This window comes from Lithobates pipiens, unplaced genomic scaffold (genome assembly GCF_037356315.1).
Source record: "Lithobates pipiens isolate NorthernLeopardFrog02 unplaced genomic scaffold, aLitPip1_a1.2 Scaffold_37, whole genome shotgun sequence".
Taxonomy (NCBI): domain Eukaryota; kingdom Metazoa; phylum Chordata; class Amphibia; order Anura; family Ranidae; genus Lithobates; species Lithobates pipiens.
The window spans coordinates 18197988-18342166 of NW_027507825.1; the positions used below are offsets into that span (position 1 = coordinate 18197988).

General features: G+C 45.8%; 3 protein-coding genes across 6 annotated transcripts in view; 1 reads left to right on the forward strand and 2 right to left on the reverse strand.

Moving 5' to 3' along the window:
* The window catches only part of NIN (ninein), a 230668-nt gene extending 224110 nt beyond the window's left edge, over positions 1 to 6558 (reverse strand). For 3 of the 4 annotated variants that reach the window (XM_077466782.1, XM_077466783.1, XM_077466785.1), the window contains exon 1: positions 6387 to 6558. The gene's annotated coding sequence lies outside the window, so the exon portion shown is untranslated. The remainder of the gene's footprint in view (positions 1 to 6386) is intronic. The other variant, XM_077466784.1, reaches the window with a different exon arrangement.
* A 49596-nt stretch (positions 6559 to 56154) lies between these two features.
* Positions 56155 to 118993, forward strand: ABHD12B (abhydrolase domain containing 12B). Its single transcript, XM_077466787.1, has 13 exons — positions 56155 to 56347; positions 72114 to 72238; positions 72337 to 72439; positions 77121 to 77240; positions 81292 to 81322; positions 83304 to 83349; positions 83424 to 83553; positions 93996 to 94033; positions 102214 to 102293; positions 105802 to 105884; positions 108054 to 108132; positions 115322 to 115443; positions 118856 to 118993. The coding sequence occupies exons 1-13, from the start codon at positions 56244 to 56246 to the stop codon at positions 118875 to 118877; spliced, it is 1083 nt and encodes a 360-aa protein (XP_077322913.1). The 5' UTR covers positions 56155 to 56243; the 3' UTR covers positions 118878 to 118993.
* A 3850-nt stretch (positions 118994 to 122843) lies between these two features.
* The window catches only part of PYGL (glycogen phosphorylase L), a gene marked incomplete in the record, with an annotated part of 37989 nt that continues 16653 nt past the window's right edge, over positions 122844 to 144179 (reverse strand). The window contains 14 exon segments of the mRNA XM_077466786.1: positions 122844 to 123543; positions 127551 to 127617; positions 127798 to 127906; positions 127909 to 127931; positions 129342 to 129549; positions 131418 to 131559; positions 135586 to 135644; positions 137055 to 137202; positions 137407 to 137508; positions 137599 to 137713; positions 139658 to 139821; positions 140289 to 140435; positions 142741 to 142833; positions 142923 to 143066. Of these exon segments, the coding sequence (XP_077322912.1) occupies positions 123340 to 123543; positions 127551 to 127617; positions 127798 to 127906; positions 127909 to 127931; positions 129342 to 129549; positions 131418 to 131559; positions 135586 to 135644; positions 137055 to 137202; positions 137407 to 137508; positions 137599 to 137713; positions 139658 to 139821; positions 140289 to 140435; positions 142741 to 142833; positions 142923 to 143066 (1725 nt within the window).

A 144179-nucleotide genomic window follows, 5' to 3' on the forward strand; every position in this document is an offset into this window, starting at 1 on the left:
CTTGTCTGCTTGGCGGACTCCGCTTGCTCAGCGGGGGAATTGATCCGTTGATCCCCACTGAGCAGGCGGATGACAGGTCCATCTCTGCTTACTGTGCAGAGACGGACCTGTCTGATCCCCAGCCATGGTAGGGGCAAGGGGGGGGGGGGGGGTCAAGTGCCCCCCCCCCCTGGAATTGGGGATCAGATCTTAAAGGGGTTGTATTTTCTAAATAGGTTCCTTTAAGCTAGTGCATTGTTGGTTCACTTACGATTTCCCTTCTAAATGTTTTTTTTCTTTGTCTGAATTTCTCACTTCCCGTTTCTCCTCAGTAAACTTCACACCATCATCCGAGCGGTGTTTAGTCAGCCAGAACAGCTTACTGAGGAGGAACAGGAAGTGAGAAATTCAGACAAAGAAAACAAAGGAAAAAAAAAAAACACTTAGAAGGGAAAGCGAAGGAAAAGTTAAGTGAACCAACAATGCACTAGCTTAAAGGAACCCATTTAGAAAATAAAAAACAAACCTTTACAACCCCTTTAAATTCAGCACAGTTGCGTCGCTATCGGGGCTTCCTGCCCGCTCCGTTCCTTCCCTATTGGGCATAACTGAGGGCCAATCAAAGGAGATTAGGAGAGGAGAGCATCATAGGACATGTAGTCCCAAAGACTGGCGGCCCTATTTTCCACAGGGAGGAGGCTACAGCTCGATCAAGAGAGATTGAGAGACTAGAGCCTGGAAAAAAGCTGATGGAGAGAGTGCTACAAGACAAAGAATGAGGAGTGTGCTGGACGGAAGCCAGAGAGACCAGGGTACAGACATGGGCGTCCACAGCAGGGGGCAAGGGGGGTCAAGTGCCCCCCCCTGGAATCCCAACAGATGTATTGCAATGTAAAAAGATGCACATTCTCTAGGCTATATGGGCATGGAACAGAGCTGCCAGAGTAACTTCCAATACAAAGTGAAGATGAATTATCTGTTATATAACACATATATATTACCAATGGAAAGATTTTCATGAGATTGTCGAAAAGGGGTGGAGCATGAGTGGCCTTGAAATGATGCCCCCCCTTGGAAAAAGTTCTGCGGACACCCATGGGTACAGACATGCTACACTACTGACCAGAGTCGCCCCCGGGGGACCCAGAGTGATCGATCGTCCAGCTGGAGGGATCACGCTGTCATTTTACTGGGTTTGGTAAGAGGGCCCGTTGGTCATTATCCATTACTTATCTCAGGAACTGTACTACGTCTGCAGTCTCTGACCACGATAATGACATTGTCGAAAAAGGGGCGGTGCATGGGTGATCCTAAAATGATGCCCCCCCGAAAAATGTTCTGCGGATGCCCATGTCCCCAGCTATCCTCTATGGGGAGATCGGAAGAAAACGTGACCACCTATCCATTTTCACCCGATCCGCCAGACGAATGGAAAATAGGGTCGCCATCAGTCTGGATTTCATGGACAGGATCGGATGGCAGCGGGTGTCAGTGGACATGTCTCCGCTGACATCCGCCGCTCCATAGGGGCGAATGGAGCGTCCGATCAGGTCCACCTGAAAAACTGACAGGCAGACCTGATCGGAAAGCCCGTGCGAAAGGGGCCTTACAAGGCACCACAGCACATTGCAACGCGCTGTTGTATGTAGAGTTTAAAGTCAGATTTTTATTAACATTCAATAAAGTTAGAACAAACACTGTGGTACATTGTTACAACACACACCAGTGGGCGTGCATTATACACAGCACAACGCACACCTGCAGGCGTGAACAAGCCCAGCACTGTTCTTAATGGGCGTGCCGAGTGGCTTTAAACAAGCTGTTATCTGGCTTCAGAGTCAGTGCTACTTAGTGAAAACCTCAACTAAAAAAGGCAAAAAACTCCCCCCCCCCCTTTTTCAGTTTGGACAGAGTGGAGAGAGATCTGAGCATCGTCAGGTTTTTATTGCTGTCTGTGTCCTCGGAGCTTGTTTATGCTTGCGATTGGGGTTTGGTTAGTAAAACCTTGCAGCTGAACAGTGTTTTTACTGCCCCTCAACTACTCCCTCTTTTGCCATCAAGGTAGCAGGTGGGGGGAGTACGCATGACCCAGCAGGAATTATACCCACTGTGGTGCCCGGGAAGCGCAACTCATTCCAGTGAATGGGGGCACGCGGCATCCCCCCCCGCAACCTGCGTGGCTGTGGTGCGTTTAGTCACCAATTTAGGGGGTTAAAACAGACAGTGAGGAGGCGATACCACGTCTCTTCACCGCCCGTCTCTTGCGGTCTGATAAAACGCTCTTCAAGCCCCATTCATATCTTGCGATTTGGGATTGCGGGGAGAGTCGCAGCGACTTCTGCTCACAATCCCAATTTGCTGGCAGAATGTATGACATGCTTTTGGGTGACATTCTTTGATGGCTTCCCCCCCCCCAAACATGAAGCGATTTTGCCACGATTGTCACAAATCACGAGTTTTAAATTGCGCTGTCCCCCGAAAAAGGAGCACAAAGCTTCTTCTAAAGCCCCATACACACTATCAGATTTTCTGCTGGTTTTTTCCTTCAGATTTACCAAAACCATGTAGTGCGAGGGCCTGCCTGATTGAATACACATTGAAACTCCTAAGGTTTGACCTCATATTATATGATTTTGGTAAATCCAAAGGAAAAAAATAAAATAAAAATAAATCAGCAGAAAATCTGATAGTGTGTGTGGTGGGGCTTTTGGCAACAAAGCTCACATAGGGCAGCCCATGAAAAGAATGGGGGGCTGCCCTATGTGCAGTCGTGTGCAAATCGCTCAACCAAAATTGTGAGCGGAAACGCTTGCTTCCACCATGCAAGGGTGTGAATGTGGCCTAACAGATGGGATAATAATACTCCGTAAAATAAAAAAAAAAAAAAAAAAAAAAAAAAAAAAAAAAAAAGGGGGGGGGGGGGGTCTTTAGTTAGTTATGTTGAACTGCTAACCCAGAACATAATATATGGACAGCTGATTGCACTTCCTATGTTCCCAACATGCGTGATTATACAAGTTACTGAACCCAGAGGGTCGGGAGGCTGCCAACAGCAGCTCTCGCATTTCTCTTTTTTCTTAGAAACAGTTTACGTTAAAGGAATGACAAAAATGTAAACTCTGCTGTTGGTGACTTCCCCTGAAAATGCTAACTACCTGGCAAAGCTGATACTCTGCCTAGGGACACACTGACCATGGATAGATATGCAGACTAGGAGCCAACTTCACTTATGTTGATGAATCAAAGCTATGGGATGTGGCAGCCAGGCAACTAGCATTCACAAACAAAGGGCAGCATCTTGTGCCTTATGTTGGTTTTGCTTGGCCATTGTAGGTACAGGAATACCCCGCTGTTAAGTACACAATGGGGTTTATTTACTAAAGCTGGAAAGTGTAAAATCAGGCTCACTTCTGCATAGAAACCAACGAGCTTCTAACACCAGATTGTTCAATTAAGATTTGGTAATAAAACCTGGAAGCTCATTGGTTTCTATGCAGAAGGGAGCCTGATTTTGCACTTTCCAGCTTTAGTAAATAAGCCCCATTGTGTACTTAAAAGCGGGGTATGCCTGTATAGATTATTTAGCATCCTTAATACTGTAATTGTAAACCTGAAATGGGACTGCACCCCACACAAAACATGTTGCTAGCAGGCAGATTTTCATTGCAGAAGAGACTGTGTGTAACTAATAGATACATGTATTATGTGTTTTTTTTATTTGCACCAAGCCACACATGTGCAGCACAGTGTACAGTCTTGGCGACTGCTGCATGCTGGGATGAATTAACTCCCATGAGCATCCGCGGGAGTTATGTCATCTAGTTAATCTAAGATGCTGATCCTGGAGAAGACTAAGCAAAGATGTCAGTGACAAAGGAAACTGCAGCCATCGCAGTGCTGTAGCAGGACACATTATAGCAGACTTGCCTGACAATGTGCAAACACGTTGTGCCTACTTGCATATTAGGGCAAGTACCCTGGGTAACGACAGAGTTTAATTCTTCTTTAAGGGCACATCCCATCCCATATGGCTGCTTCATATGCAAGTCCCATCATTTTATGGGGAAGGGAAAATCATATGTGCCCATTCACCTACACACGTGCGTTACTACATGAGCCGCACGCACACAACAGTGGGAATCCAGCATTACAAGGACCTTCCTGGAAGGTTTTCCAGGTTTTATAAGTAATGAAAAATTGGCAGATCTGAAAGTTTTGGAAATTTGTTCTTAGATTTTACTTATTTACATAACCTCATTTCTACAGTCACTGATGACGACCACAGTGTTGCAAGTTCTTATTTTACATTGATACATTTCAGGAAGGATTTGAAACATTTGTTATTGCAAAGAGATACATATAGAACTAGAAGCATAATCCCTGGTGTACAGGTCTTCACAAACCAAGCCCAGCTAGAAACACCTCCTCCTGGGTGACCGTTTATCCCCCCCAGGCATGGAGCTGTCAGCTACAACATGACAGAGATGCAAGTCACAACCTGACCTCATTTACTACTCCAGTACCTTAGCAAAGTCACCTGGCACAGAGTCTCCACTTCTGGGGGGCAGAGGGCCCCCCCAACAATACTAGCTTCAGCATCGCAACATAGTCACCTCTGACACAGGCCCTCCACTTCTGGGGGGCAGAGGGTCCCCCATTCCCGATACCAGCTTCAGCATATCAACAGAGTCACCTCCAATACTGGCACAGAGGGTCCCCAACAATACCAGCTTCATAACCTTATCAAAGTCACCCTGACACTGGCACAGACCCTACACTTGTGGGGGTTGGGGGGTGTTAATGGATCTACAGCAATACTAGCTTTCTGTGTGCCACTTCAGCATCTCAATAGACACCCCTGACACAGGATCCTCTATTTCTGGGAGGGCTAAAAAAAATCACTCCTTCCCCCAAAGTCACTGTTGACACTGGCACAAATTATCTACTTCTCAGGGAGGCAAAATAACCCAAACATTACCAGCTTCTCTCCCCTGCTTAAAAATATCAAGAGTCACCACTGACCCAATCACAGACCCTCCACTTCTGGGTGCAGAAAATACCCGGTGCCAGATCCCCCCCCCCCCCCATAAATGATAGAGATAGATATAGATATATATGGGATTGTGTGGAACATATTCCCCATAGACAAATAGGACTTTCTGTACAAAAATCCAAGCATATAAACACCACCACCCCCGCCCCGTCACCTTCCTGCCAGCACCATCCACTGCCCCAGCACCTTCCTGCCAGCACCATCCACTGCCCCAGCACCTTCCTGCCAGCACCATCCACTGCCCCAGCACCATCCACTGCCCCAGCACCTTCCTGCCAGCACCATCCACTGCCCCAGCACCTTCCTGCCAGCACCATCCACTGCCCCAGCACCTTCCTGCCAGCACCATCCACTGCCCCAGCACCTTCCTGCCAGCACAATCCACTGCCCCATCACCTTCCTCCCAGCTCCATCCACTGCCCCATCACCTTCCTGCCAGCTCCATCCACTGCCCCATCACCTTCCTGCCAGCTCCATCACCTTCCTGCCAGCTCCATCACCTTCCTGCCAGCTCCATCACCTTCCTGCCAGCACCATCACCTTCCTGCCAGCACCATCACCTTCCTGCCAGCTCCATCCACTGCCCCATCACCTTCCTGCCAGCTCCATCACCTTCCTGCCAGCACCAACACCTTCCTGCCAGCTCCATCCACTGCCCCATCACCTTCCTGCCAGCTCCATCACCTTCCTGCCAGCACCAACACCTTCCTGCCAGCTCCATCCACTGCCCCATCACCTTCCTGCCAGCTCCATCACCTTCCTGCCAGCACCATCCACTGCCCCATCACCTTCCTGCCAGCACCATCCACTGCCCCATCACCTTCCTGCCAGCACCATCCACTGCCCCATCACCTTCCTGCCAGCACCATCCACTGCCCCATCACCATCCACTGCCCCATCACCATCCACTGCCCCATCACCTTCCTGCAAGCACCATCCACTGCCCCATCACCTTCCTGCAAGCACCATCCACTGCCCCATCACCTTCCTGCAAGCACCATCCACTGCCCCATCACCTTCCTGCCAGCACCATCCACTGCCCCATCACCTTCCTGCAAGCACCATCCACTGCCCCATCACCTTCCTGCCAGCACCATCCACTGCCCCATCACCTTCCTGCCAGCACCATCCACTGCCCCATCATCTTCCTGCCAGCTCCCCGACATCATCCTCCTCTATCCGCCCTTGTAGCGTCCAGAGGCTCCCTGAGCTCCAATCACATCCCCCGAAGCTGCGCACATTGCACAGGATGAGAAGACTGATCCGGCCCGCGGGCCCCAGCAGCTCCGTGCCTTGCTCCGGACTGGATGGGAAGTGCGCCCAGCCATACAGGATGCTGCAATCCGCTACTTACCCCTATGGTCAGTGTGTGTGCCGGGGTTTCATCCTCCTTGGGGGGCCGGGGGGGACACAGACTGCCGGTGATGCCAGATCCCCCGGGTGCCGCACTCAGCCTCCCCCAACACCACCGATCTGCTACTGAGAGCTTTGAACGGTCTGCTAGAGGAGGAGGACGGCGATGACGTGTATATACGTCACGCTATATTCCCAGCGGCTGAGCGCCCTCTACCGGCGGACGTGAGTAACAGCGGGTGACCTGGAAGCATCTGCTTCCCTAGCATCGAACTGGGGGAGGAGGAGAGAAACACAATACAACAATACACAATATAAACAGTACAAAACACAACACCACCTACTGTTATTTGTTTATGTATTTTATATAGGACAAATAGAATGGACAACTCAGCTTGAAAAATAGGCATGGAAAAAATGAAACACGGGACGCCACCTAAAAAGTTCAACCATAAAAATGACAGTTCAACTTAAAAAAAAAAAAAGATAAATGACAGAGAGCGCCACCAGAAAAAAAAAAAGTCACTAAAAGATGACAGTTCTACTTTAAAAAGATACATAAAAACGTATAGTTTCATTTACATGAATATTAAAACCCAACACCAAACAAAGTTTTTTTTTCTTTTTTTTTATTCTTTAGGTATTGGGGCTCATTCACATTACCTTTAGTCTCTGAAGAGTGATCCACACTTACATCACTCTTCAGTGAGAATTTGACAGACAGTAAGGAGGCACTGTATCACCTTCTTACACCTCCTACTTTAACCCCTTCGACCCTGCACTAGCACATAGAAACATAGAAAAGTGTGTCTGTCCGATCAGCCTAGGGTTGCCACCTGTCCAGGATTCACCCGGACAGTTCAGGTTTGGAATCATGCGTCCGGGTTTTAGACTGCTTGAAACCCGGACACATTATTCACACTGGACTATGGCTTCCCAGCAGTGTTGCTGGCTGCAGTTGTCTAAGCTGAGAGTGTCTGTTACACTCTCTTTCACACTGCCCAAAGCCCCCCCCCCCCCACCAAAAAAAACCCCACAGATACAGTTGAGAGAGGGCTCAATCTGCTCCTCTTCCTCCCACCCCTACCCCTCTGTGTCTGCCCACACTCCAATCCCCGGTGCTGTGCCTCATAAAAGGATAGTGGGGGCCAGAAATTGGAAGTCCAGCAGCCTCACATACAGCTGAATGAGAGGTGCTGACTGCCAAGGGGTGAGTGAGCTCACCATCCATCCCTGTCTGTGACTGAACTCTCCCCCCTCGTCTCTCCTGTCTCTGAGTGGGTACATTAAGGTAAAACAGGGTTCTCAAAGTACCCCTTACATCAGAGTTCCCCTTTACACCAAAGGCCGCAGTGTTCTCCCTTACAACAGAGTCCTCTCCATACATCAGAGTGTTCAGCGTTCCACCCATTAAATCAGGGTTCCCAGAGCACCCCTTATGTAAGAGTCCCCAGATTTCTCTCTTCCATCAGAGTCAGCAGAGTCCCCCCGTTACAGTGAAAGGGAACTCTGCAGGTTCAGATGCAAAAGAGGGACTCTGTGGACTCTGATGTAAAGGGGGACTCTTGTTATGAACGTCATATGATTACAAATGTTATTTAACAGCAAATATGTTGTTTATACTATAAAAAAAAAAAATTGCTGTGCCCCGCTAAAGTGTTCGGGTTTGATTTGAAGAAAAGGTGGCAACCCTAGATCAGCCCCTGTCCACCTTTAGAAGATCCCTGAAAACTCATTTATTCAGGGAAGCCTATCCCACACCCACCTAACAACTGTCCCCGAGACACCCCCATCAAATCATTCTCTGCAGATATTACCTTTTGTACCACCACCCCCTCCCTTTAGAATGTAAGCTCTACGAGCCGGGCCCTCCTGTACCTTTTGTATTGTACTGTAATTGTGCTGTCCCCCCTCTACATTGTAAAGCGCTGCACAAACTGTTGGCACTATATAAATCGTGTATAATAATAATAAAAAAAGTAATGGCAGAAACAGAGAGTAGTCCATCGAGTCTGCCCATTTTTTTTTTTTTTCGTTAACTTTTTTTGTCTGATTATAGATCTGTGTTTGGCCCAGGCATGTTTGAAGCTATTTACTGTTGACTGACTCACTACCTCTGCTGGTAGTTTATTCTAAGCATCAACTACCCTTTTAGCACGTGGTTCCAAGGAGCTTCAGTTTGAATGGGTTTTGCGTCAAGTGGGAATAACGGCTGTGAAGCAAGGTATCATGACCACAGCATATGTACACCCCTGGCTTCTGCCTCTGCAGCTAAAGAGGGAGCAGTAAAAATACGACTCACAGCTTGGGTTTTACAGACCCTCAACCCCTGGTGCAATCGAACCCTTACAGTGGAGAACTGCTGGAACTCCTGTCAGGTTTTTATTGTTGTCTTTGTCCAGACTGGGGAGATTCCAACTAGCACTCCAAGGATGATAGCAAAGTTAAATTGAGCTATAATAGGTGCAAATAGAGTGTTTATAATGCCATCAACTCAGAAGGATGCAGAAGGTCCTGGTGTGCATCTTGGGCATCCAACTGCAATTTCAGATGGGCGTATGAAGTTCTAGGGTTTGAGTACCCCTGGAGGTGACTGAAAGTACCTGGCACCTGATAGTTAATGTTGGCCAACTTTTGGTGGGGCCCTTTTTTATGTGGTGCACATGAACTGTCCCTTTAAGAGTGTGGGTAGAGAATGTAAGAAGTATCAAAACAAAAGAAGGACGCTAATCAGAGAAAAGAACAACGCTGCACACCCCGTAAAATTGTCAAAGAGGGAATCTCCCCCATATGGGGTTTTCTAAGCAGCAAGTAAATAAAAAAGCCTAAAAGAAATATGTCTCAAAGCTTGGGTTTTACAGACCCTCAACCCCTGGTGCAATCGAACCCTTACAGTGGAGAACTGCTGGAACCCCTGTCAGGTTTTTATTGTTGTCTGTGTCCAGACTGGGGAGATTCTCCCTCTGTATTTGTCCTGGTGACCATTGTCCCTGATACAGAAAGTGATGTGAAATAGAATATTTGACAGTTGTCACCAACTATATAAATAAAGATGCATACAGTGCTGTGCCATCAATTTTAGTGTCATGGTAGTACACCGCAGTGTGTGCATTACAAAATACAGGTCAGGTCCAATTTTCAGGATGTTTTGGTGAGTTGGCAGCCTATCTACTTCAATAGGCTGCCTTATTGCAATGAAGGTTAACGTAACACAGGTTACCACATTGCAATAATGGAAATGGGCTCTTCATGGGGACACTTGTTCCTGTGATAAATAAGAGGGGATTTCAGCTCAATGTGGAGACATTTCTTCTAAGTTCCTGTTGTGTCTCCAGGACAGGAAGTGACATTCTTCAATAGGACTATATATATATATATATATATATATATATATATATATATATATATATATATATATATATATATATATATATATTCTGGTGTGCACCTTGCGCATCCAACTGCAATTTCAAATGGGCGTATGAATTTCTAGTGTTTGAGTACCTCTAAAGGTGACTGAAAGTACCTGGCACCTGATAGTTAATGTTGGCTAGGGATGAGCTCGATGTTCGAACATCGGCCGTTCGTCTGTTTGGCGAAATCAGATCTTTGAGGACCGTTCACACCAAATTCGTGTGTCGTGAACGGGCCACAATGCATTACGCCATCGCAGTGCATTGCTGGCTCATGATTAGCCAAGCATGCACTGTGACCAATCACAGCGCCGGCAGCGAGGAGAGCCATAATTGGCCACAGGCAGGATGCCTGTGGCCAATTATAGCTCAGGGGGGTTTAGTGCACGCCCCACACTATATAAGGCCGCCAGCGTGGTGGCCTTGTGTAGTGTGTTCCGGTGTGCAGGGAGAGAGCAGCATAGGCAGGGACAGTGTGTTCTTTTCTTGTGAATCTGCAGCAGTTAAAGTGGGTGTTGTGTGCTTCAGGCACAGTATACACCTGTAGCTACCCTTTATTGCTGGTGTTCTCTAATACAGGCATCTGCAGGAGTTAAAGTGGGTGTTGTGTGCCTCCAGCACAGTATACACCTGTAGCTACCCTTTATACCCCTTATTGCTGGTGTTGTTCTGTTTCTGTAACACAGGCAGGCAGCTGCAGTAATTACAGTCGGTGTACTGTGTCATCTGCTCAGTGTGCACCTAAAGCTACCCAATTGCTAGTTTTCCCATCTCCCTACAGGCCATTACTATGTCTGGAAGGCCAACAAGGAGAGGCAGACAGTCACAAGCCAATAAAAGAGGGCAAGCAGGCTCTGTGTCTAGAGACAACAGTGCCAGTCATGGATGCAGTGCATCGTCATTAGCACGTGGCCATGGGACACACTTGACTTATTTTTGGCAGCTGGACGTGTTGAGCCGCATCATGCTGAAGACTTGGTAGAGTGGATGACCAAGCCCTCTTCATCCTCCTCATCCTCTCTCACCCAGGCTCAGGGTACTAGCAAAGCGGCTGCCAACGCGTCCTCTTCCCTCGTCTCAATGTCATCAGTCACTCCTTCCCTAGACCCACCATGTCCTCCTGAGGAGTCCCCCGAACTGTTTGAGCACAGTGTTGGGTACATGCTCCAGGAGGATGTCCAGCGTTTTGAAGGCTCTGACCTCTGATGATGATACCCAGCTAGGAAGGCAGTATCGCAAGCGCAGAGAGAGGGGGTGTTCAAGAAGGACAGCAATCTGGCAGTCATGTTCCACCAGCTGCAGCATACTGCCAGGTTTGCTCCAGTGATGAAGAGGGAGGGGATGATGAGGTCACTGACTCCACATGGGTGCCTGATAGGTGAGAGGAGGAGGCACATCTCCAATGTGGCAGGATGCCCTCCGGGGGCCAGCTTAGGGGCAGCACACCGACTGAATCACACCGCAGAGCTCCACCTGTGCAGGGCGCTGCCTCTGCGCGTTATTCCAAAAGTTCTTTGGTGTGGGCCTTTTTTGAGACAAGTGCATCAGATCGCACCGCTGCTATTTGCAACATATGTCTCAAGCGTATCTCGCGTGGCCAAAACATCAGCCGCTTGGGCACCATATGCTTGACCAGACATATGTTGACCTGCCATGCAGCTTGTTGGCAAGCGTACCTTTAAGACCCACACCAAAGAACAAAGCGGACCTCTCCTTGCTCCTCATCAGCTGGGATCTCCAACCCCACTAGACCTTCAGTCCTTTCTGAAACCTGCACTGAGAGGAATATAGGTGTAGAATTAGGTGTGTCACAGACAAGTGCTTCCGGGCACTCTGCTAGCAGTACACCCACGTCCGATTGTAGCAGGCAAATGTCCCTGCCCCAGCTGCTGGACCGTCAAAAGAAGTTCACTCCCAGCCATCCACATGCCCAGCGGTTGAATGCTAGCTTGGCTAAATTGATAGCACTTCAACTGCTGCCTTTTCAGTTTGTAGACTCGGCCCCCTTCCGTGTGTTTGTGCAAACTCTTCTCTCTCCTTGCTGGACTGCCTCGATCTCAAACAATTTTCCAAGGAAAATAGTGAAGCTTCTCCTCCAGAAAAGGTTATTTCACACTGATACAAAAACTGACGCTCACAGCCTACTCATGGGCAGCAACATACTGGTGAGGGAGAGTGGAGGGAGTCCTACAGCAGCAACTCGCTACCCACACTCCTCCCACCAGAAAATCTTTGGTCCCCCAAAGGAGGGACTGAGTTCAGTGCCACATATAAAAAGTCCATAACCTAGTACAAGCTTTCAGGGTACATTAAGAAGCCAAATCAGGTTAGTCAACATAAGAAAAAAAAAAACATTTGGCTTTAAACGGCATAGCAGAAAACAGATGTATCTAATAGCACACTTTCTACTAAACATTTCAGCCAGAGGTGCCTTCCACCAAGGTGTGTCAGGGGCTGAGCTAGAGCCACTTTCCACCAAAACTGGGGTGGAAAGAATTGGCTTCTCTTGAGATCTTTGAGCAGTAATGTTAGTATCTTCTGAACTCTCACCCCAAGTATCATAAATTAGATGGGAGGATGGCCCTCGTTGGTCTCGGTCCCTTGGGCACAGATGGTCCATTCCAGCAGACTCCACTAAGTTTTTGGAGTGATTGAACATAGTTGAAATATTGAATATTAAACCCTATGGACTAAGACGGGGATGCCATTAAAGTTCATGTGCGTGTAAAGGTAGGTGTCCCAATAATTTTGAAAAAATAGTGTATGTATGTGTGTGTGTATGTGTCACATACCTGGCGGTAGAGCCTGATTTGCAGCAGACGGCCTCTCTTACACCTCTGACTTGAGGCCCTTCCGGTAGAGCAGACAGGGAGGGCAGGAGTGCAGAGTCGCACGAGTGCCTGATTAGTTGCAGACCGTGGAATCCGAAGCAGCTGTAGGAGGAGCGGTAGCTCAGCAGGATTCTCCAGGCAGAAGAGAGGGATGGTACAGGCAGACCGGGTCATACACTGGCAGACGCGTCAGGAGCAGATGCGGAGGCAGAAGAATAGTCAGGATACAGGCTGGGTCAGTGATGGGCTGGCAGCGAGGTAGCAGAAGGAGCAGACAGGTGCGGTGGTCAGACAAGCCGGGTCAGGTGCAGGCGGATAGCAGGAATTTTTAGAGGCAAGCAGGGTCGGTGTAACAGGTACAGGTATCAAGATACAGGTAACAGGAACACACAGGAACGCTGTAGAGCAGACAGCACCTAGTCTGTGCACTGGCAGAGTTTAAATAGCCTGTTGGGCACCAAAAGCTTTGGCAGTCTGACAGGTTGTCTTGGATTCTCATCTTGAATACTGGCATGCCCTTCCTGAGAATGCACACGTGTTCGTGCATATGCGCTCGTGTGCGCACAGGCGCACGCAGATGCACCGGAGGTGTACTGACAGGGGCTGAGGTCACAGGTCGTATTCTTCGGCCGCCATCTTGGGTACTGGCTAGCCCTTCCTGACAGTGTGTGTGTGTATATATATATATATATATATATATATATATATATATATATATATATATATATATATATATATTATTAAGTAATCCTCTCTGAGATAAATATGTAAGCTGCCATTGCTTTTGAAAATAAAAGTTGCCTGGCTCCCATGCCAATCCTATTAGATTACAATACGTTTGAATGAAAGTAACTTTGTAGATCAGATATTTTGTTTTTACTTGCTGCATGATTGTGACTCTGACAGTAGTGAAGCCAAGGATACTCAGCATGACAGCCAGGCAATTAGCATTTGCAGAAGGAGAGGCCAGCAATGCTTCTCCCTGTACAGGTTTTATGTAATGATGTCGCTCTTCACGCTGCATTGCTAAGTGAATGTCACTGTGTGAAGGAGGGATGTCTATTGGATTGAACCATTTACATATGTTGTTGATGTCGCTTTCTATAGGTATTTCGGTAATCTCCTCAGCCATCTGGAGCCAGAATAAGTCTGATTTCCCAGTGCATGGATCGTAGGCTCAGTAACTGCTCTATAGGTGGCTCAGCTGTAGCCAGGCCCTGAGGTTTAGATCTAGGAAAAGTCCCACAGACATTGGATGCCAGTGTTACCATCTATTCACAGACCATGGCCGCTAGGTCTACTCTGATGGTAATGCGGCCAGGCTTGTTGGTAAACTGTGTCCGTTTAGGAAACCCATAGGAAACCATGTTAACCACTTAAGGACCGCCTCACGCAGGGGCGGACTGACCATTGGGGCACTAGGGGGCCCCATCAGGGTTGCCAGCCTCAATAAAACCAGGGGCAGTAAGTAAAAATCTTTTTTTTTTTTTTTATCCCAAGATTATAGCTGCCCCGCCTCTCCAGTACCTTTTCAGTGTGTGTATTCTGTGTGTATACTGTGTGTATATTGTGTCTGTGTGTGTATACTGTGTGGCCCCATAATCTCATATTGCCTGGGGGCCCCATAATCTCCTATTGCCCGGGGCCCCATAATCTCCTATTGCCCGGGGACCCCATAATCTTCTATTGCCCGGGGGCCCCATGAGTTTTCAGTCCGCCCCTGGCCTCACGCTGATATACGCTGGCAGAATGGTACGGCTGGGCACAAGCACGTACAGGTACGTTGCCCTTTAAGAGCCCAGCGAGTGGGTGGCGCGCTTGCCCGCGAGTGGGTGGCGCGCTTGCCCGCGGGACCCGCGGACCCGGTCGCCGCCCGTGTCCCGCGAGTAGTTCACAGAGCTGAAGAACGGGGAGAGATAAGTGTAAACAAACCTCTGCCCGTGCTTCCTAGTTGCCTGTCACTGATCGTCTATTCCCTGTCATAGGGAGCGATGATCAGTGATGTCACGTGCCAAGCCACGCCCCCCTACAGTAAAAAACACACATTAGGTCACACTTAACCCCTTCATTGCCAGTGACATTTTTCTTACAGTAATCAATGCATTTTTAATCTCACTGATCGCTGTATTAATGCCAATGGTCCCAAAAATGTGTCAAAATTGTCCAATTTGTCCGCCATAATGTCGCAGTCACAATAAAAATCGCTGATCGCCGCCATTACTAGTAAAAAAAAAAAATTATTAATAAAAATGCCATAAAACTATCCCCGCTTATTGTGATTTTTTTTTATTTTATTTTTTTTACCAAAAATATGTAGAAGAATACGTATCGGCAGAAACTGAGGCACAAAAATTGCCCCCCTACAATAAAAAAAAAAATATAACGTCATACATAACACCTACACTGCCCTCTAGTGGTTAACTCTTTCACTGCCAGTGTCATTTACACAGGAATCAGTGCATTTAAAGAGGAAGTAAACCCTTACAAACCACTTTGGCCTACAGGTAAGCCTAGATTAAGGCTTACATGTAGGTCCAAGAAATATCTCCTAAACCTATATGGTTTAGGAGATATTTGCCCGAAAACGGGCACCGCTGTCTACGGCGCATGAGCCGTAGACAGCGGCGCGCAGGCGCACTAAACGCGGCAGTTCCAAGAATGGAGCTGCCGCATTTGTCGACTCCCGTGCGCATGCGCGGGAGTGACGTCATCGCGGCTTTGCCGAATGACAGCGGCGGAGCTGCGAGACGCCACTCCCGTGCGCATGCGCGGGAGTGACGTCATCGCGGCTTCGCCGCTGTCATTCGGCGGAGCTGCGAGACGCCACAAGCAAGATGGATGCGGCGGACTACAGGGGACAGCGGTGACTTCGCTGGCTCCTGTGTCAGGTAAGTGACACATAATGGGCTACTATGCGATGCGATGCGATGCATAGTAGTCCATTATGCTTTACCTTTGCAGGGAAAAAAAGAGGAAGTAAACTCATCAGGGTTTACTTCCTCTTTGAATAGCACTGATTGCTGTATAAATGACAATGGTCCCAAAAATGTGTCAAAAATGTCCGATGTGTCCGCCATAATGTCGCAGTCACAATAAAAATCGCTGATCGCCGCCATTACTAGTATAAAAAAATGCTATAAAACTATTCCCTATTTTGTAAATGCTATAACTTTTTTGCGCAAACCAATCAATCGCTAATTGCGATTTTTTTTTTACCAAAAATATGTAGAATAATACTTATCGGCCTAAACTGAGGAAAAAAATTAGTTTTTTATATATATTTTTTGGGGCTATTTATTACAGCAAAAAGTAAAAAAATATTGCATTTTTTAAAAAAAATTGTTGCTTTATTTTTGTTTATAGCGCAAAAAATACAAAACGCAGAGGTGATCAAATACCACCAAAAGAACGCTCTATTTGTGGGGAAAAAAAAAAGGATGCCAATTTTGTTTAGGAGCCACGTCGCACGACCGCGCAATTGTCAGGTAAAGCGGCGTAGTGCCGAATCGCAAAAAGGGGCTTGGTCCTTTAGCTGCAAAATGGTCCGGGGGCTTATGTGGTTAAATGGACTGTAGTGTTTCTCAAAACTGAAAACGCACAAAAAAAAAATGCATAGGTGTGAACCAGGCCTAACTAACTGTCATAAAGCTTTTTTTTTTTTTTTTTTTTTTAAAGACAAAATCTTAAAAAAAAAAAAAAGGATTGATCGCTCCAAAATGAAACAATATAAAAATTTCTTCTGTAATATAAGTGATATTAAAACTATTGTTGATTAGCTAAAATGTAGAACATTAACATCTAATTGATTCATGCTGTCATTATTTTCTAGCAAATATTAATCTCACCCCCGGGGATGCGCCTGCGATGTATATAAATATCATCGTTTAGATTTTATCATGTGTACATAAAATGTATCCATAGTCATGGCTGTAAATAAACACATATGTTCATCTGCGGTCAGATTCCAAGGGAAAGAGACAGATACAAGCAGACGGAAGCTCGTTAAGAGGACAGATGGTCTAATTGCATGGTGTGGAAATTAGACTTGGACATCCTGCAGGGTCCAGGCCATTGAAGTACTACAAATCCCAGTGGTCAAATCAATGTCTACTCTTCTCAACAAAAAAAAAAACAAGAACGTTCGGGGCTTCTGCAAACAAGGTAAGTAGGTAGGTGAGCTCCATTTCCGTACTTTAAGACCCTTTTTGTAGAATTTTTAATATTAATCTACAGAATATCAGTATCTCTAATTAGACCTGAGACTAGAGCTACAAGGCTGGTTTTAATCTCTTGCTACTGACAGATTGAAAGCCCAACTCTGGACATTTTTAATGATCTTGCAGCCATAGTAAAAGTAATAAAGAATCTCTGGCCTGGGGAAGAGACTCAGTCCACTCAAACTGAGCTGGGGGGGGGGGGGGGGGGGGACACGTGTCGGGCCTGGGCTGGATACAGTTACCAGGAAGAAACTTCATACATGAATAGCCAAATTCACTTGACAGCAAGGGCACAAGCAACAGCTGCTTTGGGCTCCACAGCAATGACTGGACCTGGGGCAGCTGCCCCTTTTGCCCCGCGTTAAACACAGCCTTGTCTGAATGCAATACTTCCTCTATGATGCTGTTCCAAGGAGTAATTTGTTTCCCCACTATATGCCCTCAGTTTTCCAGGTTCATGACCCCCCTAGAACAGTGGTCATCAACCCTGTCCTCAGGGCCCACTAAAAGGCCAGGTTTGCAAGTAAACTAAAATACATCACAGGTGATTGCAGTATTCTAGTCTGCATCTCCCCAAGGTAATACATAAAACCTGGCCTGTTAGTGGACCCTGAGGACAGGGTTGATGACCACTGCCCTAGAAGACCTACTGAAGCTGGCCATAGATAGATCATCCCATTGAAGGTCTCTGCTGAACCCATTGAATGAAACGGCAGGACGTTTTCAGCCAACTTTCACCAAATCATGTGGTTTTTCTGCTCTTTACCGCCACCTTTGGTCAACTTCTGTATTGTTATCTGATCTTTTGTATTGTATTGTTCTGAGCATGCCTGTTTGTACTTTGTACAAAAGTCCTATGGTTTTCTGTAGGCACGATCAGACTTTGCTCCATCGGACTTTTGTTGCCAGAAAGTTTGTCAGTTCACACAGCCAACAAAAGTCCGATGAAAACCGAAAAAGTTTGTCCGATGGAGCGTACACACGGTCGGATGTTGCTCCAAAACAGCTAATTTGCATGTTTGTTGTCAAAAAGTCAGATCGTGTGTACGGGCCTTTATGATTGATTTCTTTTGAATGGGCTTGTTAGAAATCGATCCGCGCCCAATGGGCTGCAGCTGCTGCTCAGTGTATATTGACAGCGAAAAGGTCCTGCTGTCAGAATACTATGTCTCAGAGGGGAGAATTTCTCCATCCACCTTGATTGTGTTGATGGAGGAATCTATTAATTAATTTATTTTTGTTTGGTCCACTGGCTAAACAATACAAAAAAGGTGCATCTATGGTCAGCTTTAAAGTACAGGATTTCATTGCCATGGGCCAGAGAGCTAGAACTTTTGAATAAGTAGAAAGCATTAACTTAGCTCACTGAAGAGCTATATTTCTGACTCCTCTGCAGAGAGACCACTGCTTCCAGTGGGAGAAGGCCTTCTCTACATTCCCAGAGGTGCAAAGTTCCCATTTTATTTCTAGGTCCATTCATCTCTGAGTGATGTGCTGCTGCTTGTCACACCAAAGAAGTACAGGCAAATTCCTTTGGGCAGGATCCTGTGTTTTCTGCCCCCAGTAGATGTCAATAGGAGCAGGGCCAGATTAGCATAGGGGCTATTGGAGCTGCAGCTCCACACCTGTTTTTGCCAATATTGGGTGCATAAGTGTTCAATGCGTCCATGTGCAGGCAGTCTCATTCATATCTATTGGGATGCAGAGGCCCCATGCCTCAATTTGACAGCCAAGTGGGTGCAAGTCTATGAATGCACACTGTCTTTGTTCTGGGGAATGCACCTGCATGGCTGTCAAATTGGGAGCAGCGGCTGTGTCTGTGCAGCCTTTGATCTGATGAAAGCTGCAGTATCATTGGTCGGTGTAGGTGGCTACATTTTTCACATTGTAGTTTCATTGGGTAAGTCATCAGCCAAGCGATCTGAAGGTTCTGACCATGCTGCCTACAGATCCTGCTCAGAAAAATCCTTTCCATCCCAATATTTTGGGGCAGAATGTGATATCAGAGCATCTCCTCTCTTGTGTGATAAATGGGTTTATCAGAATGTTCCACCATTAAAGACAGGAAAACATATGGACACTCAAGAAACAATAAAGGAGGAGAGGAAGTGATGGATGAATCTTTAGAAGGAGCCGGATTGGAAAATCCCACAAAGCACTTGAGTTTTTATTGATGTTGGACATATGGGCTCTTTTGCTAATGATATCAGACACAAAGTACAGCAATTAAATCGCAATCCCGAGAAGCGGGACGAGCGCCGGCTCTGGGGTTTGTACGATGACAGTTATTTATGGAGAAAGACGGAAAGCGTACATTTGTTGGCCATGTTTGTACGAGGGGAAAATCGGAAAGGTCTTGCACTGGAATTATAATGCAGATCTTCAAGTTAACGATGCTGCCAGCTGTGCCCGTTTTGGAGGCAGTGACACTAAGCCCTGGTTCATACTGGAGCGCCTTGACATGCCATTTGACATGTCAATTGCCGTCAATGGCACCGTCCTAATCGGTGCAACGCCGCTTCTGCGGCAATTCACCCATTTTCAAAAAGTCGTTTCTCTACTACTTTTTGGGATTTCGGGCTGCGATTTACATTGACATCTGTGCAGAAACACGCACAGATGTCCCCTAAACCACACCCGAAATCGGGACTGACATGCGGGAGTGAAATTGTGCAGGTTTATATTCTTAAAAAGGAAGTAAACCCTGATGGGTGTTACTTCCTCTTTGATTCCCTGCAAAGGTAAAGCATAATGGACTACTATGCATCGCATCGCATCGCATCGCATAGTAGTCCATTATGTGTCACTTATCTCACACAGAAGCCAGCGAAGTCACCGCTGTCCCCTGTAGTTCTGAGCGTCCATCTTCTTGGTGGGTCATACTGCTCCAGCGCTGTGATTCGCCGGAGCAGCGATGACGTCACTCCCGCGCATGCGCACGGGAGCCGACACTCGTGGCATATCACCGCGATCTGCGGCTTACCCAGTGCGCCTGTGCGCCGCTGTCTACGGCCCATGCGCCGTAGACAGCGGTGCCTGTCTTCAGGCAAATATCTCCTAAACCGTATAGGTTTAGGAGATATTTCTTGGACCTACAGGTAAGCATTAATCTAGGCTTACCTGTATGTCAAATTGGTTTGTAAGGGTTTACAACCACTTTAAAGCAGTATTAAACCCAAAAGCAAACATTAATTATATTACAGCTTACCAATTCTTGAAAGTGATGACAGCATTAGCTTTCTTTCTTCTATTTTCATCTGGTGATCCAGCCAGTACAGTGCCTTGCAAAAATGTTGCCTTCAGAAGTCACCTAATTAGTAAATAGAGTCCACCTGTGTGCGATTTAATCTCAGTATAAATACAGCTGTTCTGCGAAGCTGTCAGAGGTTTGTTAGAGAGCCTTAGTGATCAAACAGCATCATAAAGGCCAAGGAACACATCAGATAGGTCAGGGATAAAGTTGTGGAGAAGTTTAAAGCAGGGTTAGGTTATAAAAAACATATCCCAAGCTTTGAACATCTCACGGAGCTCTGTTCAATCCATCATCCGAAAATGGAAAGAGTATGGGCACAACTGCAAACCTACCAAGACATGACCGTCCACCTAAACTGACCGGCCGGGCAAGGAGAGCACTAATCAGAGAAGCAGCCAAGAGGTCCATGGTAACTCTAGAGTAGCTGCAGAGATCCACAGCTCAGGGGGGAGAATCTGTCCACAGGAAAACTATCAGTTGTGCGCTCCACAAATCTGGCATTTATGGAAAAGTGACAAGAAGAAAGACATTGTTCAAAGAAAGCCATAAGTAGTCCTGTTTACGGTTTGTGAGAAGCCATGTGGAGGACACAGCAAACATGTGGAAGAAGGTGATCTGGTCAGATGAGACCAAAATTGAACTTTTTGGCCTAAAAGCAAAACGCTATGTGTGGGGGAAAACTAACACGGCCCATCATGTTGAACATACCATCCTCACCGTGAAACATGGTGGTGGCAGCATCATGTTGTGGGGATGCTTTTCTTCAGCAGGAACAGGGAAGCTGGTCAGAGTTGATGGGAAGATGGATGGAGCCAAATACAGGGCAATCTTAGAAGAAAACCTGTTAAGAGTCTGAAAAAGACTTGAGACCGGGGCGGAGGTTCACCTTCCAGCAGGACAACGACCCGAAACATCCAGCCAGAGCTACAATGGAATGGTTTAGATCAAAGTATATTTATGTATTAAAATGGCCCAGTCAAAGTCCAGACCTAAATCCATTTGAGAATCTGTGGCAAGACTTGAAAATTTCTGTTCACAGATGCTCTCCATCCAATCTGACAGAGCTTGAGATATTTTGCAAAGAAGAATAGGCAGAAATGTCCCTCTCTAGATGTGCAAAGCTGGTAGAGACATCCCCAAAAACACTTGCAGCTGTAATTGCAGCGAAAGGCGGTTCTACAAAGTATTGACTCAGGGGCACTGAATACAAATGCACGCCACACTTTTCACATATTTATTTGTAAAAAATGTGGACAACCATTTATCATTTTCCTTCCACTTTGTGTTGGTCTATCACATAAAATCCCAATAAAATGCATTCACGTTTATGGTTGTAACATGTCAAAATGTGGAAAATTTAAAGGGGTATGAATACTTTTTCAAGGCATTGTAATTGTGTTGCTTTTCAAAAGAACAAGCTCGGGGGTGTTTACAATGATCAGCTTTTTCTCAGTACTTTTAAATCTGCATCTTCCAATAAAATAAAACCTGCCGACAGACTACCCCGACTGGGTATCTCCCTTCCAGAGAGCTGCTTTCTCGCCCCCCAGAACGCAGGAACAAGGTATTATGGCTAAGAATTCCACCCAGGAACTAGACAACACTAGCTTACGTGCAAACAGGAACAGCCGTTATTGAAAATCCATACAAAATTAGATAAGAGCTTGATCACATGATTCTAAACAATGTCCACCCCAGACCGCCTGGCACCTACATAGGAGTACATGGAACAGAGACACCCATACAATATACTATCAGTCATTTAGTCTCCATTCACACCTGGGTGTTCTGAATCATTGGCGGAATTGCTGCAAATCTTCAGAATTGCAGCAAAATGGGTGACGTGTTTGTGATGCCATTATTTCTCAATGGCACCCCAATCGCAGTGCGATTTTGGAGCACCACAAATCACGGCAAAATCGCGCAAACAAAATTGTGGGACCCATCACCCAAAAGAAGTTCTGGAACTTCATTTGAGGCGACACGGGTCCAACAATTTTGCTTGCAGGATTTTTCGCGAACAATCGTGGCAAAATCATGCCACCATTGGGGGTGCCATTGAGAAATAATGGCATCGCAAATGCTCTGCGCGTTTTGCCACGAATCTGAATTGCAGGCAGAATCGCTGCGACTCTGCCCGCAATTCAGAATGCCCAGGTGTGAATGGAGCCTTATGCCGTGTACACGCGACCGGACTTTTCGAGGGACTAGGTCCGACAGACTTTCGACGGAGTTCTGACGGAGTTCTGACAGAGTTCTGATGGACTTTCCGAATGAACGGACTTGGCCACACACAATCACACCAAAGTCCGACAGATTTGAACGTGATGACGTACGACCGGACTAGAATAAGGAAGTTCATAGCCAGTAGCCGATAGCTGCCCTCGCTTTTTGGTTTTTGTCCGTCGGACTAGCATACACATGAGCGGATTTCTCGGTAGGAACTGGGTCCGGGGGAGTTCCGGCAGAAAAATTTGAAACATGTTCCATTTCTAAAGTCTGTCAGACTTTTGCAAATCAAAAGTCCACTGCAGCCCACACACGATCGAATGGTCTGCCGGAATTGTTCCGTTGGACCTTTGATGTTGAAAAGTGCGGTCGTGTGTACGCGGCATTAGGGGTAATCCTGAGGGAGCAGCGGCAATCCAGGGGCACCATTTCATAGCTCCATGCCCCAAGATGATACAGTCCAAAAAGCAATGTCCTCCGAGGTCAATGGCCAGAGCGACAGTTGGTAAAAGGTACCTGGGAGCAATCCCTACTGTAGACGGGTGGGAGTTCCACAGCTGTTAAACACCAGTAAGATGTTGTGGTTGACATTCCGGGGGGTTCCCAGGCGAACTCCCTCACTGTCACCACCTCAGCCCAGGTCCCAGCAGACGCAGAGCATAGTCCCAAAAGAGCAACGTGATAGGGAGCTGGACTTCTGAAGAAATTCCAAATAAAGTTCAGGGGTGTCCCTGCTGGTCCCAATTGTCATAGCCCTTGTACACACGGAGACGGAATGTGTCCTATCGGACCGTTTTGTCGGATATTCCGACTGTGTGTGGTCTCCATCGGACTGTTTCCGTCTGAATATCCGACGGACCAACTTTTCCAACTTGCCGGTAAAATTTTCCGACAAAATGCTCCGATCGGACATACTCCGATCATGTGTAGCCTACTCCGACGGACAAAGTGCCACGCATGCTCAGATCAAATTCCTAGACCAAAGCTATTGGCTACTAGCCTGAACGTAGTCCCGTCGTAACGAAATAACGTCATCACGTTATGTACAATCGGATTTTCCGACAACTTTGTCCGACTGTGTGTATGCAACAGTTTCGGACAAAATCCGTCGGATTTGGTTGCCAGAATGTCTGACCGTGTATACAAGGGCATAGAGTTCCCAATAAACGAAATAGTTTTTAGGGCAAACACAACAAAAATATAGGTGGATATAACAAATAACAGGGTGGACTTGGACAGAAAAGGTCCTTGCAACCAGTGTCTGTGACACCGCCGTTAAAGTTCTGGTCCAGGCACTTCCTGTTATAAGGTGACAACTCCCTGTCCCAAGGTGACAACTCCCTGTCCCTGTCTTGGATAGAGTAAGAAAGGGTTAAAATCTCGTCAGTATTTTTTTTTTTTCTGTGTCCCATTGTGGAGGTTTCCTCTCACTTTCTGTCCAATGGATACATTGGGAAATTAGAGGAAATCTTTCCCAAGTCAGGAAAATCCTCACTTAGTCCACATTGGCTCAGTGGGTTTGGGATGGTCGATGAGTGAATGTGGGGGAAATCAATATGTTCTTCTAATGACGTGGCTGGAGTTCTGCCTTAAGAGTGCATAGAACAAAGTGTCAGCTATAGGGGTGGCCCGTCCCTTATCCATGCTCTGGCCTTTTTAGGACAGAGGCAAATGGAAGAATCCAATGCGCGGGGGGGGGCTCTTTTTTGAAGCCAGAAGCTCTAATAGGCTTCAATATAGGGTGGGCTCAGGTCGCAGAGAGTGCGCTCCGAGCCCACCCAGGTGTTTTACAACAGCAATCAATATTCATTGTTGTAACACCGGTCCTCCTCCCAGCCATTCAGGAAGCGGGTTTTGACACCGGTCACCCGATTGGCTGAAAGGACAGCCAATCCTATTGGATGCCTAGGAGGAGGAGGAGGAGCTGGAAGCCGCCATGGAGGAGAGCACTCAGAGCCGGGCCGCTGCACCAAGTGCCGGACCGACGACAAACAGTTGTGGCAGGCGGCAGGCACCGGTCACCGGTCAGCTACAAAGTGCAGTAAGGCTCGATTCACACCATGGCAGGACACGCTTCCCCGCATTGTATGTAAGGCAGCCCACTCATATCAATGGGCTTCCCCAGCAGGAAATGAGCAGAAGAAGTCCCTGACTCTTTTGCAAGACCGTAATGATGCATTTTGACGCATGCATTAGGAGATGCGTGGGGGTTCACATCTGCTAAAGGGCAACGGATTTCTGTGCATGTTGGGAAAGCATACAATTTTGCACATGCACAAAGTGTGAACATTGCCGAACCCTTAGCAACCAATCAAAATTCATATTACCAATACAAAACGGGTTTTGATTGGTTCCCTGCTCTTTGCCCTGTTTTATCTCATGGACCTGTAGTGCACACACTGGAGGCTCAATCCTTCGTTGTAAATGATCTTTACCAGAGAGAGAGGACCCAGGTGTAGAGTGGGATTAGTGGTGTCATCCACAAATCTACCATAACAGAGATCCATGTACAACACAGACACTGCGTACTGCAGCCAGCCAGCGATGGGCCTCCCCCATACAGAGAGACAGACAGGATTCCATCCTGAATCAAGGTCAGCCGCAGATTATGAACACATGATGTCTGCTGTGATTCTCCCAAAGCATCATTATGTCTTCTTTTATCCTGCCCAGGAAATCTGCCAGCCTTTCATCGTGGTGACTCGCCACTGAGGACGCTGCATGCAGCACTTAGCATGCTCACTACACAAAGGAGCCTCAGCCTGGCCTCCACAACCAGCAGCCTCCAATAACCAGGAGAGTCCCCATCTTCCCATCATCATGGATAAAAGGGGGAAAAAAAATAGGAGTAAATATCAATGAGTGAAAGAGCAAGAGGAGGGGGAGGGGAGAGAGAAAGAGAGAAAAAGAATGAAGTACAGAAAGACAGAAGAAGAGGGGCCTAAGGAAAGCAAGACAGGGAGCAAAAAAGAGGCTGAAGGACACATGTTAACGTAAATGGTATGCATTGACACACATTACATGAATGCATCCTCATAATTATTCATAATCGATGGATAGCACAGTGGCTTAGCACTTCTACTTTGCAGCACTGGGGTCCTTAATTCTAATCCCAATATAATTGTATGAAGTGTGCATGTCCTCCTTGTCCTGGCATTGGGTTTTCTCCCACGCTCCAGATACATCCATTTGGGTAAATTGTTCCTAAGCATAATGAATGTGGTGTGTCTGACACCCAGGACTGCTCTAAACAGCAACATTATTTATGGTTATTATTAATATTACTAACAGTACAAATAATTATAGCCAGAAAAAGAGACAGATAGTGAAAATAGTAACCATCCCTCAAATAAGTGATCAGTGAGAAGAATGTTCCTTACATTGGTGATCAGTGGGAAGAATGTTCCTTACATTGGTGATCAGTGAGAAGAATGTTCCTTACATTGGTGATCAGTGGGAAGAATGTTCCTTACATTGGTGATCAGTGAGAAGAATGTTCCTTACATTGGTGATCAGTGAGAAGAATGCTCCTTACATTGGTGATCAGTGGGAAGAATGTCCCTTACATTGGTGATCAGTGAGAAGAATGTTCCTTACATTGGTGATCAGTGGGAAGAATGTTCCTTACATTGGTGATCAGTGAGAAGAATGTTCCTTACATTGGTGATCAGTGGGAAGAATGTTCCTTACATTGGTGATCAGTGAGAAGAATGTTCCTTACATTGGTGATCGGTGGGAAGAATGTTCCTTACATTGGTGATCAGTGGGAAGAATATTCCTTACATTGGTGATCAGTGAGAAGAATGTTCCTTACATTGGTGATCAGTGGGAAGGAGGAGGAGGACACACCCAAGGAGCTCTCTGAGAACCACACCTTTTTTCAAGCCTGGGCCTTGCCTGCTAGCTTGGCCCAGGAATAATGCCTGATCCTGGGGGAGGCCCTGGGATGGATTCCCCTGATGATACGGGGCCTAGTGAGGAGGAGGAGGTGGAGGATCTGTCTGTGGGTCCAGGCCCTGCTGAGAACGTGGATGCCTACAGACAGAAGATTGTTGACCGTTTTCGGGCAATCGGAAGGGCTGAGGAGAAACTTAAATGTTTAAAATTTGAACATAAAAATTTCAAGACCAAGTATTTCCAGGCTTGGAGTAAAAACCGTTTGGCCATGAAGCCCGAATTACAGCAAATGGAGGAGAAAGTAAAGAAACAATCTTTATTTTTGAATAAACTTAAGGACAGAAGCGGAGCTTTTGCAGAAAAGTTTAAAAACGAGAGGAGATTTTCCAGCCAGGCATCGGTGAGTTCTGTGGATCAGCAGGTAACAGACAACCCGGCCTCATCTGTCTCTGCACCTCTCCCCCCATGTCAGGCTGGGGAATCGCCAGCGGCAACCAGCCAGGGGGTTGAGAGTCAACATGGCACCCTGCAGTTCATCCAGCAGATGGAGTCACCCCTGAGGGCAGACGGGTCTGTTGGTGAGCCATCGGAGGTCCCTGAGGATGAACGGAGGGATTACAGACCGGCGGAGCCAGCACTGGTGGAGGGATCCCAGTGCGCTGTACAGCCTCCATCCAATATGTCTGCCCCACCTGCTGTAGTGGATGGTGTCCCGGCTGAGGAACAGAGAGGGAAGGAGATAAGCAAACAGCTGCCTGCTACAGGCAAACCCTCTGCAGACACGGAGGGAGAGCCCCTGGCAGAGGTGTCATCAGCTCACCAGAGCAATGTGGATGGATCTCCACCATGCACCCCACGCCTGGATTTTGCTGATACTGCTGGGACCTGTAGTTCCACAAGCAAGATGGCTGCCAGCTCCAGAGAGCCTGTTTCTCCTTCACCTGGGCTGATTGATGCAGGTGGGGGAGGGGATCTGCACAGTGCAGCATGTGAAGTGGAGACAGCCATGGAAGTCTCCTGCAGTGATTCACCTGTTGCTGTATTAGGACAACATTCACCTGGCTCAGCTGATGGTCGTCCTGATGGAGGAGAAGAGTCGGCCTGGAGGTGACGTATGTATGGGGACAGCAGTGACTGAGGACACGGCAGGAACTTTGAATGTGTCAGGAAATAATGACAGTAATAATATTGATAAGGCAGTGAATGTGGTGGGTGGTGGTGGAGGGGTTAATATTGCTGACCAAGATAAAAATGACATTTCTCTTTCTGCTCAGCAGAAGAAAGACTCATCGATTGTACAGACCAAATCTGTACAATCGATATCTGCTAGAGGTGTGCCAGAAGGCTCAAAACAAACAAATGTCTCTTCTGCTGGGAGGAATATGGGGAGTTATGCGTCGGTTGTGGGGAGTCGCACCAAGGGGGGTGGGGGGAATGCTGTAAATATTGGTGGTCACAATATAGGGGGGTTTGGTGGTGGGATTGGTGGTGGGTATAGGAGGAGAAATGTGGTTCAGTTCAAGTGGGAGGGGACCCCACCAGTGAGGGGGAGGGTGGCTGAGTTGATTTTGGAAATGGGGTTTAAAGCTGTGGATATTTTTGCTTTGATTTGCCCAGTGGGGAGTTATGAATTTGATTTATCTTTTGTAAAACCTGAGGGGTTGGACTTATTTTGGGAGCGACATAGGAGGTGCCAGGGCCTTCCGCAGTGGAGTGGTTTGGTGCCAAAAGTGATTTCCAGGCAGCCTCTGTAAAATCGGTGACCATCCTGGTGCGTAACGAATCCATACCAGAGGCTGATTTGATAGTATGGCTACGCCGATATGGTGAGGTCCTCACTCCACTGCGGAAGGTCCTGGATGAACATGGGATATGGACAGGGGCCTGGACAGTGTCGCTAAAATTGGGGGTGCTGGGCAATGTAGTCCAACATCTGCCCTGCTCAGCTTTCCTGGGAAGAGATCGGCTGACTATATTCTACCAGGGACAGCCCAAAGTCTGCAATAAATGTGGTGAAAAGGGCCATTTTGCCTCTACCTGCACCCGTAAAAAGTGTTCGCTATGCCAGGGTCTGGACCATTTGGCAAAAGATTGTACCCAAATTCGGTGCAATCTGTGCCAAAAGCTTGGCCATCCTTACAGTAAGTGTCCAGAGGCTTTACATAACCTGCCAGGATTGGAGGCTGAGCTGCAGAGGCTGGATAAGGAGGATGAGGCCACTGTGACTGTTGTTGTCCCTCCTGTGTCTGTTCCATCTGTTGTTTTGGATTCTGTTTTCCCTGGTAATGTTGTCCCTGAGTCTGTCCCTCCTGTGTCTGTTCCATCTGTTTCAGGTTCTGTTTCCCCTGGTAATGTTGTCCCTGAGTCTGTCCCTCCTGTGTCTGTTCCATCTGTTTCAGGTTCTGTTTCCCTTGGTAATGTGGTCCCTGAGTCTGTCCCTCCTGTGTCAGTTCCATCTGTTGTTTCAGATTCTGTTCCCTCTAGTGATGTGGTCCCTAAGTCTGTCCCCCATGTGGTGGTCCCTATTCCTGCTGTACGTAGGTCCTCCAGACTAGCGGAGGCTGCTGGGGGGGCAGGTTTAGTGGATCTTCCTTCTCAGCCTCCAGTCCCTGTCCCTCGGCAGCGCAAACGTGGTCAGGGGAGTGTGGGGGTGCTGGATGGGGGTGGGGCTGATGGAAGGGTGTCCATATCCCATGTCTCACCCTCTGTTGGGGGGGATTCGGATGATGAGGGGTGGGAGACGTTTAGGAGGAAGAAAAAGAAGAAGAGGAAGACAAATAAGGTGGTTATTTCTTCCTCAGAGTCGGACCCAGGAGGGGTTCCTCTTGGCAACACCTTTTCAGTTTTGTCAGGTGATGGGATGTCTGATTTATCTTTTTCTTTATCATCCATGGATGAGGGGGAGTCACATAGTTTGAAGAGAGCTGTTTCTGGTGATGAGAGTGTGGCAAAGGTTAAGAAACGACTACCCCAATCATCCTGATGGCAGTTCCCACTCCGATAAAGGTGGCGACCATTAATGTCGCCAGCATGAAATCTGCAAGAGCTCGTGATATTGCCTTATTTTTGCTCAGCGAGTTTGATGCCGAGATTTTATTTTTGCAAGAGACCTGGCTCAATACTTTGGCCGATGTCCATCTAGCAAAAAGGGAGTGGAGATGCGGTCCCTCCTTTTGGACTCTTGCGGCTGAGCCCTGCAGCGGAGTTGCGGTCCTTTTTAAAACCGATATGGTAACGTGCCGGCGGGTAATTGAGGTAGAGATTGGGAGATGCATGGTCTTGGACGTCTCTGTTAGGGGGCAGGACCTGCGCCTGATTAATATCTATGGACCGCAGTCAAGATGGGGCAGGAAATGCCTCCTCACAGAGATCAAGCCCTTCCTTTTTACGTCCCAGCAGGTTGTCTTTGGAGGTGATTTTAACACCATAATTAGGCCTGAAGACAGGAGAGGCTCCATAGACAGGCTGGTGTACGATAGCGTTTTTCTTAGAGATATGGTGAGACAAGCAGGCCTGGTAGATGTGCATATTAAGCACTGCCCTGGCAGCACGGGATTCACATTTCAGAGAGGGAATAGTCAGGGTAGGATAGATAGGTTTTTTTTAAAGGAGAACTCTGCTTTCTCGGCTCCTGAGTTAAGGGCGGTGGAGTTCTCTGACCACTGTATGCTGTCTGTGACTCTGAATGCCTCGGACACTCCACCCAGGGGAAGGGGTACCTGGAAACTGAATTTGGCTCTCCTGGAAGACGTAGAGGTAAGACAATCCTTTGAGGATTTTTTCCAGGCACAGGTTTCTATTCTGGACTTTTGCAGCAGTAAGTCAGAGTGGTGGGAACTTGTGAAACAAAGGGCGATTGGACTTTTCAAGGCCATAAGTAAGAAGAAGCAGCTTGGTATGTACATTGCCTACCAGCATTTGCGGAGGAAGCTTGATCGTCTTGTCTCGTATAGAGGAGATCCAGGGGAGATCTCTGAGGTGAAGTTTCTTCTTAGAAAGTGTCAATACGACCGGCATGCCTCCTTGGTTCTGGAGAGGGATTATGGAAAATATCACTCGCCTGATCCTTACCAGAACTGTAAGCAAGGCATAGCAGTTAAGACGGTCATAGGCCTGAGGGATAGTACGGGTTCCCTGGTGAAGTCCAGATCAGGGATCCTGGAAATCTTCAGATCATATTATGCAGATCTTCTAGGAAGAAAGGACCTTTGTCGGGACAAGATGGAAAGCTTTCTGGATTCTACTCCAGGATTGGGAAATGGTACATTGCCTTTGATGGATTTGACAGAACCAATTTCAGTGGATGAGGTAGTCCATGCTATAGAGAAGCTGGCTACCAAAAAATCGCCTGGGCCAGATGGGTTGACAGCTGAATTTTACAAGTGTTTTAAGTCCATTCTGGCTCCCTTTTTAGCGGAGGTTTATAACAGCTGTCTAAAAGAGGGTTCGCTCCCTCCCTCCATGAGGCAATCCGCTGTGATTCTTCTGTCAAAAAGTAAAGACCCCTCAATGATTGAGAACTGGCGCCCCATCAGTCTTCTCAATGTTGATAGAAAGATCTTGGCGAAGATTCTTTTTTGGCGCTTGTCGTCAGTGGCAGGCGATTTGTTGTCCAGTCATCAGCACTGCTCGGTCCAAGGTAGAAGTACCTTTTCAGCGGTTTTAGCTGTCCGGGAGGCTTTGGAACGATGCAGGGCTGCTGGATGGAGAAAGTACTTGCTGGCATTGGATCAGGCGAAGGCTTTTGATAGAGTCAATCACGAGTACCTGTATTTGCTACTTGGTAGATACGGCCTGCAGGGGAGGTTTATAGATTGGCTGAAGACATTATATAAAGGGGCTGAGAGCTTCCCACTGGTTAATGGTTGGGTTGGACGGCCTTTTGAGGTTGGCTCTGGTGTGCGCCAGGGATGTCCTCTGAGCCCCCTGTTATATGTATTCGCAATCGACCCCTTCATAAGAAGGCTAGAGTGTGGATCTTTGTGCGGGGTGCCTTTGGGCATTGCTGGTGTGCCACCTTTGAAGGTCGTGGCCTATGCCGATGATGTGTCTGTTATTGTCTCTGAAACAGAGGAGGTGCAGGAGGTGGTCTCTATGATAGAGCAGTACACGGAGGCTTCTGGTTCTATAGTCAACCATGAAAAGAGTGAAGTTTTCTGGATGGGTGAGGAAGGTGAAAGCTTCGAACTTCCGGATGCCTTCCCAGAGCCCCAGCAGGAAATTAAAGTGTTGGGCACCAAATTTGGTCCTGGTGACTATGGTCATCGAAATTGGGAAAGCAGGTTGGTGTGTGCCAATGCCAAAGTAGCAAGTTGGAAGAAATGGAAGCTTTCATAGAGGGAGAGGGTTGACTTGATCAAAACGTACCTGGTCCCAATTTTTTTATATGTCAGCTTCGTCTGTATCTTGCCAGTATCTCTCTATGCAAGGGTGTACAGCTGTTTTTTCCAACTGTTATGGGGAAGTAGCCTGAACCTGATCAAACGCAATGTAACTTACCTGTCTAGGCGGGAGGGTGGCCTAGGAATGGTCAACCCAATAGTTTTCTTTTCTCTGCTGTTTTTAAAGTACAATCTTGGTAACATGCTAGCAGAGAACCCGCCGGGATGGGTGGGTATTTTTCAATCTTGTTTTAGGCCTTTTCTGCGATGCTGGGAAGATGGCGGGCCAGTGAAAAGTCTGAGAGTCCGACATGGCAAGCTCCCGGCTTATGTTGCCCCGTGTCTGAAAATACTTCGGCAGTGGCAGGTGACAGTGGAGGATATCAAGTCCCTCCCCAGGAAGCTTCTGGAGAAGAGGATTTTGGGCTCTGCTTTCAGTGTGTCACTGGCCTTAAGGGATTGCCCAGGCTCTGTAATGAGGGAGGGGTTGCGTTTAATCAATTTAGAAAGAATCCCCTTGAAGTTTAGGGATCAAGCCTGGCTCGCCTTCCATGGAAGGCTCTATGTGAGAGGGAACTTGAAGCATCGCCCTGTGGATGATCGGGATTGTCCTAGAGCGGAGTGTGTTGGTAAAGTGGAGTCTATGGACCACTTTTTGCTCCAGTGTCCCTTTAACATAGAGGTGTATAAAAGGGTGGGGAGGGCTCTAGGCATCCCCTTTTTCTATCGCATGAGTTATGCGGAGTGGGTGTATGGGGCATTCCCGACTCACTGGGATTTTGATTTGGATACACTGTTTTTAGTTAGTATAGTTGTCCGTTACTTCACATGGAATGCACGGTGCCAGATTACCCTGCGGAAGAAAGTCCTCTCTGTTGAGGTGGTGGTGCACGATATTCTGGGTGAGGTTGGGAAAATTCAGGGTCTTGATAAGGGCAGGGAGCCTCGGGCAGTCTGGATAAGGGCGTGGAGGAATATCAGACTTGCCTTTGGTGAACTGCCCATCTCTGGGCGAGGAGCTCTTTCCTTTTTCTGTTTCTTTCACTCCCTTAGCTTTTGTTGGTTAGTATCTTCTTTTTGAAGAAGGGCTGCATGCATAATAGGTGCGGGATTGTTTCTTAAAGAGGAAGTAAACCCTGATGGGTTTACTTCCTCTTTTTTTCCCTGCAAAGGTAAAGCATAATGGACTACTATGCATCGCATAGTAGCTCATTATGTGTCACTTACCTGACACAGGAGCCAGCGAAGTCGCCGCTGATCCCTGTAGTCCGCCGCATCCATGTTGCTTGTGGCGTCTCACAGCTCCGACGAATCACAGCGGCGCAACCGCGATGACGTCACTCCCGCGCATGCGCACGGGAGTCGCGCCTCGCAGCTCCGCCACTGTCATACGGCGAAGCCGCGATGACGTCACTCCCGCGCATGCGCACGGGAGTCGACAAATTTGGCAAATCCATTCTTGGATTTGCCGCATTTAGTGCGCATGCGCGCCGCTGTCTACGGCGCATGCGCCGTAGACAGCGGTGCCCATTTTCGGGCAAATATCTCCTAAACCATATAGGTTTAGGAGATATTGCTTGGACCTACAGGTAAGCCTTAATCTAGGCTTACCTATAGGTCCAAGTTGTTTGGAAGGGTTTACTTCCTCTTTAACCTCACAAGTTTGATGTCTGGTGTAATGGTGTGAGTTGTAATAGGATTTATGTTATTGCTTAAAGTATTTTTTTGGTTTGAGAGCAGATTTGCTATATTTATTTTAATTTATGTAAATATGTATATATTTATGTATATTTATATATTGTGATTTTATGATTATTGATTGCAAGACTTTTAATAAAGAAAAATTGGGAAGAATGTTCCTTACATTGGTGATCAGTGAGAAGAATGCCCCTTACATTGGTGATTAGTGAGAAGAATGTCCCTTACATTGGTGATCAGTGAGAAGAATGTTCCTTACATTGGTGATCAGTGAGAAGAATGTTCCTTACATTGGTGATCAGTGAGAAGAATGTTCCTTACATTGGTGATCAGTGAGAAGAATGTTCCTTACATTGGTGATCAGTGAGAAGAATGTTCCTTACATTGGTGATCAGTGAGAAGAATGTTCCTTACATTGGTGATCAGTGAGAAGAATGTTCCTTACATTGGTGATCAGTGAGAAGAATGTTTCTTACATTGCTGATCAGTGGGAAGAATGTTCCTTACATTGGTGATCGGTGGGAAGAATGTCCCTTACATTGGTGATCAGTGAGAAAAATGTTCCTTACATTGGTGATCAGTGGGAAGAATGTTCCTTACATTGGTGATCAGTGGGAAGAATGTTCCTTACATTGGTGATCAGTGGGAAGAATGTTCCTTACATTGGTGATCAGTGAGAAGAATGTTCCTTACATTGGTGATCAGTGAGAAGAATGTCCCTTACATTGGTGATCGGTGAGAAGAATGTTCCTTACATTGGTGATCGGTAAGAAGAATGTCCCTTACATTGGTGATCAGTGAGAAAAATGTTTCTTACATTGGTGATCAGTGGGAAGAATGTTTCTTACATTGGTGATCAGTGGGAAGAATGTCCCTTACATTGGTGATCAGTGAGAAGAATGTTCCTTACATTGGTGATCGGTGGGAAGAATGTTCCTTACATTGGTGATCGGTGAGAAGAATGTTCCTTACATTGGTGATCAGTAAGAAGAATGTTCCTTACATTGGTGATCAGTGAGAAGAATGTTCCTTACATTGGTGATCAGTGAGAAGAATGTCCCTTACATTGGTGATCAGTGAGAAGAATGTCCCTTACATTGGTGATCAGTGAGAAGAATGTTCCTTACATTGGTGATCAGTGAGAAGAATGTTCCTTACATTGGTGATCAGTAAGAAGAATGTTCCTTACATTGGTGATCAGTGAGAAGAATGTTTCTTACATTGGTGATCAGTGGGAAGAATGTCCCTTACATTGGTGATCAGTGAGAAGAATGTTCCTTACATTGGTGATCGGTGGGAAGAATGTCCCTTACATTGGTGATCGGTGAGAAGAATGTTCCTTACATTGGTGATCAGTGAGAAGAATGTCCCTTACATTGGTGATCAGTGAGAAGAATGTCCCTTACATTGGTGATCAGTGAGAAGAATGTTCCTTACATTGGTGATCAGTGAGAAGAATGTTCCTTACATTGGTGATCAGTGAGAAGAATGTTCCTTACATTGGTGATCAGTGGGAAGAATGCTCCTTACATTGGTGATCAGTGAGAAGAATGTTCCTTACATTTGTTTTCTGCAGGAAGAATACCCCTTACATTGGTCAATGAGAACAATGCTACCTGTATAGCTAGCTATAAAGAGCTAGAAATATCTGTTGGCTGGGGAACCCCTAGCAATCTGTGGAGGAACCCAGGTGGAGAAGGGCTGCTCTAAACCAAAGTGCCTGAAAAATCGTTTAGCTCTCTGCTGCCATCCTGTGTACATCTCCTGTAATGCAACCTCAATTGCAAACACAGAAGACAATGTGGAGCTGACAAAGGAAAGAAGAATACACTGGGTAAAAATCACAAACAATAACTGTAACATTTGGCTTCTATTTGTTAGTTTTGTATTCATCACACTGAAGGGCAGGCGCGATATTCTCATTAATTGATATACAACAGTCTGGGAAGGATGAGTCTACTTTTTTTTAGAAATGTTGGCTTTGTTTAGATTGAAGGGGAGAAGTAGATTATAGAGCTGCACGATTAATCATTATAGAATCAAGATTGCAATTCTACCATCTCACGATCTTAATCAATCAAGCATTTCCTTGATTCAGTGCAGAGAGTTCTCTGCTCAAGCTGACATCTGTCAAAAAATCCCCCCCAAAAAACAACCAGGCAGCCTGCCAAGTTTATCACATGCTCAGGCTAGATAAAGAGAAACATTTTAACAATTCCTTCTTTTAGATGAAAGGAATAAATGTCTGTCTGTAGATGAGGGCAGTTTAACCACCTAAAGTCTAAACCTTTTTCTGACACTTGTTGCTTACATCTTAAAATCTGTATTTTATGCTAGAAAATTGCTTAGAACCCTCAATCATATATATATATATATATATATATATATATATATATATATATATATATATATATATATAAAATTTTTTTTTAGAAGAGACCCTAGAGAATAAAATGGCAGTTGTTGCAATATTTTATGTCACACCGTATTTGCGCTTTGGTCTTTCAAACACAATATTTTTTGGAAAAAATACCACTTTAATTAAGTTTTAAAAAACAAAACAGTAAAGTTAGCCCAATTTTTTTTTGTATAATGTGAAAGATGTTACGCCGTGAGAATTGTGATCTTTATTCTAAGCAAAAAAATTGTGATTCTCATTTTAGCCAGAATCCTGCAGCCAGGGGCGGACTGACCATTCAGCCACTCGGGCACTGCCCGAGGGCCTCGGGCCACTAGGGGGCCCCCTCAGGGTTGCCAGCCTCAGTAAAACCAGGGACGGTATATAAAAATCTTTACCTCTTTCTCTGAAATGTCCCTTACCAACATCCTTTTTGTCTAAAAATCCAGAGATTATAACTGCCACACCTCTCCAGTACCTTCTCAGCCAATAGAAACATGTCTGTATACTGTGTGTACATGTATGTGTATTGTATACTGTGTGTGTGTATTGCATACTGTGTGTGTGTGTTTGTGTATACTGTGTGTACATGTATGTGTATTGTATACTGTGTGGGCCCCATAATCTCTGGTTGTCTGGGGGTCCCATAATCTCCTATTGCCCGGGGGCCCCATGAGTTGTCAGTCCACCCCTGCCTGCAGCTCTAATAGATTATTATTATTATTATTATTATTATTAATAATAACAACTGTATTTGATTTTCAGGCTAACAGTCCTCTATTAGGACTTTACCTGTAAAGCCGACCATACAATAAACCATGTAATTGCACAATCTCCTTTAGATCTACCAACAGCTATATAATGTAAGGCCTCGTTCAGAGGGGCCCCTGCCATTTCTTTGAAAAGTGATCCACTGTAGATTGACAGGCAGCTTAGACTCATTATGTTTATCCCTGAAAAGGGCGAAACCACCACACTGCAGCCACATGCATTGCACAGCAGCCCCTTTCACCTGAATGGGGTAAATATTAATACTTTACTGTGCAGAGAGGACTTTCACGGGGGGGGGGGGGGAGCTAAGTTTAAGTATTACAACTACAGTAAGTTTTAAATAATAGTACTGCAGGGTTTAAAGTCCTATTCTGGGAATTACATAAAAAACTGCCCTTGCAGTGGACTTCCCATCCCCCTACATTGCAACAGTTAAATACTCATTAAAGTGTTGTTTGTTACCCCAACACTTCATATTCCTGATGTGTGTCTGCTGTACCATGTACCTGGATGAGAATGTATCCTGTTCCCTTTGCTCTATTGCTTCCTTTATGTTAAAAATCCCTGGTTTCTGCCAGTCCTTCTGCCTTCCTATTAAAAACTGACCACACTAAGCAGGAGAGCACACTTTTGATCAGTTCTCTAGCTATGCTGGGCAATCAGTATGCTCTCCTCCAGTGATCAGACTTGTTCTGACATGCCTCCCTTGCACAGCCATTCACTGGGAAGCTCAGGGTGCTGCTGCTCCCCCCCCCCCCCCCCAGGCTCTTATGCAGTGAACAGAGGGGATCTAATCACTTACTTAAAAAAAAAAAGGGGGAAAAGGTATTTATAATTTCATATTTATTTATAATGTTGTGTTTTTTTTGTTTTGTTTTTTGTTTTGATTTTTTTAATTTATATCTAAACAAAAATGTTTTTCCTTTCATTTCTATTTTAAATGTTTTTTTTTTTTTTTTTTTTACATGGTGATCGTTTTACAATCACTTTAACAGGATCAGGAGTAAAGTGTAATACATAAGAAAGAATTGCAGGTAAGACTATTTTTACAAAGATGCAAATTGGTCAATGTAAGTAGGTATACGCCATACCTGTGTGATCCCTCCAGAAGCTGGAAATCACAGTAGTAGACACCCCGCTACTCCAGTGATCTCCATTAGATTCCAGGTCCCATCCCAAGAGGCTGCCCACCTGCATTCTGAACACAGAAGGCCAGCTGATCGACACGGGCGCCATTCCTAGAAAAATTCTTAATGAACAAAAAGCATTCTCTGATTGGACTAGATGGATAGTGTGATTTTGAATTAATTGAGAAAATGCATAGCGATCCCTGAATGGTGCCCATGCCAAGTGGCTAACCTCCTGTGTTCGAAATGCAGCAGGGCAGCCGCTCTGCACAGGACTCCAAAGCTAGTGGAGGTCACTGCATTAGCCGTGTCTACTTCAATGATTTCCAGCTTCTAGAGGGATCCCATAGGTATGGAATATACTGAACCAAGCTGGACCCAGGACCAGTACAAGGGGTGGGCAGAAGGGGGGGATGCCCTGGGTGGAGCAGTTTATTGTAGGAAGGGGGCGCAGTGCTGGCAGTGTGCTGTTAAACTTTCTGGGCAACAAGTGACTACCGCCAGCCACCCCTACAACACTGCAGAGCTGCGCTTGCCTGCAAAGATGAGCCGAGTGCAGAGGCATACTAACTGGGGGGCGGGCCGCCCCGGGTACCACACACTTGGGGGGGGGGGGGGTGTCAGGCCGGCACCCTCCGCGATTGAAGCGGTGGCAGCACCGTGTGTTTAGGCAGTGGAGCAGTGAGAGGCACAGGCAGGGACAGGCGATCTATATTGTGATGCAAGGGGGAAGGGGTGTGCGGGGATGCAAGGTGACACCGCTGCACCTACCATCCCCTCCTCTCCCGGCCATGGGCTGTCTGTGCAATCCCGGATGTCACAAGGCACAGGGGATCTGCTGAGCATGTACCGCCACGCTGATCTGAGGTACAGAATGTGGGGGGGGGGGTCTGCACACTGCAATGAACAGAAGCTACACTGAAGGGGGGCTACACTGAAGGTGGGGTCTGCACTAAAGGGGGCGTCTGCACTGAATGGGGGGGGGGTTTGCACTGAAGGAGGGTCTGTGTATCATGCAGGGGGTCCAGAGATGCAGGGTGCTGTGTAATGTAAAAGGGTCCAGAGCTTCAGGGTGCTGTATAATGTAAAAGGGTCCATAAATGCAGGATGATGTGTAATGTAAAGTGGCCCAGAGGTGCAGAGTGTTGTGTAATGTAAAGGGGTCCAGAGCTGCAGGGTGCTGTGTAATGTAAAGGGGTCCAGAGGTGCAGGCGGTTGTGTAATGTAAAGGGACAGAGAGGTGGAGGGTGCTGTGTAATGTAAAGGGGCGCAGGGTGCTGTGCAATGTAAAGGGGCAAAGAGGTGCAAGGTGCTGTGCAATGTAAAGGGGCACAGAGGTGCAGGGTGCTGTGCAATGTAAAGGGGCACAGAGGCGCAGGGTGCTGTGTAATGTATAGGGGTGCAGAGGCACAGGGGGCTGTGTAATGTAAAGGGGCGCAGGGGGCTGTGTAATGTAAAGGGGCACAGAGGTGCAGGGTGCTGTGTAATGTAAAGGGGTGCAGGGGGTGTGTAATGTAAAGGGGTCAGCGCAGGGGATCGCTGGACTCCAGGTTAGCAGGACTGGGGGGGGGGGATGGGAAGGGGTCCAATGTAAATTCACCTTACAGATTTTCTGTAAAGTGAACTTACAATTCAACCATTTGCTGACCCGCCGCAGTATATATACTGCTACGGGGCTGCAGCTACAGTATTGTATTGTAGTGTTGTATTGTTTTAAGTGTTTTCTAGTTTTGAAAGGACACTGACTCTTTCGTTATACTGGGAGGGGAGACTGGCGCAGTATGCCATCTTTGTCCTGGGCATCAGATGGCCTTGTCCCAGCACTGGCTGGACCAATCTAACTATGTAAAAATATCCATACATGGAATTCATCTCTCATTTACTCCTCACTCCAGCAGTGTACCTCCATCTGTACGACTGTCCCCTGAAGCCTCTTCTGTAAGATGCTCCATGTCACCCTCAAATGAGGACATCAGCAAGCAAAATGCGGGGCCAATGGCATCGCTCCTCTGGCATCAAGGACCCACCCCCTAGGGACACGTCATCAAGCTTCCTGGACCTTACAGGAGAATTCTTGAAAGAGGCTTCAGAAGCCACCACTAGAAGAAGAGGAGGACCCGTGACATCACATGACCAGACCAAAGACACCTTCCAAACAGGTATGTAAAAAAAAAAAACTCTGGTAAGGGAGACAACAATGGAAAATAGCCTTTTGTACTGTTTTGCATTTCTCTCTTAACTTCATATTTGATGGAAAATAAAAAAAATGAACAACAAAAAAAAGTGGTGAAGGAAACTGCACTAAATGCACATTACAAAAACTATCAATAAATGGTGTATTACATGTTGTTCACACACGCTCAGCCACTCTGAGATTTGTTTTCTGTATTCTGAAAAAAACCTGGTTGATCCTGCTGTGCTCTATTCCCCCCCCCCCTCCCCACTTCTGTTCATGTCCCCAATTCAGCTAGGGATTTTGCAGCTGTGGTGGCAGCTCTGCACATGCTCAGTTTTCAGTGAGTTTCTATGGCTGAGAATTTTGTCCCTATCACATCTGAGCAGCCCATGTGACTATAGAGTCACACATGTGGGCGTGTACACAGTGGTATATGACAGCCCACTCCCTCCCTCCCTCTTCTATGCCCACTAACCAGCTAAACACAATGGGTGCTGGAATATTACATGTAGCTTAATGGATGCTTCACCTCCCTCTTATTTTAAGACACAGGATGGAGGGGCGTGAAATCCGCTCACATCATGTTATTTCCACAAAATAATAAAGATTTGATGTCAAATATATTTTCATATGACAATTTTAAACAGTTTATTGATATTATTTATTATTACTCTATATTCCAAAGGCTTATTTTCTTTTTTTATCATGTGACCACAAGCAGAGGACTAGAAACTCCTCTTGCTTATGTTTCTCTAAAGATGGGCTGGGAAAGATCTGGGTCATGTGACAGCTGTATATTGATTAGGAAAAAGGTACTTAGATTTTTATAAAATTATTATTATTATTATTATTATTATTATTATTATAATACAGTGCCATCATCCATATACAGAAATAGAAGGTACAATGTTAAAGGGTTTGTAAAGTACATAAAAAACAAAAACAAACATGTTATGGCCCTCCTGTACCTTTTGTATTGTACTGTAATTGTGTTGTCCCCCCTATACATTGTAAAGCGCTGCGTAAACTGTTGGCGCTATATAAATCGTGTATAATAATAATAATAATAATAATGTTATACTTACCACCACTGTGCAGCTGATTTTGCACAGAGTGGCCCCGAACCTGCTCTTCTGGGGTCCCTCGGCGGCTGTCTCGGCTTCCTCCCGCAGGTACTTCTCACGTTCATGGGAGCTCCCTCGCATGGTGAGAAGCTCCCGTGATACAGCCGGCGGCTATAGCCGCTCGCTGCATCACTCGGCCCCGCCCCCCCCCCCGCCGCGACGCGTCATTGGATGTGATTGACAGCAGCGCGAGCCAATGGCTGCGCTGCTTTCAATCCATCCACTCCAGCCAATCAGCGGCCAGGCTGAGCGGCGAAGAGGACGCCGGGGGCGAGCGCGGGACATTCAAGGGGTCAGATAAGTAAAACGGGGGGTGGCTGGGGGTGCCGGTATTATCAGATGTTTTTAGAATGGAATAGAATGCATTAAGGTAAAAAAATATTTACCTCTACAACCCCTAAAAAAAAAATCAGTGTGTGCGTTTAGTATCACTTTAAATGATATCAGGCCATCTTTCAATGTAGCCATTCCTGATATAAAACCATTACTAGTCATTTGTATTTAGTCCAAATTAAATGGCAAAATCAGTCCTGGGTTTACACGTTCCGCCACTGAGTGTATGGGGCCGCTGAATAGACATCTGTAATCCGTAGTCTTAAAGGGGAACAAAAAGCCATTGTGATTCAGTAAGACGCTGAGAGAAAGAAAAAAAAAAGATCTACTCTCAGCAAGAGGAATTACACTGGATAATAATCCTGTTATATTTTCTTTTAATACAGAGAGCTATTTATTATGCTGGATCTTCTTCCTAAAATTGTATTATCAATGAATAGAGAGAACTGTAGGCCCCCTCATAAACGGATTAGAGCAGCTGTCAGAATAGTTGTTCTATTTTACCTTCTATGAACCAGAGATGAAAACTGTCACTCAGCACCCTACCCTGAAGTTGCAGCTGCCTGTAGGGCCTGGAAGTGACCTTTAGGTGGCAGCAGTGATTTGTAGCTTAAATAATGCCAAACTTGTGTTCCCCCCCCCCCCCCCCCCCCCACCCCATTTATCCATTGACATGTGAAAAAAGCAAAAACAAATTAAACACAAAGGATATATATAGATATATATAGATATATATTGATATAGATATATATAGATATAGATATACAGTGGTGTGAAAAAGTGTTTGCCCCCTTCCTCATTTCCTGTTCCTTTGCATGTTTGTCACACTTAAGTGTTTCGGAACATCAAACCAATTTAAACAATAGTCAAGGACAACACAAGTAAACACAAAATGCAATTTGTAAATGAAGGTGTTTATTATTAAAGGTGAAAAAAAATCCAAACCATCATGGCCCTGTGTGAAAAAGTGATTGCCCCCTAAACCTAATAACTGGTTGGGCCACCCTTAGCAGCAACAACTGCAACCAAGCGTTTGCGATTACGTGCAATGAGGCTTTTACAGCGTCCTGGAGGAATTTTGGCCCACTCATCTTTGCAGAATTGTCCTAATTCAGTTACATTAGAGGGTTTTCGAGCATGAACGGCCTTTTTAAGGTCATACCACAACATCTCAATAGGATTCAGGTCAGGACTTTGGCTAGGCCACTCCAAAGTCTTCATTTTGTTTTTCTTCAGCCATTCGGTGGTGGACTTGCTGGTGTGTTTAGGATCATTGTCCTGCTGCAGAACCCAAGTTCGTTTTAGCTTGAGTACACGAACAGATGGTCGGACATTCTCCTTCAGGATCTCTTGGTAGACAGCAGAATTCATAGTTCCTTTTATCACGGCAAGTCTTCCAGGTCCTGAAGCAGCAAAACAGCCCCAGACCATCACACTACCACCACCATATTTTACTGTTGGTATAATGTTCTTTTTATGAAATGCAGTGTTCCTTCTACGCCAGATATACTTGGACACACACCTTCCAAAGAGTTCCACTTTTGTCTCATCGGTCCACAGAATGTTGTCCCAAAAGTCTTGGGGATCATCAAGATGTGTTGTGGAGAAATTGAGACGAGCTTTGATGTTCTTTTTGCTCAGCAGTGGTTTTCTCCTTGGAACTCTGCCATGCAGGCCATTTTTGCCCAGTCTTTTCCTGATGGTGGAGGCATGAACGCTGACCTTAACTGAGGCAAGTGAGGCCTGCAGTTCCTTGGACGTTGTTGTGGGGTCTTTTGTGACCTCTTGGATGAGTCGTCGCTGCGCTCTTGGGGTAATTTTGGGCGGCCGGCCACTCCTGGGAAGGTTCACCACTGTTCCATGTCTTCGCCATTTGTGGATAATGGCTCTCACTGTGGTTCGCTGGATTCCCAAAGCTTTGGAAATGGCTTTATAACCCTTTCCAGACTGATAGATCTCAATTACTTTCTTTCTCAATTGTTCCTGAATTTCTTTGGGTCTCGGCATGATGTGTAGCTTTTAAGGATCTTCTGGTGGACCTTACTGTGTCAAGCAGCTCCTATTTAAGTGATGCCTTGATTGTGAACAGGTGTGGCAATAATCAGGCCTGGGTGTGGCTAGAGAAATTGAACTCAGGTGTGGACAACCACAGTTATAGTATGTTTTAACAAGGGGGGCAATCACTTTTTCACACAGGGCCATGATGGTTTGGATTTTTTTTCACCTTTAATAATAAACACCTTCATTTACAAATTGCATTTTGTGTTTACTTGTGTTGTCCTTGACTATTGTTTAAATTGGTTTGATGTTCCGAAACACTTAAGTGTGACAAACATGCAAAGGAACAGGAAATGAGGAAGGGGGCAAACACTTTTTCACACCACTGTATATATATATATATATATATATATATATATATTTAATTCCTCGATTAATCAACACTATTTTTTTTTTTTTGATCGGTACTCACCTCTCCGCCCGGCTTCAGGGAGTTCTGTCTGAGGTCCGGTGACATCACGGACATCGACATCGCTGGACTCCCCCCCCCCCCCTTTCCCAAGTGTCTCCATCTGCTAACGAAGGGAAGGGGGGAGGAGTCCGGTGACGTCGAAGTTCTGATTGAATGCGTACGGGGGAGGAGCTGCACATGACGTCACCCGCTGCTGCCCTACGGAACTAACGCGATTGCCGGCTTTACATGCTGTGTTTTTATCATCTTTATGTGAGTAGTTTGTGTTTTGAACACAAAAATGAAATCTTATACTTAAAGCGGGAGTCCGCCGGGAGTTCCGCCGTTTTTTTTTTTTTTTTTTTAAAGCCAGCAGCTACAAATACTGCAGCTGCTGACTTTTAAAATAGTGACACTTACCTGTCCAGCGCGCCCGCGATGTCGGCACCTGAAGCCGATCTCTCGATCGTCTCTCGGGTGCTGCCGCCGCCATCTTGGGTATGGGAATCAGGAAGTGGAGCCTTTCGGCTTAATTTCCCGGTTCACCTACTGCGCATGCGCGAGTTGCGCTGCGCAATAAGGCTGTCTCTGGGATCCGTGTGTTTCCCAGCAGGCAGCGGGGGACTTTGGGAAAGGGGCGTAGATTCTGCGGAAAGGGGCGTACCTTCTGCAGAATCTACGCCGGAAGTGGGTGCAGATACCTGTACTGTACAGGTACCTGCACCCCCCTCCCCCTGAAAGGTGCCAATTGTGGCGCCGGAGGGGGGGAGGAATCCAATGAGCGGAAGGTCCACTTTAGGGCGGACCTCCGCTTTAAGCGGTGAGCACTTAGAGCTTTTCTTTCCACCCATGACCCGGCATCCTTGCTGAGATCTAAGTGGACGGGAGAGAAGTTTATGGTCCGTGTTAACCCTTTTGATACCCGCTTGCATGACCCACCTGTTTGCACAGGGGTCCATGCCATAAGGTGAGAGTGATTAGTTAGAGGGAGAGATTGAAATCAATGGGCAGCGGGAAATGGCGCTTTGCGGGCGATATTAGCCCTTTATTCGGCCAGTAGTGGGGTTAAAAGCACCCCACTAGTGGCCTAAAAGCCCCTCCAAAACTACGTTGAAGCGCTGCTTTACCGCCGACGCCCCGCACCTCAGTGTGAAAGTGCCTTTAAGCGGTTCCCGACTGGCTCCTGTAAATATACGTTGGCGGAATGGCACGGCTGGGCAAAGTAACGTACCCGCACGTTACTTTGAATTTCCCACCTTGTGCGCACGCCTGCCGCGAGCTCCGTGACCGTGGTCGCGATCGCCGCAGGGATACGCGCGTTCATGTCACGGAGCTCAAGAACAGGGAGATGCCGATGTAAACAGCATCTCCCCATTCTGCCTAGTGACAGCACACTGATCGTCTGCTCCCTGTCATCGGGAGCGGTGATCAGTGTGATGTCACACACAGCCCATCCCCCATACAGTTAGAAACACTCCCCTAAGGAACACTTACCCCCTACACTGCCACCTAGTGGTTAACCCGTTCACTGCCAGTGACATTTTTTTTTTTACAGTAATCAATGCAATTTTATAGCACTGATCGCTGTATTAATGCCAATGGTCCCAAAAATGTGTCAAAAGTGTCTGATGTGTCCGCGATAATGTCGCAGTCACGATAAAAATCGCTGATCGCCGCCATTATTAGTAAAAAAAACAATTTATAAAAATGCCATAAAGCTATTCCCTATTTTGTAGACGCTATAACTTTTGCGCAAACCAATCAATAAACGTTTATTGCTATTTTTTTTTTTTCACCAAAAATATGTAGAAGAATGCGTATCGGCCTAAACTGAGGGAAAAAATAATAATTTATATATTTTTTGGGGGATATATATTATAGCAAAAAGTAAAAAAATGTTTTTTTTTTTCAAAATTGTCATTCTTTTTCGTTTATAGCGCAAAAAATAAACGCAGGGGTGATCAAGTACCACCAAAAGAAAGCTCTGTTTGTGGGAAAAAAAAGGACGCCGATTTTGTTTGGGAGCCACGTCGCACGACTGCGCAATTGTCAGTTAAAATGACGCAGTGCCGAATCGCAAAAAACGCTCTGGTCGGGGAAGGGGGTAAATCCATCCAGGGCTGAAGTGGTTAAAGTGTTACTAAACCCAGCACTCTGCATTCACTATATCTCAGGAATCTTCAAGCTACGTCTCTCCAGCTGTTGCGGGACTACGCGTCCCATGAGGCATTGTAAAACTCTGATATTCACATACATGGCTAGGCATGATGGGAATTGTAGTTCCTCAACAACTGGAGGGACATAGTTTGAAGACCCATGCTATATCTGGTCTCCTACAGGACACAGAACATGGAAATGTAATTATTTTCAAAAAATATAAACTACTAAATATCTTTTCACGTCAGCAGTATATAGCAGTCTTGTGACTATCGGTGTCTGGTTAAAGCTTGTAGGAGGAGTTTTCATTTGCCTCTGACTGTTCTATGAGTCTGCAGCACCCCTGACCCTCTGGACAGTGCTGATTGGCCCTGTGCTGATCACATGCACCCTACCAAGAAAGGAAAAAAAAAAAAAATCTCTAGCAATACACATCAAACTGAGCATGTGCAGCCAGCCTGACTGCTAATGCTCTCTTCTATCAGGAGATGGATTGGGAACAGTGGAAGAAGGGGAGGATCAACCAGTCTTTTTTTTTTTTTTTTACACGAACGAAGAGGATTAAAGATGTTGATAACTTTGGGGTGGAGAAGTGGTCTAAGTATGAATATATGTATAATATAAAACTAACAAACTTAAAAAGTACTAGAGAACTTATTTTATTATGAACCCAATTTTTTTTTTTAACCTTTTCATCGAATTCTGATTGGTCGCCATAGGCAGTACAAACCTCGGCTCTCATCCGCGGCGCTCACGCTGTATCTGTCCATTAATATTGTATGTATGGTTTGTATTCTGCTCACTGCAGCTGGTGCCGGCCTCTCCTCCCCTGTGAACACCTGATACCATCGGCCAGATATTGAGTTCTGTTTCCATGGCAACGCTTGTCAGGCTTTTTGCCAAACCGAATAATACAGCATTTTATAGGAATTCACTATGGGGTTGTATTGGGCCGACTGCCAGAACAATGCAAATCTGCTGATGAAACCCAATGTATTTATCTCTGATTTATTCAATATTTATACCAGTTGTGGGGCAGAGTCAGGACGGTGCTGGTAATCTAGATGGGGGGGGGGGGGGGGGGGGGTCTCTGATCTTTTCACTACGAGGGCCACATGGTGTATTTTACCGATTTATTCACCCAAGAAATGCAATTTTATAAATCTTTTAAACAGAATGATATGACTTAGAACAAAGCAAAGGCCTCCTTACACCAGAGTCCCCACCGGACCCCCCTTTACATCAGAATGCCCACCAGAGTCCCCTAAGGAAATCCCACCTACAGTACATCAGAGTCCCCATCAGAGCCCTTCTTGCATCAAAGCTTGTCTTAAGAGCCCCCCCATCAGCCCCCCAATAGAACCCCTCCCCCTATAGCTAAAAGGTCCCCATCAAAGCCCCCTTACATCAGAATCCCCACCAGTGTCCCCTAAGGAAATCCCACCTACAGTACATCAGAGTCCCAATCAGAGCCCTTGTTGCATCAAAACTTGTCTTAGGAGCCCCCTCTTACATTAGAGTCCCCAACAGAGCCCCCCCCCATCAGCTCCCCAATAGAACCCCTCCCCCGCTAAAAGGTCACCGTCAAAGCCCCCTTACATCAGAGTTCACCTTAGGATTTTTATTTCAGAGTTCCCCTACATCAGGGTCTCAACAGAGCCACCCTTACACCAGAGTCTGACATAGGAGTCCCCCTTTATACCAGTGTCCCCATCAGAGCCCCCCTATGCTTCAAGGTCTCCATCAGAGCCACCTTTACATCAGAGCCCCCCTTAGGAGTTCCAACCTACATCATAGTCCCCCTTACATCAGGGTCCCCATCGGAGCCCCCCCCATGCTTCCGGGTCCCCATCAGAGTTCCCCTTTGTCCAGAGTCGCTTTCAGAGCCCCCCTTTACATCAGAGTCCCCCTTAGGAGTTCCAGCCTACATTATAGTCCCCCTTAGGCGGCACAGTGGTGTAGTGGTTAGCACTCTCACCTAGCAGTAAAAAGGGTCGCTGGTTCAAATCCCAACCACGACACTACCTGCCTGGAGTTTGCATGTTCTCCCTGTGCCTGCGTGGGTTTCCTCCGGGTACTCCGGTTTCCTCCCACACTCCAAAGACATGCAGGTAGGTTAATTGGCTCCTGTCCAAAATTGGCCCTAGTATAAGAATGGGGACCTTGGATTGTGGGCTCCTTGAGGGTAGGGACCTATGTGAGTGTGCAATGTGCAGGGATAGGGACAATTGTAGACACTCACTCAGGTTGAACTGGATGGACTGGTGTCTTTATTCAACCTTACTAACTATGTAACATCAGGGTCCTCATCAGAGCCCCCCCATACATCTTGGTCTCCATCAGAACCCCCTTTACACCAGAGTCCACCTTAGGAGTTCCAACTTACATCATATCTCTCTTAAATCAGTGTCCCCATCTCCATATCAGGGTCCCTATCAGGCCCCCCTTACATCTGGGTCCCCCATCAGAGTACCCCTCCCTGTACATCAGAGTCCCTTTTATATTCCCCCTTACATCTGGGTCTCCATCAGTGCTCCCTTCACATCAGAGTCTGCCTTAGCAGTTCCAACTTACATCAGAGTCCCTCTTACATCAGTGTCTCCATCAGAGCCCACCTCCCCTTCACATCGGGGTCCCCATCAGAGTCCCCCCTTACATCGGGGTTTACATCGGGGTCCCCATCAGAGTCCCCCTTACATCGGGGTCCCCCATCAGAGTCCCCTTACATCGGGGTCCCCATCAGAGTTCCCTTTCACACTGTAGGGGTGCGCTTGCTGGACGTTAAAAAAAAGTCCTCCAAGCAGCATCTTTGAGGCACTTTAGGAGGGGTTTATACACGCCTCCTAAAGCACCCCTGTCCATTGAAATCAAAGGGCAGCGCCGCCAAAGTGCTGCCGAAGAGTCCCCCCTAGGAGTTCCAACCTACATTAAAGTCCCACTTATATCAGTGTCCCCATTATAGCCCCCCCCCCCAATCAGGGTCCCTATCAGAACCCCCCTTATTTCGGGAGTCCCACCTACTACATTAAGGTCCCATTATAGTCCCCCTTATATCAGATTATGCCTTAGGCGTTCCCACTTACATTAGAGTCCTGTTTACATGAGGGTCCCTATCGGAGCCCTCCTTACATCAGAGTTTGTAGCCCTCCTTACATAAGACTCCCCATTACAGCCGCTTACATCACAGACCTCATCAGTGTCCCCCCCCCCTTATTTTATAGACCCATCAGAGCTCCCCTTGCATCAGGGCCCCCGTTAGAGCCAGTCTTACATCAGATTTCACCTTATGGTATGGCTGTAGTCGGTGTAAGAGAAGGGTGGGAGTCGGGAGGTGGAGCAGGCATGAATGGAGGACGTTTTGTCCTCTTGCTAGGGAAAGCAAACCTCTGGTTGCAAGGACTCCAGTGGTCCCAACACCCAACTGACCTGGAGAAAGACATCGCAGGGGAAGAACCCAACCTTAAGGCTCGGTTCACACAGGGGCGACTGCGATCCGACTTCAGGTCGCCCCTAGTCGCCTCAGGTCGGACAACATTTAAAAATCGATGTACGTGAATGAGAGCGGTCTTAATGCACGCTACTGAAGTCGCCTCCGACTTCAAAAGAAGTTCCTGTACTACTTCAATCCGACTTGTAGGCGACTTGTACCCATTGATTTCAATGGAGGTCGCCTCCAAGTCGGATCTCTGTCTATACGGAGGAGACTTTGACAGAATTATTAGCTCTGAAGGGGGAACTCCACGGCAAATTTCTGAAAAAAATTTGGCGTGGGTTCCCCCTCCGAGAGCATACCAGGCCCTTAGGTCTGGTATGGATTCCAAGGGGAACCCCCTACGCCGAAAAAACGGCGTGGGGGTCCCCCCAGATCCACACCAGACCCTTATCCGAGCACGCTACCCGGCCGGCCAGGAAAGGGGGTGGGGACGAGTGGGCGCCCCCCCCCTCCTGAGCCGTACCAGGCCGCGTGCCCTCAACATGGGGGGGTGCCTTGGGGGAGGGGGGCGTGCGGCCCCCCCACCCCAAAGCACCTTGTCCCCATGTTGATGAGGACAAGGGCCTCTTCCCCACAACCCTGGTTGTCGGGGTCTGCGGGCGGGGGGCTAATCGGAATCCGGGAGCCCCCTTTAATAAGGGGGCCCACGGATACCGGCCCCCCACCCTATGTGAATGAGTATGGGGTACAATGTACCCCTACCCATTCACCTGTAAAATAAAGTACAAAAAAAACACAACACACAAGATAAAATTGTTTATTGCACAGCTCCGGGGGTCTTCCGTCTTCTTCCACAATTTTAAAGCATGACCTGTTAGGCATATATATTGGGTTATATATTGTGGGGTTTTTTTGCATTAAAACTCATAAAATTGTTTTTTTATTTTTTCGTTTGAAAAACCGCTGTGCAAATCCCGTGGGACATAAACCATTTCAACAATCACCATTTTATTCTCCAGGGTCTCTCTCTCTCCCACACAGGTCAATACTTATTACTTAGAAGATTCTACAATGAAGGGGAACTGAAAAATTAAACACTGTTAACCACTTCAGCCCCGGAAGATTTGGCTGCTCAATGACCAGGCCATTTTTTCCGATTCGGCACCGCGCTGCTTTAACTGACAATTGTGCGGTCGTGCGACATTGTACCCAAACAAAATTGACGTCCTTTTTTTTTCCCCACAAACAAAGATTTCTTTTGGTGGTATTTGATCACCTCTGTGTTTTTTTTATTTTTTGTGCTATAAGCAAAAGAAGAGTGACCATTTTGAAAAAAATAACACAATGGGGGTTGTTTACGAAAAAGAAAATCCGCTTATCCACGTTATCTAAAATCCTCTTTGCACTACAAGTGCACTGCAAGTGAACTTGAAAGTGTACTTGGAAGTGCAGTCGCTCTAAATCTAAGGGGTAGATCTGAAATGAGGGGAAGCTCTGCTGATTTTATCATCCAATCATGTGCGAGCTAAAATGCTGTTTTTCATTTTCCTTGCATGTCCCTTTCCGATCTACAGCGACTTTACTTCCAAGTGCACTTGCAGTGCAAAGTGGATTTGCCTTTAGTAAATAACCCCCAATATCTTGTACATTTTGCTCTAATAAATATCCCAAATTAAAAAAATATATACATTTTTCCTCCGTTTAGGCCGCTGTGTATTCTTCTACATATTTTTGGTAAAAAAAAAATCCCAATAAGCGTATATTGATTGGTTTGCGCAAAAGTTATAGCCTCTACAATATAGAGGTTAGAGTTATGGCATTTTTATTATTATTATTTTATTTTTCTTTCTTACTAGTAATGGGGGCGATCACCGATCAGCGTTTTTTTTTAATTGGGATATTGCGATGGAAAAATCAGACACTTTTGACACATTTTTGGGACCAGTGACCTTTATACAGCGATCGGTGCTATAAAAATGCACTGATTACTGTATAAATGACACCGGCAGGGAAGAAGTTAACACTAGGGGGCGATCAAGGGGTAAGCTGTGTTCCCTATGTGTGTTCTAACTGTAGGGGAAGTGTGAGATCGGTGTTCATACTTAGTATGAACACACGATCTGTCTCTACTCCCCTGAAAGAACCAGGATTTGTGTGTTTACAAAAAGGCAATTTGTGATGTCGATTGCCTGGGGAAAGGGTCTTGCGTGGCTCTGAAACGTTGCCATATGTGTACCACGTGAACAAGGCTTTGGAGCCTTCTGAGGAATCTTTGGTGTGCTAATCACGCACGTGCACGTGCCTCCTACCTGGAAGTGCTGTATCATGTACTAGGTACGTGATCTGGCGCAGAAGAGCCGCACTGCAGCCGTATAACTAAGTTATGCGCTCACCAAGCGATTAAACATGAGAATAATCATGGGATACAGCACTGTTGTACCAATGTTCTAGTTAAAGTGTTACTAAACCTAGCATCCTGTATTCACTATAACGGGTCTCCCACCGAACACAGAACATGGAAATGCAATTATTTTAGTAAATATAAACTTCTAAATACATTTTCTCATCAGCAGTTATAGCAGTCTTGTGACTTCTATCAGTTCCTAATAAAGCTTGTAGTAGGGTTTCCACCTTTTCTTCAAGCCAAACCCGAACACTTTACCGGCGCACAGCAATTTTTTTTTTTTAATAGTATAAACTATACATATATTTTTCTATTAAATAACATTTCTAATCATATTTATTATTATTATTATTATTATCGATTTTATATAGCGCCAACAGTTTACGCAGCGCTTTACAATGTATAGGGGGGGACAACACAATTACAGTACAATACAAAATGTACAGGAGGGCCCGGCTCGTAGAGCTTACATTCTAAAGGGAGGGGGGTGGTGGTACAAAAGGTAATAGCTGCAGAGAATGATTTGATGGGGGGTGGCTCGGGGGACAATTGTTAGGTGGGTGTGGGATAGGCTTCCCTGAATAAATGAGTTTTCAGGGATCTCCTAAAGGTGGACAGGGTAGGGGCTGATCGGACAGACTGGGGCAGGGAGTTCCAGAGGATGGGAGAGGCTCTGGAGAAGTCTTAAAGGCGAGCATGGGAGTGGGTAACAAGGGAGCTAGAAAGCAGGAGGTCTTGTGAGGAGCGGAGGGGACGATTTGGGCGATATCTGCAGAGGAGGTTGGTGATGTAGATGGGGACGATGTTGTGGATGGCTTTATATGTTATGGTTAGCATGAAGTTAATAACAAGAGTCCCCCTTTACATCAAAGTCCACAGAGTTCCCCTTTTACATCTGAACTCGCAGAGGTCCCTTTCACTGTAAGAGGGGACTCTGAAGACTCTGATGTAAGGGAGAACTCTAACATAAGGGATCCTCTGGGAACCCTGATTTAACCACTTCAGCCCTGGAAGGATTTACCCCTTTCTTGACCAGAGCACTTTTTGTGATTCTGAGTCGCTTTAACTGACAATTGCGCGGTCATGTGACGTGGCTCCCAAACAAAATCGGCGTACTTTTTTTCCAACAAATAGAGCTTTCTTTTGGTGGTATTTCATCACCCCTGCGATTTTTATTTATTGCGCTACAAACAAAAAAAGAGCGACGAGTTTGAAAACAACGCATTATTTTTTACTTTTTTGCTATTATAAATGTCCCCAAAAAATATAAAAAAAAATAGCTTTTTTTCCCTCAGTTTAGGCCAATACCTATTCTTCTACATATTTTTGGTAAAAAAATAAATAAAATCGCAATAAGCGTTTATTGATTGGTTTGCGCAAAAGTTATAGTGTCTACAAAATAGGGGATAGTTTTATGGCATTTTTTTTTTTTTTTTTTTTTTACTAGTAATGGCGGCGATCAGCGATTTTTATCGTGACTGCGACATTATGGCAGACACATCGGACAATTTTGACATATTTTTTGGAACCATTAGCATTAATACAGCGATCAATGATATAATATTGCATTGATTACTGTAAAAATGTCACTGCCAGTGAAGGGGTTAACCACTAGGGGGCGGGGAGGGGTTAAGTGTGTCTTAGGGGGAGTGTTTCTAACTATCTGGGGGCGTGGCTGTGAAAATTCAAAGTAACGTATGGGTACGTTACTTTGCTACTTTGCCCAGCCGTTCCATTCTGTCGACGTATATATGCCGACAGCGGTCGGCAAGTGGTTAAGGGGGAACACTGAGAACTCTGTATGGAGAAGACTCTGATCTAAGGGGAAACACTGTGCCTTCTGGTGTAAAGGGGAAATCTGATGTAAGGGGTGCTCTGAGAACCCTGATTTACCTTAGTGTACTCACTCAGAGGCCGGAGAGAGAAGGGGGAGACTTCAGTCACAGACAGGGATGGATGGTGAGCTCACTCACCCCTTGGCAGTCAGCACCTCTCATCCAGATGTATCTGAGGCTGCTGGACTTCAAATTTCCAGCCCCAACTTACTTTGCTATTCTGAGGCACAGCTCCAGGGATTGGAGTGTGGGCAGACACAGAGGGGTAGGGGCGGGAGAAAAAGGTGCAGATTGAACCCTCTCTACTGTCCCGTCTGTATGTGGGATGAACCGTAAGTGCTGACTTTGGCCAGTGTGAAAGAGAGTGTTAAAGACACTCTCAGCTTAGAAAACTGCAGCCAGCAGCCCTGCTGGGAAGCCACAGTCCAGTCTAAATAATGTGTCCGGGTTTGAGGCAGTCTGAAACCTAGACACATGATTCCAAACCTGAACTGTCCTGGTGAATCCTTGACAGGTGGCAACCCTAGCTTGTAGGAGGAGTTTTCATACTGCACTGAGCTGTCCTATCAAGATAGAGTACCCCTGACCTTCTGCTTGGACAGTGCTGATTGGCCCTGTGCTGATCACATGCACCCTCCCAAGAAAAAAAAAAATTGTCTAGCAATGTACACCAAACTGAGCATGTGCAGCCTGACTCCTAATGCTCTGTCTTATCCAGACATGTTCTGGGGTCAGTGGACGAAGGGGGGGATCAGAGAAGACTGGATCAGACAGCCTTTTTACACAATGCAGAGGATTAACCCTTTAGGTTCCACAGTGAGTATAACAAGCATGCTTTACTGCATCTACAGACTGATTTTACTGTTGTGGTTTTAGCATAGCTCCCAACTGTCCCTGATTTTGAGGGACTGTCTCTGCTTTGGAGCAATGTCCCTCTGTCCCCCTTTCCTCCTCATTTGTCCCTCATTGTGGTCTGATCTATATAGTTGTATATAAAATGCACTTTTTATCTATCAAAAAGTTTTTTTCCAGCGCTAAACCTTTCATCTGATTCATCTTAATTGCTGCATTTGTAAATTCCAAAAGCCAATATAAAGGAATAGTAGTGGTAAGAAAAATCACTTGTGGATTTAATCAATCTTGTTTTTTTTGTACAATTCTCCTTTAAGGGGGCGTGGCCAGGGTGTGTGTCCTATGTCTGCATACTTTTTCTGATAGGTGTCCCTCATTCATGTCTCAAAAAGTTGGGAGGTGTGGTTTTAGTAACACTTTAAAGTGGTTGTAACACTGAGCGCGCCACTGTCAACGGCGATATGCCACGAGTGGCGGCTTCGCCGAATGACAGCGGCGGAGCAGTGAGACCCACCGAGAAGATGGTGGCTCCAGACTACAGGGGACAGCGGTGACTTCGCTGGCTCCCGTGTCAGGTAAGTGACACATAATGGACTACTATGCGATGCGATGCGATGCATAGTAGTCCATTATGCTTTACCTTTGCAGGGAATCAAAGAGGAAGTAAACCCATCAGGGTTTACTTCCTCTTTAAAGGAGTTGTAAACGCTCAGGGTTATTCACCTTAAAGTGGTGTTGCCACCAAAAAAAAATTAGCTTAAAATTCATTAAAAAAAATAAATAATTGGAATTTTTTTTTTGTTACTCACCTCTAAATGCCTGTTGCTAGGGGGTCACTCGTAGTCTGCCTCCTTCAGTGCCTGGGCTGATGACATCACTTCCCCTCGGTGCAGGAAGGGCTCAGCTCTGCCCCCTCCCTCCTGTCAGTCAACTGAGACACGTGACAGGTCCCAGGTGACTGTGCAGCCAATCACAGCGCGCAGCGCCGCTCGGGCATGCGCAGCAGGTGCTCACAGTTAAAATGCCGGCACCGTGAGCGGCAGCGGGGGAACAAGGGGGGGCTTCGTTCCCCCGCATCGCTGGACCCTGGGACAGGTAAGTGTCCGATCATTAAAAGTCAGCAGCTGCAGTATTTGTAGCTGCCGACTTTTACATTAGTTTTTTTCAGGGGACACCCCACTTTAATGCATTCTATGCAAAAACCTTCTATGCTGCAGCTTCCCCCCCCCCCCCCGAGCCCCCCCTTTTTTTTTTACCTAAACCCGATCGTTCCAGCGTCTCGGGTCCTCATTGGATAGATTGATAGTATTGTCATTGGTTCCCGCTGTTGTCAATCAAATCAAGTGACACGGGAGCTGGGAGGCGGGGCCAAGTCGTGCTGTCTGTGTCAATGGATATAACAGCAGGACTCGGGAGCGAGCCCGTACAAGTGCCCCTATGGAATGTGGCTCTCCATGGGGGCACTTAATGTGGGGAGGAGCCAGCAGCGCCACCGGGGGACCCCCAGAAAAGGAGGATCGGTGCTGCTCTGTGCAAAACCAACTGCACAGAGCAGGTAAGTATAGGCATGTTTGTTATTAATACAAATAAGAGCCTTTACAATCGCTTTAAAATCTGGAAACACATCGATTTATTTTGGGATCTAGAGAAAATGTGGCGCAACGAAACCCCATTGATTTCCCCTTGCATAGCCAGTATAAGTGACAACTCTGCTTTCAGTTTTTAGAATGGGTGTGCTCATTAGGACCCTGAAGACGAATGTGATCTGCTTGTGAAAGCCACAACCAGAGAGGAAGTGAAGATATGGGTTATCCTTTGACCTAGAGGAGATTGTGTGATCATTGCAGCCCTGCCAGACGGTGCAGACAGCCACTGGCAACATGAAAAGGAGAGAGGGGGCACATAAAGGGGGTCCCGGGGCACAGCCCGCTGGGAGAGGAGCACAGGAAGGCTATAGGGGAGCCCCCCACAGGAGTAAGAGACGGTGAGTACTTCGTACTGGTAATCCTTACGTCATCTCATAGATCTGAACTTTGTTCTGTGCATCAGCGCTGGGAACGCCGGTGACCACAAATCTGATTGCAAAATGTTTTTTTTTGCCAGCGCAATCCAATTTTTCTCAAGTTTTGGGGTGGTGCGAATTGTGGCGTAAGAACGTTTTGATGGGATATGGGTGGTACTATTGGCTTGATGGGAAAAGTTTTTTGATATCGATAACATTAGGGCCAAGCGTACAGTTGAGTTTAGTGGTAAGTGGTTAAAGCAGTATTAACTCAAAAAAGGCAAGCATTTCTTATATTGCAGCTTATCAGTTCTTTGATTGCTGAATTCGTTTTCTTTTTTAGGCTTTCTTTTTTTTTCTACTTTCAGCTGGTGATCCAGCCAGCAAGTCTGTTGTTTTTTTTGTTTTTTTTTCAAAAGCTCAAGCTCTCCAGCAGAATGTATCAGTTCGCATGGATTAGACAAACCATTGGACCCTGACAGAGTTGGTTAAAATGATGAGGTCCTATTTATTCATGTAAAACCTTTACCCCCCCCCCCACAAAAAAAATAAAAATAAAACTGTTTATAAAATATGAGCCAGAGTTTGGCTTCATTTTAGTTAGTGTATTTAAATCTCCAGCCAAACAATAAAAAGTGTGCTATCCTTGTGCTACCCTGTTTCCCTGAAAATAAGACCTTGGGGGGGATAGGGCTTATATTGCAGCCATCACTAACAATCACGCTAGGTCTTATTTTCGGGGGAAACAGGGTAGGTATAAGTTAATAAATTACATAAGAGAAACAATAAAAGTGCATTAAATGTATGACGAACTCATCCTAGATTGACATATCAGTGCAAATAAAGTCTATATAAAATGTGCAATAAAAATAATAATTATATTTTATATATATATATATATATATATATATATATATATATATATATATATATATATATATATATATATATATATATATATATATATATAAAATATAAAGGAATGATTATAGCATGCACCACTGAAGGAAGTATGCTTGCAAAATGTAATTAATCGCTACCTTCGGTGGTGCATGTTATTATCATTTCTATAAAATATATTTTTTTTTTAACATTTTATATACTTTATTTGCACCGATATGTTAATTTAGGATGACTTTATCATATGTTTGATGCACTTTTATTGTGTCTCTTATGTGATTCATTAACTTATACTTAGCACAAGAATAGCGCATATTGTTTGGCTAGAGCTTTTTACACGTCCTTCTTGGATTGGTGATTTTAGATGCTGCTGTCTGGTAACCTAATTGAGTTTTTATTGCATTTGTTTTACTTTGTTTCTTGTCAGTTTTTTTTGCAAGTCCACAAATTATATCTTGGGTTTATTTTGTGTATTTAAATCTGCTAATACATTTAACACTCCCATCCCCCGCGACACAGGCAGCACAGTGGTGTAGTGGTTAGCACTCTCACCTAGCAGTAAGAAGGGTCGCTGGTTTGAATCCCAACCACGACACTACCTGCCTGGAGTTTGCATGTTCTCCCTGTGCCTGTGTGGGTTTCCTCCGGGTACTCCGGTTTCCTCCCACAATCCAAAGACATGCAGGTAGGTTAATTGGCTTCTGTCCAAAATTGGCCCTAGTATATGAATGGGGACCTTGGATTGTGGGCTCCTTGAGGGTAGGGAATAATGTGAGTGTGCAATGTACATTGATAGGGACAATTGTAGACACTCAGGTTGAACTAGATGGACTGGTGTCTTTATTCAACCTTGCTAACTATGAAACTATGAAACTATGAGACTGACAATGCTTCTGTTTTCTGCGCATCCTGTGCTCTTTCGTCCAGTGCAGGGCCGTCTTTAAGGCAGGGCAAAAGGGGCAGCTGCCCTGGGCCCTGTCATTGTTGTGGGGCCCAAAGCAGCTGCCTCATACTTGCCAACTATCCCAGTTTACATTCCCTTGTCCCTTGAGGTTTTAGTCCTGTTGTTGTGTACAGACGACTCACCTGCAGACCCTGTGTTTACACGTAAATAACCAGCATACATATGTAAATAGCTGAGGCCAAAGGCATTGATATGTAAATAAGGCAGCATTCATATATATATCATGCCCCCTGCAGTGAGGAGAAGATGTGCTGTAACCTACAGCAACCAGTGAGCAGTATTACTGTACAGCAATCTCTAGCAGCCAATCAACAAGCCAAAATCATGTGCTGTAACCTCGAGCAACTAATCAGTGAGCCTTAAAGTGGTTGTAAACCCTTACAACACACTTTGACCTACAGGTAAGCCTAGATTAAGGCTTACCTGTAGGTCCAAGAAATATCTCCTAAACCTATATGGTTTAGGAGATATTTGCCCGAAAACAGGCACCGCTGTCTACGGCGCATGCGCCGTAGACAGCGGCGCGCAGGCGCACTGAGCGCGGCATTCTTAACGATGGAGCTGCCGCGCGTGTCGGCTCCCGTGCGCATGCGCGGGAGTGACGTCATCGCGGCTTCGCCGAATGACAGCGGCGGAGCTGCTAGACACCACCAACAAGATGGATGCGGCGGACTACAGGGGACAGCGGCGACTTCGCTGGCTCCTGTGTCAGGTAAGTGACACATAATGGACTACTATGCGATGCGATGCGATGCATAGTAGTCCATTATGCTTTGCCTTTGCAGGGAATGAAAGAGGAAGTAAACTCATCAGGGTTTACTTCCTCTTTAAGGAGTGCTGTAACCTCTAGCAACCAGTCAGTAAGCAGTAATGATATGCTGTAACCTCTGGCAACCAATCGCAATCGCTGCCTGATCTGATACAGTAAACTGATTTTAAGTCTAGCTGCTATTTATTGTACGTCTCAGAGCAGGTGGAGAGCGAAATTGCATGGGGGGGAGGGGAGCCCTAAGAACATTTTTGCCCAGGGCCCAATCAATATTAAAGACGGCCCTGGTCCAGTGTGGGGGCACTCTAATACAGAAGGTGTGTAACTGGCCAGGTCCTCAGTTAAAAACAGAGGACCCCCAAAAAAAAAGTAATGCAGTCACCGCATCTAATGATTGGTAAGCTGCAATATATTACATTTTTGGTTTTGGGTTTTATGCTGCTTTAGTTTAGTCATTCATGTCACAATTTTCAGTCAACCACCAGAAAATGCAAATAAGGAGTAAGGGCAGTAATGGCCAAAAATAAAGCACTCTACCACCCACGATGGACAAGACTTTGGTCAATTGTGAGGTTGAAATGTGGAAATAAATTGAGAGTTTCCATCAAACTGGGATAAAATTAAAACGGAAAAAAAAAAACGTGCAATTTGATTGACTGAGCCTGGGTTGACACTTCATCGTGGCTTGCATACGACTACTCTAACAGAAGTCAATGCAAGTCGTATTGAAGTTGCACCAAAAGTAGCGCAGGAACCTTTTTCTAAGTCGGAGCGGCTCGAGTCGCACCGATTGGAATGGTTCCATTGCAGTTATTGGGGCGCGACTTGTCATGCGACTTTGAACTCTCAAGTCGCGGCAGCGTGACCCGGGCTCAAGCGCATGTTTGAAGGTAAATTGGATCCCATCTCCTCGTGACTGATCTCAGCAGCCATTCTATGGGGTAGTTTTATTAAAACTGGGGAGTGGAAAATCTGGTGCAGCTGTGCAGAGTAACCAATTGGCTTCCAGCTTTTTGTCAAAGCTTAAAGTGGTTGTAAACCCTTACAAACCAATTTGACCTACAGGTAAGCCTAGATTAAGGCTTACCTGTAGGTCCAAGAAATATCTCCTAAACCTATACGGTTTGGGAGATATTTGCCCGAAGACGGGCACCGCTATCTATGGCGCATGCACCGTAGACAGCGGCGCGCAGGCGCACTGAGCGGGACATCGTCGATGACGAAGATGCTGCGCGTCTCGGCTCCCGTGCACATGCGCGGGAGTGACATCATCGCTGCTCCGGCGAATCACAGCGCCGGAGCAGCGAGACCTACGGAGACCCACCAAGAAGATGGACGCTCGGAACTACAGGGGACAGCGGTGACTTCGCTGGCTCCTGTGTCAGGTAAGTGACACATTATGGACTACTATACGATGCGATGCGATGCATAGTAGTCCATTATGCTTTGCCTTTGCAGGGAATGAAAGAGGAAGTAAACTCATCAGGGTTTACTTCCTCTTCAATTGAACAAGCTGAAGTTAGAAGCTGATTGGCTACCATACACAGCTGCACCCGATGTTGCACTCTCAAGATTAGTAAATTAACCATGTGTCTTCAGTTACTTTGAGAAACATGTAACCCAAAGCTCCAAAATGCCAGCTTTGGGCTTATGGTAGAGTTGCCATCTCACCCCTTTAAACCCGAACACCTTTGAATTACACGGGTTCTGAGGCTAATTAAATACAGATAAGGCACCAAGTGGGTTTAATTACCACCTTAATCAGCCACAGAACCCATGTAATTAATATGTGTTTGGGTTTAGAGGGATGAGGTGGCAACCCTAGCTCATGGTTAGGCTGGGGTTACAGAATACCTGTAGTAAAAAAAAAATAAAAGACCCAACCCGCACCTTGTTTTTGGGCACCCTCTGGTGCTTGTTCCCGATTGCCACCAATTTAGCATTCCAGTACTTCACCCTCTTGATTTGTCCTGGTGACCATCCTCTCCTGGTCAGAAGGTGATGGGAAATTCAATCTTTCGAGGAAGACACCTGCTATGGTGAACATCGGGTCAAGGTAGCCTATTCATTCTGAATGGCCAACATACCTCAGCTTATGAAAAAATGCACCCTCACAATTTTTTGGCACTACAGGGCAGCACAACTAACCCTTGTGTGTACGTGCACCCTGAATTCTGTCCTCACATGACTACATGTATTGTATACTCAGCAGAACTTAACAAAACTGCTTACAGATACAGCCAGCCACCATGTGACCAATCTCATGATATATGGTGTTTGAAGGGAAAAGTGTCCAGATCTGCCCAGCACAGCAGTCCTATGAGACCTTCTATCTTTTAATTACAGTACATGAGGATGGAAGGAGGATGCTGATTGGGTGCAGGCCCATGGATAAGGGGGTTCCACTGGTCCCCCTGTATAGAGCCCAGGTCAGCAGGGGGGCCCAGACAGCAGGGTAAATGATACGGATGTGGGCAGGGAGGGTGTTTGGTACAGATCATGGGCAGATAGGGCAATTACTGGAACCATTCCCCTAAATGGCTCTTTCTGCAGCAGCTGAAAGCTGGCTTCTTCTCTCCCTCCCCGTTGTCTTTCAGCTGCTTCAGAGAAAGCCATACATGGGATTGTTTATAGCCACCCCACTAAACCGGTCACCCTTTCTGTGCACCATAAATTTGCCCCTGCTGCCTAGGCCCCCCTGTGTATTGTGTTGAGGTCAGGACTCTGTGCAGGCCAGTCAAGTTCCTAAACCCCAGACTCGCTCATCCACGTCTTTATGGACCTTGCTTTGTGCACCGTGCGCAGTCATGTTGGAACAGGAAGGGACCATCCCCAAACTGTTGCCACAAAGTTGGGAGCATGAAATTGTCCAAAATGTCTTGGTATGCTGATGCGTTAAGAATTCCCTTCACTGGAACTATAAGGGCGATTCCCAACCCCTGAAGAACAACCAACACCATAACCCCCCCACCAAATGATTTGGACCAGTGCAAGCAAGGTCCATAAAGACATGGATGAGTGAGTTTGGCGTGGAGGAACTTGCTTGGTCTGCACAGAGTCCTGATCTCAACCCAATAGTTGGGGGGGGGGGGCAGTCATGACCTGTGGGGTTGTTTTTCAGAAGTGGGGCTTGGCCCCTTAGTTCCAGTGAAAGGAACTCTTAAGGCATCAGCATACCGAGACATTTTGGACAAATTCATGCTCCCAACAGTTTGAGGATGGCCCCTTCCTGGTCCATAAAGACATGGATTAGCGAGTTTGGGGTGGAGGAACTTGACTGGCCTGCACAGAGTCCTGATTTCAACCCAAAAGAACACCTTATGGGATGAATTAGAACCGTGACTGCAATCCAGGCCATCTTGTCCACTTCAGTGCCTGACCTCACAAATACGCTTCTGGAAGAATGGTCAAACCTTCCCATAGACACACTCCTAAACCTTGTGGACGGCCTTCCCAGAATATATTGAACCCTATGGACTAAGACTGGATGCCTTTAAAGTTCATGTGTGTGTAAAGGCAGGCGTCCTAGTACTTTTGAAAATATAGTGTATTTACTGTACCTACAGGTAAGCCTTATTTTAGATTTTTCTGTAGGTACAAGTAAAGGATGTAGGCTTTACTACCGCTTTAAGTCATTCCAAGATAAGAAATCAAATTTTTAAGGCAGCTCTGTCAACTGGGGTATTCTTGGTGGTCCATGGAGTAGTCTGAAGAGTGTAGAAAGGATGAGAACATCACAGATCGGATGGTAGTCCATTAAGTCTTTATTGCATATATGACAAGAGTTTAGAAGCAAAGCCTACATGTTTCAGTGTTTCAAAGCTTCCCCTTCATCAGGGCTTAAAGTGGTTGTAAACCTTTACATATACCTAGTGAAGTGACTGGCCTCGGGTCATACAGATTAAACAAATCCTCCTCTATAAATTGTACCGGTTTTCTCTTGGTGTCAGGAAAACTTGTCAGAAGTGATTCATGCTGATAGCAGAGGAATGAAGCAGCAGACAGAAATGGCACTAATGCTGCGTACACACGATCAGACTATCCGGCGGACTTAGTCTGGCGGACAAACCGCCGGAAAGTCTGCTAGACTTTCCGAGCGAGCGGACCTGCCCACACACGACCGGACTTTTCCGGCGGACTATGGCGGGAGTCCGCCGTACTTTTGAAATGAACGGACTTGCCCACACACGGAGGAAAGTCCGTTCATTTTGAACGCGGCTCCAGGTAGCCGGGACTAGCGAAGGAAGTCAATGTCACCGCCTTCAGCGGTGAGATTGACACCTCAATGGCTCCGTCACCTGGTATGAACTTAAAGGGGAAGCCCTACGCCGGAAAAATGGCGTGGGGGACCCCCCCTAGGTCCATATCAGACCCTTATCCGAGCACGCTGCCCAGCCAGTCAGGAAAGGGGGTGGGGACGAGCGAGCGCCCCCCCTCCTGAGCCGTACCAGGCCACGTGCCCTCAACATGGGGGGGTGTTTTGGGGAAGGGGGGGCCCTGTGCCCCCCCCACCCCAAAGCACCTTGTCCCCGTGTTGATGAGGACAAGGGCCTCTTCCCGACAACCCTGGCCGTTGGTTGTTGGGGTCTGCGGGCGGGGGGCTTATCGGAATCCGGGAGACCCCTTTAATAAGGGGGCCCCAGATGCCGGCCTCCCACCCTATGTGACTGAGTATTGGGGTACCATGTACCCCTACCCATTCACCTGTGAAAAAAAGTGTAAAAATAAAACACAACACACGTTTTTAAAATGATTTATTGCACAGCTCCGGTGGTCTTCTTCCATCTTGGGCGTCTTCTCGCCGGACTCCTCCGCTATATTCTGCTCTTTTACTAGCTCTTTCACTAGTGAAGGAGCCCAACTTTCTTCTTCGCCACCGCCCGGCTTTCTTCTTCGTCGCCGCCATCCGGGGGTCTTCTTCCGACTTCGGGGGTCTCGTCCCCCTCTTCGGTTCTTCTTGCCGGGCCTCCGCTCCTTCTTCCAGCTCTTTTACTGGCGGTGGCCCGGTCTTCTGGCACCGCCTTCTATTCTTCTTGTTCTTCTTTTTGTTCCTTGAGATGTTGACTCTACGCTCTCTCTGGCCGCAATGACAGGGACGCGGTGCGCGGCGACTTATATAGGGCCAATGGGCGGGGTCACTGGGTGATGTCCCCGCCCATTATGATGTCACAGTCCCAGAGGACACACTGTGTTGAGTCAACATCTCAAGGAACAAGAAGAACAGAAAGCGGCGACAGAAGACCGGGCCACCGCCAGTAAAAGAGCTGGAAGAAGGAGCGGAGGCCCGGCAAGAAGAACTGAAGAGGGGGACAAGACCCCCGAACTCAGAAGAAGACCCCTGGACAGCGGCGACGAAGAAGAAAGCCGGTCTCCTCCGCTTGTGAAAGAGCTAATAAAAGAGCAGAAGATAGCGGAGGAGTCCGACGAGAAGAGCCCCCAGGACGGAAGAAGACCACCGGAGCTGTGCAATAAATCATTTTAAAAACGTGTGTTGTGTTTTATTTTTACACTTTTTTTTCCACAGGTAAATGGGTAGGGGTACATGATACCCCAATACTCATTCACATAGGGTGGGGGGCTGGTATCTGGGGGCCCCCTTATTAAAGGGGGCTCCCGGATTCCGATAAGCCCCCCGCCCGCAGACCCCAACAACCAGCGGCCAGGGTTGTCGGGAAGAGGCCCTTGTCCTCATCAACATGAGGACAAGGTGCTTTGGCATGGGGGGCCGCAGGGCCCCCCCTTCCCCAAAGTACCCCCCCATGTTGAGTGCACGTGGCCTAGTACGGCTCAAGAGGTGGGGGGCGCTCACTCGTCCCCACCCCCATTCTTGACCGGCCGGGTAGCGTGGTCGGATAAGGGTCTGATATGGACCTGGGGGGGACCCCCACGCCATTTTTGCGGCATAGGGCTTCCCCTTTAAGTTCATACCAGGTGATGGGGCCAACGAGGTGTCAATCTCGCCGCCTTCGGCGGCAACATTGACTTCCTTCGCTAGTCCCAGCTACCTGGAGCCGCGTTCAAAATGAACAGACTTTTCTCCATGCGGGAAAGTTCATTTCAAAAGTCCGGCGGACTAGCACACATGCGGCTGGATTGTCCGGTGGACAATTTTTGAGTCAAAACTAGTTTCTAAGTCCGCTGGACTTTTGTAGAAAAAAATTCTGCTGGAGCCCACACACGGGCGGATGGTCCGCCGCACCAAGTCCGCCGGATAGTCTGATCATGTGTACACGGCATTAGAGCTCATATTTCATGTCTGAGGTTTACAACCACTTTAAATGCTAGCAATAATTAAAGTGAATACTGGAGAACAAGTTGAAATACAATAATTTTATACTGATTCTCTTTGCCGGTCTGGTCTGCTGACTCAAATCTATACAGTTTACTTTTATATTGTCTTCAATTACTACCAGCATTAAGCCCTGGTTGGGGGGATGGTGAGTCCCAGAAATGTGTTTGGATATACCCAAAGACCTTTTGCCATATGCTCTATAAAGACTTACCGGACTCAAATTAGATTGGTGGTTGTATATGGGGGGAGCGCCTGGTACAAAAGTTGATCTCATTTAAGGGTTAAGAGCATCAAATACAGCCAACGCGTTTCAGGGGAAAAAAGCCTCCGTCCTCTTTAGGGATTGAGCAGTTGGTAGAAGAGTCACGACAGAATGCACTAGGGAATTTGTGTTGAAGTTTAACTAAAGGCAAAACTTTTTTTTTTTTTTTTGGTTTTGGATAGAGTAGAGATGGATTAGAAAATCTGTCAGTTTTTATTGCAGTCTGTGCCCCCCGTTAAGGATATTCTCCTTCTCTATTTGTCCTGTTACCATTATCATTGAAAGTAATAGAAAATCCAAAATTTTGGGTTGTCCCCAGAAAAGTAATAGAGAGCAAATCTTCCAATAGGAACACTGGTACTGGTGACCTGGATTCCCTTAAAGTGATTGTAAAGTCTTGTTATTTTTAGTTAAAAATAACAAACATGTTATACTTACCTGCTCTGTGCAGTTGGTTTTGCACAGAGCAATCCCGATCCTCCTCTTCTCGGGTCCCTCTTCAGTTCTCCAGGCCCCTCCCTCCTGTTGTGTGCCTCCACAGCAGGCAGCTAACTATGGGGGCACCGGAGCCGAGCCACAGCTCTTGTGTCCATTCAGACATGGAGCACCGGCCCAGCCCTGCCCCCTTTCTCTCCTCATTGGCTGGCTGACCGACTTTGACAGCAGCGGGAGCCAATTTCTAACTCTGAGGCATGCGCAGGAGAAATCGCCATACAGCGATTTGCAAATATTTCCTAGACCGTGTTAATTTTGTGAGCATAAAGACGAACAGAAAATGCAAAATAGGTAGGTGTACTGTAATCGGGGTGAGAAACCCTGCCAATTATAATTGAAAACCAAACCCGAATCATGAAAGGCCACTGGGGGTAACAACTTTTCCCACGTAAAAAAAAAGCTCCACATTTACAAAGCATGGAGGTATACAATACCCTGTGTGTCACAATCTGCACAAAAATTTGGGGTAAAGATTTCTGCATTCGGGAGCATAAATCTAGTGCCCACGGAAATCCATGGACAGAAGGAAAATTGTCCACATCTTTTGATGCCATGTTGAACTTGTTTGGAAATAAGGTTGGCAGAATAACAGCTAGACACCAATTTGTCACTCAATGATCTGGCCCATGAAAGTAATTTTGGGACGTGGGCCAATATATTTACTGAGGATGGGGACCTCCTGTAATAGTGGTCAATGGTTTGTCGATATATTTTACGTAATCTCCAATGTTGTTCAGAGTATCTTGTAATATATTTGACTGAAGGATTGGATCTATCGACCGTAGTCTTAAAAAGAAGTTAACCGTGGGTCTGACGCAGTGCTTTGTTAGAAACGCTGCGTAACAGTGGTTTGCTATATACCCTAGAACTGAGTCAGGTTTGAAGAAGATTGACCTGTGTTTTGAAATCTTCGAGATGTGTACAGTTTTGGCACAGCCTCAAATATTGAGCATAAAAAAATGCTTCGGATGAGCGCCATTGGGTAGGCACTATCGGCGTGTAACAATGTGTTACCAGCTGTCTGTTTTCTAAAAAGCGTAGAAGCTAGACAATTGTCTTGGTCTTTGAAAATTGGAAGATCCAAAAACATAATCTGATGAGAATCACTTGCGACTGTAAATTTTTTAATTGGACTGGTTCCGATTCAAGATGTCAACAAAGGTGGCCAATAAGTCCTGAGTACCCATCCAAATAATAAATATATCATCAATATAGCGCATCCAACATAATGTATGATTGTTAAGTAATGACAATGAATCATCATAGAATGCGTTTCCACCCCCCAGGTACAGGTTGGCATAGGCTGGTGCACAATAAGTGGCCATAGCCACCCCCTGCATCTGGAGGTAGTGGGACTCCTTGAATCTGAACCAGTTCTAGGTCAGAATAAAGCAAAGAAGGTCCAATATAAATTCACAGTACTCCCATTTGTGATGGTCCTGCTCATGTAGGAAGGTACGAACCATCCCAATGCCCTGCTCGTAAAATGCCTCAACATCCAAAGTCACGAGCAGGGCATCGGGAGGGATGACCAATCCCTCAATCTGTTTGAAGAGGTCAGGTGTGTCTCTAATTTAGGGCAGTAAACCCAAAACGTGGGTTATAAGAATGGAGTCGACCAATCGGCTAGCGTTCTCTGTCAGTGAGCCAACACCCGACACAATGGGTCTCCCGGTGGGCGGCATCGGGTTCTTGTGTACTTTTGGCAATGCGTAAAAAAATTGCCTCTCAAGGTTCTGTATATTAAGGTAATTGTAGTAAAGATCCTGGTCATTTAATCCCTTCTGGTGGGCAGAATTGATAATGTATAGGTATTCAGTCTTAAATTTAGTAATGGAAATCTGTGAATACCAGTCTTTGTTACATATAATATATTTATGAACATCTTTTCATAATTGGCTTTGGTCATCAAAACAATGTTACCCCCCTTTTGTCAGCCACCTTGATCTGGATGATTCTGTAATCTTTGGATAGCCTGTAGTTGTGACCGTGTTAAATTATTGTGTCTGGGGGTAATAGTCATCCGTTTTAATATTTTTTACTGGGCTCAACAAAAAAAAGCCCACACATTGGGATTGGTCATCGGGTCAGGGAATCTTTGGGATTTTAATTTTATTTTAGCAGTGGGTATTGGAGTTGGTGGGACAGGGATAGGAGGCAACTCGCTTCTAATGGCTCCTCATTCTCCTCCAGTAGAAGCATTAGATCACGGAGGGCTCAAAGTCCTCCATGGTGTAATGCTTAATCCTTTCAGTTAGTTGTTTATCCTGTTTAGATCGAAGAAGGTCTTTGTCAAACTGCAATATAACCGCACTCTGGGATTTACTGTTACTATGAAATTTCCTCTTTTTCATATTCCATGTAGTTGCATTAAGGTTATATACAGTTGCAATATTTTATATATTTTTGGTTGGTCTATCAATGTGGATTTTAATATGTTTTTTTCTTTATGCTTCTATAATAAAAATATATTTTTTTTGTACATTTTTGTTTGTCGTGCCTAAAAAGTCTAAGCTCTGTTTATCCTAACTCCTCCTATAGTTCTACTTTGACTTGATGAAGACTAGCATCTACCGGTGACAAAAAAAGGCAGCCAAAAAGTCCTTTAACCCCTTGGCGCAGACTGCAGGCAGTTATGGGGACAGTCGGCAGGTGGGCCTATTATGTACCTGACTGTGGAACCCGAGATTATGAGGGTGCCCTCTTGCACAATTCCCATCCAAACACCCCTGATAGTGGAGACAGGGACTGCTAGGACAGTGGAAGAGCGTAGGTGCCTGGAAGCTGTAGGAGTGAGCTGTAGCTTGGAGACCCAGGAGTCCTTCCAATGGTGGTGTGGAGTCTGGTTACAAGCCTTGCTCAGGGAGAGCCAGGCAGATAGGTGCAGAATCAGGATCGGGTTCAAGGTCGGGAACAGGCAGAAGTAGGTAACGTGCTGGTGGTGGGGTACCAAATCGGGAAGCAGAAATGTAGTCATAAATCCAAGCAGAGGTCGCTAGCATAAGCGAGAAGCAGATACAATAGGCAGGGATGATCCAAGAGAGGTGTCAGACATAGCCAGGACAGGAACAAGGTTAGCAGACATGCATTAAGAGTCTGGAATACAGGAACCAAAGCTGAAGACAATCCAGCACTGAAGCCAGGCAGACTCTCAGTTAAATGAGGATTTGTGCGGGCATGTGCCCGCATGTATGTGCACATTCTAGTCCTTGCCAGTCTTGAGCTTCTATGCTCGTGACTCTACACATGCGCATAAGAATGAGCACCTAACGGCCCACAAATAACTCCATATGAACACTGGTGTGGTCAGGCCGTCGAGCAGAGGGGGAGGAATCTCTCTGATCTACAGGGCACTATCATCCAGGCAGTCCAAGACACCTTATATGCTGGCATGGGAGGAGGATTTAGCCCAGCACTGGAGATTGGAAACTTGGCAAAGGAATTTCTCACAATCCTACAAAGGTGTTCTTAATATCGGTCTCATAGAAGCTAGCTTAAAAGTTTTTACCAGTTAGTATTTTGTTCCCTCGAAGTTGGCTAACATTTTTCCAGCGGCATCCCCCCTCTGTTTTCGGGGCTGCAACTTACGGGGTGACATGCTCCATGTTTGGTGGTCTTGCCCCAGAATACGACATTTCTGGCATAAAATGTTCTCATGGATCAGCAAAATCGCCTCAATGCCTATTCAACCGTCTTACCTCGCCGCTCTCCTCAATTTCCCTGTGAAGGAAGCCACCAAGATTACACAACGCCTCATCTATTTTATTTTGCTGGAAGCCAAGCTTACCCTACCTAAAGCCTGGAAAAAAACATCTGTTTCAAACATGCTGGCTAGAAGAAAGATCTCCTGGATTATGAACCAAGAAAAGATGGCAAGTGTAATCTTGGACCGCTCCGATAAATTCCTCCAAACTTGGGAACCATGGGCGTCATTTGTGGAAGTCACACTCTCGCACTGACCTCCAAAGCACCCCATACTGGACCATGCCCCCACCCCCCCCCCCCCCCCCGGACGACTAGCTTCCACTTTTCTCTTTTTCTACTCCTCTCTTTTCCGCTCCTTCTCTCTTTGTCTTTCTTCTCTCTTTCCTTTCTAGCTACAGGGTTAAGGCATCCCTACAAAGTAGCCAGCCCACAACCAGGATCAGATTTCATTTACAACCCGGTAGGGGCATTTCTCCCTGATTCTAGAGTCTCTCTGGTGACGGGGATGGTATAATTGAATTTCAACGGGTTTTCACCCCACGAGGGTACATTAAGTGGCACAATGTACATTATTTGCCCAAGCCTGATGGCTGCAGGGTGCTCAGAAGCCAATTGATTAGTTTAGACATGTCCTGTTTTTAGCCTTGTTAGAAGATTGTTATGGTTTTACAACTCCTAAAATTAGGGCCGGGGGGTTGGGGAGAGGGGCGTTCTGCCGCAGCATGATCCCTTTTGGGGAGGCGGGGCGTCCCCCCTTCTGCTAGGCCCCCCCCCAAGCGAGAGTCATCGACTGAGCCATCTCAGGCACCCAATCGCTGTCACGCCCCGCTGTCCACTTAATCTGACTGGTCGTGTAATCCCTTTTGTCATCGTCTTAACCTAGTTTTGGGCTTTTGTGTTCTTTTTACCTGATGTAGTGTTACTCACTTGGAGATTGTTATTCACATAGAGTCGATGGGCCCCATTATGCCTTTGTATTTCCATGTACTGTTACTTCTTGTTTGAAATAAACCTCTATTGAAACAAGAATGAGCACCCACTGCATGAGATTCCTGACTGGGCCCTGGAGCTAAGTGGCCACATATTTGCATGAATTCATGTGAATACATCGGTATTGAGAGTGTGTGCCCTGCGCGCTCGCGACACAGTTACCGCCACTTAACGGAAAGCTGCTGATCACTACTTTAGGATCATGTGACTGCCGTTACAGCCGATCACGGCAGTCAAATGATCATAAATCCTGCCCAACCCCCCCCCCCCCCCCACCCCCTACATCTTGAACCCCTTAAAGGGTCAGGAGGCGCAGCTGAAAGGGGTTACGTGAGATGAACTTTTGTACCAGGCGCTACGCCATGCACATCCAAGAATTTACAGTCTGGCGAGCGCTGTCTTTTGCTGTCGGAGAGAGGTAAAAGCTTGGGACCAGAACAGAAGCCACCCATAGTATATTGTCAGGGCAGGACTTAGGGTGGTGGGGGCCCCTGGGCTTGAGTCACTTTCGGGCCTTACCTTCTATACATTACCGTATTTATTGGCGTATAACACGTGCTGGCGTATAACACACACCCCACGTTTAGGAGGAAATTTTAAGGAAAAAAACTTACATTTAAATGCCCATCAATGCAGCCTTATCAGTGTCCATCTGCAGCCTTGCCCATCCATCTGCAGCCTTGTCCAGTGTCATTGCAGCCTTGCCATTTGCAGGCTTGTCATTGCAGTCTTGAAGTTTAAAAATGGCGCCGCCGAGATACAGAGTCTTGTACATCTCGGTGGCTCTCGGGTCCTCTCGCAGTCCCGAACGGAGCCGAGAGTAGTCGAGTGTACTTGGCTCGGCTCACATTCACACCCAGTAACTGTGAGCCGAGCCGGGTACACTCGGCTATGTATCTTGGCAGGGCCCCCTATTGGGTGGGGCCCATGGGCTTGAGCCCAGTCAAGCCCAATGGTATGTCCTGCCCTGTATATTGTCATCACAGATCTGCTTCTTTGAAGGAAAAAGCACCTTACAGTATAGCCAGTAGGATTTTTCACTTCTGTCGGTCCAATGCTATCATACACCCATCTCACATTAGATTTATGGCACTCTTATCCTTTCTACACGCTCTATGGGAGAGGAGATCCAAGGACAGAAGGCCAGTCCATGTTTATCAGGGGAAACTATGGCGAACCCGAGGGGATTTTTAACCGGTCCAATCAAATATTTCTACCTACCCAAAATAGTTGGGACCCTTCCATAGACAAGGGTTCAAATTGGATGTATGTATATGTATGTACAATAAATTTTGGTCTTTTTTTTTTTATTATGGTTTTTTGTTTTTGTTTTGTTTTTTTGACATTTAAATGTTTCTTCTTTCCTTCCAGCCTATCGAATTGGTTGTTCTACCTGAAAAGATTTGGTTTGAGCCTTGCTGTCATTTATATATGTATCCCTTTCATCATCAGGCTCTTCCCTGCAATACTAGGCAAAGTTGTATATTTAAACATGGGTGAGTACCAGATGCAAGGATTGTCCTATCAAACTGCTGGCCATGTCCGGGGCCCTCTAGGGCCCACATTTTTTAATTTTTGCAAACTCTTTCTCTAGTAAAAATCCCTCTGTTTGTGGACTTCGAGAATCCCGGAGCACTCCTGAACCACACCACAAATTTCTACCTCACAGCTGACGAAGGGGTGACCATCGGCGTCTGGTGAGTGGTCATACATGGTGCAAGCAAAGTTGGCCACGCGTTTTTATGAGATGTAATCAGGGCTTTTTTCCAGACTTCTGAGCCACCCCTAGTCTTCGCCCCCTACCCACCTCTTGGCACCCTCCCTTCGTTCCCCAGCCTACCCACCTACCAGTCCTTTTAGAGAATACAGAACCAAGTGTCATTTTTTGGTGCTAAGTCATTTGTATGTCATTTTCTAATGAGAACAAGAAAAGCAGAAAAAAAATAGATTTCATGCAGCCAGCAACAAATAAAGCACACAACAATATACCCCTCAGCAACAGCAGACCCCCCACAACAATACACCCCCCCCCCCAGAAACAATATATCCACCCCAGCAACAATAGATTTCCCAGAAACAATAGAACCCTCCCTCAACAGTAGATCCATCCCAGCAACAACTGACCCCCAGAAAATGATTCCCCCCCCCCCACCAGCAACAATAGAGTCCCCCAAAATAATAGCTCCCCCAGAGACAATAGATCCACCCAGCAACAATATACCCCTCAGAAACAGCAGACCCCTGCCACTATAACCCCCCTAGCAATATTCGATCCACCCCAGCAACAATAGATCTCCCAGCAGCCAGAAACAGTAGACCCCTCCCAGCAACAATTAACCCCAGCAAAATATGACCCCCCCCCAAAAACAACAATATATCCCCCACAATAATAGATCCCCAGCAACAATAGAACTACCCACTCAACAATAGAGTCCACAACAATATACCCCTCAGCAACAAGATAACTTATAGCAGCAGTGGGGCACTATTCCTTCCACTGACACCAGTGATGGGGCACTATTCCTTCCACTGACACCAGTGATGGGGCACTATTCCTTCCACTGGCACCAGTGACGGGGCACTATTCCTTCCACTGACACCAGTGACGGGGCACTATTCCTCCCACTGACACCAGTGACGGGGCACTATTCCTCCCACTGACACCAGTGACGGGGCACTATTCCTCCCACTGACACCAGTGACGGGGCACTATTCCTCCCACTGACACCAGTGACGGGGCACTATTCCTTCCACTGACACCAGTGACGGGACACTATTCCTTCCACTGACACCAGTGATGGGGCACTATTCCTTCCACTGACACCAGTGATGGGGCACTATTCCTTCCACTGACACCAGTGACGGGACACTATACCTTCCACTGACACCAGTGATGGGGCACTATTCCTTCCACTGACACCAGTGATGGGGCACTATTCCTTCCACTGACACCAGTGATGGGGCACTATTCCTTCCACTGACACCAGTGATGGGGCACTATTCCTTCCACTGACACCAGTGATGGGGCACTATTCCTTCCACTGACACCAGTGACGGGGCACTATTCCTTCCACTGACACCAGTGACGGGGCACTATTCCTTCCACTGACACCAGTGATGGGGCACTATTCCTTCCACTGACACCAGTGATGGGCCACTATTCCTTCCACTGACACCAGTGATGGGGCACTATTCCTTCCACTGACACCAGTGATGGGGCACTATTCTTCCCCCCTGATACACCAGTGATGGGGCACTATTCCTTCCACTGACACCAGTGATGGGCCACTATTCCTTCCACTGACACCAGTGATGGGCCACTATTCCTTCCACTGACACCAGTGATGGGGCACTATTCCTTCCATTGACACCAGTGATGGGGCACTATTCCTTCCACTGACACCAGTGATGGGGCACTATTCTTCCCCCCTGATACCAATGATGGGGCACTATTCCTCCCACTAGTACCAATGATGAGGCACCATTCCTTCCGCTGATACCAATGATAGGGCACTATTCCTCCCAACAGATTCTTTTTTTTTTTTTTTCATGATCGGTGATAACAGTCAACAGGACAAATAGAGAGGGGGCGAATCTCCCCAATGGAGACACAGACAGCAATAAAAACCCAGCTGGTGTTCTAACCCCTCTCCACTCTAAAAAGTGTTTTGTCTCTAGTTATACGTTAAAGAGTAATGCTGGCCATACACTAATGGCCAAATTTCGGCCGATTTTTCATATAGACTGTTCGTTTGGATATTTTTGAGCCGAAAAAACGAAGGACAAGTTTGGAAATTTTTTGCCGAACAAACGATAAATTGAAAGGTTAATGTGTTTCCTGTCCAACCTGTCTGCACTAGGTATATGTAAAAAAAACGAACATAAAATGTATTTATTTATGTCCACTGAATGATTTATCGGTCATTACATGATGGCAGCATCGTTTGCACTTGCGGCCGAATGTTCGTTTTTCAAAATTGGGTTTGACCGATTATTTTGTATAGTGTATGGCCAGCATAACTTCACTGATATCAATGATGGGACACCATTCCTTCCACTGATACCAATGATGGGGCACTATTCCCTCCACTGATACCAGTGATGGGGCACTATTCTTCCCACTGATACCAATGATGGGGCACTATTCCCTCCACTGATACCAATGATGGGGCACTATTCCCTCCACTGATACCAATGATGGGGCACTATTCCTTCCACTGATACCAATGATGGGGCACTATTGCCTCCACTGATACCAATGATGGGGCACTATTGCCTCCACTGATACCAATGATGGGGCACTATTCCCTCCACTGATACCAATGATGGGGCACTATTCCTTCCACTGATACGAATGATGGGACACTATTCCTTCCACTGATACGAATGATGGGACACTATTCCTTCCACTGATACCAATGATGGGGCACCATTCCTTCCACTGATACCAATGATGGGGCACCATTCCTTCCACTGATACCAATGATGGGGCACCATTCCTTCCACTGATACCAATGATGGGGCACCATTCCTTCCACTGATACCAATGATGGGCCACCATTCCTTCCACTGATACCAATGATGGGCCACCATTCCTTCCACTGATACCAATGATGGGGCACCATTCCTTCCACTGATACCAATGATGGGCCACCATTCCTTCCACTGATACCAATGATGGGCCACCATTCCTTCCACTGATACCAATGATGGGCCACCATTCCTTCCACTGATACCAATGATGGGCCACCATTCCTTCCACTGATACCAATGATGGGCCACCATTCCTTCCACTGATACCAATGATGGGCCACCATTCCTTCCACTGATACCAATGATGGGCCACCATTCCTTCCACTGATACCAATGATGGGCCACCATTCCTTCCACTGATACCAATGATGGGCCACCATTCCTTCCACTGATACCAATGATGGGCCACCATTCCTTCCACTGATACCAATGATGGGCCACCATTCCTTCCACTGATACCAATGATGGGCCACCATTCCTTCCACTGATACCAATGATGGGCCACCATTCCTTCCACTGATACCAATGATGGGCCACCATTCCTTCCACTGATACCAATGATGGGCCACCATTCCTTCCACTGATACCAATGATGGGCCACCATTCCTTCCACTGATACCAATGATGGGCCACCATTCCTTCCACTGATACCAATGATGGGCCACCATTCCTTCCACTGATACCAATGATGGGCCACCATTCCTTCCACTGATACCAATGATGGGCCACCATTCCTTCCACTGATACCAATGATGGGCCACCATTCCTTCCACTGATACCAATGATGGGCCACCATTCCTTCCACTGATACCAATGATGGGCCACCATTCCTTCCACTGATACCAATGATGGGCCACCATTCCTTCCACTGATACCAATGATGGGCCACCATTCCTTCCACTGATACCAATGATGGGCCACCATTCCTTCCACTGATACCAATGATGGGCCACCATTCCTTCCACTGATACCAATGATGGGCCACCATTCCTTTCACTGATACCAATGATGGGCCACCATTCCTTTCACTGATACCAATGATGGGCCACCATTCCTTTCACTGATACCAATGATGGGCCACCATTCCTTTCACTGATACCAATGATGGGCCACCATTCCTTTCACTGATACCAATGATGGGCCACCATTCCTTCCACTGATACCAATGATGGGCCACCATTCCTTCCACTGATACCAATGATGGGCCACCATTCCTTCCACTGATACCAATGATGGGCCACCATTCCTTCCACTGATACCAATGATGGGCCACCATTCCTTTCACTGATACCAATGATGGGCCACCATTCCTTCCACTGATACCAATGATGGGCCACCATTCCTTCCACTGATACCAATGATGAGGCCCTATTCCTCCCCGTAACCAAATAGGGTAATGTTGACTCCCATTGATGCTAGGAAAATGTCCACTCCTGCTGACCACAGTCCGGCTCCCCTAAAGCCTGAAGGACAATAAACTGGTCCTTTGTTTAGAAATTTTGGAGAGCCCAGGTCTAGTAGAATGGGTTTGGAATACTCCTAATGACGGAAGAACAAGGGTTGGCTCAATTATCTCTGAACAATGAAATTAGCAGCGGGAATAAACAGATTCTTTTGAAATGAAGCCATTTGTAGCAAACAAATATTTGTCTAATTATGAGCTATCATACGGATAGGGGTTAATTATAAGAACGCCGTTTCTAAGCATGGCGGCTGACTTCACGGACGATTTGTTTAATGATATTTTGTTTTATTGCGGTGGATTTTTAGCGAGATGAGAAAGCGGAGACAGTGGGCTCCTGTACACGAAGCATGCATATTAATCACGCCGATTTGTTCTCCTAGGCATACCGTGCCTGCCAGCAGGGGGGAAGAAGCGAGAGGAAAGGGCCGCCGCTGGTTTGAAGACTCTCTCGCAGATGACAACCCAATTATAATTTATCTCCATGGCAATGGGGGAACCAGGTGATTACAGGCTGATCCGCCGCAACCGGGGGACCGGTGTCGCTTTATTCTGTGCGTTTCATGTGAAGGGCCGCAGTCTGGATAGAATATTAAGAAAGCATTCCCTTCATTATATCCTTTTATAAATCAGATTGTGCGCTTGCTTTAGAGACCTCATCATCTCACTTATTCAGGGGAAAGTCAAAGTGACTTTGCAAAAGTCACCCCCCCCCCCCCATCTCGACCTCGTTCAATCAGAGAACGCTTTGTATTTAACCATTTGATCTCCAGAAGATTTACCCCCCCCCCCTTCATGACCAGGCCATTTTTTGCGCGCCACTGTGTTACTTTAACTGATGATTGCGCAGGTCATGCAAAACTGTACACAAATAAAATGTTTTTCATTTTTTCCCCACAAATAGAGCTTTCTCTTGATAGTATTTTGATCACCTCTGCATTTTTTATTTGTTGAATTATAAACAAAAAAAACCCAACAATTTTTAATTTTTTTTTTTGCTTTCTGCTATAATAAAATTAAATTGAATTTTTTCATATATACACTATATTTGTCAAAAGTATTGGGACACCTGCCTTTACAGGCACATGAACTTTAATGGCATCCCAATCTTAGTCCGTAGGCAGGCATGTACTGGCCATTGGGACTACAGGGAGTTTCCCGGTGGGCCGATGGCTCAGTGGGCCGGTTTCAGTGACAAAGTAATGGCTGCGCGGCTCGCCCCTCAACTTCACCCAGTGATGTGAGAAAGATGAGAAAAATACAGAGGAGAATAAGTGAAATAATAAAAGAGGTTAGTGAGGACTCCTTATGTTATACTACTTATGTTTTTTTTGCACAATTGTGTATAATTTTATAAACTGTTTTTGTGCTTGTCTGCAAAATTAAAGTGGGCTGGTCTGGATGAAGTCCAGGGCCAAATTTTTGTCCCAGTCCAGCCCTGTCCGTAGGGTTCAACATTGAGTTGGCTCCGCCCTTTGCAGCTATAACAGCTTCAACTCTTCTGGGAAGGCCGTCCACAAGGTTTAGGAGATGTGTCTATGGGAATGTTTGATCATTCTTCCAGAAGAGCATTTGTGAGGTCAGGCACTGATGTGGAGGAGAAGGCCTGGCTCGCAGTCTTCATTCTAATTCATCCCAAAGGTGTTCTATCGGGTGGAGGTCAGTCAAGTTCCTCCATCCTAAACTCGGTCATCCATGTCTTTAACCACTTCAATACAGGGCACTTAAACACCTTCCTGCCCAGACCAATTTTGAGCTTTCAGCGCTGATGCACTTTGAATGACAATTGCGCGGTCATGCCACACTGTACCCAAATGAAATTTTTATCATTTTTTTCCCACAAATAGAGCTTTCTTTTGGTGGTATTTGATCACCTCTACGGTTTTTACTTTTTGCGCTTTTTGAAAAAAAATATGTTTTTTTTGTTTCAGTTTCAAAACTTTGTAAATAAGTACGTTTTCTCCTTCACTGATGGGCACTGATGGGGCTACACTGATGGGCACTGATAAGGCGGCACTGATGGGCACCAATGAAGTGGCACTGATGAGGTGGCATTGATGGGCACTGATAGGCGGCACGGATGGGCGACACGGATGGGTGACACGGATGGGCGACATGGATGGACACTGATGGGTGGCACAAATTGGCACTGATAGCTGGCACGGATTGGCATGGATGGGCGGCAGAGATGGGCATGGATAGGCGGCAGAGATGGGCATGGATAGGCGGCACAGATGGGCATGGGTGGGCACTGATAGGCGGCACAGGTGGGCACTCATAGGCGGCATTGGTGTTATACTGTACTAATGGATGCCAATCAGTGCCAAACAATAATGCATGCCAATCAGTGATGCCCATTGTGGGCACTGATTGGCATCCATTATAGGCACTGATTGGCATCCATTGTGCTGACCATTGGCATCCCTGGTGGTCTAGGGAGGATTACCTTTTCCCTGGTGGTCTGGTGGCGTCCCTGGTGGTCCAAACTCGCTCATCCATGTCTTTATGGACCTTGCTTTGTGCACTGGTCCAAATCATTTGGTAGAGGGGGGGATTATGGTGTGGGGTTATTTTTCAGGGGTTGGGCTTGGCCCCTTAGTTCCAGTGAAGGGGAATCTTAAGACCTCGGCTACCAAGACATTTTGGACAATTTCATGCTCCCAACTTTGGGGATGGCCCCTTCCTGCTCCAACATGATGACTGCGCACCAAGGTCCATAAAGACATGGATTAGCGAGTTTGGGAGTGGACGAATATGACTGGCCTGCACATATGAGTCCTGACCTCAAACCCATAGAACACCTTTGAGCTGAATTTGAGCAGAGATTGTGAGCTAGGCCTTCTCATCCACATCGGTGCCTGACCTCACAAATGCGCTTCTGGAAGAATGGTGAAACATTCCCATAGACACACTCCTAAACCTTGTGGACGGCCTTCCCAGAAGAGTTGAAGCTGTTATAGCTGCAAAAGGGTGGGACCAACTCAATTGAACGCCACGGACTATTGCCCCGTACACACGATCGGACTTTCCGACAACAAAAAAAAACGTGGATTTATGTTCGAAGGGTGTTGGCGCCAACTTGTCTTGCATACACGCGGTCACACAAATGTTGGCCAATGGCCAACAATTACGAACGTAGTGACGTACAAGACGTGATATCTCCATTACAGGAGCTAGTTTTACAAGACCGAGCGCTTCCAGCTCGTACTTGATTCCGAGCATGTGTGGGCTTTTGTGCGACGTACTTGTGTACACACGATCGGAAAGTCTGACAACAAATATTTGTTGGTGGAATACTTGAGACCCTACAAGCCAACATTTGTTGGCGGAAAGTCCGACGGGGGGGGGGGGGGGGGGGTACACACGGTCGGACTTTCCGACAACAATCTCACATCCCACATCTGTTGTCAAATCTGATCGTGTGTACATGGCATTAGACTGGGATGCCATTCATTTCTAGGCAGTTTGAGCGGAAGTGAGGGAAGTGAGGGAATCCAATTTTTACCAGATTGGAAGATATCCTCTCCATTCCTGTTCTGGTGACAACCCAACAGATGTAGAGGCGATTCAGTTCGCATTGTGCGCTATACAAGTATTTCATTCATTCAGATGTTCATGCTCTGTGATAACAGTCACCAGGACAAATAGGGTGAATCTCCCCAATCCCTGTCCACCCTATCCCAAAAAGTATTTTGACTCTAATTATACTTTAAAGAGTAACTCCATTTTTTTTATTGAAAAAACATACCTCCCTGGCTGATCTATGTACATTGCAAGGATTTTAACAAACGTTGTTGCAGATCCCTACCTTCTGTTATTCTAAAGAAACCCCTGTGTGTTTGTCTGTATCCATGTACAAAATTAATGTGAATGGGAATGATTTCATAATTGTCAATCAGCTGCTGCACCTGCAGGGATCTAATGGGGAAAGTGTCAGGGTCTGCATCCCTTTGGATGTGATTTTTTTTTTTTTTTCCCTTTTGGGAGTATCTGACCAAAAGTTAAAACGCTGTTTTCGGGGGATGCAATGTATCTTTGTGAAGACTTATGGGAAAATCGCTAAGCCAATCACATAAGCAGGACATTACATGGGGGGGGGGGGGGGGGGGTTGTACACCATACAGAACACCTCCAGGTTGCCATATTTCATTTTACAGAGAATTTATTTTTATTTTTTTCATTTGCTATTTTTGTTCCCCATGAAAGTGGAGTTACCTGTAAGGAGTCCTCTTCCACTATAGGGGTGTACAGTGTTGCTTATGATGATAAAGTATATGATCCATTGTTCAGATGTCTCTATCTGCAGCAGTCCTGCACATTCATAAGGTCAGAGGATGCAACACCGTCTCCTACAGCACACTTCAGTTTACTCTCAGTGAGATGATTTCTGATTGGTCCTGTGGGTGATTGAACTATATACACCACTTTATATAGCATTCGGTCAGGCAGCCATACCTGTTAAGACTTCCTCTACAAGACACAGCCACAGCAAGCTTTTTTTTTTCATGCCCACAAAGACCTCAATTTTTATTTTATTTTTCTTTCTTTCTCCAGGGCCGTCGATCACAGAGTGCAGCTAATGAAGGTGAGTACTTGTCTGTGCTATGAATTGCTGCCTTTTCAAAGCGGAAAACTCCGGGCCCAGAACATTCTTTTTTAAATATAGTCCTCAATAGCTGCAAAGGATCGAAATCCATTTTGTGTGCACCAAATGCCTTTTGCAAACCCATGTATTACCTTGTTAAGTTAGGAGTGACATCATCACTGCACTCTAAATAGCCTGTATGGAGTTGTGGGAGGGGCCCAGCAGGCCCCACCCACCACAGGGTGCCAGCAGAAAACGACGGGAGGGAGCGGAGACGAGACTGGTCACCCTGCACAAGGAGAGAGATCAGCAGTGAGCGGTCTTTATTACAGGAAGCTCCTGCAGAGCGGTAACCTTTCACTGGATTACTGCACAGACATGGAAGAAATACACAAAGCACATCAAGATTTAGAGCCCTTTCAACCCAGGGCGTTTTGCAGGCGCTATAGCGTTAGAAATAGCGCCTGGAATCCGCCCTAAAAAAGCTGCACCATTCACACTACAGGGGTGCGCTGGCAGGACGTCAGGGAAAAGTCCTGCCAGCAGCTTCTTTGGAGCGGTGAAGGAGCGTTGTGTTTTACCGCTCCTCCCCATTGAAATCAATGGGGCAGCGCTGTAATACCGCCGGCAAAACGCCACTATTGCGGCGTATTGCCGGCGGTTTTAACCCTTTCTCGGCCGCTAGCGGGGGGGGTAAAAGCGTCCCGCTAGCGGCCGAAATGTTCCGCAAATCCGGCGGTAAAACGCCGCTAGAAATAGCAGCGTTTTACCGCCCACGCTATGGGCAGTGTGGTGTGAAAGGGGTCTAAAGGAAGATGGGGAGGAATATAGACATGTGCAATTCGTTTAGTTCCGAATTCGTTTTTTTTTTTAAACAAATTTTGACAAATTCGTTAATTCTGAATTTTTCAATTTCCGAATTTCTGAATTTCAAATTTTCAGAAATTCAAAAATTCGGAAGTTTAAAAAATTAGAAAATCCGAAAATTGGAAAATCAGAAAAAAAAAGAGAGAAAATCAGTAAAATGCAAAATAATAACTAACTATTAAAAATTATAGGTATTGGAATTTCCTTTCAAATTTGGCTGTTTGTGAACGTAACGAATACAAATTAATCTGAAGTTACGAATTATCCGAAATAACGAATGCCGCATCTCAACAAATGGAATGGAACAAATTAATAATAAATAATAATTAAAAAAAAGTTTTTTTTTATTATTATTAGGTCGTTACGTTCCATTCGCTTAGATGCGGCATTCGTTAGTTCAAATAATTCGTAACTGTGGATAAATTTTGTATTTGCTACGTTCACAAACAGCCAAATTTAAAAGGGAATTCCAATACCTATAATTTAATAGTTATTATTTAGAATTTTACTGATTTTCTAACTGTTAAATTATAGGTATTGGAATTTCCTTTCAAATATGGCTGTTTGTGAACGAAACAAGTACGAATTTATCCGAAGTTACGAATGATCTGAACTAACGAATGCCGTATGTAAACAAATGGAACGCAACGACCTAATAATAATAAATAATGATAAACTTTTTTTTTTTTATTCTTATTTATTATTAATTTTGTTCCATTCCATTTGTTTAGATGCGGCATTCGTTATTTCGGATAATTCGTAACTTCAGATAAATTTTGTATCCCCGTTACATTGAAAAACAGCCAAATTTGAAAGGAAGTTGCAATACCTCTAATTTTTAATAGTTATTTTGAATTTTACATTTTTTTTTTTCTTTTTTTTTCGAATTTTTGAATTTTCGAATTACAAAAATCAGAAATTTCACGAAATTCAAAAACTCAAAATTTGGAAAATCTGAATGAGAATGAGATTTCGTTTATGTTAAGAGTTGAATCCCTTTTATTGAGTCCGGTCATTTCATAAAGAGTAAAAAAATCTGAAATGTATATAAATGAATTAGAAGGGATTTGTGGTTGTATTTGGTGTCCTGATGTGATGTGGAATCCCCCCGCAGGTTCTCAGTGAAGCCGGCTTCCATGTATTGGCTCTGGACTACAGAGGTTTGTGACTCTCCGATCCCTAATTGTGGCCGAGTGACAACCTCCTCATCTCCTCACTATTCATTATTCTTTAGGTTTTGCTGAATCCACTGGTGAACCGAGCGAGGCCGGGGTGACCCACGATTCCGTCTATTTATATGAATGGGTGAAGACTCGCAGCCACGGAAACCCTGTCTGCCTCTGGGGCCATTCTCTGGGCACCGGGTAAGTTCTGGCAACAGGGCCGTTGTTTAATCTTGTTCATGGGCATCATAGTTTATCTGTAAGTTTAAAGCTGAATTCCGAACACAAAAACACGCTCAATAGCCCCAATAGATATAAATCTACTTTTGTGTTCACCAAAAACCTTTACAAATAAAAAGTGTGTGTGTGTGTGTGTGTCTCTTACAAGCTGCCCAATCACTTCACATACCCCCATGAATGTCAACCAGCACCCCTCAACCAGCACCCCCCCCCCCATGTTTCCTTGGCTCTGCATACCCATTGGCAAACCCAGGACCATAGCTACCTGTAAAACATCACTTCCAGATTCTGGTGTCACTTCCCAACCTTCCCCAGCCAGTATGATGTGGAAAATCTCTTGGGGCACTATCTGCACTCTATTAGCTTCATTGCAGGGCAAGTGGGAATGCAGGGGTCTTTTAGACCCCTGCTGTCTCTTTAGAGATGTAGCACTCTCCCTGACCTCCAGAGGCCTGGTGGTGACCCCCAGAGTCAGGGAGGGCTGACATTCCTCTTCAGGGTGAAGGTTACTAGGCATGGTGGGTGTAGGGCAAGGTGGAAAGATGGGCGCCAGTCACTTTTAAAAATGAACAGGGAGAGAGGAGTAGGGCACAGGACACCCTTAGGCAAATGCAATAGCAACTTGGCAGACTCCTTGGACAAAAATAGAACTAGGCAGACAGAGAAAAATGGCCTTTAAGCTGAATGCAGTGATCTGTATTTTGTAGCAACTGCTGTCTCCTATAGCAACAACTTTATTTACAGTATGCCACTGTAGATCCTCAAGCTCAACTCCTTCAAGCTTTACTCACAGCTATCCACTGTAGTTCTTGGATGAGTTCTCTTCTGAAGCTTTCCCAGCTACTTCAGTCTCCGATTGTTAAGAGTCTCCTCTGATACTCCTTCAGAACTCCATCCCCTTTACGCTTGCTTCCGGCAACAAGAGTGGCTGGCCCTCTGGCAACTTCTTCTCCTTGCATAGTTGCTAACATTGTTGAAAAATGTATAGGGACACTTTTTTTTGTCTGTGGGTGGAGTCTTATTATAATTATGGAGTGGGGCATTCATTTGTAGGCATGACTATGGGGGGGGGGAGAAAAATGTTCCGCTGCAAAAAAGCGTGGTTTAACCAGTTGCCGACCGCCGCACGCCGATGTACGTCGGTACAATGGCACGGGCAGGCATAAGGACATACATGTACGTCCCTTGCCTCCCGCGGGTCGGGGGCCCGATCGGGCCCCCGCCCGGTGCCTGCGGCGGTCGGTATTCGTACGGGAGCGATCCCGGACGAGGGGACGGCCATTCATTCATGGCCACCCCCTCGCGATCGCTCCCGACGAATAGAAATCCCCGGTGACATCACTTCCTCTCCTGTAATGTAAACACAGGAGAGGAAGTGATGTATTCTCTCCTCCGTGTCGGTATTTTTCGTTCCGACACGGAGGAGAGCGGATCAGTAAGTTGCACCAACACTCACACACACAGTAGAACATGCCAGGCACACTCACACCCCCCCTTTACCCCCCGATCACCCCCCCAATTACCCCTGCCCCCCAGTCACAGTGACACCAATGTCATTTTTTTTTTTTTTTTTTTTTTTTTGCATTGGTGTCATTTGTGACTGTAATAACTGTTAGGGCAGTTAGAGTTAGCCCCCTTTAGTTCTAATGTACCCCCCTAACCCCCCCAATAAAGGTTTAACCCCGTGATCACCCCCCGTCGCCAGTGTCACTAAGGCTGGGTTCACATTGCAGCGGTTTATGAGAACGAATGTGATTCGCACCGCACTGCAGTGCAAATCACATCCGATCTCTGTGCGATTCGAGTTCAGCCATTCGCCGCACCCGCCGCACCCGCCACACCCGCCGCACCCACCGCAAATTCGCACGGGACCCTTTTTTTGGCCCGCAGCAGAATCGGATCGCATGGGTGTTCACACCATGCGATCCGAGTTTGCAGATCGCACTGCGATATGCGAACTGATCTGGGGGTGTCAGTAACATTTCACTGACACTCCCAGCAGTTCGCATAGGGCAGTGTGAACTGCCGCCGGGAGGCATGCGATGCGGGAACCCGCCGCGGATTTGCGGCGTTTCCGCATCGCTCCAGTGTGAACCCAGCCTAATAAGCGATCATTTTTCTGATCGCCGTATTAGTGTCACAGGTGACGCTAGTTAGGCAGGTAGGTATTTAGGTTCGCCGCAGCTTTTTATAGCGCCAGGGACCCCCATATACTACCGCATAAAGCCCCCTGATTGCCCCCTAGTTAACCCTTTCACCAGTGATCACCATATAACTGTTACAGGTGACGCTGGTTGGTTAGTTATTTTTTTATAGTTTCAGGGCACCCGCCATTTATTACCTAATAAAGGTTTAACCCCCTGATCACCCGGCGGGTGTCATTTGTGACTAATAACTGTTAGGGCAGTTAGGGTTAGCCCCCTTTAGTTCTAAGGTACCCCCCTAACCCCCCCAATAAAGGTTTAACCCCGTGATCACCCCCCGTCGCCAGTGTCACTAAGGCTGGGTTCACATTGCAGCGGTTTATGAGAACGGATGTGATTCGCACCGCACTGCAGTGCAAATCACATCCGATCTCTGTGCGATTCGAGTTCAGCCATTCGCCGCACCCGCCGCACCCGCCGCAAATTCGCACGGGACCCTTTTTTTGGCCCGCAGCAGAATCGGATCGCATGGGTGTTCACACCATGCGATCCGAGTTTGCAGATCGCACTGCGATATGCGAACTGATCTGGGGGTGTCAGTAACATTTCACTGACACTCCCAGCAGTTCGCATAGGGCAGTGTGAACTGCCGCCGGGAGGCATGCGATGCGGGAACCCGCCGCGCATTCGTGGCGTTCCCGCATCGCTCCAGTGTGAACCCAGCCTAATAAGCGATCGTTTTTCTGATCGCTGTATTAGTGTCACAGGTGACGCTAGTTAGGCAGGTAGGTATTTAGGTTCGCTGCAGCTTTTTATAGCGCCAGGGACCCCCATATACTACCGCATAAAGCCCCCTGATTGCCCCCTAGTTAACCCTTTCACCAGTGATCACCATATAACTGTTACAGGTGACGCTGGTTGGTTAGTTATTTTTTTATAGTTTCAGGGCACCCGCCATTTATTACCTAGTCTCACTAGTGTACCCCTAAATTTAGGGGTGTCTACTTTCCAAAATGGGGTCATTTGGGGGGGGTTTGTGCCATCTTGGCATTTTATGGCCTTCAAAACTGTAACGCCCTTAGAAAGCCTGAAGGCGGTGCTTGGTTTTCGGGGCCCCGTACGCGGCTAGGCTCCCAAAAAGTCCCACATATGTGGTATCCCCATACTCAGGAGAAGCAGCAGAATTTATTTTGGGGTGTCATTTCACATATGCCCATGGCATGCGTGAGCAATATATCATTTAGTGACAACTTTGTGAAAAAAAAAAAAAAAAAAAAAAAGTTTGTAATTTTCCCGCAACTTGTGGCAAAATATAAAATATTCCATGGACTCAACATGCCTCTCAGCAAATAGCTTGGGGTGTCTACTTTCTAAAATGGGGTCATTTGTGGGGGTTTTGTGCCATCTTGGCATTTTATGGCCTTCAAAACTGTAATAGGTAGTGAGAAGTGAACTCAAAAATTTACGCCCTTAGAAAGCCTGAAGGCGGTGCTTGGTTTTCGGGGCCCCGTACGCGGCTAGGCTCCCAAAAAGTCCCACATATGTGGTATCCCCATACTCAGGAGAAGCAGCAGAATTTATTTTGGGGTGTCATTTCACATACGCCCATAGCATGTGTGAGCAATATATCATTTAGTGACAACTTTGTGTAAAAAAAAAAAAAAATTTTTTTTTTTGTCATTATTCAATCGCTTGAGGCAAAAAAATAAAATATTCAATGGGCTCAACATGCCTCTTATCAATTTCCTTAGGGGGTCTACTTTCCAAAATGGGGTCATTTGGGGGGGTTTTGTACTGCCCTGCCATTTTAGCACCTCAAGAAATGAGATAGGCAGTCGTAAACTAAAAGCTGCGTAAATTCCAGAAAACGTACCTTAGTTTGTAGATGTGACAACTTTTGCGCAAACCAATAAATATACAATTATTGACTTTTTTTTTACCAAAGACATGTGGCTGAATACATTTTGGCCTAAATGTATGACTAAAATTGAGTTTATTGGATTTTTCTAATAACAAAAAGTAGAAAATATCATTTTTTTTCAAAATTTGCGGTCTTTTTACGTTTATATCGCAAAAAATAAAAATCGCAGAGGCAATCAAATACCATCAAAAGAAAGCTCTATTTGTGGGAAGAAAAGGACGCAAATTTTGTTTGGGTACAACATTGCATGACCGCGCAATTACCAGTTGAAGCAGCGCAGTGCCAAAGTGTAAAAAGACCTCTGGTCATTTACCAGCAAAATGGTCCGGTCTGAAAGTGGTTAAACTACATATTGGGCGTGGCTTAAAGGAGGCCTGGTGCAAAGGGGGTGTGGTTCGAGACTGAGATGAACGAGGGATGAAGGAAGAAAGGGAGAGGGGGGAGAGAAAGAGATAAAGAAAGGGATAGGAAAGGGAAGAAAGAGGGATGGAGGGACAGCAGGCCCAGATCTTACACCACAATAGAAATATGTGTATTCCAGAAAGTTTAACAATCAGCAGAGAAAGATACTCCAAACACCTGGTGTTAGCACTTCAATCATCACGGCACCATGGTTGTTATGGTGTCAGGATGATTGAAGCGCATTATTTCTAGTATTACATTGTAATATAAAATGAAATAGTTCAACTCACCATAATGCAGAATCAGTGGGAGCACTGAGGGTGTCACTTGCCACGTCGCCTGCCACCAGAAATCTACCAGGTTCCCCCAGTGGAGTCCCTCCTTACATCAGGTGCCCCCAGTGGAGTCCCTCCTTACACCAAGTGACCCCAGCAGAGTACCTTGGCTCTGCCTCTCGTCGGATAATCATGATTGGTTTGATATCTGCCGCCATTACAGAAGACCAGCTTTCATCTAACAGGTCTCTCACCCAGGGGAGGAAACAAGAGGTGAAGCCCAGGTAGCTGCCAATAGAAATGGAGCTGCCACCAACCCCCCACCCTGCGGCCTTTCCCATAACATGTCACAGACTGGCAGAAGCCTGGGGGGCAGGGAGTTGGCAGCAGCTCCATTTCTATTGGCAGCCTTCCGGGCTCCGCCTCTTGTATCCTCCTCTGGGCGAGTGAGCTGTTACATAAGAGTTTAAACAGGGACAAAGGTCTAAAGACATTCCGTCCCAGGAAATTCGGGACAATTGGCAACTATGCCCTTGCCTCCAGGCAACTATCAGGCTCCCCTCGGGCCGAGCCTCTTTACATGTGGTTAGGCTTCATACTTAAGGCCTACACCTCTGCTGCTGCTGCTCCACACACACCCACTCAGGCCGCAGCTCAAGTGGAAAGAACACCGACCACCTAACTCTCTCCAAATAAATAGCCTATCCCAGCAGCCTCAGCGATCAAAGAAACTCCTGCTGATTGGCTGAGAAAAGCATATTCACTCATAACCTGAATTCACTGTACTCTATCATACTAATGCCAAAGGCAACAGTGCCACCCATTGACAAAAGAGAGAAATCAGTTAAACCCAAGGTTAGGACTAGAAACCCATTTGATCAAAGACCACAAATTGACCAGGCTTAGTTACCACCTAGCACAACTACGGTAAATTTACTAGCTGATCTGTTTAGAGCAAGGATGCTACAGAGAGAACCTGTCAAATTAGCCATCAATTGGGGAACTTTTTGTCCCCTATGTGATGAAAAATAAAAAAATTGTTATGCCTCCCTCGAACCTACATACACACTCATACGAACGTAAATACTCATGTCAGGGGCACCTGTACATATACTGATCTATATCATATACTAAATACCTCTCTAATCAGCAGTATATAGCAGACCTGTGACTTCTATCAGTGTCTGGTTATAGCTTGTATGAGGAGTTTTCATATGGCACGGTCTGAGCTATCAGTGCTGATTGGCTCTGTGCTGATCACATGCACTCTCCCAAGAAAAGAAAAAAACGCTCTAGCAATACACACCAAACTGAGCATGTGGAGTCTGACTCCACTAAGTCTGTCTTATCTGGACATGTTTTGGCAATGGATCTGTGCTTACAGGATCAAACAGCCTATTTACACAATGCAGAGGATTTACCCCTTATGTTCCATAGTGAGTATAATGAGCACACTTTACTGCATATACAGACTGATTTTACTGTTGTGGGTTTAGTAACACTTTAACTCTAAATTGATGGTCCACAGGGACTTTTAAAGCATCACCTATGGAAAATATAGGGTACCAAAATTTGTTGCTATTTCATGGGCCCATGCAATTAAGCCTTAAAGAGGAAGTAAACCCTGATGGGTTTACTTCCTCTTTCATTCCCTGCAAAGGTAAAGCATAATGGACTACTATGCATCGCATCGCATAGTAGTCCATTATGTGTCACTTACCTGTCACAGGAGCCAGCGAAGTCACCGATGTCCCCTGTAGTCCGGCGCATCCATCTTCTCGGTGGGGTCTCGCAGCTCCGCCGCAGCTCTGTCATTTGGCGAAGCTGCGATGACGTCACTCCCGCGCATGCGCACGGGAGCCGACACGCGCAGCATCTACGTCGTTGACGATGCCGCGCTCAGTGCGCCTGCGCGCCGCTGTCTTCAGGTAAATATCTCCTAAACCGTATAGGTTTAGGAGATATTTCTTGGACCTACAGGTAAGCCTCAATCTCGGCTTACCTGTAGGTCAAAGTGTGTTGTAAGGGTTTACAACCACTTTAACATGTTGGGTATCTAACATATCATTGAATTTCTGGATGTCGGAAAGCCATTGGCACCACATCCCTTGGGCTCGGTTCACACCTAAACCGGCCGCAGATCGCACAGCAACGAGTCAGGGCAGAATCTTTGCCTGAATTCGGCCTTAAAACCAGAGCCAAAGATTCACAGTGCGCTCTGCAGCCGCCCCGGGGATATGTGAAAGGACTCCATAGAGAGTTGGTCACATTCCCCTGCTATGCAAATTGAATGCGGAGAAACCCACATCCAATTCGCGTAGGTGTGAACCCAGCCTAAATCAAGCAAAAAGGAGCAATGGGATTCTAAAGGTGCCACAACACAAAGTAAGTATAAAAATATCAACTTTTTATTGAGACAATAATTAAAATCAGTATAAAAACATCATACAGTGTCCAATGCAATTATGGAATAAATGCAGTATATCCAGCTTCATATATACTGCATTTCTTCCATATTCGCATGGACACTGTATGATGTTTTTATGCTGATTTTAATTATTGTCTCAATAAAATTTTGATATTTTTATACTTGCTTGGTGTTGCGGCACCATTAACTTCTCATTGCTCCTTTTATCACTGTAGCACTGACCCCCGAGGGAGCGGCTGGTTTTGCTGGGCTTACCGTTACCTTCTCCAACTCGTGCTCTTCTAGGGGTTTCCCGAGGTTGATGGCCCAATAAACTGTAGAGACCGACACTCGAATCTCTTTTAGGAATTTTTACTTGCAAAAAACGTTGAACAGAACTCGGTCTCTCAGTAAGGAATAGAGGGTATGGGTAGGAAAGCTCAGGTACTCTTGGAACTTCTGACACTTGAATGTCTCTCTCTAGGTGATCCAGGGAATAGCCATGCAATAGCAACTGGATATTTCAACTATCGGATAAATCCCCTTTTTTTGGATTTAGAAACTGACAGGTGATTTAACCACTTCGTAATATGTGCTTTGGCCGGGTGGGAGCCGTCTACTTCTGATAGGATGTTCCTGAACGTCCTTCAGAAGGAGCGGGATCGCGCGCACGCAGCGGCGCGATCCCGATGTGCTCGTGTCACCCGGACACGGCGCATCTCTGATCGGCAGGAGGGCTCTGTGATTGGCCCTCCTGATCACATGATGGCCGTGTCCAATCACGGCTGTCATGTGATATAAACAAACAGCTGGTTGCTAGGCAATCGGCTCCTCCTCTCCTCACACAGAGTCATCGCTGAGGAGAGGAGAGCGGATCGCTGCAGCCGGCTGATGATCAGTGAGTATGAGCTGTTTTTACAGCTTTTTACTAACTGATCACCAGTCTAGTGTAAACACACAACACACCACACAGTATAAACACAATGTCCCCACATATGTCCCCACAACACACATGTCCCCAAAACATACATGTCCCCAAATAATAAAAACACATGTCCCTAATAATAAAAACATGTCCCCCACATATGTCCCACTAAAATCACATGTCCCAATGATTATCTGCACACATATGTACATGATCATTTGCGTAGATATGTCCGTGATCACACAAACCAATTATTATACACTTAACGGATTTTTTTTTACCAAAAACATGTAGCAGAATACATTTTGGCTTAAATTTATGACAAAATTAGATTTTATTGGATTTCTTTTAAAATAGAAAAAAGAAAATAATGTTTTTTTCCAAATTTCCACTTTTTTTGCGCTTATATCGCAAAAAAAAAAAAACCGAGTCGTGAATAAATACCACCAAAATAAAGCTCTATTTGTGCGAACAAAATGATAAAAATTTCATTTGGGTACAGTGTAGCATGACCGCGCAATTGTCACTGAAAGCGCTAGAGCGATGAAAGCTGAAAATTGGGCTGGGAAGGAAGGGGGCGAAAGTGCCCGGTATTGTAGTGGTTATTAAGTATAGCAAAGTCTCTGCCACAGACTTGGTTGTAGAACTTTAGAACAGAACAGAAAGTCTCTCACAGGAACTTAGTTGTAACTGAAGGATGAAATTAGGAACTCTTAAGCCGCGTACACACGGGCGGACTGTATGGCCTACTTAGTCCGTCGAAACACATTTCAGCGGACAGTCCGCTCGTGTGTGGGCTTCAGCAGACTTTTTCAGCGTGCAGTCTGGCGTACCAAGTATTTCAGGATTTCCGTAATATTGTCCGTCATACTTTGGTTTCAGCGGACAATCCGCTCGTCAGTAGGCTAGTTCGACAGACTAAGTATGGCGCATGCTCAGAAAGGATTTACACGGCGGAAGGTTGCATTGCTGTGTATTGGACTTCCTATTTCTAGTCCCGTCGTACGTGCTGTACACGTCATCGCGCAAGCTTTCGACGGACTGTTTGTGCATCCGTGTGTGGTCAACTCCATTCATTCGAAAGTATGACGGACTGTCCGTCGGATTGTATGACGGACTAAGTAGGCCATACAATCCGAGCGTGTGTACGTGGCTTTACAGTACCAGTATCTTGCAGCCGGTCTGGCGATTCCGTAAGAAATGCAGATTCGCTTGGTGTCCTTACAGCTTAGCTTCCAGGCTCTTACCGAGCAGCCAGCCTCGTGCATGGCCCTCTTCTGAAGAGTCCTCCCCTGGTTGCGTTTTCAGTTGCTGGGCCTCTCCAAACCCTAGACGGCACCGGACCACCTCAGAACCCTCCTTCCAGTTACTGTGCCTTGGGCTAGCCAGCCTGACTTGGAAACTCATGGATCCGCACCCCAGGCCATGAGGGCCTCTGGGAGCTGGTCAGGAGGACCAGGACCAGATAGTCAGAACAAACTTCTGGACCAGAACCCAGAACTACGTGACCTCAGCACCTAAAATACCCTCTCCTGAAATACACAGCGAGACAACGCACCCACTGATTGGCCTTGAGAGAGAGATTGGTACCCAATGCGTCCAAACAGACTGCGTTCCAATGCCTGTCATAGGTGACACCCACACCTATGGCCAGACAGAACATAGTACAGTCCAGCTAAACTGAGGCCGAGACCATAATTTAATGAAATTTACCCTAAAACCCAACTATAGTCTTAGAAAAAAACGAAATTTGCAAAAACAGTGCTCTTCAGGAGTCCGGCGCTACATCACATTTTAGGTTGGGTATCTGTTTACTCTGTGCAATGTTCTCTTTTATATTTTACTGGGTTTGTGTGTCTTAAATTAACTTTAGTGTATTTGTACTGAAATTTTGCATTTCTTAAACCATTGTGCTACTATCATATGATATATAGTTGGAACTACCACTATTTTACTCTCCAGGGTCTCTGCTTTCAGAAAATATATAATGTTTGAGAGTTTAAATGGATCTTAATGTCTAAAATTATTATTATTTTTTTTTTAAACATGCTTGCAAACAATTCGTTTTTACTGATGTCTTTTTCACCGTTGATGAGACATCTTCTCACTTTGCGTTGTGTCACTGGTAGAGGAAGTTGGGTGACATTCCCCAGTGGGGTCATAAATATCTGTAAACATGCAAAAGAGGTTCTAACCCTTTTCCACTTTATCCAATCAAAAAAGATGTGTTTTGGATGTAATTCAATTTATAGTGACTATCGAATCTTCTGGTAAAAAAACGATGAGGTCTCATTTGGTGTTTTACATTTATTTGTTTTCATATTGACAGTATTGCCACTAATGCAGCCAGGAAACTGCAAGAAAAAGGTGAGCATCTTTGTTAACTACAAATACCAATTCCAGATTATGAAAATTCAACCAGATTATAGCTCATATGAGAAAAAATAAATAAATTCATTGACCTCGGGTGGATGTTTTTTTTACTCCACAAAACCTGGATTATGCTTTTCAAAAGAAACCTGTCATTCAATTCAAACTTTTAAAAGATAAAGATATGCCCAAGAGCAGGACCAGAAATAAAAACGTCACTTCTGTGCACCCCTCTGATCCTAGTTTCACTTTACTAAAGGCTAGACTTCCCCGCTAAGCTCCGCCATTGGAGCAAATCCACAATACTTTTGTACAATGAGATTTCCTTTATTAGGCTCCATTCACACTTGTGACATCAAAGTTGAAGTTGCGTGACAAGTCATTCCCCATGTTTTCCAATGATAACCATTTATATATGTGCGCCTTAAAGTTTCAGCGACTTCAAATAGTTCATGCACTACTTTGGTTCAATTTTCAGGCAACTTGAGGGCCATAGACTTCAAAGTCTAAGTGCCGGTTCACAGAGGAGCCACTTGTCCAGGCGACTTAGCCGCCTGACAAGTCGCGCTCCGTTCTGTACTATGGAACCATTCTAATAGGAGCGACTCAAGTCGCTCCGACTTAGAAAAAAGGTTCCTGTACAATTTTGGGGCGACTTCAAGCGACTTGCATTGACTTCTATACAGAAGTCGTTTTGCAAGTCGCCGCTGAAGTTGTGTGCAGGTCGCATCTGTGAGTCGCGCTGCAAGTCGTGTCGCCCCCTGTGTGAACCGAGCCTAACCCTAAAAAGTTGCATGAAAGTCATACCTGAATGTTCTACAATGTAACAGTTGTCCATCATCACTGGTCAAAGTCCTATCCAAGTCACACCCATCCAAAGTTGTACCAACATTGGAGTTGTAAAAGGAGCCTTAGCAATTGAACTGGTATAAAAAAAAGGTGGTAGCTCTGGACAGGCGTTGGTCAGAAATGGTATTAGTGTGAGTCCAAAGGTGGAGGGTGTTCTCCTTAAAGGAGGTGAACATGTTATCAAAGTAAAATGTGTATAGACCTGATTGAGATTATAGGCTGCTACCTCTCTGATCAGTATAGAATAATTCATAGTTAGTAAGGTTGAATAAAGACACCAGTCCATCCAGTTCAACCTGAGTGAGTGTCTACAATTGTCCCTATCCCTGTACACACTCATTTCTGTCCCTACCCTCAAGGAGCCCACAATCCTAGGTCCCCATTCATATACTAGGGCCAATTTTTTGACAGAAGCCAATTAACCTCCCTGCATGTCTTTGGAGTGTGGGAGGAAACCGGAGTACCCGGAGGAAACCCACACAGGCACAGGGAGAACATGCAAACTCCAGGCAGGTAGTGTCATGGTTGGGATTTGAACCAGCGACCATTCTTACTGCTAGGTGAGAGAGTGCTAACCACTACACCACTGTGCTGCATTTAGAATTGCTTTCTAAAAATTCCATTTATGGACCCGGGCTGCCCAAGGTGTGGGGGATCCCCTGGGGTATACTTGCATATGTTCTGGACGTGCCCGGCCCTGCGGCCCTTCTGGTCTGGAATATTTGAACAGCTAAACACCCACCTGGAACTCTCTGTCCCTGTAACGCCTGAGTTGGCTTTGCTGGGGGTGGTAGATGATGACCAGAGGTCCCACCATAGCAAATTGTTAATTTTTCACCTTCTGATTTATGCAAAGAAAGAGATACTGTGTGGGTGGACATCCCTGAAACCCCCCCCCCCGTGTCCTCCTGGGAGAAAAGAATAAATGCTGCCTTGCTGCTATATAAACTCACATACATTAATCGAGGGTGCCCCTGGAAATTTGAAAAAATATGGTCACCCTGGATGGAGGTGCTATGAGTAAGCGCTGGTTTTAGCGTGAAACGCGTCAGCAATTTTGTTCTATTTTTCCCTTTGCTGTGATGTTTCGTGTGATATGGAGTTTTTTCACTTGAAGAAATAAAGGCATTTTCATTTTTTACTTAATCTGGAGTGCGGCTGTCCAGAGTTTTGTTTGTTTCCACCCTGGATGGAGGGTTCAGCTGCCTCCCCCTTCTCCCTCCCTTTTTTTCCCCTCCCCCCCCTCCCATTTCCCCTCATTTCGCCTTTCTGTCTGTCCCCCCCCCCCCCCCCCCTTAGTAGACTGGCTGGACCATCCGCTGCTGGCTTGGGTAACTCTTCACTAAAATGAACAGATCTCCTTGATGAGTGGGGTATGAATATGGGGGGCAATGGGTAGTCTTGGTTATGTGATGTAGATCTGATGCATCATGCGGTGTGCATGATATAAGTCTGCATTATGGATATGTATGTTGCATTTTATTCCTTCAATAAAGAACTCCTGACTGAAAAAAAAAAAAAATTCCATTTATTAAATCTTGGGTACAGGCAGTTGATCAAATTTAAGCTCTACATTCCGTAACCCTCGATCTTCTTTCACTATACATGGGCAGGTTGGTTAGCATTCAAATCCACCCCAGATTACATGAACATTATGGCATCCAAATAGAAATCGCCTGAACTACATGACTGTATGGATATCTTTGCTATTACTAGCTTTGATCCCTGAGTGTCTGTAACCATTGGATAGGACTTAAGGTTATATATCTACTACCCCTGGCACCTCCTAAACCCTCCACTTCCACCTCCCATTACATTTTTTTTTATTTTATAATTTTATTATTTTTCTCCTCTTGCTATTTTTCTTATTTCTTTCTTTTCTCAATATTTTATAGACCAATTAAATGAGATGTCCACAATAATTTCATCTCTGTTTGAAACCTACTAACTGTCCTCCTTGTGGGTATATCCACTTTCAGACCGGACCATTTTGCTGGTCAAAGACCAGACCACTTTTTGCGATTCGGCACTACGTCGCTTTAACTGACAATTGCGCGGTCATGCGACGTGGCTCCCAAACAAAATTGACGTCCTTTTTTCCCCACAAATAGAGCTTTCTTTTGGTGGTATTTGATCACCCCTGCAGTTTTTATTTTTTGCGCTATAAACAAAAATAGAGCGACAATTTTGAAAAAAACGCATTATTTTTTACTTTTTGTTATAATAAATATCCCCCAAAAATATATAAAAAAACATTTTTTTCCCTCAGTTTAGGCCGATACGTATTCTTCTACATATTTTTGGTAAAAAAAATTGCAATAAGCGATTATTGATTGGTTTGCGCAAAAGTTATAGCGTTTACAAAATATGGATAGTTTTATAGCATTTTATTAATAATTTTTTATTATTTTTTTTTTTACTAGTAATGGCGACGATCAGCGATTTTTATTGTGACTGCGACATTGTGGGGGACCCATCGGACATTTTTGACACATTTTTGGGACCATTGTCATTTATACAGTAATCACTGCTATATAAATGCAGTGATTCCTGTGTAAATGACACTGGCAATGAAGGGGTTAACCAGTGGGTGGCAGTGTAGGGGTTAAGTGTTCCTAGGGGCGTGTTACTAACTGTGGGGGGGTTGGGCTTTCATTTAGTGAACACTGATCTCTGCTCCAATCACATGGAGCAGAGATCGGCGTCACTAGTTGCTAGGCAGAATGGAGAAATGTTTTTTACAACGGCACTTCTCCATTCGGCCGCTCCGTGAGACGATCGCGGGGATGCCCGCGGCGATCGAGTCCGCGGGTCCCGCGACCGGACTCACGGGGGTCCCGACCAGCGCCGGCGGGGCGCTCCCGATGGCAGGGCGGCAAATTTAAAGGGACGTACATGTACGCACATTTGCCTGCCCGTGCCATTCTGTCGACGTACATCGCCGTGCGCTGGTCGGCAAGTGGATATATTGGCGTAATTCAAGGTTTTCTAAAATATTGTATATGTCATCTCAATAAAGAGTTAAAGGTAAAAAAAAAAGAATTGCTTTTTAGAACCTCAAAAACTGGACTGGACGCAACACATAAAAATGATTATCCCATTTGGAAATTAATTTAAAACATTTATTGAACAAGAATACAGCCAACACGTTTCAGGGGACATGACACCCCCCTTCTTTAGGACTAACCATTTAAAAAATAAATCATAATATATAGTAAATAATACTTTACAATTGGAAACAAACAAAAAAAAAAAATACATAATATATACAATAATTGTGTTTTTATCTTATTTAATGTAGTATTTGTTTTTCACTTTTTTTATGCTAAGCCCTGAAGAAGGGAGCAGTCCTTTCCCTGAAAAACTTTGTATTGTATTTGACATTCTTGTTTAAATGTTTTAAATACATTTCCAACCAAGATTACTTTTTACTAGACATTTCCAACCCCATATACATTTTATTAGCCATTAAAGAATTGTCCTTGAACGGGAGGATAGTAAGTGGAATTTAGCTTGAGAGAGAGAGAGGAGTTTAGCACTGGGGTTTATGAAGTTCAGCTCTTAGTAAAAAAAAGTTAAGAAACCAGCAGGGGTGCCTCCCCCCCTAATCCATGTGCCTGGCCCCTAATCTACATGCAGGGCACCGGACGCATGGATTCCAATGGGGTTTTTTTTTTATTTGTATTTTTTTGCAAGCACATGAGTAGAGCCTGAGGCTAAATTGGCTTCAAAAAGAGCTCTGTACCCCAAGCCCACCCAGTTGTGTGGCATTAGCAAATTAATATTTGCTAATGTTTTTCTGCTCCTCCTCCTGGGAGTCCTAAGACCCGATTGGCCGTGAGTCCTAAATCCTGATTGGCCAGGAGGAGAAGCGTCCGCTGGGACTCTGGAGGAGACACAGAGGGGAAGCTGCCGAAGCCGCAACCTGAATGGGGTAAGTGCAGGAGGGGAAAGGGAGGGAGGGGGGGGCATGGCATTTGAGCGTTAATATATTCTATTGGCCCTAATATTCATTTTATTCTGGCCACTTTGCATGCAATAAAGTGTTTGTTACCCCAACATTTGATGTTCCTGATATGTGTCTGCTGTACCATGTACTTGTATGAGCGTCTCCTGTTCTCTTTGTATTCCTTCCTTTCTGTGAAATCACCAATGTTCCTGCCAGTCCCTCTGCTGTCCTTATAAAAAATGACCACACTAAGCAGGAGAACACACCGTCCTCAGTTCTCTAGCTATGTTGGGAACTTGGGCTACTACCTCCAATGATAAGACTTGTCCTGACATGCCCCCGCTGCACAGTAATTCACTGGGAAGATCAGTGTACTGTTGCTTCTCCTCCCCAAAGCTTCCTTGCAGCCGAGAAGAGAAAAAACGGAGGGGATGTGATCACTTAGACCCTGTTCACACTTGAGCATTTTTCAGCTTGTATAACGCTCGGTTCTGAAACTCCAAAGCCCCCAACAAGCAAAATCCCATTCATTTCAATGGCCTCTGTTCACGCATGAGTGTTCTGTCTCCTGTAGCAAAACACCTGAAGCTCAAATAAGTATATGAGCTTCTTTTTGGCAGATTACAGGCATTTTTGGCCCCATAGACCTCAATAGAAATGCCTGACTTGAGCAGGAAAAACACTTGGAAAATGCTCAAATAGCAGCTCTCCACCCCCAATTTCCTCCCCCTGGTTCTTTCTATTTGCTAAACAAAAGCACCTGAAGCTGTAAAACGCTTGTAATACACTTTTAAAATGCTTTAAAAAAGCTTGTAAAAAGCCCAAAAAATGTCAGTAAATCGATGTGAATGGAGTCTTACAAATGTAGCACTAACCCCTGAAGGAGCTGCTGGTTATTTTTGGGCTTACCGTTACCTTTCCTTCTCCTTGTGGCACGTCTAGGGGATGTCCCGGGTAGATGGCCCAGTAACTTGAGACTGGCAACAGATCCACTTGAATGGATTTTATTTGCAAAAACTCAAACCATTGAACAGTCTTTCAGCTTGGGATCAGAGAGTTGGAAAGGAAAGTTCAGGTACTCTCAATGTCAAAGTCAAAAACGTTGAAGAACTTGCTTGCTTTGACTGCATCCAGAGAATAGCCATTCGCAGCTGGATGGTCACTCAGGTTGGACAGTCCCTCTCTCACAAGGCCTAGCAGCCAACAAGGGGCTTACTCAGGAACAAGGTCTTTGTCACAGACGTTGTTGTAGAACATGTAGGGAAACTAAGCTGTAGAACACTTGTAGGATTCCTGGATCTTTCAGCCTGCTTGGGGATATCCACAAGACCGGATTCTCTCGGTTTCTTCAGCCCTTCCAGACTCTTGTTAAGAAAACCAAATTTACACATGGTGTTCTTCTAAAGAGTCCTCTCCTGGAATACTTGAAGTACACTGGGTCTCTCCCAAACCGGAGACGGCACCCATCCACCTTAGAATCCTTCCTTAGTTCCCTTGCCTTGGGCTAGCCAGCCCCGATACATTAAAGTCGGTGGATCTGCACCCCAGGCCACAGCCTTCCTGGGGGCTGGTCAGGAGGACCAGGACAATGTAGTCAGCACATCATTCTGGACCGGAACCCCGAACCACGTGACGTCTAGGCTTGTGCAATTCGTTTCGTAACGAATCGAAATTCGGCCGAATTTTGCATCTTTCGGACATTCGGATGCATCCGAATGTCCGAATAAAAAAAATAACGAATAAGAACGAATAAGAAAGAAATATAATGAATGAATTCGACATGATTCGGTAATTCTTTAAAGATCTAAAGAAACAAAGGGTCAGCTCAAAGTAAATCTTATAGTCCAATCAGCTAATTAATTTTGTGTCGGAGGTTGGATTACTGGCAAAGGGCATTCCTAAAAACTGAGTTAGAAGGGTGTTGTGTTGTATTTGAGCCGAGGAGAAGAGACGTTGTCATTGTGCGTGTTAAAAGATTCAATAAACAAACGACTTTCCAAACTACAAATCATTATCACGAATGTCTATACATACATAAATAGCGAATTTCAACAAATGAATTCGACACTCTACGAATAATAACAAATTATCCGACAACGTATTAACGTAACATAACGAATATAACATAACGAAATGATGTATTTTACGAATGACAGCGAACCGAAACTAAACAAAATTTTCCATTGTGCACAAGTCTAGTGACGTCCGCATCTTAAATACCCTCCCCAAGAGGGCACAGCTGGAGGGCCACTCCCACTGACCTGACTTCGAAAGAGAGTAAATTTAAACGCCTAACCAGACTATAGTTCCACTCCTGCCACCAGAGACAGCGCCCCACCCTGTGGCCAGGCTGAACATCTCACAGCCCAGTCAGACTGACACAGAAGTCAAATTTAGGCAAATAGACCCAAACCAAACTGTAGTTTGGGTAAAGTTACATTTTGAAAAACGCATAACGCGTGCTTGTCAGGAGCCGCCGCTACATTAAAAAAAAAAAAAAAATTAAAAAAAAGGTTGGTTTACAAGGTGATAGTTTACAATCACGTTAACTCTCAAACACTAGAGGCGTCTAGCATTTATGTGAGTTTAAAATGCGTTTAGGCATGTTTTGAGTTTGCACTGCTCTTCTCTCCTCTCCTGAATGCTCCTTTGATGGGATTGTTTCTTTGCCTGTAATACTCCTTCTTTTTTTTTTTTTTTTTTTTTTTTTTTTTTTAATACCCCTATGTGTGCATGGAGACATAGGCTAGCAAAGAGGTGCTTTTATAGGCTGAAGAACCTAAATTCTTCTAATTAATCTTTGTTATGCCGCGTACACACGAGTGGATTGTATGGCGTACTTAGTCCGTCGAAACACATTTCAGCGGACAATCCGCTCGTGTGTGGGCTTCAGCTGACTTTTTCAGCGTGCAGTCCGGCGTACTAAGTATTTCGGATTTTTCTAAATTCTGTCCGTCGTACTTTGGTTTCAGCGGACAATCCGCTCGTCAGTAGGCTAGTTCGATGGACTAAGAATGGCGCATGCCCAGAAAGGATTTACACGGCGGAAGGGTGCTTTGCTGTGTATTGGACTTCCTATTTCTAGTCCCGTCATACGTGCTGTACACGTCATCGCGCAAGCTTTCGACGGACTGTTTGTGCATCCGTGTGTGGTCAAGTCCGTTCAGTGGAAAGTACGACGGACTGTCCGTCGGATTGTATGACGAACTAAGTACGCCATACAAATCCGCTCGTGTGTACGCGGCATTAGTTATAAAGAGGTTCCTGCTGGGATTGTCAAATAAAAACTCCCCTTGATTCTTTAGAATAGGTTATCATAGGAATGTTGGATCCATTGTACAAATGTTGCCATCGCTGTTTGTGATTTGTCTCCATACAGGGAATGCAGCTGACGCAGTGATCCTGGAGGCCCCGTATACCAACATCCGAGATGCTGGAGCATATCACCCCTTCGGAAAGGTCCGTAATTGTAGCATAAAACTGCAACATAGAACTTCAAAACACTATATGATCAAAAGTATATGGGCACCGCATCTAATTCCATTACAGTTCAGGTGTTTCCAGCGATGGGTTCTATTAATGCTAACACATACAAAGTCATTTTAGACAGTTGTAGGCAGTATGTTCCAGCATGTCTATGCCCATGTGTACAACGCCAGCTTCATGAGGACATGAAACAAGAAAAGTTGCTCCAGGTGAGTGAGTCTCTGGTTAATTCCCACACACACTAGTCAGGTGCTAGCCCAGCTCACATACTGTGTAACATAAGGAAATAATTCCAGATGGCTGCACTTCCAAAAATCCTTTTATTGAAGCTTCATATGACAAGTGGTTGACAGATGGAATAGGGGACAAAGAGGTAGACATGTTTCGCACTAATGTTGGCACTTAGTCAATGACTAAGCGCTAACATTTGCGTGAAACCCGTCTACCTCTTTGTCCCCTGCTCCATTGCTCCATCTGTCAACCACTTGTCATATGAAGCTTCAATAAAAAGATTTTTGGAAGTGCAGCCGTCCGGAATCATTACCTTATGTAGCGCCCGCTCCTGAAGAGCACGCGCTATATGTTTTTGAAATGTAATGTTACCCTTAAACCGCAGTTTGGTTTGGGTTTGGGTTTGATTGCTCTAAATTTTTGGCCTCGGCATCAGTCTGACTGGACTGCAGGGTGTTCTGCCTAGCCATAGGGGGTGCTATCACATGGAAACACGGTCTAGTTAGGTGCATTAAGGTTACTCTCTCTCGGGAACTGGCCCGGTGGGAGTGTCACTCTTGCTGTGCCCTCTGGGAGAAGGTATTTAAGGTGTCACGTGTTTCGGGGTTCCGGTCCAGAAGTATGTTCTGACTGCATGGTTCTGGTCCTCCTGACCAGCCCCAAGGACTTCCATGGCCTGGTGGTGCGGATCCACCCCGACCGTACGTCTCGGGCTGGCCAGCCCGAGGCGAGGAAACTGAAAGAAGGATTCTGAGGTTGTCCGGTGCCATCTCAGTTTGTGGAGAGGCCCAGCAACTGTGAAGTTACCCAGGGGAGGACTCTTCGGGAGAAGGCCACACAAGGGTTGGCTTCTCAACAAGAGCCTGGACAAGCTGAAGGACCCAGTGAATTCACTGAAGTGAATCCAACCTCGTGCGGTATCACCGGACTGGCTGCAAGATACTGGTATAACACTGGCAGTAAAAGAGGACCTACAGGTCCTACAAGTTTTCAAGTTTCCCTCACGTGTTCTACAACAAAGTCTGTGGCAGAGACTTGTTCTTGACTCAAGCACCCTGTTGGCTGCTGGGCCTGGTGAGAGAAGGACTATCCAATTAGGGTGAGAATCCAGCTGTGAATGGCTATTCTCTGGATTGATTCAAAGTGAGAGACTTTTTCATACTGAATCTAACCTTAAGAGTACCTGGACTTTCCACCTAAACCCTCTGATCCTATACTGAGGGACTGTGGTGTTAACTACTTTTTCGCAAATAAAAATCCCTTTAAGTGGATTTGTCGTCAGTCTCTGCAGTTCTTGGGTCATCTACCTCGGGAAACCCCTAGACACATACGAGGTGAAGAAGGTAACAGTAAGCCCAATAATTTCAGCCGCTCCTTCGGGGATCAGTGCTACACTTATATTCATAAGGACATGGTTTGATGGGTTTGGTGTGGAGAGAACTTGAGTGTCATGCACAGAGCCCTGACCTCAACCCTACTGAACTCCTTTGACGTGAATTGGAATGGCAATTACAAACCAGGTCTTCTCATCCAACATTGATACCTGACCTCACAAATGTTCTTTTTGGCTGAAGGGGCACCAATTCTCCCAGACACGCTCCAAAATCTCCAGGAAAGCCTTTCTAGAAAAGGTGGAGACAAATAGGGTGGAAGCAAATTGGGTGTGGGGGGGGGGGGTAGAGGCAAACTGGGTGGGGGACTCCATATTATTGCTCCGTAAAGACAAGGTTTGTTGAGTTTGGTGTGAAGAAACTCAAGTGGCCTGCACAGAGTCCTGCTCTCAAAAATTCTGAACGCATTTGGGATAAATTGAAATGCCAGTCATGAGCCAAGTCTTCCTATCGAACACCAGTACCTGACCTCAAACAGCCTTTTTTGACTAAATGGGCACAAAGTTTCCCAGAGACGCTCCAAAGTCTCATGGAAAATCTTCAAAGAGTGAGTGGGGGCAACAAGGGCGTGAGAGGCTATGGGACTCGATACTGTATTAATGCTTCATTAAAACATGGTTTGATAAGTTCCTCCAAAGCAAAACTCAAGTGGCCTGCATGGAGCCTGAATGGGCAAAAAATTCCCACATGCACATTCCAAGCTCCTGTGGAAAGCCTTAACAGACGTAGTATACTACATGAGCCATCGCTGTGTCCATATTATTTCTGTGTATGGGCTGATTCAACTTGGTCAGCTAAATTTGCACTGTCAGTTAGGAAGTGTATGAACCCCCTGCCAAGAGTCCTCTTTTACTGCTAGTGTTAGTGGGCAGCAGGGGCGGACTGACCATTGGGTCACTGAGGCACTGCCCGAGGGCCCCATGCCACTAGGGGGCCCCCCATCAGGGTTGCCAGCCTCAGTAAAACCAGTGACAGTATGTAAAAATTTGTGATTTATTTATTTATTTTTTGTTTTTTTACATCTGTTATTGAAATGTCCCTTACCGACATCCTTTTCGTCTAAAAATCCTGAGATTATAGCTGCCCCACCTCTCCAGTACCTTCTCAGCCAATAGAGACATGTATGTGTATACTGTGTGATTATATACTGTGTGTGTGTTTGTGTCTACTGTGTGGCCCCATAATCTCTGATTGCCCGGGGGCCCCATGAGTTGTCAGTCCGCCCCTAGTGGGCAGGAAGCAGATTTTTATTTTTTTTTATAAAAAACATTCAAACCTAACAACAAAAAAAAAAAAATATATATATATATATGTCTGTGACCCCACTGGGGAGATTTTTACATCGCTTTCTATCGCTATAACACTAATACAAGAAATGAGGGACACAGTTGTCACTGGGACAGGAAGGAACGGACAGGCATAAAACGATCGATAGAAGTTCTAGACCTGATAGAGGTATTACCCCCTCTCCACCACCACCATTCTATACAAAGCAAAACCATGTTTTGGCCAGAGCTGGGATTTAACACAAGCTGCTAAGATTCTTTGGATCAAATGGATCTCTTTCTTATATATTTCTACAAGCAGTAAATATGACGATGGTTTTCTTTTGGTAGATAATGGCAGTGAGCGGCGCATAAGGCTGATTTCCTGCCCAGTCATCCCACAGACAGAAAATGGCCAACTGTCATTGTAGTTCTACTTTTTACCCCGTTTTTGCCTTTTATTCTATAACGTTCTGTCAGGCACCGCTTAGTCACGTGGTTTGTCGCTGTTGCAAGAATTGATGGGGATATTTTCAGATCTTGTGATGTGGACTTTCCGTCATGTGATAACTGATCATTTTTTTTCTCTGGCAGATCTACCACATTTACCCCGGATTCGAATATTTTTTCCTGGACACATTCGCACTCAGCAACCATGTCTTTCCCAATGATGAAAAGTACGTTTTTTCTTTTTTTTTGTTTTGTTTTGTCTTTTTTTTTTTCCATTTTTATTTATTTTTTTTCCATTTTTTTATTTTTTTTATTTGTTAGGGCTCTTTCACAGGGGTGGCTGGTAAAAAAAAAAAAAAAACAAAAAAAAAAAAAAAACACGTGGCCCTTAGTTGTCCACCGGAACTGTAACTATAGATTTGGGCAAAGCTGGGATGCTTTGCTTGAGTTCAGTGGGGCTGCACTGCAACTGCAGATACTGCAGGGTCCCGTGATGTAAAATTGCTGTTTGCCTATTAAAAAAAATAAATGTAAAAAAAAAACTGGAGCCCCCCACTTTCTTCCGTGACTCCAGCAACTTTGTAAACAACGAAGGCACACTATGAGTTAGTCCAGCAAGGTGCATGACACCTCCTCGGCTTTACAGGCTCTACAGCTTTATAGTACTCCCAAAAGACAGCTATCACTGTAGTTGCTGGAGAGTGATGTTGATCCTTTTGAGCAATTGCATCTTGAACAGGAGACTCAGTGCAGCTGCTATGCTATGCCCTCCCCTCCTCCTGACCATTCACAGAAGCCTTTGACTTATATTCACAAAATACAAAGGCTTCTCCGAATGGGCAACAGAGGGGAGGGGTGGGCACAGCTGCTGTGTGTGCCTTTCTCCTCGCTCCCAGCCCCAAGTGTCTTGACTGTAATTCCCAGCAGAGCAATAAGCCTGTCAAATATAAATAAGAGATACGCCCAGGAGATGTCATGCAGCTCATTGGACTTAACTCATAGTGTACCTTCACTTTTTACAAAATGGCTGAATTCCTGGATACAATTTCTTAATACAATGGTGTCTGCAACCTAGCTATTGACATTCTCTGGTTTAGGTTCAAATGCCATAGAAACATTAGTTCCAGGAGAGAATAGGAATGGACAGTTCAAAAGTAAAATAAGTTATGGAGATAATTAAGGAGAGCAGAATGTGTACTATACACACAGTCTCCAGCAGGGGAGAACCTCTGGCGGGTAGGGGTGGGAGTGTGTAATGAATTCTGGGTCTTCTAGAGCCTGGGAGGATATTTCCTATGAACTCAGTCTAGAGCAAGTACTAAGCAGGAAGTAGAGCCTGCATATGTAATGAACAACATAGTTTCCCGTAGTACATACTATACAGTATATGGCAAAAAGTCTGTGAACACTAGACCATCACATCTATATGAGCTTGTTGGGCATCCTATTCTAAAAATATGGCTATTGATGTGGAGTTGCCCCCCCCCCCCCTTTTTTTTTGTGGCCATAACGTTCTTCTGAGTGGACCTTCCACAATATTTTGGAGGGTGTCTTTAGGAATTTTGGCCCATTTGTGAGGTCAGGTACTGATGTTAGATGAGAAGACCTGGCTCGTCATAAATGCTCCAATTCATCTCAAAGGTGGTCAGTAGGGTTGAGGTTAAGGCTCTGTGTAGCCCACCAAGCCATGTCTTTATGGAGCTGGCTTTGTGCATGGGGTACAGTAAATTGTATCAAATAGTTACTGTAAGTTTCCTTTCCTGGTGCCAGTCCTTGCCAACAGATGTGGTAGTATGCCACCACCTTGGCACCAGAAAAACAGATTTTTTTTATCAAATAATTACGTAATTTTCCTTTCCTGGCACCAATCCATGTCCACATACTACCACATGTATATTGCTACCCTTTTTTCCCCGAAAATAAGACCTAGCGTGATTGTTGGTGATGGCTGCAACATAAGCCCTACCTCCCAAATAAGCCTGACCCTGTTTCCCCCGAAAATAAGCCCTACCCTGAAAATAAGACCTACAAGGACTTTAACTAGGGCTTATTTGGGGGGTAGGGCTTATATTGCAGCCATCACGACAATCACGTTAGGTCTTATTTTCGGGGAAACGGGGTATGTTGGCCCAGGAAAGAGTTTTCCCTAAACTGTTACCACAAGGTTGAAAGAACACATTTGTCTTCCATTTGCTGTAGTAGCCTTCACTGAAAACATCTGAGCGCAGTCATTTGGGGGTTTGTCTACATATGTTTGGCCAAATATTTTTTATTATATTTACAAAGTATAATAGGTACAATGTTTCCAAATATAATTTATCTGAAGCTGATTATACGAATGTCTATCGTGCCAAAAACATAATGGAGTTTCCTTTTTAATGGCCATTGTTCTGCAGCATTAAAACCATGACCAGTCCACTCATGATCCTTCATGCAGAAGATGACAATGTTGTTCCTGTGTCTATGGGAAAAGAGGTGAGTTTGTGGGTCCAAATGTATCCAATCTCTCCAATCTGTATGTGCCCTGCTTTTTAATAAAAGTATCCTGCGATCAGGGGCGTAACTATAGGGGGTGCAGCAGTTGCGACCGCAACCGGGCCCTGTGATGCAGGGGGCCCATGCAGTCCCCCTACATATGGCCGACAGCAGCTTAGGCAGCTAGGGGTACCAGTGCACCATGTACACGGGTGGCTGGAGGTGGAGGTTGACTAGCAGAGCTCCATGCTCGACTATCACACTGGCTGCTCTTTAGTTGTGCATTCCTCGCATGACCTGTGTCCTCGGCCGGCTCCTCAGAGTACCCCTCTCCTGTTCCATGCATTGCCCCTCAGTCCGATGTCTGTTCTCCCCAGCCAGAGTCCCACCCCCCCCCCCCGAGTCCCCCTTCTCACATGGGGGCAGTAACCTCATCTGCCCTGGAGAAAAGGACCTCATCTCTTCTGGGGACGGGGACCCCATCCTGCCTAGGGACAGTCCCCCAATGGGGCACCTAAAAATAAAATAAAAATAATAAAAAAAAAAACTACTAATGCCAGTGGTGGGACTACAGGGCTCACAAAGGTCATACCTGTGACCACGCCCTGGAGTTCCACCGCCGGACTTGGAGGGAAGGGCCCTGGCTGGGGTTCAGGGGGGCCCTTCATGGTTTCTTGCATCGGGGCCCTGAAGGTTCTAGTTACGCCACTGCCTGCGATTTAGGTAAGTGGGGGTAGTTTCAGGGATGTTGTATGTGCCCATGCTTAATGTTATACCCTAAATAAGAGTGCAACAAAAGACATGATCTAAAACCTGGCCTTGGGGTCCTTTCACACAGGACGGATCAGTGTTGATCCGCCCCGTGGATATCCGCTTGCACAGCGGGGATCGCCAGAGCGATCGCCGCTGAAGCAGGAAGATGACGGTTCCATCTCCGCACACTGCGTAAGGACGGACCTGTCACAGCGCCGCTCTCCCCTATGGGAGATCGGGTGACGGCGGACCGCAGTGTCCGTCGTCACCCGATCCGATGACGGATGGGAAAATAGCTTTTTTCCTCCGTCACACTTTTTCGGACATGTCACCGCTGACATCCGACGCATCCGTTCAGGTCCGCCTGAAAAACTGACAGGCGGATCTGAAACGGATCGGTAGTGTGAAAGGGGCCTTAGCCTTCATGGTACATTCACATTGACATTCAGTCTGGAAGTTGGTAGGAACTTCCAGAGCTGGAGGATTGGAGTAGAGATGGGCTGTCATGCATATTTATGATGTCCTTGACCAATCTCCAGCAAAAAGGGGCTAGAAGGGGGCAGGCCTAGGGTTGGTTCACCCGGCCAGTCCAGGTTTTGAATCATGTGTCCGGGTTTCAGTCTGCCTGAAATCCAGAAACATTGTTCAGACTGAAGATGGTCACACAGAAATCTATTGCCGTCCGGGAGCTACAGACGGCTGTCTGGGGGCAGGTCTGGCATCACAGGGGGGACAGGACGATGATGACGTCAGCAAGAGCTTTATGCCCACACCCTCTGTTCACTGCGACACACATGATTACTACTCTCCTTAGGGCACCTAAAGGTGTCCCAGGTCTTTTAAATTACTATAGTGTATACTACGAATGGAAAAAAGAAAATTGGCTCTGTGCCACTAAAGTGTTAGGATTTGGCTTGAAGAAAAGGTGGCAACCCTGGGCAGGCCACCTCATAAAGAGACATGAGCCATGCTAGCAAGGGCAGTCTGGTGGAAGAAGAGGATGGAGTGCTGAGGAAGGCGGCACTTGAGGGCACCCCCTAGTCTGGGGGGGTGACCTTCGGGCCTGGGGCTCGGGTGCTGGTAAATTCCCTCTAAAACACATGGAGGAAACCCTTCCTGGAGGTGCAGAAACAATGAGGGAGGACACCAGGAGCAGGTCAGCACGTCTGGGAGATCTCCTGAGATTCAGCCGGGTGGGCAGGTGAGTGTCAGTCTGGAGGACTGAGGGGAGAAGTTAGCCTGGAGGCCTAGTGAAAGGGGCAGCTGCAGCCAGGTGAGCTGAAGAGGTGCTGCTGGGATCAGTAGCCACAGGAGAAATGTAAGCTTGTAAGAACCTTTGCCACATTGACCCTTCTGTTCTCTATTCTGTCCTGACCTGCCCACCTCTGTCTACAACAGCTCACTCTCATCATCACTGGACGCACTTGCTCCTCTAACTACAGGCAGAATCAGGCCCGACCGTTACAATCCCGGCAAATTGACAACACTAGAAATCTCAAGAGACATTGCCATGCTCTTGAATGACTGTGGCGTAAAACCAAATGCCTGCAGAACTTCACTCTATATGAATCTGCCCTCCTAAAATACAATTTCTGCCTCCAAACTGTAAACAAGCCTCTATCTAATTGGGCGACTATGTGGCAGATGAGGTTTAATGTTGATAAATGTAAAGTTATGCACTTGAGGCCTAAGAATATGCATCATACATACTAGGGAGAATACAACTGGGGGGGATCCATAGTGGAGAAGGATCTGGAGGGGATCCATGGTGGAGAAGGATCTGGGGGGATCCATGGTGGAGAAGGATCTGGGGAGGATCCATGGTGGAGAAGGATCTGGGGAGGATCCATGGTGGAGAAGGATCTGGGGGGGATCCATGGTGGAGAAGGATCTGGGGGGATCCATGGTGGAGAAGGATCTGGGGGGGATCCATGGTGGAGAAGGATCTGGAGGGATCCATGGTGGAGAAGAATCTGGGGGGAATCCATGGTGGAGAAGGATCTGGGGAGGATCCATGGTGGAGAAGGATCTGGAGGGGATCCATGGTGGAGAAGGATCTGGGGGGGGATCCATGGTGGAGAAGGATCTGGGGGGGGATCCATGGTGGAGAAGAATCTGGGGGGATCCATGGTGGAGAAGGATCTGGGGGGGATCCATGGTGGAGAAGGATCTGGGGGGATCCATGGTGGAGAAGGATCTGGTGAGGATCCATGGTGGAGAAGGATCTGGGGGTTTTGGTAGATCGTAATCTCAATAATAACATGCAATGCCAAGCTGCGGTTTCCAAAGCGAGCAAAGTCCTTTCTTGTATTAGGAGAGGTATGGACTCCAGAGAGACATATATAATTTTGCCCCTGTTCAAATCATTAGTAAGACCTCATCTGGAATATGCAGTTTTGGGCACCAGTTCTCAAAAAAAGGTATTGGGGAACTGGAGAAAGTGCAGAGAAGGGCAACCAAACTCATAAGAGACATGGAGGAACTCAGCTATGAGGAAAGATTAGAGGAACTGAATTTATTCTCTCTTGATAAGAGTAGATTAAGGGGGGATATGATCAACATGTACAAATATATAAGGGGTCCATATAGTGAACTTGGTGTTGAGTTATTCACTTTACAGTCAACAAAGAGGACAAGGGGGCACTCTTTACGTCTAGAGGAAAAGAGATTTCATCTCCAAATACGGAAAGGTTTCTTCACAGTAAGAGATGTGAAAATGTGGAATAGACTCCCTGCAGAGGTGGTTCTGGCCAGCTCAGTAGATTGCTTTAAGAAAGGCCTGGATTATTTCCTAAATGTACATAATATAATATAACTGGGTACTGACATTTATAGGTAAAGTTGATCCGGGGAAAATCCGATTGCCTCTTGGGGGATCAGGAAGGAATTTTTTTTCCCTTGCTTTAACAAATTGGATCATGCTCTGCTGGGTTTTTCGCCTTCCTCTGGATCAACTGTGGGTATAGAATTGGGTATATGGGATTGTATGATTATTTTATTTTTATTTTTTTGTGGTTGAACTGGATGGACTTGTGTCTTTTTTCAACCTGACTAACTATGTTAGCCTACTTTGTCTCTCTCACCTTGTCATCCAGTTCTTCTCAACCTTTAACTCTCTGCTTCGTTCACCCCCGCTACCCACTACTTCACTCACTGCCCAAGAGTTTGCCAATCACTTCAAAGACAAGATTGATGCAATACGTGAGGACACCTCCGCTGTGCGTACATCTCTCCCACCCAACCTATCTTGCCTAACAGCACAGTCAGCACTCTTTTGAACTGGCCACTACTGAAGAGGTTACAAAACGTTTCTCAGATGCCCACCTAAGCAATTATCCCTTGGATCCTGTTCCCTCACAACTTCTACGGTCACCCTCTTCTATCCTATCCTCCCCTCTAAAACATGCGCAAATCACTCTCATACTTAAAAAGCCCTCACTGGACCCCACCAGCATGAACAACTTAAGACCCAACTCATTGCTCCCATTCACCTCTAAACTTCTAGAACGCTTAGTCTATAACCATCTTAGCTCCTACCCCAGGGCAAATAACCTTCTTGACCCGTTACAGTCTGGCTTGTGCGTGCAGCACTCCATAGAAACTGCCTTACTAAAACTCACTAACGATTTACTAACTGCTAAAACCAATGGCCAATACTCCATACTGCAACTGCTTGACCAATCTGCAGCCTTTGATACGGTTGACCACCCACTGCTTTTCAATAAACTCTTTTCCCTTGGCCTCCAAGATTCTGCTATATCCTGGTTCTCCTACCTATCACAGTGCTTCTTCTACAACTTTGTCTCCTCCGCTCAGTTGCCCCTTTCTGTGGGGGTCCCCCAAGGCTCTGTTCTTGGACCCCTTCTCTTCTCTATCTACACCTCCTCCCTTGGTCACTTGATAACCACCCATGGCTTCCAATACCATTTATATGCTGATGACGCCCAAATCTATCCGTCTACTCCTCACCTCACTCCTTCAAGTCTCCTCTCACATTACTAACTGACATATCAGAATAGATGTCACACTACTTTCTTAACCCCCCTGACGGTATTCCCGAGTCTGACTCGGGGTGGATTTTTCATACCAAAAGCGGTATCCCCGAGTCAGACTCGGGACAGCGTCGCTGGATCCAGGAGGAGGTTTACTTACCTTCTCCCTCGGATCCAGCGTTGTCTCCCCCGCTGTACGAGCGAGCCGTGTCTCGCTCGATGCATCACACCGCCGAGCTCCGTGCCCTGCGAGCGTTGCGACGCACGGGCACGGAGATCGGCGCCAAATTCAAAAAGTGAAACAAACAGTAAACATACAGTATAATGTAATCTTACAGATTACATTGCTGTATGTAAATATTTCACATCCCCGTTGTCCCCAGTGGTCTGCCCAGTGTCCTGCATGCAGTTTTATATAATAAAAACTGTTCTTTATGCCTGGAAACTGGAGATTGCCCATAGCAACCAAAACTGTCCCTGTACATCAAAAATGATTTTAGACCAGCTAGAAAACAGCGATAATAAATTAGAATCACTCGCAGAATTGAGCGATAGCGATTTGTGGGGAGGTCCGTCATCAAATACTGAAAAGTAATGACAGTGACAATTCTGCAACTGAGCAAATTTCAGAGTTTTTGATTTGATTACATTATTGAATAATTTTTATTATTGTTATATTATTATTTGGTACAATTATTTATAATTATTTATTATATTATAATTTATGATTTAATTTTTCAAACTTTATCATACCCGGGATGTCTGCTAGACTCTGGTTTGGACAGATTTAAGAGAGTTATTCCTAAGAATTGCAGGACTACAATATAAAACGCCAAATTTTCATGCAAAATAATGGTACCGCTTTTAGCACCTAAAATCCGAAATAATCGTACCGCCAGGGAGGTTAAACTAAACCTCTATAAAACCGAGCTGGTAATATTCCCCCCTTACCAACCGCTCAGTGTCTGCCACCCCTCTCCGCCAATCCCGATCACCCAGAGAATTAAATTAAAATGACTAACTACAACGTTGCAATTCTGCCCCAATCTCATCTCCAAATATCACCCAAACTGTCCTCTACGCTCCTCTCAAGATCTTATACTCGCAAGCTCCCTCGTCTCCTCCTCACATACTCATCTCCAGAATTTCTCCAGAGCCTCTCCCATTCTCTGGAACGCTCTACTTCAACCCATCCGGCTGTCTCCTACTCTAGCTGCCTTCAGGCAATCCCTGAAAACTCATCTCTTCGGGGGAAGCCCATCACACCTCCAGCTAATCTTTTACCATTTTCATCAACTCATTCCCCACAGTTACAACCGTTTGTACCACCTGCCCCACCCTATTGGATTGTAAGCTCTTCTGAGCAGGGCCCTCTTAATCCTCTTGTACTTTATCTTATTGTAACTGTACTGTCTCCCTTTTTATATTGTAAAGTGCTGCGCAGTGCTGGGACAAGGTCTTGTAGAGCCCAGGGCAAACATATCAAGTAGCGCCTACCCCCCCCCCCCAAGATGTATGATTATGTGTCAGCAAAAACCCCCCACCAAAAAAAAAAAAAAGTTGACCACTAATCTTCATGCTCCCCCTAAGCATAAATCTCCCCCTCCTTCCAGTACAAATCCACCCCCTTGCTGAAAATACCCCCTCCTGGCACAAATCCTTGCCCTCCCCGCTCAAATCCTCTCTCTCCCCTTTACCCCACAAATTTCCCCTCCAAGCACAAATCCCTTCCAAACATCCCTACTAGCGTAACCCCCCCCCCCCAAAAAAAAATATCTGATCTAAGCACAAATACCCTTCCACCTTCCAATATTATCCTTTCTAGCACAAATCCTCCCTCCTAGCACAAATCTCCTTCTCCTATCCCCCTTCCCAACATAAATCCCCCCAAATCACCACTCCTAGCCCACCTCCCCAAATTCCCCCTCCTAGAACAATTATTACCCCCTGCCCCCCCCCCCCCCCAAAACAAATATCCTCCCCCCAATCTCCTTGTGGTGCCCCTCCACCTTACATGGTGCCACAGGGCCCAGGGCAGCCACCCCTCCTGCCCACCCCTTGTGCTGCGTAAACTGTTGGCGCTATATAGACTCCTGTATAATAATAAGCTGGACAATGAACGTTCCTGTCTGTAATGGGCTATTGCTTCAGCTGACTGACTGTTGGATAATTCAGTGTTCCAGCTGGGTTCTGTAAGCGAGTCCTGGAGGAAGAAGAGGAGCTGTATATAGGAAAAATTGTCTGCCAAGGTTTGTAATCTCCCACCCCTATCCAAGTTATTACCCTCAAATAAAGTCATGAACTGTTCCCTAACTTGAGCTCCTGTGAAAATGAAGTGTTCCGGGCTGTGTATGGTGGGGGATCCCATTCTACTTGCAGTTCCTTAGCGTGTGCTACTTAGTTTGAGGTTTTACAAAGTCCTCTTTTTTTTTTTTTCATTACAGCTCCATGAAATCGCCATAAACTCGCGTCATCCTAGAGACGTGAAGCTGGTACTGTACCCTGCCAAGCTGGGCTACAAACACAAATATATTTATAAAGACCCCAAACTGCCAGAAAAGCTTTGGTGAGTACATTGTGCTTAAATCAGGTTGATGTTGATAGGTTTTGAGGCATAAAATATACAGATTTCTAGTTTGGGTGGAGTGGATAACCCCAGAGGCCGCTTTGTATGTCTTTGGATGCAACCAGCCCTACTGCGACCCGTTCATGAGGCTCCTGGGTTCCTCCGTATGAAGCAGAAGCAGCCCCTGTGGCTGCACAATGAATTGGATGCATTTCACTGAAAGGCTGCATCAACAGAGCCCCTGACCACGTGACGGTCACCATCGCCGGTCCCGCCGGGAAGGGTTTGCTCAGTTCAGCCTGTGCTGGCCATGTAATCTCCACTAAAGTGCAAGTTCACAGGTCAGCCTGTCCATTCCTTTGTTGTGGCGGCAGAGATCACATGGCTATTAACAGGTTCGTAGCAGCAGGGCCGTTTTTATGGCAGGGCAAAAGGGGCAGCTGCCCTGGGCCCTGTCATTGTTGTGGGGCCCAAAGCAGCTGCCTCATACTTGCCAACTATCCTGGTTTAAATTCCCTCATCCTTTGAGGTTTTAGTCCTGTGCTGTGTCCCGATATCTCAGTGTGAAGTGCTGCTACTAATGCTGCCCAGCTCTGCCCTATTGTTGTATAAAGGTGACTCACCTGCAGACCCTGTGTTTACATGTAAATTACCGGCATTCATATGTAAATAGGGGCAGCCAATGGCATTGATATATATATCTCATGCCCCACTGAGGTCCTATCCACAGTAATCTCTAGCAACCAATAAACAAGCAGAAATCATGTGTTGTAACCTCTAGCAACCAGTCAGTGAGCGGTAATGATGCACTGTATCCTCTGGCAACCAATTACAATAGCCGCCTGATCTGATTCAGTAAACAGATTTTGAGTCTAGCTGCTATTTATTGTATGTTTCAGAGCAGGCGGAGAGCAAAACTGCATGGGGGGGGGGCAAAATAAAGTTTTGCCCGGGGTCCAATCAATATTTAAGACGGCCCTGCACAGCAGAACAAAACTGAACACCAGGCAGATATGGGATACAAGGAATGCAGCTCTGCAATCCCAATTTATTTTTGACTTGGTATCCGCCTCCTACAAGCCCCTACACAGCAGCACTAGGAGAAGGAGAGGTGGGACTCGCAGCTGTATTCAAATCTGAATCATGTTGAGAGCAGAGGGATGATTTCATCAGTCTTCTACTGCTCTTTCATTGGCCAATCAACCGGTGGCAGTCTGGAGAAAGGGCACCAATGTAGTACTAGAGAGCTGGGCAATTTTCTCCAAAAAAAATAAATAAAAATAAACTCGATTCACGCCACGTTTTTAGGTGAGGCCTGACACCACGCACTAGACCGAAGCCGTGACCTCACCTAAAAACTCCTGCCCGCAGCTCCTCAGGACTAGCCTGGTGTCGGCGCCGGTCCTGGAGAGCTGCAGGCAGGGGCCATGGCGTCCAGCTTCGCGGACTAGGCTGAAGCCACGACCTCGCCTAAAAACTCCTGGTAAAAAGAAAAAATTGATTTGCTGAAAATTTTAATCGATTTGGCCTCTCCAATCTGATTTTTTTTTTTTTTTCCCCCTAGCCCTATGTAGTGCTTACTGTTATGCACCTGGCTGTGTAAATTTCAGACCAGGATGGCCAGAAAAACAAGTGCTGTGGCACTATTACCAAAAGTATTGGGACATCTGCCTTTGCAGGCACATGAACTTTAATGGCATTCCAGTCTTAGTCTGTAGGGTTCAATATTGAGTTGGCTCCGCCCTTTGCAGCTACAACAGCTTCAACTCTTCTGAGAAGGCCGTCCACAAGGTTTAGGAGTGTGTCTAACTCTATGGGAATGTTTGACCATTCTTCCAGAAGAGCATTTGTGAGGTCAGGCACTGATGTGGGACGAGAAGGCCTGGCTTTCAGTCTCCGCTCTAATGCATCCTAAAAGGTGTTCTATCGGGTTGAGGTCAAGAGTCTATGAAGGCCAGTCAAGTTCCTTCTACCCCCCAATCTCACTCATCCATGTCAGCATACCAAGACATTTTGTGCAATTTCTTGCTCCCAAATTTGTGGGAACAGTTTGGGGATTGCCCCTTCGGCTGCTTTCACACTGGGGCGGGAGCAGCGTCGGCGGTAAAGCGCCGCTATTTTTAGCAGCGCTTTACCGTCGTTTTAGCGGCGGTGTGCGGGCGCTAGTGGGGTGGTTTTAACCCCCGCTAGCGGCCGAAAAGGGGTTAAACCTGCCCGCAAAGCGCCGCTGCAGCGGCGCTTTGCCGGCGGTATTGCCGCGGTGTCCCATTGACTTCAATGGGTAGGAGCGGTATAGGAGCGGTGAATACACCGCTCCTTCACCGCTGCAAAGATGCGGCTAGCAGGACTTTTTTCACCATCCTGCCAGCGCATCGCTCCAGTGTGAAAGCCCTCCGGCTTTCACACTGGAGTTAAAGGGGCCGGTTTTTTTCAGGCGTTACACAGGTGCTATTTTTAGCGCCGTAACGCCTGAATACCGCCCCAGTGTGAAAGCAGCCTTCCTGTTCCAACATGACTACACAGCAGTGCATAAAGCAAGGTCCATAAAGACATGGATGAGTGAGCTTGGGGTGGAGGAACTTCACTGACCTGTGCCGCATAGAGTCCTGACCTCAACCCAATAGAACACCATTGGGATAAATTAGAGCAGAGACAGCAAGCTAGGCCTTCTCATCCCACATCAGTGCCTGACTTTACAAATGCTCTTCTGGAAGGAGGATAAAACATTCCCAGACACTCCTAAACCTTGCGGACGGCCTTCCCAGAAGAGTTGAAGCTGTTATAGCTGCAAAGGGTGGGCACACTCAATATTGAACCCTACGGACTAAGTCATCATTAAAGTTTGCGCGTATTAAAAAGGCAGGTGTCCTAATACTTTTGGGTGAGTGCAGTGGCAATAATATAATCTCTATACAGATGCAATTGAAAGAACTTGTATTGAAGTCAATGAAAAACTATTTACAATAAGCCTACTGGAAGGAAGTCTAACCGGGAACACTTAGATGACAGCAGCAGGCTAGCGGAACAGAGCTCAGTCAAGCTGACAGCATCGGTCTTGAGTGCCAGAATATGGCCTGGCCAGTCTGATCCCAAATGGGGAGATTTCCAAGAAGAAAAAAAAAAGTGTCAGATGCCTACACTACATACTGAATGTGCCCCAAACAGAGGAGCCAGGGTCTTAAAATTGACTCTGCCTGACCCAAGATGGCTGCCAGTCTCATGGGCTGTCAGCATCCACCCGTATTACTGCCCCACTGACCTGGTGAATCATGTTCCTCCTGACTTACTCTCCCTATGCACTGCCCCTGCAGTTGAGCGCCACCTGCAGTGAAGAAAACAGACTGCACCTTCCTACAAGCTTGATGGGTTTATCCTTCTATAAAAGTAATATTTTGTTGATATTTTCTCCCAGGGCTTTCCTGAACAACGTCTGAAGCTACATCGCCTTCTGAATACCAGGAACTTAAAGAGACCTTTTTTCTTAACCTATATTGTTTAGAATTTTTTTTTTCCCCCCAGCGATAATAAAATGTGAGGATTTTGGATCTGTTATGAATCGTTATCACTTTGAGATTAAGACCTAGAAATCAGATTTGTTGCTATGCACAGCCGTTTTAGTAAATCACCCCCCACTGTGTTCTTCAGCAACAGTAGATCAGGCTGGTGACCCCAAGCATCGGTAGTACACAAGGACCGGCTCATAGGACAATGTATGTGCCACCTGAGGCTTCAGAACTCTCTCTATATACACACTGGCTGGAAGACTTAACACCAACTTAGAATTATTCTTCAGCATCATTACGTAGAGACCTTGTACACTTTACATTTTTTAGTTTAGTGTCATTTTATTCTGTTTGTCTTACATGTTGCGGCTTCAGTTTGGACTGTCATGACTGATCAATTCCCCTCTATCCAGTCACTTAGCCTGCCCCTAATCACCCGAAGGACAGGCAACTTGTTCCGAGTCCAATGCATGCCATTACAATTTGCCATGAGCACACATCTTTCCACGATTGGGGAATCCAATTTCTCCGTTTTGCGTCTGCTCCAATTACTGTTTAGCTCTCACCTGCATTACACTAACCTGGAAGACAAAGGTAGTTTCTTCATAGGAGGGGTTGGTCTTTAGGCTACAGAGTTCATGCATTGCCATGCAACATGGCATATGGGGGGCAACACAAAGGCTGAAACTTCAGATGGTGCACATTTAGTCAACTATAGCAGTGGTCTCCAAACTGAGGCCCTTTGCCAGGCCGTGTGGCATTTCAACCAATAAAACCATGAAGTTACATTATCACTGCAGCTAGGAAGGTTTATTTTACCTTTAATGTGTTTAGGTAGTGTAGTTTGTAGCAATAAAGCTATTTAAAAAATAAAGGCCCCCCCATCTGCTATGATCAGGAACCACTCATTCCCACACTATAGCTATCTTTGTTAGAAAAGAATACCCCATCACTTCAGAATCAAACATATGGAGAGTTCTGCAGTGCTTGTGTAGCTGAATACACAGCAGTTACAAGACCCCCCTCCTAAAACTTCCTACCCTGTACTAGCCCAGTGGGCATCAGCTCCTGTCCTCAGGGCCCACTAACAGACCAGGTTTGCAGGATAACTGAAAGGTGATCTCATTTGCTCCACAGTGATAGCAGTATTCTAGTCTGCATCTCCCCAAGGTTAATACATAAAACCTGGCCTGTTAGTGGGCCCTGAGGAAGGGGGTGATGACCACTGGACTAGAGCACCAACCCCAGGTTGCTACAAGTAGCAGACGGGTACTTCCCATTGCTGCAGGCCAATGTGGGTACCAATGTGCTGCAGGCATAAGAGCTGTTTGGCCCTATCTATTGGGTTACAGTCAGACTGGGCAACACTTAGCCCTCTAACTGTCCGACTTCAAGCTTCCTGGGGGGGGGGGGGGGGGGGGGGTAATGAATTAGATTTGGAATTTTCCTCATTGTAAGAAATAAACTTGCACCGGCTGTTTCTAAACACTCAAAATCAGATTGACCACATATGTGAAAAGATGATCCATCAAGGAGGTTGTTTGTATTTTGACCACCCATCTAGAAGCATTAAAAACAGAAAAGTAGCTAGAGAGGTCCAGGACCATTTTTTAAGGCAGGACAAAAGGGCAGCTGCCCTGGGCCCCAAAGCAGCTGCCTCATACTTGCCAACTATCCCAGTTTAAATTCACTTATCCCTTGAAGTTTTAGTCTCGTGCTGTGTCCCAATATCTCAGTGTAAACTTCTGCTGCCCAACTCTGCCCTATTGCCATGTACAGATGGCTCACCTGCAGACCTTATGTTTACATGTAAATAACCTGCACTGATATGTAAATAGTCAGGACCGCAGCATTGATATTTAAATAGCAGCAGCATTCATATGTATATCAGGTGCCCCTGAGGTCACATCCACCATCACTTCTGCTGAATACTGCCCACTGGGGAGGTAAAGGAGCAAACTTACAAGTCCTGCCTACAACTGTGGTCATTAAGCCTAACATCATGTTTTGCAAAAGTAAGCAACTTGGAGGTGGAACCCTTCTTCAAAATAACATGGTGACATAGCACCCTGAATTTTGGTAACCAATCAGTGAGCAGTAATGCTGCGCACTAACCTCTTGCAACCAATCAGTGAGCAGTAACCTCTAAAAACCAATTAGTGAGTGGTATACATGTTCAGTAACCTCTCGCATTCAATCAGCGAGCAGTATTGATGTACAGTAATCTCTAGCAACCAATCAACAAGCAGAAGTCATGTGCTGTAACCTCTAGAAAAGAACAGTGAGCCATAATGCCAGCCAGTGAGCGAGCAGTAATGATACACTGTGACCTCTGGCAACCAATCACAATCGCTGTCTGATCTGATTCAGTAAACTGTAGCGAGCGAAATTGCATGGTGGAGGGGGCCCAAGAAAATTTTTTGCCCAGGGTCCAGTCAATATTAAATACGGCCCTGGAGAGGTCCCTGACTGCAGCAATACAGGCATGTGAACAGCAGTTCTACATGGGACCCGCTAGCTATATTCCGATTGGCATCCTAGACTATTCCCAGTCTGTAAAGCACAAAAAACAGTGTGGATATTTAAACTTGTGCCACATAATTACAGCTCTAACACCACCCCCCCCCCCCCCCCTCTTCCAAATCGTAAACTGGAAATTCCAACATGATGCTCTATGTAAGATGTTAGTCTACATAGCCAGTAGGTGCCCACTGTTAGACAGTTACAGTCTCTCAGAAACCAATGTATTACCTTACTTATTGAACGCCTTTATTGCTCTGCATTTGTTTCAATAACGAATGCCTGTTCGTTTTCTTAACTAGTGTAGCAAATACACACCATGGGTTTGATTGACTAAAACTGAAGAGTGCAAATCTGGTGCAGCTGTGCATGGTAGACAATCAGCTTCTAACTTCATAGTTAGTAAGGTTGAATAGACACCAGTCCATCCAGGTTAACCTGAGTGAGTGTACCCCATATCCCTGTACATTGCACACTCACATCGGTCCCTACCCTCAATGAGCCCACAATCCAAGGTCCCCATTCATATACTAGGGCCAATTAACCTACCTGTATGTCTTTGGAGTGTGGGAGGAAACTGGAGTACCCGGAGGAAACCCGCACAGGGAGAACATTCAAACTCCAGGCAGGTAGTGTCGTGGTTGGGATTTGAACCAGCGACCCTTTTTACTGCTAGGTGAGAGTGCCAACCACTACACAACTGTGCCGCCCAAACTTCAGCTTGTTCTATGAACCACTTGTCTACTGGGCACTTACCCCCTTCCTGCCCAGGAAAATTTAAATTCACAGCACTTTTGAATGACATTTGCACAGTCATGCAACACTGTACACAAACAAAAATTTGTATAGTTTTATTCACCGACATAGGTGGCATTTAACCACAAAGTAATTTTTTGCCAAAACCACCACCACCACCACACACAAACAGACACACACGTGTGTTATGAGATTGTAAAACAGCAAAATTTCTCACTGATGTGGAGGCATGAATAAGTGGGACTGGTAGGCAATGATAACCAGGACATCAATAATCAGTACCTTGATGATCAGTGTAGATGTTCCTTTTAGGCCCCTTTCACACTGGGGCGGGAGCGGCGTCGGCAGTAAAGCGGTGCCATTTTTAGCGGTGGTATGCGGCCGAAAAAGGGTTAAAACTGCCCACAAAGCGCCGCGTTGCCAGAGGTATAGCCGCACTGCCCCCATCAATTTGAATGGATAGTAGCGGTGAATACTAGATATAATAGAGAAGCAGGTCATTGGCTCTTATCCACACACACCAAAAACTGCTAAATTTAGTTTGGATATCTAGCTTTTAAAGTGTTTCGGTCATGAAAGGATTAAATAAACTGTCGCACATTTAATAATTTTAACCATAAATACATATAAACCTTTTTTCTTTAATGTTGGCAGCAGATTAGTAAACGTTTCCAGATATGTGCACAGAATAGATGTAAAAGACATTTTGTTCAGAGAATATATGAGCAGCGTTGGTTGGTTGGCAGAAATACAAGTAACCATTAATCTGAAAAATAAGCAAAAACCGCTTTGATGCATAAAATCTGTATAAACCTGCTACATGGCACATGTACAGTGCTTAAAAAAAAAGTGATTTGTTCAGCAAAAAAAGGGAACACAAGTTCTTCCCACTCAAGAACCTGAATCTGAAATGAAGAGCTTTGCAGACAAAGAGCAATGTGCAGAGTCCAGTAGCCCTTGGCAAGCATTTGTATATTGCTGGATCTAGATTATTCAAACCAGACTGGTTGCCATGAGTTCCTGTACTCTGCCACCTCATTTAACACCATGGTGTTATGCGCTACAGGTGCTCTGGAACTTCATGCCCGTCTTTTGCCAGTGACCCAGGACCTCTTGGTTAAGCCCTTTTTGCAGCAGGGGCAGCAGCAGCAGGTTTGACATCCTCAACAGCATCTCTGGGTTCGTTGGGTGGTGGGATCTTCAAGTCAGAGGGCTCTACCCCCCAGATGTCCCGGGCATATTCCTTGATGGTTCTATCACTAGAGAACTTCCCAGATGCTGCAATGTTCTTGATGACAACTTTGGTCCATTCTTTTGGATTCTAGGAGCATAAAAATATCAAGCATAAACCCAAAAATTAAAGTGTAACATACCTACAGTTTAAAAAAAAAAAAAAAAACAACTTAAAAAAAAGTGTTAAAAGTAAAATCAGTCTGTATATGCAGTAAAGCATGCATGTTCTACTTACTGTGGAACCTAAGGGGTTAATCCTCTGCATGGTGTAAAAAGGCTGCTTGATCCTGTATGCACAGATCCTCCCCTCCCTGCACTGTCCCCCTGGACAAGTCTGGATAAGACAGTCCTTGGAGTCAGGCTGCACATGCTCAGTTTGGTGTGTATTGCTAGAGATTTATTCTTGGGGGGGTGCATGTGATCAGCACAGGGCCAATCAGCACTGTCCAGACAGAGTCATGAGCCCTGCAGCCTCATTTGACAGCTCAGTGCAGTATAAATACTCCGAGCTTCACCAGGAACGGAGAAGAAAAAAAAAACAAAAAAAAACACACACACACACACACACACACACACACACACACACACACACACCTGCTGATGGAGAAAAAAGGCATTTAGCAGTTTATATTTACTAAAATAATTGTATTTCCGTGTACTGTGGGAGACCAGATATAGTGAATGCAGGGCCCAGGGTTTAGTAACTTTAAGACTAAAAATGTTTTATTTGTTGTGCCAGAGCAGTACGCTGAAAAGGATCTACCTTTGCCTGGCAAAAATAGTAGTGCACTTCCTGGGGTATAAGGGTGCCTAGGCACGCCTGAGCCTACAGTCTCCTAGCTTTAGGCCTCATGCGCACCGGACATTTTTACAGCAGCCATTTAAATCTGCAGCCAGTAAACTCCCCAGCACATTATCCTAGAACAATGTTGCCAATGCAAACATAGGCTGGGTCATTGTTTGGCAGGGGTGTTTTCTGGCTGGAAAAAAATAAAAAAAATAAAACCCAGAACCAGTGTGTTTTAAGAGATTTTCAGCTGTAAAAATTCTCCAACTGATAGAAGCTTGAAAACTTGGCTATTCAGCATTTATCAGTGTTTGAGCTATAAACTCGAAAATATTTATATATACACACACATATACATATATACACACATATACATATACATATATACACACACACTGCAAAACTCATTCTACAGCAAACACTGAAATTTTTATGTCCAGTGTGCCATGAGGCCTTATATCTGCAGTGTGAGATTAAAGGTACTGCTGCATTGGACTGTTAATCTCAGATTTGGTGATGTCACTACTGTGCACCGTTCTCCTTCCTGGAAGGTCTGACATGAGGAAGCAAAGCCCTGCCTCTACCAAGAGGGCCACCTTCACACAGACCCTGTGCAAGGCATGAGAAGGTCATAAAATGAGGAAAAGATCAGCTACAAAAAAAAAAAAAAGGAAACCCCCAGGCAATCATGTGGTCTATGACTTCTGCCTGCCTTTTTAGGACACTTCCAGCATTTATTAAATTGCTAGCAAAAAAAATAAATATAAAAAACACTTTCTGCAATTGGAGAGGGGATATCGTGCTATTCAACCACCCCTTCCCCCATATCAGAAAAAAATACAAGGCTTTTTCTGAATGGGAGGAGGTGTACAAAGTGCAACCTATCAGTGTACTACAGTTGAAGCTACAAATCCAGCCCAGGACATTCAGTGCTTGCAGTAATGTGGAGGCTGAACGAAGGGGGGGGGAAAAAAAAAAAGAAGTTTAATGCAGCAGCCAAAACTGGGGTTACCCAGACTTGGGGAGGTAATTTTTACACTGCAAATTTACATGACTTCAGCTGTAATCTTTAAAGGAACTCCTTACAAGTTCTCAGGGAACCCATGAAATAATTCTGGTTTAAAGCTCATGGTGTGTTAGTGCACTGGTGCTCACGGGCAACATAACACTTCAATGCATTTGTGTTTGGCAGCAACACTAACATTGCATTGAAGTTCAGTACAAAAATTTACTTCTAACCTTGAACTCCAATGATGTTGTCTAAGCTCTGATCTACTATGCTTTATGTGCAATTAAAACACAGGCAATGGCTTTACAAGCCTTTTAACCCCTTCCGTCCCAAGCCTTTTTCTGATATTTGTTGCTTACAAGTTAAAATCCGTATTTGCTAGAAAATTTAGAACACACACACACACACACACGTCTTTCAAAAGCAATTTTGGGGAAAAAAATAAAATAAAACACCACAGTAGTTAGGCCAATGTGAAAGAAATAGATTGTCCAACAGGTCATGCTTTAAAAATTGTGCACACTTGTGGAAGGGCAACAAACTACAGTACTTAAAAAAAAAAAAAAAAATCTCCATAGGCGCTTTAAAAGTTTCTACACGTTACCAGTTTAGAGTTAGAGGAGGTCTTGCACGAGAATTATTGCTCTCACTAATGATCGCAGCGATACCTCACATGTGTGGTCTGAACACCGTGTACATTTGTGGTCATGACTTATGCATTAGCTTCTGCTAGCAGAGGGATGGGGTGCTTTCATTTTTTCATATTTAATTTAATTTATTTACACTGTACCTTTAGTTAAAAAAAAATTCCGATCACTTTTTATTACCATCAGAAGGAATGTAATCATCCCTTATGACAGCAATAGGCAGCGACAGGTACGCTTTATGCCGGAAACTGGGGGTCTAAAAGTTTAGCAGTTTTTTATACTGTCATTTTAAAGTCAACGCCTTCAAGTCTTCTGTAAACCAGAAGTGATGTGACACCGCTTTCGGGTTACTAGATCTGAGACCCAAAGCCAATTCCGGCTTAGCTCAGGTCTCTGGCCAGCCAGCAGATGCGCCGGTGTTCTGGCATATTCAGTCTGGCCATCATATAGTGTCCGCCCCGTACTGCGCTTGCACAGTATGGAGCAGAAGAAGCGTTGGAAAATCTCCAAAGTTGAACGGCGCCTGCGCCGTCAGTCAAGGTGGTAGCCCCACCATCCAAGCGGACATAGGGCTGGGAAAATTAGAGGGCCCCTCGCAGGCTCGCTTCGGCCTTGCTGCGCTCGGCTTTTATATTCCAACTCCATGTCCACTTGGATGGTGGGGCTAGAACCTGGACTCAGTGCGCAGGCGCCGTTCATCTTCGGCTATTTTCGGAATCTGTTTGCTGTGTACTGCTCATGCGCAGTACACAGCGGACACCATCCGATGGGGGACAGTATATGATAGGACACCGGCTGATCGCTCGGACCTCGGTACAACCCCTTCAAGCCAAGGCTGCATATTTCTGCATGGCATGAAGGGGTTACATTCTCTTTTTATAAAGCCCTTTGCTTTTTTATTGCCAAATATACATTTTTGCTGTCCTCAAGCATAGTTGTCTCACAGGTAAATATGCAAGATGGCTGGGAGTACAGGTGACAAGTTTCTCCTCATCCCACAATGGGGACGCCAGATGCCAAAAGTAGCACTGGACTGATCTAAACTCACCCCATGGTACTCAAATTACTACTTTGTTGCTCCAGTTGACACTGGTGACCCACACACACACACACACACACACACACCTTGTTTTCTTAAGTTGTGCAAAAGATGCAGCATGTGGGACCCCTGCACATTACCCCTCCTAGCTTACTCAGGCATGCAGAGCGGGAGAGACAGCAGCGCTGAATAGAGGGTGGAAACTGCTGGAGTTAATTTTTCCTATTAACAAGCTAGTGATTTGGTCCAATCACGTGCTGGTTAACTCCAACAGCTCCTGCCCTCTTTTCAGCACTGCCATGTCTCCCCGCCGTGTACAGCCATGTTCTGCTTCCTGCTCTGTTAAGTGACAGCAGAGGTGATCTGGCCCTGGGCATCACCCCCTCTGGTGGGCATAACCTGTGTGGGCCTGCACCCCCATAGAGACACCACCAATGATGGGCAATCTCAGAATCCCCGGTGAACTCCTGTGGAACCCCAGTTGAGAAACCTTCTTTGCGCTATGCAGAATGCAATATGAGCAAACTATGTAGATGGGGGGGGGGGGGGGGGGAGAAGTGGTCATACATGGGCCCCAGCAAAGCTGCACTGTGTGATGTCATAGGTTACTGACCTTGTACAGGGCGCTGACCCTCTCCTGGGCCTTCACATAAGCTTCATAGTCTGCAAATACTTTAAACCTGAAAAAAAAAAAAAAAAAAAAAAAAATTTAAAAAACACTAACAGCAGTGGAATTGCACACAATGGATGATCTCACGTTAAGTTGTGCCGTACATAATCACTTTCCTGGCTAACAGAGGAATCCTTTATATACAGGTCCCTTAATTATTTTCTAAAGCTTAGTCCAATTAGTTACTCACCTATCATGGTTAAAAAGCATGTTGACTAGGTCTTTGAAAAGGTCGGGCTTTGTGGGAGAGAAAAAGCCATTTTGTATCTGGTCAATAACTTTCTTGAGCTCTGGAAGTTTTCGTAATAATCTCGCGCATTGTACCTGAAAAAAGGCAATATCAGTAAGAAAATTTAAAAAAAACCAAACACACACACACACACACACACACACACTTGGTTTGAACCTTTGCGCTAATGTTCAGGGAGGGGAAAAAAACAAATATAAAAAAGTAGGATCAGAGGATGGGAGATTAGCAAGGCAGTGTACAGGAGGTTCGCATAGCAGCGTAACAGGGGGGTAGTTTGTAGGGCAGAGTACAGGAATAGTAGGGCACCACTTTGGGGGTCAGTAGGGCAGAAGACAGGGGTCACTAGTGGCAGGGCACTACAAGAAGCTTTTTCTCCCATCCCTGCAGTGTACAGTCTGAGAAACAGAAGTGCAGCTGCAGTAACCAGCTACACAGTTTGCAGGTTGTAGCGGTGTGTAAGAAAACCCCGATTTGCTCAACAGTGTGTGAGGAGGAGGTCTTGATGTCTTGGCACAGACCGTTCACACTGCAGGGATGGAAAACAGCCAGGCACAGCAACCCCCCCTCGATCCAGCCATGGTGGCCAGGGAGTGGGTGGAAAAAATGTAATGGCTGAGCTACGGTCCAGCGGCAAGTTAAGGTGCCACGGTGCAGCAAAAACTACAGAGGTTGCAATTGGTGGGCAGTACAGGCAACATGGCCTAGGAGCAGCCCATCATGTCTCTGAAAAGTGATAAATGGTAAATGCTTCTCAGAGGGGAGGCAGTGACAACTGCAAGTGTAAATCCCATCAGAGGACTTTCCAGGCTAGTGCCTCCTAAAGTTAGGGCAGCCATGTACCATCTTTACAGCTTAAGAAAATTGCACATTGTAGCTGGTACACTGGAATAATTTAGCCATCTCAGCATCCACATCACTTTCTTCATAAAAAAAAAAAAAAAAAAAAAAAAAACACACAACTTTACATGGATCTAGGTCCACATAGTTATAGTTAGTAAGGTTGAATAAAGACACCAGTCCATCCAGTTCAACATGAGTGAGTGTCTACAATTGTCCCTATCCCTGTACAATGCACACTCACATCGGTCCCTATTCTCAAGGAGCCCACAATCCAAGGTCCCCATTCATATACTAGGGCCAATTTTGGACAGAAGCCAATTAACCTACCTGCATGTCTTTGGATTGTGGGAGGAAACCGGAGTACCCGGAGGGTACAGGGAGAACATGCATACTCCCGGGTAGGTAGTGTCGTGGTTGGGGGATTTGAACCAGCGACCCTTTTTACTGCTAGGTGAGAGTGCTGACCACTACACCACTGTGCCACCCAAATACATAGTGTTGTCACATGGCCAAGATTGCAATTTTAGTATTGTTTCAGATTAGATTTTAAATTTCTCCAACTCCTAGGACAGGCTTTGCCTCAGATAAAAGGGCATATGATAAAGTGGTGTCTACATCACACTTTGGAAACACTTAGAACGTACCCCTTTTTGTCCAGCTCAGCTACATCCTCAACTCTCATTCCAAAGATGAACAGGTTCTCCTCTCCGGCCTCCTCTGCCATCTCCACATTGGCACCATCCATGGTACCAATAGTCAGCGCTCCATTCAACATGAACTTCATGTTCCCAGTGCCAGAGGCCTCAGTGCCCGCTGTAGAGATTTGTTCTGACAAGTCTGTGGCTGGGATCACTGTCAATGCAACACAAGAGATTAGATTTCTGCAATAATGATGGTTCATCATGGAAACTCCTTGAACAGACTCATGCTCACAACAAAAAAATTTACATTTTAAAAACCCACAATCACAGCCAATTTTGGCTAAAGTATATCAGAAATAAAATACAGTCTTAGTCTGTAGGGTTCAATATTGAGTTGGTCCGCCCTTTGCAGCTATAACGGCTTCAACTCTTCTGGGAAGGCTGTGCACAAGGTTTAGGAGGGTGTCTATGGGGAACGTTTGACCATTCTTCCAGAAGAGCATTTGTGAGGTCATGTAGGATGAGAAGGTCTGGCTCGCAGTCTCCGCTCCAATTCATCCCAAAAGGTGTTCTAAATCGGGTTGAGGTCAGGACTTTGTGCAGAAGGGAACTCTAAAAGGCGTCAACATGTGAATAAAATTTTGTTCCAATACAACTGTGCACCAAGCAAGGTCTATTAAGACATGGATGAGCGAGTTTGTGCAGGCCAGTCAGTTTCCTCCACCCCAGAGTCCTGACCTCAACCTAATAGAACACCTTTGGGATGAACTAGAGCAAAGACTGAGCCTGGCATCACAAATGCAATTCTGAAAGAATGGTCAAACATTCCCATAGACACCTAAACCTTGGACAGCCTTCCCAGAAGAATTGAAGTGGCTGTAGCTACAAAAGGGTGGGCCAACTATATTGAACCCTACGGACCAAGGCTGGGATGCCATTAAAGTTTGTGTATGTATATATGTACACATACACAATATTTTTTTTTTTTATTATGAGCCTGCTCAATTACTCCTGAACTGCAGTTTGGTTTGGGTATACTTATTCCAAATTTTGAACCTCAGCATCAGTCTGACTGGACTATATTGTGTTTGGCCTGGCCATAGGGGGGCGCTGTCTCTTCTGGCGAGTATGATAACAGTCTGGTTGGGTGCTTTAAAATGACTTTCTCTTGGAGCCCAACCCAGTGGGAGTGTCACTCTTACTGTGCTTTCTGGGAGAGGGTACTTAAGATGCGGATGTCGCGTGGTTTGGGGTTTCCGGTCCAGAAGTCTGACTCCATGGTCCTGGTCCTCCTGACCACCCCCCAGGAAGGCTATGGCCTGGGGTGCAGATCCACCTGACTTTATGTCTCGGGGCTGGCTAGCCTGAGGCAAGGAAACTAAGGAAAGGATTCGGAGGTGGTCCGGTTTTAAATTCTGTCTGGAATGCATAAAAAAAAACAAAAAAACCCCACCAACACCTTTCTCCTTATAATATAATCTTAAAAACACTTTTCCCTCATGTTCCACCATTTACGGAGGGGGGTCTCAAACTGGTGGCCCTCTAGCTAAAACCTGGAGCACACCGCACCAGATTGTGTGTGCTCCAGTTTTAGCCGAGGAAGGCCGTATCACGGGGGTCTCAAACTGGTGGCCCTCCAGCTGTTGTAGAACTACAAGTCCCATGAGGCATTGCAAGGCAGACAGTTATAAGAATGGCTCCCACAGGCAGAGGCATGATGGAACTTGTAGTACCGCAACAGCTGGAGGGCCATTAGTTTGAGACCCCCCCTGATATGGCTTTCCTTGTCTAAAAGGATGTGCTAAAACTGGCGCACACGGTAAAAAAAAATAATCAGGTACAGCTGTGTGTAGTAGCCAATCAGCTTCTAACTTCAGCTTGTTCAATTAAGCTTTGACAATAAAAGCTGGAAGCGGATTGGTGCAGCTCCGCATAGAAACCAGATTGTGCGTGTGCTCCAGTTTTAGTAAATCTTTGATACAAATAGGCCCTTAAAGGAAAGATTTTCCTGTGCACGGGTGACTTCCTGTGTGACGATTCTACAGACTATCCCATCTTCCCAACAGCTCTAGGACAAACCTTTTTCTGCCAGAGAGACCCTGTAATTCTCCAGGTAAATGACTTTCAGCTTGTTCCCCACTAATGGGTCATTGTTCACAATCTCCCCCACAGCGGTGATGAGTTTTATGATCATCTTTGCCATGTGATACCCTGGAGCAGCCTGAAATCACAGAAAAAAAGTCAACATTGGGTTAACATTGCAACTAGTGTGTAACTTACATTTCCTTTTCAGCCATGAATGAGACCAGCAATTTAAAAGTGGTTGGAAACCCTTACAACCAACTTTGACCTACAGGTAAGCCTAGATTAAGGCTTACCTGTCCAAGAAACCGTGTAGGTTTAGGAGATATTTGCCGAAAGACAGGCACCGCTCTCTACGGCGCATGCGCGTAGACAGCGGTACACAGGCGCACTGAGCGCGGCACCCATCAACGGCGATATGCCACGAGTGGCGGCTCCCGTGCGCATGCGCGGGAGTGACGTCATCGCCGAATGACAGCGGCGAGACCCACCGAGAAGATGGATGCTCCGGACTACAGGGGACAGCGGTGACTTCGCTGGCTCCTGTGTCAGGTAAGTGACACATAATGGGCTACTATGCGATGTGATGCATAGTAGTCCATTATGCTTCGCAGGGAATGAAAGAGGAAGTAAACCCATCAGGGTTTACTTCCTCTTTAATAGCGCCTGCATAGCACCTGTAAAGGCCTCTGTTTTGGGGAAAAAACAAAAAAAACTTTGGACGATGACACCAATAAAGTCCTTTAGAAAGGTTTTTTATTTGCAGGGGTAACATCAAACAACACAGTCTCATATGGGAACAGAGGGCAAGGGTGAAGAAGCTCAGGCACCTTGAACTGCTAATCATTAGAAAGTCTCTAATGCAACCCAGAGAGTAGCCACTCGCAGCTGGGCACTTCAAAGCTGAACAAATCTCTAGCCAGAGATTATGGCAGTCAGCACCTTAATCCGGAACTTTCCAAGTCTCTGACCTTGAATAAATTTGCAACCGGAAGTGAACAGGAACCTTTCCTCAGTATCTGGAACGATCTGTCTCCTTGGCGTTCTGGAACGTTCTGTCTCCTCCTACTGGAAAAGCGTGGATTAATTAGTGTCCTTGACAACCCAGCAACCAGGCACTTCTCAGGATGCCAGCTTGTTGGCCGTGCTCTGAAGAGTCCTCCCCCGGTCACTTCCATGAGCTGTGGTTCCCCTCCATGTTGAGAGCACGCCTGGACGCCTTGAATCCTCCCTCAGTTATGCTCCTCAGACCAGCCGGTTCCCCACCCCAGACCAGGCGGGTCTAATGGGGCTAGTGAAACTTACCGTGTTGCAAGGTGGCACACGCTCCCGTGACCCCTCGTGGGGCTACCCCGGTTTGGATTCAGGAACAGGCAGCTATGACCTAACAAACCCCGAACCCGTGACTTCAGCCTTTTAACCAATAGTCAATAAGACCCCATATCTCACCTCTAGGCTGGGAAGGAAGAAAGAAAAAAAAAAAAAAAGATCCAGGCTTCCTAGCCAAATCAGCGCCGTTAATTTGAATACAGAGGCTGGGCGTGATGTCATAACATCCGATCATAGAGACTCCGGGGACGATCTGGTCCACCGGAAATCTCTATGGTAACTTCCGGGGGCCGGCGGATCCTGTGACCGACTCACCGATGGAAGCGGCGAGTCGGTAGAAGCACCGGAGGGCGGCGGGAGGGGGGGCGTCCCCTCCCGCCGCCCGTAAGAATGATCAAGTGGCGGAACAGCCGATATGATCGTTCTTATGGTGCAGGGAATCGCCGGCTGAAAACGCCGATATCTGAATGATGTCTGGCCTCAGGCATCATTCAGATATAACCACCGAAAGCCCATGACGTCAATAGACGTAGTATGGGCGCCAAGTGGTTAAGTACCCTTTCCCCAGAATCCCTCAGCGGGGCCAGGCGCACCCAATGATTGGCTTCAGGGGAACGCTGATACTCAAAGCGCCCAACCAGGCCTGGTTCTGAGCCTGTCATGTGCACCTAACTGTACACATGACCAGGCAGAACCCTAACACAGCCCAGCCAAACTGATGTCAAAGTTAAACTTACACAATCAACCCTCAGAACCCCGTTACTGTTTTGAGGAAAAAACTAAAAATGTGTACATAGCGGACACCTTGTCAAAAGTTTCGCCGCTACGTATGGATCAAAAATGTGTTGAAGTGTACAAAAAAAAAAACACCACACACCCCCCTGGAATATGCAATCAGGCCTAAATCAGCTCATTTAAAATGCAAGACATTTGTCTGCATGGGCAGATCATAGTTGTGGCAGTGGAGCCGAGAGCAGCCTGTGTGTCAACACTATGGGGTTGATTTACTAGAACCAGAAGTGTAAAATCTGGCACAGCCTTCCATAAAAACCAGCTTATAGTGATCATTTTCAAAACACACATTATTCATAATTGCCCCCCCCATTTTTTTTTTTTTTTAAGTGATCAAACTCCCTCTGTTCATAGCTGCATAAGAGCTGGGGGAGGAGAAGCAGTAGTACACTGAGCTTCCCAGTGAAAGGCTGTGCAGCAGGGGTGTGTCAGGACAAGTCTGATCATTGGAGGAGAGTAAACCGAGCTCCCAGCATAGCTAGGGGGCCGACCATGCTGTTCTCTCCTGCTTAGTGTGGTCCGTTTTTATAAGGATAGCAGAGGGACCGGTAGGAACACCAGGGATTTCACACAAAGGAATCAAGGAGAACAGGAGACTCTCATACAAGTACATAGCACAGCAGGCACATATCAGGAATATGAAAAGTTGGAGGTAACAAACTGAAGTTAAAAGCCAAGTGGCTACCATGCACAGCGGCACCAGATTTTGCACGCTTCAGTTTTAGCAAGGCTCCATTCACACGCGTGTCTCGTCATGCAACTTTGGACAAGTCGCACGACAAGCACCAGCCCAGTATTTCAATGGAAGCCATTCATTTTTTTGTTGATCACACTTAGTCACAGCGAGTAAATAAAATCCCAAATTTTGTATACCGTATATACTCGAGTATAGGCCGACCCGAATATAAGCCGAGGCCCCCAATTTACCCCCAAAAAAACTGGCAAACTTATTGACTCGTGTATAAGCCGAGGGTGAGACATGCCCGTCCATCCCTGTGTGTCCGTCCATCCCTGTGTGTCCGTCCATCCCTGTGTGTCCGTCCATCCCTGTGTGTCCGTCCATCCCTGTGTGTCCGTCCATCCCTGTGTGTCCGTCCATCCCTGTGTGTCCGTCCATCCATCCCTGTGTGTGTCCATCCATCCATCCATCCCCGTGTGTGTGTGTCTCCATCCATCCATCCATCCATCCCCGTGTGTGTGTGTCTCCATCCATCCCTGTGTGTGTGTATCCATCCCTGTGTGTGTATCCATCCGTGTGTGTGTGTGTGTGTGTGTGTGTGTGTGTGTGTGTGTGTGTGTGTGTGTGTGTGTGTGTGTGTGTGTCCAGCCTACCTGTGTCCCGAGCCTTTGTCCCCGAGCCTCCGTCCCGTGCCTTGCCTCCTTGCCGCCGTGCCGCCGTGCCTTGCCTCCGTCCCGTCCCGTGCCGTCCCGTCCCGTGCCGTGCCGTGCCGTGCCTTGCCTCCGTCCCGTGCCCTCTTCGTCGGCGCCTCGGCGGCCATTGTAAAATTCAAAAGCTGCGCCGCCGCCTTCGCCTGTGATAGGCGGAACACTGAATTTCCCAGCAGCCTGTGTTCCGCCTATCACGTACATCGTATCATCCTCGTCCGTAGTACGAGGATGATACGATGTCCGTGATAGGCGGAACACAGGCTGCTGGGAAATTCAGTGTTCCGCCTATCACAGGCGAAGGCGGAGCCGGAGGCGCGCTTTTTGAATTATAGAATGGCCGCTGTCTGTCTGCTCGACACGCTGATCGAGCGGGCAGACAGCGATGACTCGAGTATAAGCCGAGGGGGGCACTTTCAGCCTCAAAAAAGAGGCTGAAAATCTCGGCTTATACTCGAGTATATACGGTATATAGGATTGTGTCTTATAATAAAAATTTCCAGTCAGTGGAGTCAAATGGAACAATGCAGACACGGATCATTTTGGCAATTTATCCCATTTCAGGTCACCGGAGTGGATGATCCATTGCTTTGACTACGCTACATATTCAACCTAAACGTGGAATGAATCCGAATACTAAATCACAACATTTGGTTACCTTTCCACCAATTATAACGGTCCTTGGAACAAATTCCTTTGTGGGGTTTTCTTTAATACCTGTGAAAAAAAAAAAAAAAAAAAGACAAAAAAGTTGAACACAGCAGCGTCTGAGAGATAAACTACTACCACCTCCATCCTCCGCTGTCACGCATTAGCAGAGAATGCAAGAAGGTTTAATTAGCCATGTAATGGATATTGTAGATTAGAGGTCTGGGAGGAACCTGCTCAGCTATGACATGAAGAGGTGGCCCAAATGTGCCAATGTTTATAGTCAGTATGTTCAGAGATACCTTAACAGCAAATTGCTTTTCAAAACAGGATTTTTTTTGCTGCTGAAATTGTGGGTTGAATAGTTTTTTGGATCTAAACCAGAGGTCTCTATACTTTCTAAACAAAAAAAAACAGAGTTTACTATCCTTCAGACTTTAGGACGGGTGCACTGTGGCCATTCGGAGTTAATTTTCCTGGCGTCAGGAAGGTTAAACAATGCATCTCTCCCCCTTTCCCCACCCCCATATCAGCACCCCTGGGAGGAATAGGGGGCCCCCCATATCAGCACCCCTGGGAGGAATAGGGGGCCCCCCATATCAGCACCCCTGGGAGGAATAAGGGCCCCCTTATTCCTCCCAGGGACAGATATGGGCATGAAGGGGCCCCCTTATTCCTCCCAGGGACACAGATATGGGCAAGGAGGGGACCCTCTTATTCCTCCCAGGGACACTGATATGGGCAGGAGGGGACCCTCTTATTCCTCCCAGGGACACCGATATGGAGGCCACCCCCTCCATATTAGTGTCCATGGGAGGAATAAGGGCCCCCTCCTGCCCATATCAGTGTCCCTGGAAGGACTAGTGTCTTGCATTAGTGGGAGGAAGAGTGCCCCAAGGGCCAGATAAAAAGGCAAGAAAAGGGCTGCAGTTTGGAGTCCACTGATCTAAACCCAAGAACAGAAACTCCAGCAAACTAGAAACCTCTCCATTGCTGTGGGGCTGTGTGCATTAGAAGGGTTAGCCACTTGCTTAGGTCTAGGGAACATGTTAAAGTAGGTTCTTACCCCATCCTCCACACTGCTAGACTGGTCCCCACACCCTTTTCTTCCCCCCCAGTCTAAGGTCCCGACAAAGACCAATGCAGAGCCCATAGCACCTATATTGAACATGATGACCCTGAAGGACAGTCTACTGCTGCAGCACGGGGAGGGGGTAGGGAGAGCACCGCCTCCTGCAGTATTTGAGGGTCGGGTAGGTAAATTTACTTTTGTGCTCCTCCAGTACTAGGGTGACAACTTTCACCCAGTGTATAGGTCTGGGGGTGCAACATTGTTACCCCAGGATAGAAGAAGGGTTAAATCAGGCAGTAAGGAGGAGACTGCCTGTCAAAATGACCAAAACAAAAAATAGGGTTGGCTGGGAATCACTTTTCAGAGGGCGTAAATGGGCCCCAAGGATGAATATTGGGGGTACTCACGGTTGTACATGGTGACGATATGGAGGCAGTTGAGTAACTGTCTCTTGTACTCATGAATCCTCTTCACTTGCACATCAAACATGGAAGCCGGATTCAACTTCATCTTGTATTCCTTCTCCAGGTACTGAATAAACTTCAATTTGTTTTCCTGGAAACAGAAAACCAAAAGCTCTAGTCTAGTAGATCTCACCTCTCCTCAGAGGAGGCCGGTCATGTTAGGCATTTGTAGGCTTCCTCCATAAGGCAAGGTGCCGGGACCCCTTCCCATAATGGAGTAAATCTGGTCTGGTTACTACACTTCCCCCCACAATGGTCACATCTCTGGCCTTTCCAATCAATCTGTACCACTTACCTCTTTCACCTTCGACACGTCTCTAATGAACACATTGTCATCAACAAACTTATTCAGCTTGGTCAGTTGGCTCAAATCCTTGACATAAGTCTCCCCAATTTTCTGAAACACAAGAAATCAGCAAACTTCGTTTTATAGACCAAAAATCAGCATAGCAAGAGGAAAAAGGTAAATATGAGATGGAATAATTACCTCCGCTATAAGTTCTGCAAGACCCGGATTACACAGCAGCAACCATCGGCGAGGTGTGATTCCGTTGGTCTTGTTCTGGAACTTATCTGGCTCCAGCTCACTGAAATCTTTAAATCTAAAAACAGAATATATAAAATATAACTATGCAGCATATCCATCTCATACAAGTCTATAGACAGCCACCTAGTGGGCACTAGTATGGCAACCATCTTCCCCATACATAGAAGAAATGCATTTAAAGTGGTTGTAAACCCTTACAAACCACTTTGACCTACAGGTAAGCCTAGATTAAGGCTTACCTGTAGGTCCAAGAAATATCTCCTAAACCTACACGGTTTAGGAGAGATTACCAAAAAGACAGCCACCACTGTGTACGGCGCATGCATCGTAGACAGCGACGCGCAGGCACACTGGGCAGGCCGCAGATCACGCCCTCCCCCCTTTGGGTTTACAACCACTTTAAGTAAAGCTTTTTCCATGAAGTTTTTAAATTGACATTTTACCTATTCTATAAATCTATTTTATAAACAGATTTTGTACAGGGTGCACTACACAGTATTCCCAGATCACCATGGGTTCTCCAAAGAGAACAAAAGCTGTTCTTTCTCGACTCCCTAGAGGGGGGGGGGGGGGGGGGGGGGGGAGGGAAACAGGCGAGAGAAAGAGTTACTGTTCCAAGTCAGTTTAGCATGGGCTACAAATAAAATCAAGACTTTAAGCAAAGCAGTTGAGGATAAATTTGGTAAACATGTTAAACAGCCAAGATTGCCACCCTCCTGGCTCAAAATCTGAAAATCACCACGAGGTCCTGATTACATGCTGGGCTAGGTTTCAGAAAGCAGGGCAAGCAATGCTGTTTGACAGATAAAAAAAAAAAAAAAAACTGAAACACTTAGGTAAACCTGTTCAATTGCTTGGTGACAAATTTGCTAAACAGCCAATCACATGGCAGCAACTCAATGTATTTAGGCATCTAGATGTGATGACAACGTGTTCATACTGAGCATCAGAATAAGGGATTTAAGGGACTATGAATGTGGCATGGTTGTTGGAGCCAGACAGGCTGGTCTGAGTATTTCAAAAACTGATCTACTGGGATTGTCACAAACGACCATCTCTCGGGGTTTACAGAGAATGGTCTGAAGAAGAAAATATCCAGTAAGCTGCAGTTGTGTGGAGGAAAATGCCTTAGTGATGTCAGAGAATGGGCAGACTGGTTCGAGATGATAGAAAGACAACAACAAATCAAAAAAATAAAAAAATAAATAAAACTCGTTACAACGAAGGTATGTACAATACCATCTCTGAATGCACAACACATCCAACTATGAAGGAGATGGGCGACAGCAGCAGAAGACGGCATTGGGTGCCCCTCCTGTCAGCCAACCAGGAAACTGAGGCTACAATTAACACAGGCTCACCAAAATTGGAGAATAGATTAGAAAAATGTTTCCTGGTCTGATGAGTCAATTTCAGCTGTGACATCCAGATGGTCGGGTCAGAATTTGGTGTAAACATAAAACCATGGATCCATCCCGCCTTGTATCAATGGGTCAGGCTGGTGGTGGGGGTGTAATGGTTTGGGGGATATTTTCTTGGCACACTTTGGGCCCCTTGGTACCAATACAGCATTGTTTAAATGCCACAGCCTACCTGAGTATTGTTGGTGACCATGTCCATCCCTTTAAGACTACAGTGTCCCCATCTTCTGATGGCTCCTTCCAGCAGGATAATGCCCCATGTCACAAAGCTCAAAACATCTCACCACTGGTTTCTCAAACATGACAATGAGGTCACTGTACTCCAATGGCCTCCAGTGTTACCAGATCTCATCCAATAGAGCGCCTTTGGGATGTGGTGGAATGGAGGATTGGCATCATGGATGTGCAGCAACTGATGCCGTCATGTCAATAGGGACCAAAATCTAAGGAATGTTTCCAACACCTTGTTGAATCTATGCCACAAAGAATGAAGCCAGTTCTGAGGGCAAAAGGGGGTCCAACCCGGTACTAGCAAGGTGTACCCAATAAAGTAGAGTGTGAGATCCCCATGAACTTACACTTGAGTTTTCACAATGTCAGAGTGGATTTTGGCCACCCCATTGACTGCGTGAGAGCCGACAATGCACAGGTGAGCCATGTTGATCCGCTTTATGCCATCTTCTTCAATCAGCGACATACGTCTGACGCGGTCTAAGTCATTGGGGTAGAGGGCGCCGATCCGCTGAAATGCAACAGAAATTAATATATATAAATATATATATATATATATATATATATATATATATATATATATATATATATACACACACACATATACACACACACACACACCTGTTGATTTTAAATATCATGGTCAGGCAGATAATCAGGATAGAGCTGCTATGAAAGGAAACCTGTCACAACAATGTATTGGCTGCCACTTCCGACTACAGCCAATCAATGCAAGCCGACCACCTGTCATATTTGGCATCAATACAGAAGTACCGGTATATGGCAATCAGATTTTTTTGCCGCATGCATGTTCTGATTTAAGTACAGAAATCGGAGAGCCAGGCAATCACATAAAAAAAAAAAAAAAAAAATGATATAACAAGCCAGGAATGGCTGCCCCCTTGCTTCTGACAGGTGACATTTAAAATGAAGAGATTGTGTAAGTGAAGATCTGGATCTTGGAGAGGGAATTCTTACATCCAGGTGCCTCTGGTTTATTTCATAGATGATCTCCAGGTGTCGGGGAAGCAGCTTTGCCACCAGGTCCACTGGCCAACGCTCCAGAGCCTCGGGCAACACCGTGTGGTTCGTGTAGGCAAAGGTCTTCTTTGTGATTTCCCAGGCCTAAGAGGCAGAAAAATAAATATAGATCTATACATGACTAAAAAGAAAATTTACCAAAACAAGGGGTTGGTGCAATAACAGACCCAGAATTGTCACCCTGCCCAACCCAAAACATTCCCCAACTAGACAGGTGCTGTTCGGTTCGTATTGAAATTCTGATGAATTTTTAGTTATTTGGAAATTCAAATGTATCCGAATTTCAATAGCAGCAAGTTTAACTGAACCTGAAATAAAATGTGACAGTTTAAATGGTTTTCGAATCAAACAGAAAATTTCCTAAGAGAATAAAATAGAAGAGACTATAGGAGCGAAAAACAGAACAAGTAAAAAAAAGTGAATAAAATAACCATCTTCTGGAACAAAACAACCACCACCAACAACCACCCACCACCACCACATAAAAAATAAATAAAACCACAAAATTGGAATTTCAGAAGATCGATATAGATCGGAAAAGAGAATAGACTGAATAATAAAAAACAGTTTTCTGAAAATTCTAATTGAAAAAGAAAAATAAAATAAAAAGTTCTATTTAAAAATAGAATATAACAATCTTCCAAAATTTGAATAGGATTTCAAATGAAATTTTGATTAGAGATTAGATTAACCCTTTCATGACTGAGCCTATTTCTGACATTTGGTGTTTAAATCCATATTTTTTGCTAGAAAATTACTTAGAACACACTTTTTAGCAGAGAATCTGGAGAATAAAAAAGGCAATTGTAACATTTTATGTCACATGGTATTTGTGCAGCGGTGTTTTAAATGCAACTTTTTTTGAAAAAATAAATAATTCATAACAGTATAGTTATCCCAATTTATTTTGTATAATGTGAAAAATGTTACGCCAAGTAAATGGATACCAAACATGTAACGCTTTATAATTGCACGCACTCGTGCAATGGTGACAAACTATGGTACATAAAAATCTCCATAGGCGACGCATTACATTTTTAATGGTTACCAGTTTAGCGTTACAGAGGTGGTCTAGTGCTAGAATTATTGCTCTGACGATTGTGGCGATACCCCACATGCGATTTGAACACTGTTTACTGGAGGCTCAGTCAGAGCGGCGGGAAGTCCCCTCTCACTCTTCAGGGATAACAGTCGAGCGGCAGCACAGTGGTGTAGTGGTTAGCACTTTCACCTAGCAGCAATAGGGTTGCTGGTTCAAATCCCAACCACGACACTACCTGCCTGGAGTTTGCATGTTGTGCCTGCGTGGGTTTCCTCCGGGTACTCCCGTTTCCTCCCACACTCCAAAGACATGCAGGTAGGTTAATTAGACCCTGTCCAAAAAAGAAGCCGGTAATATGTGTATGTCAATGTTGTAAGTGTGTCGGGACCCTACAGGTTAAAGGACCGCATAATAGCTGCAGATGGACACCGGTGGCAAGAAAGTGCCCTGAGGTGATTCAGTTTGCATAGGTAGCGCTATACAAGTCATTCATTCATATCCCTGGAAAGCCGATCACCGGCTCAAAAAAAAAAAAAAAAAAAAAAACACACACACACACACACACACACACACAGGGATTATCCCTGTATAACCCCCAAAAACCAAGGCTGCATATTAGCATACGCTTGGTGGGAAGGGGTTAAAATCTATTTGAACAAAAAGAATGCAGAAATCCAAGGACGCTAAAACTTTTGTTTTGCACATGTCTAGTCACAACAGCACTAAAATACTCAATATGCTTAGAGAAACTCCTGCTCTGGATCTACTGAAAGGGAGCACCAGCAGACCCAATTCTGAAAAAAAAAAAAAAAAAAAAAAAAAAAAATCTGGAGTTTCCACATTTTAAATCTGCAGAATATGAGCATTTCATGGTTTCTGGCAGTTGTATTTTTTAAAATTCAGCTAAAACCTAAAATGGCAGCCAGTTTTTAAAAAAAAAAAAAAGTACAACTAACGGCAACTTTGTTTTGGACGTAGTGGAGAGAGATAAAAACGCTGTCAGGTTTTTCGGGCTACCTCTGTCCCCATTAGGGAGATTTACCCTCTAGTTCAATGCTAATGTGAAACAGGACACCAAAAAAAAAAAAAATCCCAAACCTTGGATAGTCACCAGAACATTAATAGAGGGGAAACCTCTTCCAATGGCAACCTGGAAAAATAATTTTAAGCAAGTTTCCCTTTAAAAGTGCATTCTATTTTTTTTTTTTTTCCTTTTTTTTTTTTTTTTTTTTTAGTGAGCGCCCCCCCCCCCCCCTCCTTTTCTGTGGTCCACAAACTCTTAATACAGTAATATGCAGCTACAAACTTCAGTTTGCCCAATTTCTTGTACATTTGTGGGCGACTTACCTTTTCCCATGGAAGTTTCTCTATATCCAGGAATATTCTCATCAGTTCTGGGATTCCCAGGGCCGGGTGAGTGTCATTAAGTTGAATGGCCACCTGCAAGATAACCAGTACTGATGATGAATATAGACTGCAAACCAATACCAGAGACCGAGCTAAATGCATTTCATGGGAGCTCATTGTACCTTTTCTGGAAAAGAATCAAACCCGGTCCGGACTGTGTCCCGGCATCCAAATCTGGAGGCTTTGAAGCGCCGTATGATGTCCTGCAGGGAGGCCGCCACCACAAAGTACTCCTGCTTCAGACGCAGTTCCTTCCCTTCAAAAAACTGCCGAAAAACAAAAAACCCAAACAGGTATTAAAAATAAATGTATATGAGGATTAAAAACAAAGAGGGCAAAAATAAAAAAAATTTGCACTTCACAGGCCCCACATACTTGTTCATAATTAGAACCCCAGAAGGAGAGATTAGCCAAGATATCAGAAGCTGATGAGTTTTTACTTTACCGGCTTCCTCAGGATCCAGTACTCGCATAAAGGAATGAGTAGCAGCTGGTGTCTTGGAGGGGGGGGGGGGGTGGTGGGTGCATTGTTAACCCTACCCAACCCCTCCCCCCCCCCCACACACAGCTCCTCATTCCTTTATACAATAGTACTGGGTCCTTTGGAAGCTGGTAAAGTAAAAATGGGTTGGTCGGTAGAATTGCGGGTGGCAGCTTCACAGCAGCGGTGCATCTCAAATAGGATCACCTGTCCGGTGATGGTTCTTAGAACCTGCTACCCGATTGGCTGGGAGAAGAATCAATGCGACAATTGCGAATATTCATTTGCCATTGTCACAATGTTTGAAGCCTATTCGAGCCTCTAATCACGTAAAAATAAAAAATTACACAATATAATGAACCCCACAAAACCTCCATTGGAATCCATGCGTCCCGCATGTAAATTAGGGGCAGTGCCTGTGATGGACGGGTGCCCCGCAAAAACTGATCCCCTTCATAACAGGTCAGAGATTTGTCTAATGCGTCAGTTAACTATCCTCCGACTCAAAACTACCCTGCTGCAAGTTCCAAGGTCTCAGCAGACTTCATGGGAACACCCCATAAAGGGCCCCCTCCTGGGTGCCAAATATTCGGTGTCACCCGCTGGCTGACCTAGGCTTTAGGGCTCTGAAGGCAAATATTTTAGGGTGCTCAGCCCATTATGCAAGAGTACTGGGTAATGAGGAAGCAGTCAAAGTAAATTATGTTAGCCCCTTGATCTCTTGGCCAATCTCTTCTTCTGGGGTTGTAATTCTAAACGAGTAGTACAATTGTATCATGTTGGCCCTCTACTGTATGTGGGGCCTGCAAGGTACAATTTTTCTTTTAACAAAATGAGATTTATAATAAACTTTGTATACATTTTTTTCTATTGAATTGTTTGTCCCATCTGTACCAAT

Bases quoted from the DNA above. Each gene is read 5' to 3' on its own strand.
- ABHD12B (XM_077466787.1), top strand. From the start codon at position 56,244: ATGAAAAGGAGAGAGGGGGCACATAAAGGGGGTCCCGGGGCACAGCCC. The intron at 81,323-83,303 runs GTGAGTACTTGT...ATCCCCCCGCAG, and splicing joins ACAGAGTGCAGCTAATGAAG to GTTCTCAGTGAAGCCGGCTT. The intron at 94,034-102,213 runs GTGAGCATCTTT...GTCTCCATACAG, and splicing joins CAGGAAACTGCAAGAAAAAG to GGAATGCAGCTGACGCAGTG.